Raw genomic sequence first — 144179 nt, 5'->3', positions numbered from 1 at the left:
TGTGCTATTCAGACTTGAAGACTATTGGCTGATTCTTCCCCACTACCTCCCCTGTCCCAGACAAACACAGATTACCCAGGACCCTCCTGGGCCTTTGCTCATGCCAGTTATTTTCCTTAATGCCCTTTCTCCTTTCTCTACCCTGAAAAGCTCTCCTCAGTCTTTAAGATCCAGCTCAAACATCACTGCTGTAGAGGTTTCTTTGCCTTCGGCTTCCTTGCACAGAATCCCTTGTCATTGCTTTCATATAGCGTTTTGACAGCATTGAAGACATAGCTGGCTTAAAGGCAACAGATTAAATGCATAAGTGGCTTACTGTGTTGATTAGATTAGGTGCTTTTTAAATATATGAATTCTTTCTTCTTCTACATCTTAACCTCAGTAACTAGCTCAATCCTTAGCACACAATAGTTAATCAAGTAGGTTTATTGAATGAATTAATTAATTAATGAAATCTCCCACCTCCAGTATATTTTCACTTTTCGTCAGCACAATCAAATAAAAGTTTGATTGTTTTGCTTTAAGTTATCTATTTACTAATTTCTAGCAATCTACTTATGCATGGGTAAATGCCACACTAGAGAGATGGTTCTGCTTTTCTTTTGGAATGCCAGTGGACTCAGCTACAGGAAAGGGGTGATGACCACCATTTATTTATTCATTGCTTATTATGTGTCAGGCCCTGTTCTAGGCTCAGGTGATTCAATGAAAAGAAACACAGACAATGCCCTTACTTTCCAAGATCTTTAATTCTATAAAGAAGAGACAGAAAATAATCAAGTAACCAGAAAAACAAGGTAATAGTGTCTAGCCATAAGGACAGAAAATAATCAAGAAACCAGGAAAACAAGGTAATGGTGTCTAGTGATAAGGACTAAAAGGACCATAAAATTGGGTGATATGGTATATTGTAACTAATTAGGGATGGGGGTTAGAATGGGTGGTTCCTCTCTGATGAGGTGAGATCTAAATGTTGAAAAGGAGCCAGTCATGTAAGATCTGGGAGTGGAGAGGACAGCCAGGGCAGTCTAAAGATGGGAACTGGGAAAAGAAAGGCAATAAGTGTGGTTGGCACATCATCTGTGAGGAAGACCGTATAGTGCCAGATACTTACTACCTGCTTTCCATATTTCTACCTTTACATCTAATCACATCCTTGGCAGAAGGCTGTCCACATTTTATAGAAGAGGAAACTGAGAGTCAGAGCAGTGAAATAACTTTCTCAAAGTCCCATATGTTGGAAATGGAAGGAACAATTATTCTAAAAAAATTGTGACTATCTCAAAAGTTCAGGATCAAAGTCAGGCTTAAGTAAAATGATTTTAGATATCATTGCATCATTACAGTCTTTTGATAAACTACAGTGTGAAAAGAAGCAAATACACTGAAATCCCTTAATATATTGCTGATATTAGAAGAGATGATATTGCCCACCTTCAAGGGTAAATGTACTTTTAACTTTAAGCTTTTCCTTGTTTGCAAGTTATATATTTCAAAAATAATTTTTATCCATTTAGAACTATGGTAGAAGCTATGTAACAACAAATTTCATTTTAATGGAATTCTAATAGGTCAAATTAAAATGCCAATTTGTATAAACACCAATAAAATGAAAACTCATGGTTTGATGAGAATATAGACTATTTGAAAGTTTTTTTCTACTGAAGTATAATTCACTTATTATATTGTTCAGATATATTACATAGTGATTCAATATTTTTATACATTACAAAATGATCACCCAAATCTGGTTACTATCTGTTACCATACAAAGTTATTACAATATTAGTGACTGTATTCTCTATGCTGTATATTACTTCCCCATGACATATCTTATAACTGAAAGTTTGTTCCTCTTAATCCCCTTCACCTATTTTGCCCATCCCCTCACCCTCTCTGTTCTGGCAACCACCAGTTTGTTCTCTGGGTATATGAGTCTGTTTCTGTTTTGTTATTTCTTCACTTGTTTTGTTTTTTGGATTCCACGTATAAGTGAAATCATACAGTATTTGTCTTTCTCTGACTTTGTTTAATATAATGTAATATCATCTAGGTCCATCAATGTTGCCACAAATGGCAAAATTTTATTCCTTTTTTTTTTTTTTTTTTGGCTGATCAATATTCCAGTGTGCAACTTCCCTGGAGGTCCAGTGGTTAAGACTCTGTGCTTCCACTCTAGGGGGCACAGGTTGGATCCTTGTTGGGGAACTAAGATTCCACATGCCGCGCGACACAACCAAAAAAATAATAATTCCTCTGTGTGTGTGTGTGTACTACATCTTCTGTCCATGAACATAGGTAAATAATGCTGCAATGAACATTGAGGTGGCATATATCTTTTTGAATCAGTGTTTTCTTTCTCTATGGATAAATACCCAGAAGTGGAATGCTGAATCGTACAGTAGTTCTATTTTTTATTTTGTGTGGAACCTCCATATGTACCATTTTCCATGGAAGCTACACCAATTTACATATCCACCAGCAGTGCACAGAGGTTCCCTTTTCTCCATATCCTCTTCAGCGCTTTTTGTTTTTGACTCTTTTGATGATAGCCATTCTGACACATAGGAGGTCATAACTTGTAGTGGTTCTGATTTGCATTTCCCTGATGATTAGCTATGTTGAGCATCTTGTCATGTGTCTGTGACCATCTGTACATCCTCAGTGGAAAACCTTCTATTCACGGGCCTCTGTACATTGTTTTTTTGGTCCCACAGCACTGGGATCTTAGTTCCCCGACCAGGGATTGAACCCACTCCGCCTGCATTGGAAGCACAGAGTCTTAACCACCGGACTGCCAGGGAAGCCCCTGTACATTTTTTAATTGAATTGGTTTCTTTCTTTCTTGTTCTTCTTCTTGTTCTTCCTCCTCCTCTTCTCCTTCTTCTTCCTCTTCTTCCTCTTCTCCTTCTCCTTCTTTGTCTTCTTCATTTTTTGTTACTGAGTATTATGAGTTTTCAAAATAAATTTTGGATATTAACCTCTTATTGTTTGCAAATATTATCTACCATTCAGTAGATGGCCTTTTGTTTTATTGATGGTTCCCTTTGTTATGCAAAGGCTTTTTAGTTTGATGTAGTCCCATTTGCTTATTTTTGCTTTTGTTTCCCTTGCCTGAGGAGACAGATCCAAAAAAATAATGCTACAACTAATGTCAGAGAGCTACTGCCTATGTTTTTTTCCTAGGAGTTTTACGATTTCAGGTCTTCCATTTAAGTGTTTAATCCATTTTGAGTTGATTTTTGTGTATGGTATAGAAAGTGGTCCAGTTTCATTCTTTTGCATATGGCTGTCCAGTTTTTCCAACACCATTTATTGAAGACACTGTGCTTTTAAAGTTTAAGGATAAAATAAGAGGCAATTCAGTGTTAAAACACAACATTTTTCTGTTAAGCCTTGTTTCCTATTGATATTAAAACATTCTACCAATTCTTCAGGGCTGACATAGCACATTAAACTAATAAGAAAATGCAACCATGAAACAATTGTGGGCACTTCAAAAAGAGCATTCAGTTTATAGTGAATACAATGAACAGATATACCTCTGTTCCGTTTTTAAAAATTAATCTATCAGTGGTCAGTGATCATGAAAAGGCTGATTAAAATGTTAAAATCCCATGTAACTTTATTCCCTTGGGCCAGAATAAACTTGAGGTGATATGGAAATTAATTATACTAACACTGGGAGATATTTCTTAAACCAAAGGTACCAACAGATTCAAAATTAGAGTAGTATCTAAATTAATGGATATAGAAAACGTGGCCAGCTGCCTTAAAGAATCAGGCTGCCAATTTCTAGAATATACACGAGCAAAAAGTTGACCTTCAAAGTCTTGTCTAAGAAACATGTCTCCTCTCAGCAGTAAGATTCAAGTTTTGAGAAACTGTCTTGGAGAGGAACTAGTATAGGAAAACTTTATCTATCTGGCAACTACCAGGGTGTCGTGACCATAAATCATAAAAAGGAAGTAAAAAGGATTTGGGCCAGTGTGTTCCTTAACCATCAGAGAAATTTACTAGTGTAAATTCCTGAGTCTTAGACACATGGCAGAATGGGCAAGGGCTGTTTGCTGAGATTTATTTTTCGCTCCAGGTATGCTTTTCCTGTCCCAGTGATCTCCTGGTAATAATAAATATCCTACTTTACATCCAAAAACCTCATTAGAAATAAGGACCATAGTTATCAATTTGATTTTAGGAGCAAGAGATTAGAAGTGATGTTTCCCTGACTTTATACAGTCTGCCTCACTTCAGAAGAGAGACAGAGCTTTGTCCATAAAGGTGTCTCCTTATAAACAAAGAAACAAACAATTTGTAAGGTTTTCTGTACATGCCTTGGAGATCTGTGTTTGATTAGGCTTCGGGAGGCTAAGGAGGAATATGACTCAATTAAGTTGAGATTTTGTTAAGGCACAGATGAAGGAGAACTGAGAGTTTTATTTTTAAACCACCCCCCTAGGGTCTTAATAAAATACGAAGTAGTCATTACTTAACGTACTCTTTGGTCCTTCCTAACAAAACTGGAAGAACTTTAAAGAGCATGTGATTTCCATTTTACCCCATGGGTCCATGTCTCTTGGTCAGTTTGGAAATCAAGCCTAAAACAACAACCAAAGAAACTTTAAATTTACATCCAGGTTAACAAACAGGTTTCATATTTCCTGCCAGATCTCATCAATTAGAGGTGGCTGCCTGGAATTCTGTGTTGAGCAGAATGGTAAAGTAGATTGACTCAGTGGGAAGGAAACCAGGATGGGTTATTTTTGTTTACCATGGACTCAGGGAGGAACTGTGACAGGGCCTATTCCATGTGTTCACTGACTCTGACGGAGATATTCAAAGAAGCAGTGAAGACAGATGATTGTTTCAGGGATCATGATGGAGGAAAAATAAAACTTCCATACCAAGAAGGGAGAAAACATAAAAAGTACATATGTGTATAGTGATTCCGGAGTAAAGTCATTTATTCATTCATTTAAAAAGTTTATCGCATGCTTATTTAATAATAATATTATAAAATATATTACATATAATATAAATATATTTTTATTTAAGATACTAATATATTAAATATATAAATGTAAAAATAATGTAAAGTATGCATTATATATGAATAATGAAACAATAAATATTTACTGAGTGTATTTTCCAGGTGCTAGAGATGTAATAGGAAACAAAACAAATTTCCAACTCTGCTATATTCCTTGTGAGGAAAAAACCAAACAAAAAAAAGCAGTTAAACAAATAAATACATGCCTGTGAGTTATAAAGGCTGAGAATAAAAATAAAGCAAAGAAAGGGAACAAAGATTATTGGGAGTGCTGTTTCATATGAAGTGGTTTGTGAAGGCTTATCTGAGAAGGCAGCCTTTTGGGTCCTGTGGAGGACCCAAAAGAAGTCAGGGGCAGAGCTGTGCAGATGTACAGGGAGGGCACTCCTCCTTCAGGGAGGAGCAAGTGCAAAGACCCTGATGCCAGGGTGTCCTTGCTGTTTGAGGAACAGCAAGGATTTCAGTGGGGCTGGAGTCGGGACCACTGAGAGTGGAGGGGATGAGGTGAGAACAGGGGCAGATGATGAGGGCCAAGCCTAGTCGGCCATGGTGAGAAAGTTGTCTCTTATTCGGAGTGAAACAAGTTACCAATAGAGAGTTCTGAGTGGAACAGTACCATGATTGACCTGGCTGTGTAGGGAAGGGAAGGGGAGAAAAATAGAAAAGAATAGACCACTTAGGAGGCTGCTACAATAATCCAGACAAAAATGATGGTAGCTTGAACCAGTTTAGTTGTGGCAAAGGTGAGGAGAAGTGATTATATCACGATATATATATATATATATATATATATATATATATATATATATATACACACACACATATTTCCATATCCATATAATATTTACATTTTTTTAATTTTATTCAATTTATTTCAACTGGAAAAATAAACTCAGCTTGCCCATTTCTCCTGCTCCCCACCCCCGCCTCTTGCAGCCACCAATCTGTTCTCTGTGTCTATGAGTTTGGGTTTATTTGTTTAGATTCCACATATAAGGGAGATTTTACGGTATCTGCCTTTCTCTGTCTTACTTATTTTATTTAGCATAGTGTCCTTGAGGTCCATCTATGTTGTCACAAATGGCAAGATTTCATTCCTTTTTAGGGCTGAATAATATTCCATTGTATATATGACTCCATTAAGTTGAGGTTTTGTTAAGGCACAGGTCAAGGAGACTGGGAATTCTTTACAACTTTTCTATTCATTCATCCATTGTTGAACACTTGGGTTGTCTCCATATCTAGGCTATTGTAAATATGCTACATGGAACGTGGTGATATATATATCTTTTTCAAATAGTTTTCGTTTGGAACCCTTATACTTTTTTCCACAGTGGTTGCACCAATTTACATTCCCACAATTTACATTCAAAAGGATGTATTTTGAAGGTAAAGGTGATGGAATTTGTTAATGGATTGGAAGTGAGATGTGAGAAAAAAATATCAAGAAAGACTCCAATATTTATGGCCTGAGCAGCTGGAGAAATAGATTTGTCATGTATTGAGATGGGGAAGATTGTGAAAGCAGCAGTTTTTCAGGAAAAATGTTTGGACATGTTAAATTCTTTCTAGCTTTTAAAATCAACTTCATTGTGGTATAATCCACAATAAAATGCACCAATTTAAAGTGTTCAGTTTGGGGCTTCCCTGGTGGCTCAGTGATTGAGAATCCGCCTGCCAATGCAAGGGACACAGATTGGAGCCCTGGTCTGGGAAGATCCCACATGCTGTGGAGCAACTGAGCCCGTGTGCCACAACTACTGAGCCTGTGCTCTAGAGCCCATGAGCCACAACTACTGAAGCCCGCGTGCCTAGAGCCCGTGCTCTGCAACAAGAGAAGCCACTGCAATGAGAAGCCCACACACTACAACGAAGAGTAGCCCCTGCTCGCCGCGACTAGAGAAAGCCCGCACATGGCAACGAAGACCTAATGCAGCCAAAAATACATAAATTAATTAATTTTAAAATAAATAAATAAAGGGTTCAGTTTGATGAGTTTGGGCAAATGTATACACTTGTATAACTACCATTGCAGTCAAGATATATAATGTTTTCTGTCACTTCCAGAACTCGTCCTAGTCCTTTCCCCAGCCACCATAGGCCCCAGGCAACCACTGATCTGCTTTCTATCCATATAGTTTAGATTTGTCTATTCTAGAGTTTCATATGCATGTGGTCATATAGTATATAATTTTTGGACTGACTCCTTTCAGTCCAGAGCAATATTTCTGTGATTTCATCCATGTTGTGTGTATCAGTAGTTCATTTCCTTTTATTGCTGGGTATTGTTTGCCTTTTTATTACTGAGTTATAAGAGTTCTTACTATATTCTGAATATTACTCCTTTGTCAGATACATGCATAGCAATATTTTCTCTAGTCTGTGGTTTGCTCTTTTTTTGAAGAACAGTGCACATTGATGAGCAGAACTTTTAATTTTGTTGAAGTCTGATTCATCAGATTTCTTCTGTGGTTTGTGTTTTTTAATGTCCAAAAAAATGCTTGCTTACTCCAAGGTTGCAAAACTTTCTTCTATGTTTTCTTCTAGAAGTTTTATAGCTTTAGCTTTCAAGTTAGTTTTTTTTTTTTTTTTCGGTACACAGGCCTCTCACTGTTGTGGCCTCTCCTGCTGCGGAGCACAGGCTCCGGATGCGCAGACTCATGGGCCCAGCTGCTCTGCAGCATGTGGGATCTTCCCGGGCCGGGGCACGAACCCATGTCCCCTGCATCGGCAGGTGGACTCTCAACCACTGCACCACCAGGGAAGCCCTCAAGTTAGTTTTTATATATGATGTACAGTTTATTTTTTTCAAATGGATATACAGTTTTTCTAGCACCATTTGTTGAAAATAATTTACTCTCCCCACTGAATTATGTGGGCACCTTTTTCAAAATTCAATTGACCATAAATGTGAGGGACTACTTTTGGATTCTCTATTCTGGTGAATTGATCTGATTATGTACTCTCATGGCTGTTTCACACTGTCTTGAGTATTAGTTGTTGTTTTTTTTTGCGGTACGCGAGCCTCTCACTGCTGTGGCCTCTCCCGTTGCGGAGCACAGGCTCCGGATGTGCAGACTCAGCGGCCATGGCTCAGCCACTCCATGGCATGTGGGATCCTCCCGGACCCGGGCACGAACCCGCGTCCCCTGTATCAGCAGGCGGACTCTCAACCACTGCGCAACCAGGGAAGCCCCTTGAGTATTAGTTTTATAGTAAGTTTTGCTTTGTCCTTCCAGGTAGTGGTAGTAGCTTATTGTTGTTACCAATATCTGGATTTTCTCATCAGCTCTTGGTTGGCTTCTCAGCTCTTCTAATTAGCTGTGTTACTAACAAATACATTAAATTCCCTTTGCTGTAAATACTTCAAGTGGTTTAGGTTTTCCAGGTTTAATTTGACTAATATAAATTCTCACAAAATTGGTGGGTAAGTCCTATAATTATCCCCACTTTACAGATGAGGAAATTGAGGCACAGAGAAGTTAACTATTTTGCCTATACTTAAAGAGCTAGTAAGTGGTGAAAGGCAAGTTTCAAAGCCAGGTAGTCCAGCTCCTGAGGTTGTGCCTTTAACACACTTCTCTGCTGCTGGCAGACATCATTATACAGATGATATTCAAACCTTGAAGCTGAGTGAATATATGCTGAATGGAAATAGGAAGAGATGAGGTCAGAGGACTGAGCCAGGAGAACTCCAATATTTAGAGCTCAGAAAGATGAGGAAGAACCAACAAAGGAGACTGAAAAGAAGTAATGCATGAGAGAGGAAAACCACAGAAAGGAGTGTCCTAGAAAGCAGGGGGAGAAAGTGTTTCAAGAAGGAAGGAGTGATCGACTACGTCAAATGCTGCTGGTAGATCAAATGAGGTGAGAATTGGGAAGTGCTCGTTGGATTTGGCAACATAGGTTGTTGATGATCTTGATAAGAACAGCTGTGGTGAAACTGTAGGGGAGAATTAGCCTGATTAGAGTGGGCTCAAGGGGAGATGGGAGAAGAGAAAATGGAGATGGTATACACAATTCTTTAGCTTCGTTAGTTTTGGGGGATATGGGTGGTAGCTTGGAGTGATAGTAGTAGGGGTAGATGAAGTCACGTTTGTACGATGATGTGGATGATCTAATGAAGAAGAAAATATCTGTGATGCAAAAGTGAGGAGAGAAAACTGCAGAACCCAAATCCTGGAGGGGGCAATTGAAGATGGGAGTTAGACCCAATGCCAAGAGGGAGAGTCAGCTGTAGGTAGGAGGAAAAATAACCCCTTTCTAGTAGCAGGAGAATAAAGCAGATGATGTGGGTACAAGGTGGTTTGACAGGTTTTGTGGTAGGAATGTGTGGAAGTGCTCTTCTGGGAGCTTGTATCTTTTCAGTGAAATAAGAAGTTGGACCATTAGCTGAGAATGAAGAGAGGCAAGAAAGTGACAGCAACTTAACAAAAATGGAAAAGGTATCAATTATGAGAGTGGGAATTAAATAGATCAGGGAAATATAGTAGAATTGCCAGGTGGTAGCACCAGGGACTTGCTTGAAGGTAATTATCAAACATTCAAACTGAGGTTCAGTCAGTTGATACTGAATAAGTAGCTCTCATTTTTTAAATGGCCACTTTCACTCCAGTAACAATGTTGGGAAAATTTAAAAAGCCAAATCTTTGAATTTTTAAAACCTGGCCAAAGGAATCTCCCTATAATTTTCCAATTAAATTATACTATTATATGAAGATAACTTCCTGATTTTGATCATTTTACTGTGGTTCTGTAAGAGAATTGCTTTTTTTAAGAAAATACACGATGATATTTGAGGGGAAAGTGACATTATCTCTGCAACTTACTCTTAAATGGTTCAGAAAAAGAATAATGGGTATGTAAATGGAATATTATTCAGCCATAAAAAGAAACGAAATTGAGTAGTGAGGTGGATGGACCTAGAGTCTGTCATGCAGAGTGAAGTAAGTCAGAAAGAGAAAAACAAATACCGTATGCTAACACACATATATGGACTCAAAAAAAAAAAAATGGTTCTGAAGAACCTAGGGGCAGGACAGGAATAAAGATGCAGACGTAGAGAATGGACTTGAGGACACAGGGAGGGGGAAGGTAAGCTGGGACGAAGTGAGAGAGGGGCATGTACATATATACACTACCAAATGTAAAATAGATAGCTAGTGGGAAGCAGCCACATAGCACAGGGAGATCAGCTCGGTGTTTTGTGACCACCTAGAGGGGTGGGATAGGGAGGGTGGGAGGGAGACGCAAGAGGGAGGGGATATGGGGATATATGTATACGTATAGCTGATTCACTTTGTTATACAGCAGCAACTAGCACAACAATGTAAAGCAATTATAGTCCAATAGAGATGTTAAAAAAAAGAATAATGTGTATATATAAATGTACATATACATATATACATGTATATATGTACATTATGTATATTATGGGTATATATATGTATGTGTGTATACAGAGAGACACTGACAGAAAGGCAGGGAGAGCAAGAGGGAGACAGAGAGAGAGAGAGAGCGTGAAAATAGAGCAAATGTAGCAAGTATTAATATTTGGCAGAATATGGATAAAAAGAATCCAGGATTTGTTTACACTATTCTTGCAACTTATCTGTAAGTTCAAAATTATGTCCAAAAAAAAAAAAAACCCACAAAAAGACTGGCTAAAGATTTTTAAGCCTATCTTTGAGATGAAACACATTTGAAAAATTACTAAAATCTGATTCTTCCTATAACCTTACAATGCCACGATTCAGAAATTTTAAGTAACTCTTCAGAAGTTATATTTGAGAAAAAAGTCAAGGCAGGATTGGTGCTAGTTTATTTTTAGTCTGTGTCTCAAAGCATTAGGAGTACTCTTCCATTGAGATATAAATGTCTATTATGAAGAAGGAACATGGTTATACTGCTTGTTGCATAGACCCTCTCTGTATTTGCATTTTCCCCAGGACTGTGCAGCATAACAAAGAACAACTTACTCAACACAAAATTCCAAGAACCATAGTTGATTCCTCTCACTCCGTCTGCACATCTAGTGCATCAGAATATGCTGTTGATTTGATCTCCCATATCCATCCTGAATTCCTCACCTCACTCCGTCTCTGTGATCTCTTTGATCATCATTCTAGTCCATGTCACCACCATCACTGCCCTGCAAACCTGTTTTCACTATTGCCTTCCCCTCCAATTCATTTTCTACATTCTAACCAAGGTCTGTTTAAAGTCAGTCATGTTCATGACTGTTAGGGAGTTTGGGATTGACATGTACACACTGCTATATTTTAAATGGATAACCAACAAGGACCTACTGTATAGCACAGGGAACTCTGCTCAATATTATGTAACAACGTAAATGGAAAAAGAATTTGAAAAAGAATAGATACATGTATATGTAAAGAAAAGGTTTTTAAATGATTAACTGATGAGGAGAAATATTTTAGTTTTGAAATCTATTTCTAAATTTTCAAAGAGCAAATTAAAAGAGGACTCCCTTCATCAACAACAGCAAAAAATAAAGTCAGTCGTGTTTAGATACGTAAAATATTCCAATGCATTTGGAGTTTTCTGGGCCCTGCATAGGCGTCCAAGCATCTCTCCTCTCCTCCCATCATTCCTCACACTCCAACCACACCAAATTTTCCATGACTCCTGGAACAAGTCACGTCTGTTCCCATATCCGCTGTCTTGGCTGGAATGCTCTTCTCTCTCACCTCGCACATCTCATCATTCATGCAGCAAAGATTGACGAAGCACTTGTCATGTGCCGGGCAGTGTTCTAGGATTTGAGGTTACAATAATGAGAGTGCAGACATGGCCTTTTCACAGGGCTTACGTTCTTGTCAGTGACATACTCAGGATGCTTAGAGCCTGAAGTTAACATAAATTTGACAGGCCCTCACTGAGAAAAAAAGAACCTACAAATTACGAGTACAAAATTAGGTACAAAAGTTAGCACTTATTTAGAATAACAGAAGAAATTTCAACCACTTTCTTGGCCTTGGAGATCAAGCCTTCCTGATACAGCTTGCCTTCCCCTCTTCACCCTGAACACTGCACAGCTTCCAGAAACTCCCAGCACTTATAGGGCCCCCAGGCAAGACAGGGACTCTGAAGTTTAAACTTCACTAGCTTCATGGGAAACTTGCCCCTAATTCTGTGAACAAGACAGATAATAAACAATTACACCAAAAATATTTTTAGGGAGTGATAAGTACTATAAAAAATATAAAAGTAGGCCATGTGACACAGAGTACCTGGGCAGACAGTATTAAATATATTGGAAGTGAAGATCTTAAACTTGATTCCAGAGTAAAGACCATACAAAAGCCACAAGCCTTTAAAGGTCACAAGTTCTTTGCTTTCTTAATTATTTCTATTGCAGCACATTTTTAAAAGGGATTTCATAGAAGGGTAGCAGAAGGCTGTGTTGCATTTATTATGATACAAAATCGTTTATATCTTTAAAAAATCTATACATTTAGTTTTCAGAGAAAGGAAGGATTTTGCCATAAGATAAAGCAAGCAAGATAGGCAACTGTCACTTTTATCTTTGAGATTGTGTTTCAGATCATCTTGCAGGGTATTAAAGGCATATTAACCTACCCAAAGCCCTTTTGGAAATTGTCTTCAAACTCCAGGGCTTCTATTTAAACAGAAGCGCACAGTGCAGTATCTATTAGAGAAATTAATGGAAAGAAGAAATTGTCTTCAATTTTAATAGAAGACAAAGAGCTAGAGATGCGGAAATAGGAAAAGAATATGAAAAACATTTAAATTCTCAAGTACCTCACTGTAAATGGTAAAGACCCAAAGCCTGTGTGTCAATTTAAGCTACTGAAGGGTACGGTCATTTAGAGTCAGAGAGAAATGGAGATTGTCAGCAGCACTGTACTGTCTCAATCTGGAAGAAGAAAGAGATGAAAACTCTACATGTTTCTAGACTTTCATTGAACCACTTCTTTTAATCTACTTGAAATTGGACTTTGTCATTTTACAAGAACACTACTTAGCCCTGCAAGATTATCTTAACAAAAGAGTATTTCAATTCAGGAGTTTAGAGAAATTAATCAAATGGAGTTGGCTGTCATAATGACCATTCTGGCTTTCATCTTCACTGAGATAAAGTTATACACTTATAAACAGTCAGGAATGAGAGTGCTCCCATCTCCTCTTTCAAATTCTCCTGTCAGAAAAGTTCAGAACAATTGATGCAAACTAGTTGCAGAGAATTTTTATAATGGAATTCCTTCTGTCAGCCAGCTTTTTTGTTTGCTTGTTTCTTTTGCAAAGGGTGGGAGTCTGGCTAATTACTTTTTATTTTAGGTGATATAGACTATGGTAATTTATTTTTTTTAAAGTCAGTAGACAGAAACATAAACAATGCAAAGTAAATCTCTCTTCCCATTTCATGCCCAATCTTTCTCCCCAAACGTAACTAATAAGAATAGTTTCTTATGGACCCTTCAGGGAATAGGGGAAAGATATACACACACACTTACACACACGTACGCACACACACACACACACAAAGGTATACACATGTTTAATGTTTTACACAAATTGCATTATACACCAAAGAGTGTTTGAATCTTTATATTGTTCAATTTGAATAACTGTTGCCAAATTACCTTTCAAAGAGATGGTATATTTTATTTTCCCACCAGAAATGTATGAATGTGTCTGTTTCTTCATACCCTCTCCAACATTGAATGTTAGCAAACTTAAAAAAATTTTTTAATCTAAAAGGTGAAAAAGATCATCATTTTTGCTTCTGCTAATTATGAATGAAAGTGAATATTTTTTCATGTTTTTTGGCCATTTATATTTCTCTTTCCATTAAGTACTTATCACCTTTGCATGTTTCTCTACTATATTTTGTTTTATGTGGCAATGTGTGTAAACCATTTGTAAGTTTAGAAAAATCACCATTTGTAAATAATATCTCTTACAAATACTTTTCCAAGATTTTAAAAGCACCTCCCATGGTGCTGATACCCAGTTGTTTCTTCCTCAGAGCTTTGGTATGAATACCCTCATTTTTCTAATTATGCATGAATTGGAAGAATTAAGTTCAGCTTTGGACAACCACAGGTAGATGACCTTGCCTATGTGCTCTCTCATATCATTTTGTTAGAAATTCACCATATAAGAAAATGGACAAAAAACTTCAATGAGTACCTCACAAAAGAGGAGATCCAGGGACTTTCCTGGTCATCAAATGGTTAAGACTCCGTGCTTCCACTGCAGGGGGCACGGGTTCAATCTCTGGTCAGGGAACTAAGATCCCACATGCTGTATGGCCAAAAAAAAAAAAAAATCCACACAGCCATCTCGGAAAATTGTTGGGTAGCACCTATCCACAGAATCTGACAATATGTATACTCACTGACCCAGAAATTCCACTTCTAGATATATACCCAACAGAAGTGTTTCACATGTTCACCAAAAGACATATAAAATGGGTTCATAGCATTTCTAAACTGGGAGCTACTCAAGAATGCTTCAACTATAAAATGTGATATGCTCATGCAATGGAATACTATACAGTAATAAGAATGAACAAACTAAAACTCCACACTATAATATGGATGAATCTCACAAAGATAATGTTGAGAAAAAAATAGAGAGAGAAATCTGTTATGGATTGAATGTGTTCATCCAGAATTCATATGTTGAAGCCCTAACCCCCATTATGACTGTATTTGGAGATAGGGCCTTTAGGAGATAATTAAGGTTAAATAAACTCAAAGAATGGGGCCACGATTAGATAGGATTAGTGTTCTTATAAGAAGAGACACTAGGGAGCTCACTTGCTTTCTCTCTCTGCCATGTGAGCGTGCAGCATGAAGAACTGTGAGAAATTAAATTTCTATTGTTTAAGCCACCCAGACTATGTGTTTTTTTTTGTTCTTTTCGTTTTTTAATGGCATCCCAAGCACACTAATACAGAATCTATTATAGTAATCCTCCATTTATGTAAGTTCAAACACAGGCAGAATTAAGCTATGGAATTAGAAGTTAAAATAATGGTCACTCTTGGGAGAAGTAGAAAATGACTAGAAGGGAGCCCAGGGAGATGTCTGAGGCACTAGCAATGTTCTGTTTCTTGATGTGATTGCATGGATGTCTTAACTTTGTGAAAATTCATTGAGACGTACACTTATGATTTATGCATTTTTCTAAATGTACATTATACCCAAAAAATTACAAAAATTGTCTTTTAAAAAATTTCAGTGCCTTAGTTCACTGCTCCTAGCCAGGACATAGTTTTCTGGGGGTCTTATTTATTTATTTATTTTACCTGGAGCTACTCTTAGGAAATAGCTCATTCCCCCCATTCAGCAAATTTAAATAGAGAATCCCAGATCTTCAACTCCCTCGCTGTCTTTCAACAGCTGTAATTCACAATTCCCTCCCATTCAGACATTCTTTTTTAACTACAAAACATTAGTTCACAGAAAAGAAAATTAATTGGATTTCACCTGTAGTTGTCCAAGTGCCTCTTCTCTCAGATGATTTTATCTTATTTTCTTTTCTGGCATCCTCTATATTAGATCCCTAAACAACTTTTAAAAGATGAATTAATTTAGGAATTATTATAATTTTTTAGACTTCTTACCTAGCCTGCCTCCCAGAGGGTGAGCCCTGATGGACTTGCCTACCTCACTGACAGAAAGTGGTTTGTATTTCATACTCTCAAAGGATTTGGTATGTTTTGCCCAAGCTGACATCTTCATTTCTCCATTCTTCTTCAAACTGTGGTGATTGTCTGTAGGAGGGGAGGGGAGGCATAAAGGGGTGGAGATCAGTGATCCTTTAGGATACAATTCATCTTCTTTCCCCCAGATACTTATGGTATGGATGGAGGATGCCTATCATATTCTGGTTCTCTTTCCCTGGCTTGGTTATATAGCTATTTGTTTAAATCCTGCTGCCATAATAAAATTTTCTTTCAGCCATGTCTGTAGTTTTCACTGTTTTAAACTTATTTTTAATTTTTAATAGTTTTTTTATTTTTGGACAAGGAAAGGTCTACAAATACAAATTTCTTCATTATCTTACCCCAGAAAGTCCAAGTCAAGTTTTCCTAACTACCAGTTAATTTACTTAGTTACCATATCTTCTAAGATGCATTAGTAGGTAGTTGATTTAAAAACAAAAAACTTGTATAAACCCCTATAAATGAGAACAATAATACATTTATGCTAAGTTAAAATTGTCAAAACTTTTAATAAAGACTCCTGATCATGATTGACCCAAAATGTTACATAGTAGAATTCTATCAGTTCAGACCCCAAGAAAGAGGAAGAACATCTCCTTCTCCTCAAAGGACATTTAACCACTGAATTATTTTTTTCTTGACGATGACAGTGTCTTATTTACTGTTCACTGTCCTACCCCCACTGCCAGCACCCTGGACAGTGTCCAGTTCTAAATAAATATTTGTGAGTGAATAAATAAACTAATGAATGGGAACGTAATCATAACCAATAAAATATAAATACAGCATGCTGAAACTAGAAAAATAGAAAGGAGAAACATCTCTTAGGCATTTCTTCACACTTTTTTTTTTTTTTTTTTTTTTTGGCGGTACGTGGGCCTCTCACTGCTGCGGTCTCTCCCGTTGCGGAGCACAGGCCCCGGACGCGCAGGCTCAGCGGCCATGGCTCACGGGCCCAGCCGCTCCACGGCGTGCAGGATCCTCCCGGACCGGGGCACGAACCCACGTCCCCTGCATCGGCAGGCGGACCCCTAACCACTGCACCACCAGGGAAGCCCTCTTCACACTTTTAAAGCACTTTGCCAGAATGGTACCAAAAATCAAACTAAACATTTCACTTAATAAGTTAGAAAATTGAAACCCAAGAATAGAAAATAATTTTAAAGGATAACACCAGGAATGAATGGAAAATAAACACATAAAGAATAAGTTGGTAAACAAAACCATAACCTGACTCTTTGAAAATGCCACAAAATGAACTATTGTTTAAACCTCAACAGGAAAAAGATTGAAAGGAAAACTCTATATTGATATATTTGAAACATCTCAATATTTTGTAAATAGTAAGTGTAATTTTCCAGTAAAACACCCATTTCCAAAATTACTCCAAAAAGGGGAAGAAAATATGAATTTGTCGAAGCACTACCCTCTCCAAAAGATACAGCTTCCAGATGATTTCATAACTGAGTTATTTCAAATCCTCAAGGAATAAATAATTCTTCTGCTTTCTAAGTGTTTCCAGATCTAGAAAAAGAAGGATCACTTCCAAGTATATTTTACGAGGTTAACATATTGATACCAAAACCTGGCTAGAGAATGATATTAAAATAGCTAATACTTAAAATGACCTTTTAGTATAACAAGCACTATTTAACTGTTCTAGGAAGATCAATCCATTTAATTCTCACAAAATGCTTATGAGATAGATGCATATTATCACCCTTTGCAAATAAGAAAACTTAGACATAGAGATGTTAAGTAACTTCTCTAAGATCTCACAATTAGTAAATGGTGGAACTGGCATTCAAGCTAGGTAACTTGGTTCTAGAAAACAAGCTATTAACCATTACACTTCCTGCCTTCCATAGAAAACAGAAACTACAGCCCTACCTCATTTATGAATGAAGATGCCACCATCTGAGATAAATTACTAGCAAGTTTAATTCAAAAGTATATTAAATGGTAAAAGAAGAAAACAAACATATATCATGACCAAAGTAGGATTTATATAAGAAAATCAAAGAAGATCAAGAGTATAAAAACAATTTATATAATTCTTAAATTCTAGGTAAATTAAAATTGTATGTAGTCATTCAATCAGATAAGAGAACAAAATAAATCATATATGAAAGAAGCAAAAATTATTTTTGTTCTTTCACACACATATATGAAAGAAGCGAAAATTATCATTATTAAAAGAAAATATAGGGAACACAAGAAAACAAAATGAAAAAACTGTTTAATAATATGAAAATTCAGTAAAGAGGTTGTTGAATAGATTTGACTGGGGGCAACTAGACCCAGAGTCTCAAAGCAGGAGTTGTTAATCAGTTGATCACTTTCTTGAATGATAAGGATAGGATAGAAGGTGGCCATAAATACAATACATGCCACCTAAAATTACTTTGGGCACTCAGTCAGAGGTTACTGACTTTAGGAATAGACCTTCATTCATACTTGCCCTTTGGGAAGCTGGGGCAAAAATAATGTTCTGAGAGATTGCAGCAAAAGTATGTAATTTTGTGTACGTAAAACAGCCTCTTTGATCTGCAAATGTCCCTTTGGGCTAGCTAAAAGCTGAAACCACGTTATAAAGATCCTTCTTTTTAGCTAGAAGCGTTCTTAATGTGTTAAGTGAAATGCCTATGGTCATGATGGTTTACTAAGGCATTTCTACAGTAGTGCAGGTAATTTAGAGCAAGTATGTTGGCCTCTTTGGTCTTCAGTTTGTTCATTTGTAAAATGAGAGGGGTTGAACAAGATAATCTAAGGTTTTTTCCAGCCCTAACATTCCATGATTCTAAAGCCCTCAGATCCTTCCCAGAGGGCAGGTACTGATGGCTGTAATGGAAGGAAAGTCCTGAGGTCCTGATGATATTAAGAGAGAACAAAACAAGGGTGGGATGGGGAGGGGACTTGATGCAAGGAGGGCTAAAGACAAATCCAAGTGTTTCAGAACTTTGTCTAAGGTATGCCTCATAAAAGGATAATTTTTTATGTAACATATAAAAAATTAGATGTGTCAGCCATACAAGTAAAAATTATCAAGCATTCTTAATTCAGCTTTGTTCTGAGATATGAAGTCATGGAGGTGACTCTATTAAATACTATAACAACCATTTATTTCTAAGATCCTGTTACTAATTTCTAGTGTGGGTTTTTTCCCCCACACCAAGCAATTCCCTGGCACCAGCTAGGTGTCTGTAAATTTAACTCAATTCTGACATTATGTACCTGGAGATAGCATCAGATTCCATAGTTAAGAGTTCAGTCCCACAAGACTGCCCTCCATTTTAGGTGCCAATAGCAAGTCCAAATTATTACCTGTGTTTCTAATGAACTGGCTATAAATCAGAGTTTCCCATGACCCCGCTCCTTGTGTTCAACTAATTTGCTACAGTGACTCACAGAACTCAGGAAACCAGTTTACTCACTAGATTACTAGTTTATTATAAAAGGATATAATTCAGGAAGAGCCAGCTGGGAGAGGTCCACAGGGCAAGGTATGAGGAAAGTATGAGGAGCTTCGATGCCTCCTCTGAGCACTACTCTCCCCAAATCTCCATGTGTTCACCAACCCAGAAGCTCTCCAAACCCTGTTGTTTGGGGGTTATATGGAGACCTCATCACCTAGGCATGATCAATGAAATCTTTGGCCATGGGTTATTAAACTCAGTCTCCAGCGTCACCCGCTTCCCCAGAGGTCAGGGGTGGAAGTGGGACTGAAAGTTCCAACTCCAGGGTTGGTTTCTCGGGCAACAAGCTCCATCCTTCGGTGACTAGGGCCTTTCCAAAAGTCACCTCATTAACAAAGACACCTTTATTATGCTCCTCACTTTGGAAATTCCGAGGGTTTTAGTAGTTCTGTGCCAGATAGAAACAAAGATCAAATACGTATTTCTTACTAAAAAACCAGAATATCACAACTACAAACTTGTATTTGTTACAGGTATATAGAAATGAAGTTGATTTTTTTTTTTTTTTTTTTTTTTTTTTTGCGGTATGCGGGCCTCTCACTGCCGTGGCCTCTCCCGTTGTGGAGCACAGGCTCCGGACGCGCAGGCTCAGCGGCCATGGCTCACGGGCCCAGCTGCTCCGCGGCATGTGGGATCTTCCCAGACCGGGGCACGAACCCACGTCCCCTGCATCGGCAGGCGGATTCCCAACCACTGCGCCACCAGGGAAGCCCGAAGTTGATTTTTTAATATTTACTTTTTATGTGTCTTATCCTTACTAAACACATTTATTAATTCTAACAATTTATCTGTAGGTTCTTTTAGATTTTCTAGGTACATATCATTACATTTGAGAATAACAACAGTTATATTCGTTGCTTTCTAAAACTTATAACATTTTTATTTCTTCATTCTGCCTTATTGCCCTAGTTAGGATTTTTTTGTTTCATGTTAAATTGAAATGGTGGTAGATGGCATCCTTGTCATATACTGTAATTCTTTCGTACAGTTAATTTTTATACAATTCGCATTTATTTAGATTTACCTATTTACCTTTGTCTTGCTCATCATTCCTTCCTGCCTTTCTGAGCTTTCACCTGCATACTTTTCCATACTTTAACATTTCTTTTGGTATGGATCTGTTGGTAACAAATTCCTGTCGTTTTTCTTCCTTTTTGAAGAACCTATTCTTTCAAAACTTTGAAGACTATCTTCCCATTGCCTTTGGGCTTCCATTCTTCATGCTGAAAATTTAGCTCTCAGCCTAACTGGTCAAGAGAGTTAGTCCCTAGTTACCTGTAAGAAGCAAGCATAAATCTTTGTGGAGAAAGGTAATATAGGCTTGGAATTATCTTCAACTTAGTTCCTTCTTTTTTAAAGTTTCCAGTTGTGTGTCAAAATGCTCATGCTTCTCTTTTATGTCTTGTATCATAATAAGCATAATTATTTTAAAATCTATTTCTGATAATTCCAGTATCTATTTCTTCTCGATCACTTCTATTAGAGGTCTATTGTTTTTGGAAAGTTTTGTTTCTGTTCCCTTTTTTGCTCGTGTGCTTGGTTATTTTTGATTGAGTGCTGAAAATTGTGTATAAAAAATTGTGAAATAATTCCAAGCATAGTATAATATTGTTTTTCTCCACAGAGGATTTAGATTTGCTTATTTACTGGTGAGGGAATAACAATCTTGGTTTACCTTAATCCAATTTAAGGGATAGATGTGTTTGACACTGGACTTCAGTTCCTGGAATAAAAACAGATTATTTTCGTACACCCTGATTCTTAACGTGTGGCCCTTTGGGTCTCAACCGAAAGCACAGAGACATTTACTATTTTGTTTGTTTTCTTTTGGCAGGTGCTAGCCTCAATTTTTTTCTGTCTAGCTGTACAAAACTTTTAAAAGTACTGCTCAATCTCAGGCTCTCAGACATCTCTTCAAGAATTGACATATGACCCTAGAGGAAAAGTGCTCCAAATTGAGGACTCACTTCCTAGGTTACCTTTTTCTCCTAGATCTTGACCCTGTGACTTTTCACTATCACTTTTCACTATCTTCCTTTGTTTTTCTGTTGTTCACAGTGGGAATTTTGTTCTGAATTATGCAGTCTGCTATTATTGATAAATTTATTGATAAATTTTTCTTAACCATAATATAGCTGGATAAAAGTTACTGACTGAGTGATCACAGAAATACCTTATACATTTTATATTAAAAGAGGTAAAAGGATTTTAAAATTATATTTCTAGTTCTCCAAAGTATAATTCAGATAGAAACATTTATTTTTCAGGCAGGAAAACATGACCCTGTGTTCATTATGCGATTGATTTTGTTATGCCAACTGATCTCAGCAAATTTTACACCATATCATCCTCTTACAAGGGATATAATAATTGTTGTCAGGCAAAGGCAACCATACTACAAAATAATATTTAACAGAAAGTTATTTAGAATCACATTGTATCATATGATGACCTTTCTGTCAGTGAGATATTTAGAATGTAGCAGTTAAATGTATAGCCTTTGGCAACAAAAACACCTGTGTTTGAGTTCTAGGCCTATCATTTGCTGGGGTAAATTAATTTCTCCAATCCTAATTTTCTTATTTGTAAAATGGGATTCATAATGCTATGTACCAAATCAGCAATATCTTGAGGTTAAAGAAACCACTATTTAGAAATGAATTATTTAGCATAATGCTTGGCATATGGTAAATATTTAATAAAGATATTTATTATTAGTCATTATGCTAGATCACAATTTTCCAACCTTGGCTCTATTGACATTTTGGGCTGGATAACTCTTTTTCTGTGCAGATATTCTATGTATAGTAAAATTTTCAGAGGTATCTTGACCTCTATTCACCAGATGCCAGCAATATCCCCTCAGTGGGACAACCAAAGATGTCTCCAGACATTGTCAAATGTTGCCTGGAAAACAAAAATTTCCTGTTTAAGAACCTCTGTGCTAGAAAATCATGTATATACAATTAGTCATCCTATTTAGGTGGGAAAAATGCTAAATTTGAAGTTAGAATATCTGAATTACTATCCTAGATTTTCCCATTATTAATCTATGAACTTCAGAAAATTCCTTAATTTCTCCCATCTGAGCTTCCCCACTGTTTCTATATACACACATATGCATATATATGTTCATATGTTATATAAATGTGTGCAAATATATGTAGCTATTTAATATACATGGCAGTTCTTTTTATCCTTAAAAGGATCATACATGAGCAAACTGTGAAAAATAGCTTTGTAAACTTCTCAATATTTCATTAGCTTGGTAAAGAAGAAAATAATAATTGCATACCTCTAGTTTTGAGACTTATAGAAACAGAAAACTGGGCATCACATGTCTTTTACAGTGAAGTAGAATCTTACTGAGAAGTTAGGTCAATTCAGTGGGTAGACAAAAATTAGGTAGAGCCAAAATTACCCTTGAAAACCTATTAGAAAGGTGCTAAATTGGAGACCTTTTAATGACCTCTTAGTAATTAAAATATATCCAACGTTTAGTTCATATTGGAATAGATATCTGTTTCTTTAATTGAGTACCAGATGAAGTGTTTGGAGGCACATTTTTTTTGGGGGGAGGCACATTTTTTTTTTAACTACTGTATTATGTTTAACAACTGTATTAACCCTCCAATTAGCAAAACACTCAATGATGGGAGGCATAAGCGACAGGCTAAAGAAAAGAAAAAAATCAGGCTAAAGTTTGTGTTTCATTTCTCTTGTTCATTCTGAGACAGATATACTCAATTGCATGGCATGATGAGGATCATCACACACTGGTTGTTTATTCATTATTCATTTAACCACACATATGTCGAATTTAAGTAACTCAGTTGTATTGATGGGACTCTGAATACTCTTCGATTCCTTTGCCTTTGAACATACTGTTACCTTTACCTGGAAGACTTTCTCCTCAATCTACTTAGTGAGCTTCTAGGTATCTGGATTCGTTTCCTAGGGCATCTTTAGCAAAGTACCACCACTGCCAGCTTAAAACAATCAGAAATTTATTGTCTCACAGCTCTGGAGGGCAGAAGTCCAAAAGCAAGGTGTAGGTAGGGCCAGGCTCCCTCTAAAACTTGTAAGGGAGAATTCACTCTTGCCTCTTCTAACTTGTGGTATTTGTTAGCAACCCTTGGCATTCCTTGGCTTGTAGATACACCACTCCATTCTCTTCCTTGATTTGTTGCATGGTTGCCTTCTCCCTGTGTGACTCTGCTCTGGGTCTCTTCTCTTTTTATAAGGATACCAGGCATATTAGATTAAGGCTCACTCTAATATGATCACATCTTAACTAATTATATCTGCAACGACCCTATTTCCAAATAAATCCGCATTCTGAGGTTTCAAGAAAGACATGAATTTGGGAGGAACACTATTAAACACAGTAAAGTAGTGTTCGGCAGTTTCCTCAAAGATAATCCCTGTGAATTCTTTTTTTTTTTTTTTTTTTTTTTTTTTGCGGTATGCGGGCCTCTCACTGTTGTGGCCTCTCCCATTGCGGAGCACAGGCTCCGGATGCGCAGGCTCAGCGGCCATGGCTCACGGGCCCAGCCGCTCTGCGGCATGTGGGATCTTCCCGGACCGGGGCACGAACCCGCATCCCCTGCATCGGCAGGCGGACTCTCAACCACTGCGCCACCAGGGAAGCCCTCTTTTTTGTTTTTTTAAATTGACGACTTTGGACCTTCTTTCATCAGCACACTCAGGTAGCTGTAGCAACTGTTTCTCATTATCACTCTCTCCCCTACCAGACTGAGACTCTTAAGGAGAGAGAACACATTCTGTTTATTTTTATATCTTAAGCACCTACTATATACACTAGCACATGTATGTCCTTGATAAATGTTTGTGAAATGAAATGAATGAATTACGCTTCACCTAGATCCTGAAGACCCTCCAGGTATAAAGACAGGTGGAACTGTTCTCCTTTAAATCTCAGCTAAGGTAAAGTAGAATGGAATATAGTAATACACAACTTTCAACAAAGTACAGGCTATAATTATCCTTAATTCTTTATAAAATCTATGTCAATAAAGTGAAATTTTGTCTCTTTATCTGTTACTACATAACAAAAAATAGCATAACAGAGTCTCACAAAATTTGAAGGGACATTGTCTAATTTAAAACATGAGCTATATGACATAAACAAAATCTACTTTGTAGAGCCCTGGGAGGTGCTTTAAATAGACAGGCAGTCATCGTCCAGAGCAGCCAAAGCTGAGGTAAAGTGAGGGCAGTGACTAATTAGAAGAAGCATTCCATACATAATAAGACACTGTGGTCATAAAAGAACAGTGTTTTCAAATTTGAACCAAACTGTACTGATATGGGCTGATGTTCCAAATTACTGTTGTTGCTGTATATGGAGCTGCTTTCACACAGGCAGCTTCGTACGTATGTATAGTGTCTTCCAGGATGAATAAAGAGGGATTGATTTTTTTTAAGCCATTTGGGAGCTTCTAGCTGGTTCACTTAACAGAATCAAGGACTGTTAGACCAGGAAAGTATGTTAGATATCATATAGTCCAACTTTCATTTTGTAGACGTGAAACTGAGGTTCACAGCTTAAATAAATATTCTGAGTTTCAAAAGTCAACTTTTAAAGACTATTTAAGATAGAAAATAAATATTTCCCAGTATTTATTTCTTAAAGAAGTATATAAAATTGTGACATAACCTCATTTATAAAATAATGTATATGAACATAGAAAAAGAGTGGAAGATGTATAGTAAAAGTATATACAAATACAGATGATTATTGTCTTCTTTACATTTTCTGATGTTTCCTATTTCCTATAAATAAATAACATGAGCTGCTGTGGTTGATCCCAAGGCTGGGCTCCCTAAAGTTGTTTGTTCATCTCTCCTTGCTCACCCATTGCCAATAGTGAAGGCACCTCCATGTAAAACTTAGTTTTCTGTGGAGCAGAGTTTTAAAGTAATTAGGATAAACATTAAAGCAGTTTTTCCCAAATTTCAGTCATTTGTATATCATGTTAGTGAGTTTGAAATATCTGAGTACCAGCTGAATATTACTTACCTTACTGAAAGTTTTTAAAAATTATTTTTGAACAGACACTTTAGCAACAAGATATAAGGATACCAAACAGGCACATGAGAAGTTATTCAAAGTCACTAGTCCTTAAAGAAATGTAAATTGAAACCACAATGAGACACACTACACACCTGTTCCAATGGCTAAAATTAAAAGATTGACCATACCAGTGCTGGCAAGGATGTGAACCAAACGGAACTCTCATACATTACTGGTGAGAATAAAGAAAGCTCAAACCACTTTGGAAAACAGTTTAGCAGTTTGTTAAAAAGTTAAGTATGACTATCATATCCAGCCATTGCACTCCTAGGTATTTATCCAAGAGAAATGAAAGCATATGTTCATATAAAGGCTTGTACATTAGTTTTCATAGCAGCTTTATTTGTGATAGCCTAAGTAGGAAACAACACAAATGCTAATGGATAAACAAACTGTGGTGTATCCATACAATGGAATACTACTCAACAATAAAAAGAATGAACTTTTCCTATTACATGGTTGAATATAAGAATAACTATATTAAGTGAAAAAGCCATACAAAAAGAGTATACTTTTATAAATCTAACTAATTACATATATATGTGTGTATATATATATGTAATGATTACATTTACATAAAATTCTAGAAAGTGAAAACTATCATATAGTGACAGAGAGCCAAAAATTGTTGCCTGACCATGAGAGAAAGTTAGGGGAGGGCAGGAGAGAAAGATTATCAAGGGGCAGGAGGATCTTTTGGAGAAGGATGGATAAATTTATTATCTTGATTGTGGTGATTCTTTCATGGGTATGTACATATGTCAAAACTTATCAAATTGTACACTTAAGTATGTGCAATGAATTATATGTCAATTAAACATTTATCACGGTGTTGAAGCCAAAATAATTCCCCCCAAAACTTGGATACTGTAAGCCTGTCTGATACAGTATCATTGGTGTTATTAATCAGCTACTTCTTTTGAAGTCTCTATACTTATAACCACCTTTTCCATTCCATTCTAGCTGGACTACCACTCACTTAACAGAACAAGTTTTACTAAATTTGGCTTAGCGTGAGTGACATTTGAGACCACAGAATTTTACAGCAGTAGGGAGTAATTGAAAGTTTTTGAACAGCTGAGGAGTGAAATAATCTGAGCTTCTGTTTAAAATAATCAACCAGGGAGTAAAGTGAACAATAAATTGGGATAAATAAAAGATGAAATTGTGCATTTGTAAGGATAATGATTAAAATGTTAGTATAATAATTCAGAAAAAAATAAGAGCATTCATGCTGGTTAATGTTGGCTTTGGGAATGGCACGTAGGGGAAGAATTCAAGAGATCCTGTGGAGATAAAAATGTTAGTACTTGGAAACTTCCTGTATGGGTAGTAATATAGAAGTCATTAAAGATCACTTGGATGTGTCAAGCCTAGATGAACTTGGACAATGTTGATTCTATAAAGTGTATGGGTTCACAAAAGCATGGGTATGTGAAGTGTCCTGCAGATGGAAGGATAGGTGCGTCTACCACTCAGGAAATACACTGGACAAACTGATGTAGACTTGGTAGTTGTCTGTCATGAGATCATAGCTGAGATAATGAGAATGGATAAAAATAATCAAGGAAGAAATGGTAGAGAGAGATTGGTTCAAGATGGTGGAGTAGAAGGACGTGCGCTCACTCCCACATGTGAGAACATTGGAATCACAGTTAACTGATGAACAATCATCAAAGGAAGACACTGGAACTACCAGAAAAGATACGCCACATCCAAAGACAAAGGAGAAGCCGCAATGAGATGGTACAAGGGGCGCAATCACAATAAAATCAAATCCTATAACCACTGGGTGGGTGACTCACAACTGGAGAACAATTATACCACAGAAGTGCACTAACTGGAGTGAAGGTTCTGAGCCCCACATCAGGCTTCCCAACATGGGGGTCCGGCAATGAGAGGAGGAATTCCCAGAGAATCAGACTTGGAAGCCTAGCAGGAATTGATTGCAGGACTTTGACAGGACTGGGGGAAACAGAGACTCCACTCTTGGAGGGCACACACAAAGTAGTATGAGCATCAGGACCCAGGGGGAAGGAGCAGTGACCCCAGGGGAGACTGAACCAGACCTACCTGCTAGTGTTGGAGGGTCTCCTGCAGAGATAGGGAATGGCTGTGGCTCACCACGGGGACAAGGACACTGGCAGCAGAAGTTCTGGGAAGAAGGTGGTGGGGTAGAAGGATGTGCGCTCACTCCCTCTTGCAAGAGCACTGGAATCACAACTTACTCTGAACAATCATCAATAGGAAGACACTGGAACTCACCAAAAAAGATACCCCACATCCAAAGACTAAGGAGAAGCCACAGTGAGATGGTAAGGGGGCGCAGTCACAATAAAATCAAGTCCCATAACTGCTGGGTGGGTGACTCACAAACTGGAGAACATTTATACCACAGAAGTCCACCCACTGGAGTGAAGGTTCTGAGCCCCACGTCAAGCTTCCCAACCTGGGGGTCTGGCAATGAGAGGAGGAGTTCCAGGAGAATCAGACTTTGAAGGCTAGCGGGATTTAATTGCAGGACTTCGACAGGACTGGGGGAAACAGAGACTCCACTCTTGGAGGGCACACACAAAGTAATGTGCGCATCAGGACCCAGGGGAAGGAGCAGTGACCCCAGGGGAGACTGAACCAGACATACCTGCTAGTGTTGGAGGGTCTCCTGCAGAGATAGGGAATGGCTGTGGCTCACCACGGGGACAAGGACACTGGCAGCAGAGGTTCTGGGAAGTACTCCTCAGCATGAGCCCTCCCAGAGTCTGCCATTAGCCCCACCAAAGAGCCCAGGTAGGCTCCAGTGTTGGGTCGCCTCAGGCCAAACAACCAACAGGGAGGGAACCCAGCCCCACGCATCAGCAGACAAGTGGATTAAAGTTTTACTCACCTCTGCCTGCCAGAGCAACACCCAGCTCTACCCACTGCCACTCCCTCCCATCAGGAAACTTGCACAAGCCTATTAGATAGCATCATCCATCAGAGGGCAGACAGCAGAAGCAAGAAGAACTACAATCCTGCATCCTATGGAACAAAAACCATATTCATAGAAAGATAGACAAGATGAAAAGGCAGAGGGCTATGTATCAGTTGAAGGAACAAGATAAAACCCTAGAAAAACAACTAAATGAAATGGAGATAGGCAACCTTCCAGAAAAAGAATTCAGAGTAATGATAGCGAAGATGATCCAGGACCTTGGAAAAAGAATGGAGGCAAAGATCGAGAAGATGCAAGAAATGTTTAACAAAGACCTAGAAGAATTAAAGAACAAACAAACAGAGATGAACGACACAATAACTGAAATGAAAGTTACACTAGAAGAAATCAATAGCAGAATAACTGAGGCAGAAGAATGGATAAGTGACCTGGAAGACAGAATGGTGGAATTCACTGCCATGGAACAGAATAAAGAAAAAAGAATGAAAATAAATGAAGACAGCCTAAGACCTCTGGGATAACATTAAAGGCAACAACATTCACATTATAGGGGTCCCAGAAGGAGAAGAGGGAGAGAAAAGACCCGAGAAAATACTTGAAGAGATTATAGTCAAAAACTTCCCTAACATGGGAAAGGAAATAGCCACCCAAGTCCATGAAGTGCAGAGAGTCCCAGGCAGGATAAACGCAAGGAGAAACATGCCGAGACACATAGTAATCAAACTGACAAAAATTAAAGACAAAGAAAAATTATTGAAAGCAACAAGGGAAAAAAAAAAACAAAACATACAAGGGAACTCCCATAAGGTTAACAGCAGATTTCTCAGTAGAAACTCTACAACCCAGAAGGGAGTGGCATGATATATTTAAAGTGATGAAAGGGAAGAACCTACAACTAAGATGACTCTACCCAGCAAGGATCTCATTCAGATTCGAAAGACAAATCAAAAGCTTTACAGAAAAGCAAAAGCTAAGAGAATTCAGCACCACAAAACCAGCTCTACAACAAATGCTAAAGGAACTTCTCTAAGTGGGAAACACAAGAGAAGAAAAGGACCTACAAAAACAAACCCATAACAATTAAGAAAATGTTAATAGGAACATACATATCAATAATTACCTTAAACGTGAATGGATTAAATGCTCCAACCAAAAGACACAGGCTTGCTGAATAGATACAAAAGCAAGATCCATATATATGCTTTCTACAAGAGACCCACTTCAGACCTAGGGACACATACAGACTGAAAGTGAGGGGATGGAAAAAGATATTCCATGCAAATGGAAATCAAAAGAAAGCTTTAGTAGCAATACTCACATCAGATAAAATAGAATTTAAAATAAGGAATATTACAAGAGACAAGGAAGGACACTGCATAATGATCAAGGTATCAATCCAAGAAGATGATATAACATTTATAAATATATATGCATGCAACATAGGAGCACCTCAATACATAAGACAACTGCTAATAGCTATAAAAGAGGAAATCGACAGTAACACAATAATAGTGGGGGACTATTATTATTAATAGTGGGGGACTTTAATAGCTCACTTAACACCAATGGACAGATCATCCAAACAGAAAATTAATAAGGAAACACTGCTTTAAATGACACAATAGACCAGATAGTTTTAATTGATATTTATAGGACATTCCATCCAAAAACAGCAGATTACACTTTATTCTCAAGTGTTCATGGAATATTCTCCAGGATAGATCACATCTTGGATCAAAACTCAAGCCTTGGTAAATTTAAGAAAATTGAATTCATATCAAGTATCTTTTCTGACCAAAACACTATGAGATTAGAAATCAGTTACAGGAAAAAAAATGTAAAAAACACAAACACATGGAGGCTAAACAATATGTTACTAGATAACCAAGAGATCACTGAAGAAATCAAAGAGGAAATCAAAAAATACCTAGAGACAAATGACAATGAAAACACGATGATCTTAGAACTGCTTTTGCTGCATCTATGGGATGCAGCAAAAGCAGTTGTAAGAGGGAAATTTATAGCAATACAAGCCTATCTCAAGAAACAAGAAAAATCTCAAGTAAACAATCTAACCTTACACCTAAAGGAACTAGAGAAAGAAGAACCAACAAAACCCAAAGATAGTAAAGGAAAGAAATCATAAAGATCAGAGCAGAAAAAAATGAAATAGAAACAAAGAAAACAATAGCAAAGATCAATAAACTAAAAGCTAGTTCTTTGAGAAGATAAACAAAATTGATAAACCATTAGCCAGACTCATCAGAAAAAGAGGGAGAGGACTCAAATCAGTAAAATTAGAAATAAAAATGGAGAAGTTACAACAGACACCACAGAAATACAAAGCATCATAAGAGACTACTAAAAGCAACTCTATGCCAATAATATAGACAACCTGGAAGAAATGGACAAATTCTTGGAAAGGTATAACATTCCAAGACTGAGTCAGGAAGAAATAGAAAATATAAACCAACCAATCACAAGTACTGAAATTGAAACTGTGATGAAAAATCTTACAACAAACAAAAGTCCAGGACCAGAAGGCTTCACAGGTCAATTCTATCAAACATTTAGAGAAGAGCTAACAGCCATCTTTCTCAAACTCTTCCAAAAAATTGCAGAGGAAGGAAAACTCCCAAACTCATTCTATGAGGCCAACATCACCCTGATACCAAAACCAAAGATACTAGAAGAAAAGAAAATTACAGACCAATATCACTGATGAATATAGATGCAAAAATCCTCAACAAAATACTAGCAAACAGAATCCAACAACACATTAAAAGGATCATACACCATGATAAAGTGGAATTTATCCCAGGGATGCAAGGATTCTTCAATATATGCAAATTAATCAATGTGATACACCATATTAACAAACTGAAGAATAAAAACCATGTGATCATCTCAATATATGCAGAAAAAAACCTATGACAAAATTCAACACCCATTTATGATAAAAACTCTCCAGAAAGTGGGCATAGAGGGAACCTACCTCAACATAATAAAGGCCATATATGACAAATCCACAGCAAACATCCTTCTCAATGGTGAAAAACCGAAAGCATTTCATCTAAGATCAGGAAGAAGGCAAGGATGTCCACTCTTGCTACTATCATTCAACATAGTTTTGGAAATCCCAGCCACGGCATTCAGAGAGGAAAAAGAAATAAAAGGAATACAGATTGGAAAAGAAGAAGTAAAACAGTCACTGTTTCCAGATGACATGCTACTACCCATAGAGAATCCTAAATATGCCACCAGAAAACTACTACAGGTAATCAATGAATCTGGTAAAGTTTCAGGATACAAAATTAATGCACAGAAATCTCTTGCATTTCTATACACTAATGATGAAAAATCTGAAAGAGAAATTAAGGAAACACTCCCATTTACCATTGCAACAAAAAGAATAAAATACCTAGGAATAAACCTACCTAGGGAGACAAAAGACCTATATGCAGAAAACTATAAGACACTGATGAAGGAAACTAAACGTGATACAAACAGATGGAGAGATATACCATGTTCTTGGATTGGAAGAATCAATATGTCAAAATGACTATACTACCCAAAGCAATCTACAAATTCAGTGCAGTCCCTATCAAATTGCCAATGGCATTTTTTAAAGAACTAGAACAAAAAAATCTTAAAGTTTGTATGGAGACACAAAAGACCCCGAATGGCCAAAGCAATGTTGAGAAAGAAAAACGGAGCTGGAGGAATGAGGCTCCCTGACTTCAGACGATAATACAAAGTTACAGTAATCAAGACAATATGATACTGGTACAAGAACAGAAATATAGATCAATGGAACAGGATAGAAAGCCCAGAGATAAAGCCACACACCTATGGTCAACTAATCCATGACAAAGGAAGCAAGGATATACACTGGAGAAAAGACAGTCTCTTCAATAAGTGGTGCTGGGAAAACTGGACAGCTACATGTAAAAGAATGAAATTAGAGCACTCCCTAACACCATACACAAAAATAAACTCAAAATGGATTAATGACCTAAATGTAAGATGGGACACCATAAAACTCTTAGAGGGAAACATAGGAAGAACACTCTTTGACATAAATCACAGCAAGATCTTTTTTGACCCACCTCCTAGAGTAATGGAAATAAAAACAAAAATAAACAAATGGGACCTAATGAAACAAAAGCTTTTGCACAGCAAAGGAAACTATAAACAAGATGAAAAGACAGCCCTCAGAATGGGAGAAAATATTTGCAAATGAATCAACAGACAAAGGATTAATCTCCAAAATATATAAACAGCTCATGCAGTTCAATATTTAAAAAACAAACAACCCAATCAGAAATGGGCAGAAGACCTAAATAGACATTTCTCCAAAGAAGACATACAGATGGCCAAGAAGTACATGAAAAGCTGCTCAACATCACTAATTATTAGAGAAATGCAAATCAAAACTAAAATGAGGTATCACCACCTCACACCAGTTAGAATGGGCATCATCAGAAAATCTACAAATAACAAATGCTGGAGAGGGTGTGGAGAAAAGGGAACCCTCTTGCACTGTTGGTGGGAATGTAAATTGATGCAGCCACTATGGAGAACAGTATGGAGGTTCCTTAAAAAAGTAAGAATAGAATTACCATATGACCCAGCAATCCCACCACTGGGCATATACCCAGAGAAAACCATAATTCATAAAGACATGCACCCGAATGTTCATTGCAGCATTATTCACAGTAGCCAGGTCATGGAAGCAACCTAAATGCCCATCGACAGATGAATGGATAAAGAAGATGTGGCACATATATACAATGGAATATTACTCAGCCATAAAAAGGAATGAAATTGGGTCATTTGTAGAGACATGGATGGACCTAGAGACTGTCATACAGAGTGAACTAAGTCAGAAAGAGAAAAACAAATATTGTATATTAACGCATATATATGGAATCTAGAAAAATGGTACAGATGAACCAGTTTACAAGGCAGAAATAGAGACACAGTTGTAGAGAACAGACGTATGGACACCAAGGGGAGAAAGTGGGGTTGGGGGGGTGGGGGGATGAATTGGGAGATTGGGATTGACATGTATACACTAATATGTATCAAATAGATAATTAATAACCTGCTGTATAAAAAAATAGATAAAATTCAACAAAACAAAAGAAAAAAATAAGAAAAAAGAAAAGAAATGGTAGAGAGATGAAAAGAGAAGAAAAGATGCTTAATTTACTGGACACAGAGAGGGAAAAGAGGACAGGGGAGGCTAGTGTAGGCACAATGATAGCATAGTGTTGCAGAAGCTGAGAACTGAAAGTTCAAGAAATATATGTGTTAAAGATTTCCGGACTAGAAATAATGGAGAAAATTAAAGCAGGTTTTCAGTAAGAAGGGTGAGAGTGGACAGCTCAGAGTTAAGAGAGGTTTGTCCAGGCCCGGGATAAGGTTGGAGGGAACGTGAGCATCCCTATAACAGAAGAGCACTAACCTGACACTTTTTTTGAGGCACTTTAGGAGAATATTAATCATTTCTTGCTAGAATGTGAAATGGTGCCCTAGCAATTTATTGAAGATATTGAAGGAGGAGAAAAATTGTACTTTATGGAGAAATCTTTTTTATTTTTATATTAACACCTACTTCAAAGAGTTACTGGAGAAATTAATCTGGCCCTGGATTCCTTAGCAGAAAGAAACTCACTAAGTTTCAAATGAGTAAAAAGCAGTACCATCAGCCTAATGGACTGGGAAGAGGCTCCATTACCTTCAGCTATTTTAATACCCAGATACTGGCTCAATTTAGCAAGAATGTGACTGAACTTATCCCTTATCTTGTGACGTCAGGCAATCCTAGCAAAAACACCTTACTGAGATCTGCCTTCCTACCCAGCTCCAGAAGCAGCCAGAAGTGGGCATAACCAGAGAGATCAGGAAGAGATTATTTTCTCTTGGGAATGTAACTGCCACCTCTACCCAAAGCCAACAGGTATCACAGGTGGACTAGGGGAACAGACAATAACTCTTCTATAAAAATACAATTTGTTTGATAGGACAGAAAACATGACAAACCACATTGTTTAATAGTTTTGAATCGTTCAAGTACATCAGTTTTGTCCTATTCAAATTTCTTTAATTTTCCTGGCCTAGTTTTGAAAGTTACAACATATTAATGTGTATTGAACAAACTATTGTGAAGTAGCATTCCCAAATCACCATACTTGAAAAGATTTTTTACTTTAAAAAGCATCTTGGGGCTTCCCTGGTGGCGCAGTGGTTGAGAGTCCGCCTGCCGATGCAGGGGACGCAGGTTCGTGACCCGATCCAGGAAGATCCCACATGCTGCGGAGTGGCTGGGCCCGTGAGCCGTGGCTGCTGAGCCTGCGCGTCCGGAGCCTGTGCTCCGAAACGGGAGAGGCCACGGCAGTGAGAGGCCCGCGTACCGCAAAAAAAAAAAAAAAAAAAAGCATCTTGCAGCACTGAGCTGTTAGTTTTACTTAGGAACTGGCATTCAAATATTTTAAGCATTCTTAAATAATACGTGCACTAAAAGCCACTACGTACATACATCTGCATGTACAGATCAGATTGAATTTTAACAAGTTTTCTTTACAGTTGAATTAAAGAATGTAGGTAAATGCAATAATCTGAGTCGGTAAGAATGTCTGGTGGAAAGGATAAAGCGATGGGGTTAAAATAAGCTTTATCTTTGCAAATGAATTGGTGTAGCATAAAGCAGAAAACATGAGTCTAAAATCAAGATATTTCTATTTCACTTGGCACTTTTCCTGGAAACATTAGGAATTCAGGAGAAGTTGGGAATCAATTATATTTAAAATATGAGTATATCAAGGTAAGATGCAAACTTCCCCCTTCACGGGTTGCTTAGAAGCCACATTTCTTTCCTTTATCTTACTTGTCCTAGTTTTGACTATTTGTAAACAGCCCTCTCCCCCCTCCGCAGTCAGAGTCAGAAAGTACCAGAGATTTAAATGTAAACTGTGCCAAGGCTAAACAGCTGTCCCCAATCTGGGTTCTTCCTGTGGCTGCTGCTGTGTAGTACTCAACTCCCTGCTCCTACCCCAAGTCAGGGCCACAGATGTCCACAGGAAATGCATCAGAGAGGTCTGACGGGAGTGAATCAGATGCATATGTTTCTTGGTATGTGGTGATAGGCATCCTCAAAGTGCCTGTCACAGGCAGTACTCCCTCCAGGCCAGAATTTGTGAATTTAGGTTCCAGGCTTGTGAATGCCAAGCATCCACACAAGTTTGCTGTAAAACCACCTCTCCTTCCCCTTTTCTGTACATGATCAGTTACGGAACTTTGGAGAGTTGCCGTGATGAAACGTGTAATCATTTGGGGATGTGGAGGGATGAGCACATCTTTGCAATTGAGCTTAGTCACGTCCTCATGTGAGGGGGGAGTGCAGGCTGTCCCCAGAAGGACTTTCCTGCCCCGTAATATCAGAGCACATGGAACAGTTTAGCCAGAGAATAGGCTCAATTCCACGTTTTAAAATGTAATTTTCATTCAGTTATAGTCAGTCAAAAAACTGCTTGATGGGTGAAGCTTGAAGTTACAATGTTTCTGAGCCTTATTTGTCCATCATCACAATTAAGTATTGCCTTTGGCACATAACAAATATTTAGATGTTTTGCCAGATTGTCAGAAACAACAAACATCCCATTGTTATGTTCTGTCATATGACAGAAATGCTACAATTTCAACAATTTGTTCAACATTCTATCTACAACTCACCACCACCAGCACCAAGTATTCCCTGTCTCAGTGAAGTGGTAGATCCAACTATTTGCCCCAAACTACAGGAGTCCTTCTAGATTCCTTCTTCTGTATCTTCAATATTAAAAAATCCTAAGGCCTATGGTTTCCACCTCAAAAATCTCTCCTTTGATTGCCTTTGATCATGTGTTTTTAAGACACCTCTCATAAGAATTACTGCGCTCGCTTTCTAACATCTCTCTGCCTTCATTTTTGCCTCCTCTGGCCATGCTTCTCATTACCATCAGTGCGGCATAGGTATTCTCATGTACAACTCCGACCTTATTGCTCCCTTGCACAAATTTTACCATGCTTTGTATTGCATACATCCAAATGTAAGCAATTTACAGAGCATACAAATTCCTTCATTATCTGGTTCCTACCTCTTCAGTCTTCTCTTGAGAAACTGCTCCCCCCTCTCCTCCCTCCCCATGCCTTTTATACTTCAGCAGTACCAAACTGCTCAAAGTCAGCAAAAGTTTGCAATGTACCTCATACAATATTCAAGACATAGAGAAGGTTCTCTATGTTCTCTCTGTCTTGAACGTTCTTATCCTCTCCTTTTTCTGCCAAATACCTCCAATCAAGTAAGAAATGTGTTAAGTGATGGAGTGTTCTAATGTACCCAATGGTAAAAAGTTGCCCTCTCACATATTTCAAATGAACTTTGTATATATTACTCAGTTATAAAAATAACCATGTTCTATTGTAAATGCTTGTTTGCATTTCTCTTACCCACTAAACTATGGCTTCCTTGATTACCTAATCATCTTATCTTTTGTTTTCTTTGTATCTACTCAGTCTTGCAAAGGATTTGCTTGCTTTTTCACTCAACATTATCTTTCTGAGTCATCCATATTGATTCGTTTAGCTGCAGTTGGTTATATGGCATTCTGGGTAGTATTCTAGTATTCCATTTTATGAATGTATTACAATATTTTATCCATTCTTCCATCAATGGACTTTTGTGTTCTTTCTAGTTTTTTTCTTATTATTATTATAGACAATGCTGCTATGAAGCCTTGCACACATCTCCAGATGCACATGTGCACAAGTATGTATTTGATTGTGAATCATGTACTTCTTCAATTTTTCTAGATAATGCAAGTATTTTCCAAAGCAATTTGCTAAAGTGTAGTTTTGTTTTTTTTCAAAACTATATTGTCCAGTCAAAATTTTATTGGCCAATGCCAGTTAAATGTTATGTTTGGGGTTATCTTTTCAATGGAAATCAGTAGAATCTCTGTCAGAAAAAGTTTATTTGCATTGTTTTAAAAACAATCGTTTCTATTGCTATCAGTTTCCTACAAATTACTAAATCTTTGAATACATTTACATTACTTTTGATTTCAGAGTTGTAAAATAGCATGGCCCATAGAGAGTCAACTGCTGTATAGACCAATAGAATCAGTTAATCCTGGAGGATCTGCTAGCCAGGGATCTGCAAACTATAGCTGGCTGGCCAAATCCAGTAGTAGCCTGCTTTTTAGGCCCAACATACTAAGATTTTTTTTTACATTTTTAAAGAGTTGTAAAAAAAAAAAAGCAACAAACATATGTGGACAAAGCCTAAAACAATAACTATGTGGCCCTTTACAGAGTAAGTTTTCCTACCTTTGTGCTAGCCAATTCCCCAAATTCCATTAAAAATAATCTCTTTTTTTTTGGTAATTTATTTATTTATTTATTTATCTCAGTTTCCCCATTTTTTTTTAATTTTATTTTTTTAACACACACACACTGTATTTTATTTTTACAAGAGATAAATCAGCTGACACCAAGCATTGTTAATGGATGACCACAACAAAAGCAACAATGATTGCAATTACCAAACACACTCATACTATGTCATAATATTGACATGCAGTCCAGTAATCCTCCACTGTAACAGCTCCTTTACTTTGCAGTGAAAATTGATTTGTATATTTTTTGCCTCTGAGTCCTTGTGGGATCTCTTTTGTCCTTTATAAGGACAATTTTTTTTCCTCCAGGCAGATTGTACAAATTAATATTCTTACCAGTGGTGTGTAAGAAGTCAGATGAGTAAAATTTGGTTTTATGTTGGAATTTTAATTGGCATTTGCCTATTAATTAGTGAGATTGTGTATCTTCTTATATGCTATGGTCATTTCTATTTAATATTAATTTTAATGCCTGATTATGTCTCTTATTCATTTGGGGTGATTATTTGGCCTCCATTTGCAGTTCTTTATATACTCTAATAATTTTCCACTTTTATGTGTTGGAGATATCTTTCCCTAGTGCATCGCTTGTCTTTGTATTTTCTTTGCAAAGTTCCTTTGGCAAGCAAATAGAATTTAATTTGTAATTAAACTTATCAGTCTCTTTATGTTTTGAACTTTTTGGGCTTTGAAATCACTCCATATCACAAGGTCATAAAGATATTCTCATATATATTTCTAACACTTTTAACACTTCAAAAAATTTTGCTTACCACATTTAAATTTCTAATTCATGTATAACTAAGTTTTTGTACTGTGTAGAAATGCAGTATTTTTCCAGCTGAGGTCTCATCACAATTTAAAGAATTTTAAATTCTTTCTCTATTTGTAATATCAACTCTGCATATATCAAGTTTTCTTAAATACTTGAGTCTACTTTTTCTATCCCTATTTTATTCCACTGATATATTTTCTTTGAACCAATAAACTACTGCTAATTAGTAAATTATTATTAAAATTACTTTGTAAGTCTTGTCATCTAGAAGGTCAAATCCTTTCTAGTGGTTCTTCTTTTTCAGGATTGTCTTGGCTATAATTTTCTCTTTGTTCTTTCGTGAACATTTTATAATCAGCTTATCATCTTTCAAAAAAATGTTTTGGGCATTTGATTGACATCTAATTTAATCTATAAATTAAGAATAACTGATATTTCTATGATATTGAATATTCAACTCTGAGTTCTTGATCTGTCCCTTAGTTTACCTGGTTTTCTTCAGTAACTTTCAGTGAAGATTTATAACTTGCATGTCTTTTATGAGATTTATTTCTAGGAAATATCTTTCTGTATCTATAATTATATTTATATCTATCTATCTATACAAATATATGTATTTGTTACTGTAGACAGGTCTTTTTAAGGTTACATTTTCTAAATTTTTATTTCTGTTGTAGAAAAATGCAATTAACTTTTTAATTCTGACCTTATATTCATTGATCATATTACTCTTTTACAAATACTAATTTTTTTATTGATTGCTTTCATTTTCCAGTATTGACGATCATACTATTTTCAAACAATGAAAGTTTTGCCATCATTTGCTTAGTTCTTTCCTTCTTTATTCTTTTCTCCTTCCTCCTGCCTTCCTTTCCCTGCCTCCTCTCTTTCTTTCTTTGATTACTTTCTAACTGTATCGTCTCAGTCCTCTAAATACTGTACTTAATGTTGAACCAAACTTGTCTTCCTAGTTTTTGGGTCATTCTTATACATTGCCTGCATTCAGTTTGCTATTATTTTGTTTTTGCTTTGAAACTCATGAGTGAGTCTGATCTTAATTTTCCCTTCAGATACTCTCCTGTTATTGGTGTCAAGGTTATATTAACCCATAAAATGAATTAGGAAGTATTCTTCAGGAAAGTTTGTATGAGAATGGAATTGTCCATTAATAAGGTAGAATTTGCCTAAAAAAAAAGTCTAGGCCTGTTTCTTTTTTCTTTCTTTATGGGAAGATTCTTAACTGTTAGTTAATTTTATTTAATGATTATAAGATTATTTAGGTTCTCTATTTCTTCTTGAAACAGTTTTTGTAATTTGTATTTTCCTACGCAACCGTTCATTTTATCCAATTTCTTAAATATATTGGATATAGCAGAATATAACATTTTCATTCTTTTTTAATTTCTGCTTTATTTTTTGTTTTTTTTTTTATTCATGCCATGTAATGTTCAATTACAACCTCCTGACTCATCCATCTTATTTAGCCTTGCCAGTTTTATTTGTCTTTTCATATTTGTCTTTTCAAAGATCCAACTTTGGATTTGTTGCTCTTCCCTATTATATATATTTCATGAATTTATTATTCTAAGGTAATTATTTATTTCCTTCCATTTTCTTGGGATTTATTCTGTTGTTCTTCTTCTAACTCCTTAAGTTGGATGCTCACCTCATGAACTTTCAGCTTTTTTCTTCTAAAATAAAAACTTTTAAGGCTGTAAATCTCCTTCTAGATAAGTCAATTGTTATTGATATGCAGTATTTTCATTGTCATCCAGTTATGTTTTTTAAACTTTCGCTATGATTTCATCTTTCATTCATGTGTTATTTATTTTAAAACACAGTTCAATTGTAAAATATAAAGATCTAATGGTATTTATCCAACGATTCAGGAAAGAGGCAGCATTCAACCTAGCAGGTAGATTGGAGCTCTGAAGAGCTATACAGGGCAAGAAATTTTATAGACATAAGGGAGCAGGAATATGGCAGTTGTACTAGGGGAAGAAAAGCAGATTAGATTAGATATTCCTTTGGAGGATGGTAGTGGTCCACCAGGCAGATTACCTAACTAGTGCGGATCAGGCAATCCTGATTGGCTAGTTTAAAATTCCATTTTTGGAGTAGCCAAACCTGTAATTAAGTTCAGTCTCACTTTGGTGTTGTGGGGCTTAACATAAGCTAAACTCCATTTGGGGCCTGTTATCTTGCCTTTAACATATTTAAAAGTGTCTGTGTGCATCATTTAACAATTTCTAAATGTACATGTGGTTTTGATTTAGCTTTCCTTAGTTGTGCTAAGTTCCAAGAATGTGTTATTTATAATGAAAAGTCTTTGAAATTCATTGGACCTTGTTTAATGGCTTGGTGTATAATCAATGTTTATAAATATTCACTGGATGCTTTAAAAACGTGTGTTCTCCAATTCTTGGGTAAAATATTCAATACATTTCCATTAGACAAGCTTTTAGTATTGTTATTCAGATCTTCTGTATCATTACTGATTTGTGCACATGCTTTATCAAATATTGTGAACAGTGTATTAAAATCACCCATTATCATGGGGAATTATCAGTTTCCTCTTGCAGTTCTTCTGTTATTTCTTATAGTACACAGTTCAACTTTATGCTATTGGATGTAACCAAGTTTAGAATTGTATCACCCTTCTGAACTGATTACTGTCTTTTTTGGTAAATTTTAAGTTTATTTTGTCTGATTACAATATAGCTACACTGGTACACCAACTCTCTTTTGGTTCAAATTTGTTTGACATATCTTTTTTCCATCATTTTGCTTCAACCATTCTATATTATTATGTTATAGGGGTGTCTCTTAAACAGAAGATAGCTGGATTTTGTTTATTTGTTGTATTACAATCTTTGTCCTCTAACTGGAGAATTGGATCCAATTATATTTATTGTGATTAATATATTTGGATTTATTTCTACCATCTTATTTCTAATATTTCATTTTTTCTCGTTCCTTATCTTCATTTAGATTGCTTTTTATTTAATTCTAGTTTTTTTCCTTATGCGAAATTTGACCTTATACACTCTATTCCTATTTTTTTGGTGGTTACACTAGTAATTTTTACATGTATAATTAATTTAATAAAGTCTAAAATTAATCAGTATCATTATCCTCCTTTGCAACAACATAAGTAAGCACTTTAGAGTGCTTTAACTTAATTAACACTTTCCCAAGTTACAGTCACCATTGTCCAGTATTTTAGTTGACCTTTTCTCCCCCATATATTTTTTTAGTCAATGTTTTCTTAGATTTACCTGTATTGTTACTGTTTGCTTACCATTCCTTTTTGCATATCAGATCTTCTATCTAGTATTATTTTGTTTCACAAATTCATTCTCAACAAGTTCCTTTAGTGAGAGACAGGTGGTGATAATTCTCTCAATTTTTGTTTGGCACAGTCTAGATGGGACCACTTTACTATAATTTTTAACTTGGGAATTTTCAGGTCGCAAAATTAATATAAATCTCAGCCCTACATCCATCTGAAGTCTGATCTGATCATGAATTTTCACCAGAAGCTTTTTGGTATAAATTTACCTGCCTGAAGTAGAGGCTAAAAAAGCAAATATATTTATGTTTGGGGACTGGGAAAGAGTGGAAATGGGATTTGAGTTTTTTCTTTTTTCTAGTTCACCTCTTCACTGCAGATGTTTCTTTTCAGTAGTCTCTGCTTTATGTAGGAATCTCTGACCTGATTTTCACCTTGTTCTGCACTAGGTTTTGTAAGAAGTCACAAGCTGTGTTAAAATTGAAGCTCTAGGTCACCTAGGTTTGACAGGGCCTCCTGAGATAGGTAAATGTCCCTAGGGCAGCACCATCTTCATCAGTCAAATACCCTTCTGGATTCCTAGCTCTCCATTTTTTGGCTTCTCATGTTTTCCTTCCCTTTCTTGCTGGCTCAATGGTGCATTTAAAGGGGCTTTAAAAAATACTTTATCAAGCATTTGTAAGTGTTGCATACAAGTACAGCTTTTAAGGATCTATTCTGCATCTTTCTAGAACCAATGCATTCCACTCTTAATAACTTATGCATGGCAGCCAGGAGGACTACTGTTGTTACCAAAAGGGGGACCCCTTCCAGGGCCCGAGAGTGGGCTCTTGTCTAATACTTGGAAATGAATTGTCTGAGGAGAAATACGTGCTGACAAAGCAAAAGACTTTATTGGGAAAGGGCACCCAGGTGGAGAGTAGCAGGGTAAGGGAACCCAGGAGAACTGCTCTGCCACGTGGCTTGCAGTCTCACGTTTTATGGTAACGGGGTTACTTTCCGGGTTGTCTCTGGCCAATCATCTTCTCCGTGCCCATATTTAGCCTGATTCAAGGCCCTCCCTGACAGTGCGCAAGAATTTCTCAGACAGGATGGTTTCCAGGACAAGGATTTCTGGGAGGTTGGTGGGACATATTATGGGCTGACATCTCCTCCCTCCTTTTGGCCTCTCCCGAATTCTCCAAGTTAGTTTTCAGCGGCAGCACTATGTTCCTTATCGTGACCTCCTGTTGTAAAACAACTTACGCAAGTGGTTATTACCATGACTGGCCAAGGCGGGCAGTTTCAGTCAGCAGTTCCCTAACATTTTCTCCTCCATCCCTGTAACTCATCAAACTGCATGCCTTTGGACAACCTCCGCAAACCTCAGTTTTCTGAGTTTCCTTATCTGGTGCCTCCTTATTAGATCCGTTAAAAGAGAAATTTTTTCAGTTTACATAACCTCCTTCAGGGAAGAGATTTAGCATTTTTGATAAAACCCTTAAATTTCTGGGGACCTTTAATAAAATTAAGACTTCTTGTAGGAAACACACACTTGCTAACAGGTGAAAGTCTCAGTCTAAAAATAACTTTACACTTTGATTTTCGTTAGCTGTATACTCTATCCCCATTCTTTTCCCCTATGAAATACCCTTATCAAGAGTGAATCTTTGAATTGGATTCCTGCAGGGCTTTTTTTTTAATTTTACAATAAGATAGACCTAAATATATGATATATGATCATAACTGAATAGTCTGAAAAGTTTTTATTAGCTAATCTTTAATTTATAAGAAAATTTAAATGAATTTGTTTTCATCTTTCAGCTCTAAGTTTAGAGGCACTATAAACAAATCAGACTATCTTAGTTTCTACTGGAAATAAGATATTCCTGAACTGCAAAGATAAATATTACCTTCCAAAGGAACTTTTTCTGTTTTAAAATTTTGTGCAAATTTGAAAACAGAACCTAGCTTGAAAAGTTTAAACGGAAATGTTAAGACCAAGCCTATAAGTTTTACTTGCATTTCCTGTTGATACGCAAATTTGGTAATTATTCTGGCCAAGGCATTCCCCCTCTACCACAAACTTTCATCATTATGTTAATCAGAAGAAATGTATTAAATTTTTAATGAACATGGCTCCTTATGAAGAAACTAAGGACTGGCTACATGAAAAAAAGAAAAGACTTTTCTAGCTCATTTTAATTTATTGTTAATTATGTAAGTTTGAAATAACATTTTGGTGATTTAGCTGAAAAGTAATAAAATAAGTACTGGAGTGTTAGAAAAGCTAGATTTCTCACAGACTGAATTTGAGTAAATCACCTTTCTATGCTTCAATATTTTCTATAAAGTGAGGATAACAGTAACTCAGCATTTGAGTCAAAATGAACTGGATTCAAATTCCTGGCAGTTTTAACTTAGAAGAGCTCCTTATGCTTCTTTGTGGGGTAGTTACATCCATACTGTAAGGATTAAGTAGTGTCTGCACCATGCACCAAGAAAGAGTAAAGAATAAAGATATGAGGAGAGTACTTTTGCTGCCGGTGAATTTAAGGTTCTTTCCTCCTCGCGAAAGAATTCAGAGACAAAGTGATAGGTAAAAAGTGGATTTATTTAGAGACACCACAGACAGAACGTGGGCCATCTCAGAAGGCGAGAAGCCTTGGGGGAAACACACTCCACAGACAGAGTGTGGGCCATCTAGGAAGGCAAGAAGCAAGAGGCCTTGAAATATGGGGTGGTTAGTTTTTAATGGGCTGGATAATTTCATAGGCTAATGAGAGGATTATTCCAACTATTTTGGGGAAGGGGCGGGGATTTCCAGGAATTGGGCTATGGTTGACCTCAAAACTGTCATGGCACTGGTGGGTGTGTCATTTAGCTTATGCTAATGTATTACAATGAACATATGATGAGGCTCAAGGTCTACTGAAAGTCAAATCTTCTGCCATCTTGGATCCAGTTGGTTCTCACTAGTTGTCATGTACTGTGGCTATGTCATTCTTTTAAAGGTTGTGCCCTGCCCCCTTCCCTCCTGTTTCATTTTTGATTTTGCTATATTAATCTAATTATTTAATGATTGTTTTAACTTTTTCTTAATGTCTCTCCACTGTATTCCCTTTACCCTTTCATTAGCAAGTACCACTTTTTCTCCTTGCTTTTCAACTTTCTCTACTATGACACTTTCTCTATTATGACACTGACAAATGCAAAATTTGTCAGTGCAAAGGGACATCTCTCAAGCACTGCATCATTTTGATGTTAAAAATAGCAACTGCATGTTCAGGAAAACCCACCTGTATTTCCCTATTAATTCCCCAGGGTGTGTGTGTGTGTGTGTGTGTGTGTGTGTGTGTGTGTGTGTGTGTTTGCAAGTATATAAGGAAAAGGGGATCAATGTTAAAGCTACTTATATACTTGGCATTGATTCATTGAACCAAAAATCATGGAAGCAAAAAAAGAAAAAATTAGAAGAGCTTTAGTTCTTCTGAGTTTATAGCTGCTAAAAACAGCTTTTATAAAGGAATCGCCTTTATGCAAAAAGTATTTTCTTGTTTTTTACGCCCTTGAAATGGAATCACATATCATACATGAAAATGGTGTGCTGCTTGACTGCATTAAAATGACAGGGGTCCAGCAGACACATTATAGCTAAATTTTAGTAGGTAGAGCAGACACACTTGAGCTTATTTTTCTCTGACTTTCTCACTCCCCATTCCAGCCCCTCGGGTACGCACGTTACACGAGTCCCTAGAGTCAGAAGATGGGAGTGGAGAGTTTCAGTACAGAATGTAGCTCTGGACATCACCAAGAAAAAGGAAGGGAAGAAAGAGAAGAGAGTGTAAGCAAAGGGAGGGGGAAATGGAAAGGAAGGAGAGAAGGAAAAAAGGAGGGAGGGAGCGCAAGAAAAGAATGAAAGAAAAAAAACAGAAAGCAAGGAGAGAAAAAAAATAAAGAAAATCTGAGAAAGGAAGAAGCTTCGCTGAAGGGAGGAAAAGGAGCGAGGAAGAGGAGAAGGAAGAGTGTGAGAAATGTTTTTGTCTCAGGTCCATTAGAGAGAGAAATAGAACCCTTATCAGCACTACAGAATCTCGAAGAGGCAGTGTATTTTCTTGAAAGCCCCGAAGCTAAGCAATTCCAAGAATGTTTGGCAAAGCCCTTTGGGGAAGGGTGAGGTGGGGGGGGGGGACGGGCGTGGGGGTGGGGGCTTTCTCACACCCCCACCCCCGGCCCCCTCACAGGATGTGACAGGATTTGGGAGACCTAGAGGAAACCTTCAGGTCACCCAGGGAACTGCTCCTCTCGCTGGTCCTGCAGTGGCGAGGCGGGGTGGGGGTGGGGGGGTGAAAGCGCCGAGACGCGCGGGGCGCGGAGATGTGCAAGTGGCGAAGCTGGACCCAGCGCAGGCGGGAGAAGCCGCCCGACTCCCGGCGCGGGATCTGCTGAGAGACCACGGTGAGTCTCTCCGGGTGCGGGTCCGAGGGATGTCCGGGTTCCCCGTCGCCCCCGGGCCCGGGCCGAGGCGGGCCCGGAACCTCCCTGGAGTCCGGCCTGGGCTCGGCGCCGCCGCCCGCCGCCAGGAGCCCGCGCTGCTCGGGACGCGCCTGGGCGGACGCACCGACCGACCAGCGCTCTGCGGCGCTCCCCGCCGCCCGCAGACCCAGTGCGCTCATTGGTCGGGATGTGTCTGCTCAGCAGCCTCCAACTTCTCCCGAATCCCATGGGTGAGTCCCGAGAAAGCGAGCTGGCACCTGGGAGCTGAGGGGAGATGGGTCCAAAGGGCGCGAGATTTCCCTCGGGGGCGGTGGGAGCCGTTGGGACGGGAGCCGGAGGGGAGCGGCGGCCGCGCGGAGCGGCTGCCTGCAAGGCGCACGGAGCGGGGTCCGTGGCTCAGGTCCGGCGAGATCAGAGCGCCCGGGACCCCGCGGCCGTGGGCGAGGGAGGCGTGCCCTGGGAAGAAGCTGCAACTGAGACTTGAAGAGTGAGGGACTGGGGTTAGAGGGGGTGACCTGGACGAGGGTTCTGCAAGTGATGTCAGGTCGACTCTTCAGGTTCATTTCCATAGCTTCCTGCAGCCTCTGCCTGGGAGAGTTACGTCCGGTTACTGAGATCAGCGCTACGAAATTGCAGGCTGGCTGATTTGGGGGCTGGGAATTTGCCATTCCGCTGTAAAGACACTGTTTGTTTTTGTTTTTTGTTTGTTTTTTAAAGTAAGGTTTGTTTTCATTTTGGTTTCTGTCAGATTTTCTTCTCATTTGTAACTCACTTGCCTATTTTTACTTTCCCTACCCTGAAGATCTTTTCATTATCCTGCTTCTTCATCTTGCTTTAAACCTTAGTTTCCTCTTACATAATTTATGCTGATAGAGTGCTTAAATCTCGAGGGTTGGTTGGTGGGAGTGGTGGTGGGAGTTCTTTTGCAGATGAAAGTTTCCTTAATCTGTCTTAACCTATTTGTATTATTTGAACAAAAGAGAACCTATTTGTATTATTTGACCAAAGAGTAATTGCAACTGAAGTGTTCTCTTTATTTATTTATTTTCCAATAAATTTATTTATTTTTGTCTGAGTTGGGTCTTCTTTGCTGCGCGCAGGCTTTCTCCTGTTGTGGAGCACAGGCTCGCGGGCTCAGTAGTTGTGGCTTGCGGGCTCTAGAGCGCAGGCTCAGCAGTTGTACAGGACTGGCTTAGTTGCTTCGCGGCATGTGGAATCTTCCCAGACCAGGGCTTGAAACCCTGTCCCCTGCATTGGCAGGTGGATTTTTAACCACTGCACCACCAGGGAAGTCCCAAATTGTTCTCTTTAGCCTCTTGGTCAAGTTTACTCCTCCTCCATATACGATGCAAATGGTAATTTTATTAAACTGAAAAGAAGTACCTCGATTTGCAGTGTCAGCATTTGGAAGCTACTAGTCTGCACACCGGCTATGAAGGCATCTAGCTGGCATTATTGCTGGGTTCCAGCACTTAAAAAAAAACTGTGCGACAGTTTCTTGGACTCCATGCTGTGTCTTTTGTTGTATAGCAACACTGCACCTGAGAGTAATATGTTTGGAGCTTTGCGTTCAGAACTCCGTATATCAGATCCAGGAAACACCTACAAGTTTCCCTTGTCCGGGGAAACAAGGAGGTGATTCCTCTACCATATGTGCCTCCTCAAATCTGCAGCTATCGTCTAAATATGGAACCTGTTTCTCTCTGTATTTTTTGAATTGAAGTACAGTTGATTTACAATATTGTGTTAGTTTAAGGTGTATAGCATACTGATTCAGTATTTTTGTAGATTATACTCCATTATAGGTGGAACCTGTTTCTCTTGCTTCCTGTGCCTCAGTTTCCATAATACAAACTGTAATTGCATAGTGTAACCTCAGAGACTTGCAGAAATGTTAATGTACTAATGTGTTGTGAAGATGAACATTGCTTTGGTTTATACTTTTCAACAAACCAGTTATCCTCTGGGTTCTTTGATTTGATGATGTGGTAAAGTAATGTGTACACTCAACTGGTATAAAAATTGCTGCTGTATATTGCTTTGAAACTCAGTTTCTATTTAGGCAAAATAATCTTTTATTCTTTTGGAGATGTTGTCAAGCTGAAGTTTGCAGTATTCTTGTTAGGGTAGATGTCCTAATCCTCTATCCTCTCTTGCGAAAGTGTCTACTTTTTGGCTTGAACTTTCCAACATATCTCCAATTGAGGTGGAATACTTTAAGGATGTAGGTATGTTTGGGGATATCCTGCTTTATATGGGACTACAAGTATCGACTTTATAATTTTTGTATTCTTTTGTATAATTGCCTCCTTTTCCCCCTCTCTAAAATGTGGTTGGGTGTGGTTGCATTGGACATCCAGGTATCTGAGGGATGGTGATATGTTTTTTCCTGAAGTTCAAGATTCTGACCCCTATTTTCTTAAAAGAAAATAGTGAATCAATTGGAATTACTGGAAATGAATGACAAAGTTAATTAGGAGGTTAAACTTGCCTCATTTCTGCTTTGGTCAGTGCTGTTGAAAAGTGCTTCTTAGGAGCAAAAGACTGAAAATTTGCAGGACGTTTATAGGAGGGGCAGATGGAGAGTTTGCAAGTGATTCAAAGATGATATTATTTTGATTCAGGTATAAGGACTAAACAGCTTCAGTCACTGCCTTCATTTCCCCCTGTAACAATTTCTGCTAAGGTGCGGAACCATTAAGAGCCCAGCTGCCTCAGTACCCCAGTCTCAAGGGTAAGAAGTAGACGCCAGGGAAAAGTAACCCAGAAGGGAGAAAGACATACCTGCCTACTAGTTTTCCTGCATGGTGAAAACCTGGTGGCGCAAATGAACAGCTTCAATTTAACCCATGGCTGCCCTGGTTCCTGGCCCTAGATTTTACTAGAGAAACGAATTGTTTTTTCTAAGAAAGAACTAAAAAGAGAAGTGGGTCATATTATAATATATCAGGAGAACGTTTCTCTAGATTGTTTTCTGAAATATTATCAGAGCAGGGGGAGAAATACTCAGGAAATGGAAATACTCAAGCAAATGTGATTAATATTCAGATGCTCTTGAAGTCAGTCTTGAATTCATCTGGGAGAAGCGGGAAAATTATTGTTTATTGTTTACCTCTCTGTATGGTGTCCAAGCGTTAAGTGTGTTTCCATCTTTTCTTTCCCCACCCACCTCCCCTATTAAAAATCCAAGGGCTACTATCAATGCAATTCCATATCATAACCGAGGAAAGAGGCTGTGAGACTAAGCCAACATGAGTCATATAACCATTAAGATATTTTAACATTCAGGTACACTACATTCCACTTTTATTGAGCAGACATGGTTTTCATGGTCTAATAAAATATTTTTATTTGATAGTCTGTCCTTGGTTATAGCCTCATGTAATCCCAGGGACAGCATGCTTAAGACTTTGTATCCAGAACTTTAAAGTCCAATTGTGACTCACTTATTAATAACTCACTGGGGAAATTAAATTCCTAGTTATCTGCTGATAACTGATGGCCTGATCACCCAGGCCATACTTCAAACGTAGAATCCATTTCTACTTTATCCTGTGCCTCAGTTTCCACAAAACACACTCTCAGAAAATTATGTGTATTCAACAAAGATTTCTAACTATGAGAGCATCTCTGAGCAGTCACTTCATCTAGGAACTACATTATATGCTTAATTTGCATCAGGCTATACACAGCTAATCTGTTAGTTTACAATGCTCTTTTCTACAGTCAGGCAGAAAAATTGAACTTGTGTGTTCTAAGCTTTGGTGAATAGCTGATAAAGAGTCACTAGGCCTCTAAAATAAATATAATGAAATCTAATATTTAGGCTAATATTCCCTTAATTTTACCCCCTAGACTTCTGCAATAAGGTTTAAAGTAGCTATCATTGTATGATGATGCAATTTTCTTTCAAAATGTGTTCTTTGTAATTGTATTCTTTGAAATGTGTTCATTGTAAATGTGTTCTTACTTGTGCAGCTTTGGGCAAGTTACCTGGCTTTTCTGTGCCCCACTATCCTAAGGTATAGAACTGGAATATTCAAATCCGCCTTACAAAGATTCAGTGAATTAGTACATGCAAAGCACCAAGAACTGTGAGTGGCACATGGGAAGTACTCAATAAATATCAGCTATAATTAGCAGAAGTATTAATATTATTAATTTAAAAACAAGTTAAGTATCTTAATTGTTATCCTGACCTGCAAGGTTGAATTTTTTTAATCATATTTTCTTCTTCTTCAGTTGCACAAAGAAACAGTACTTACGGTTAGTATCTTTCATCCCAGATTGTAAACCATGACTTTTGGTCCAGTGAGTGACCATTTTCAAAATGTTGTCTAAACAGTTAATAGATACCCATATTAGCAGTTGTTGTAATTTTGAACTGTAAAATTAAAGATGTTTTTAAGATGAAAAAAAAATACTACAAGTGTTTGTTCCTTTTTGTTTTTATCTGTATTCATATTTAAAATTATTGCTTAGTCAAAACCTCGAAGTATTAGTCATTGATTTCTAAGCTTAGAAAGGAAGCCAGTGGAGCAAGCTATAAAATTCACCTTTGATGTTGTACAAAGTTCAGAAGGGTGAGTTTAAAACTTTCCTTAATGATGGTACAGAAGTTATTTGCTTATGAACTGCTGAAGGAATCGTCCGTGAGTATTTAACTGAGTCTCCTTGTCTGATTTTGCTTGGATCTTCAGTGATATGTCAAAAAAATCCAAAAGACTGTGACCAGGATCTGTCTAACTTATGTGACTATAGACTCTTTGCTTTCAGAATCAAAATTTTGACTTTCAGCAAAAAACTTTTATTTCTAATTTAAAATGAGTTAAGCTTTTACTTTATTCAGCCACATTAAGCATTTAGAAAATTGTATATAGATCTCTTCTTTTTATCTATTGATTAATTTATTATGATTAGTTTGAAAAAAACTTTTTAATGTGGTTTTTTTTTTTTTTCAGACTTTAGGTAATGGGCAGATCAGAAAGTCAGATGGATATAACTGATATCAGCACTCCAAAGCCAAAGAAGAAACAGCGATGGACCCCACTGGAGATCAGTCTCTCCGTCCTTGTCCTGCTGCTTGCCGTCATTGCAGTGACAATGATAGCTCTCTATGCAACCTATGATGGTGAGTTACTCACACACCTGTGCCTACAAACATGCAGAAGACAGTGAAACCTTCATCTTAGGTTTTTCCCATCTATTAAACAATGTGTTAAGGAAAGAGACACTTAAAGATGGTGATATAAAGATTCATTTATAAAATGTAACATCAGTATGCCAAAACACCTAACTTTGACTAAAGTACAATGTCTTTTATGCTTGAGGTAAGTTATTAATTGCCAAGTATGTTTCGTGCACTCGTATGTATTTTAATGAAGATTCTAATGTATAATTTTACTTGATGAAAGTATTCACAATTTTATAGCCAACTTCAATTAGTCAACTTTTGTTGTGTCATTGAAATTCGAAACGGCTTTACAAGAATTTAAGAGGTCTAATTTGAGCCTTAGAAGTTTTTCACAATAAGGATTAGAAAAGGTTGGTTCATTAATGGAAAAAAAATGATTACCAGACTAAAACAACTGATGTTTCAACTTAATAGACCTAGGGCTTAGTGGTCAGGGATGATATAAGAAATACATTTTTTTCCTTCATTTAAAAAATTTTAAATTTAGGATTTGCTTATTTTATTCCTCTATATTTTCTTCTAACTACTGTCAATGATATATAATAATGGGCAGGTAACTGCCCATTATTATAGTATTATATATAATACTTATATATATATATAAATACTTATAAATACTTATTATACTTATACTTATACTTATTATATATATATAAAACCTAAGTATTATATATAATACTTAGGTTTTAGTTCTTGCTTTAAGGAATTGATTATTTAATTGGCCGTTTATAAAAACAAAAGGTAGGGAGAAAGAATATGTGTATTGCAAATATTTATGCATATATCCTCCTTTTTCTAGATGGTATTTGCAAGTCATCAGACTGCATAAAATCAGGTAAGAAGATAGTTTTTAAATTTAATAGTTTTACAATTGATGTATAACATTTAAAAATCAAATGCTAATAGATCTCTATATTTGCTTTGTGTATATTTTTATTTGTTATAGGTCATTAATTAATAGTCAAAGAACATCAAAATATACTTAAGTAATAGATTTGTTAATTTATTCATTCCAGAAAAGAATTCACTCTTTTCTTTTCAACCCCAGAGTATATGGTAGGGTAGAGATGGAGAACTATATCTGTAGCTTTATGGAGCTTGCCATGTAATTGGAGAAAAAAAATCAGCACTTGAAATGGCACGCATCATATCATTAAGTGCTAAATTTCTCAATGCAGATCATTAGAGGGGTAAGAATGAAAAAGGGAGTGACATATAGTTCCGTAAAGCAAGGTGGAAAAGTTAGATTTGGGAGGGGTCTTGAAGCAGGGCTAGGATTTGGAAGTGGAGGTACAGAAGAGGGAATTCCAAACTAGAAGAAAGAACAGGAATAAATCGTGTAGAGAAGCAGTGAAAATGTAGGCATGATAGATAGGGACATGTTATGAAGAGTTTGAAAATTCATATTTAGCCTTGATTTTGTAGTAAAAGAAAAGGATATTTTCCTGAACAGATCGCTCGTTAAGGCAAAAGTTGGAAGATGATTCTGAGAATGCTAGGCTGGGTGGATTGAGTGAAAAGCTAGGGAGGGAGGGCAGGTAGGGGCTGCTTCTGTAATCCAGGTGTGAGCTTAGGAGGGCTGCTTGCACTGGGATGAAAGAGCTCTGAGACAATGTGAGGAACAATTGGATGGCTTAATAACACTGACTTGCTAAATGAAGGATATGAATACTTTGAAAATGACACCAACTTTGAAACCTCAAGGGACTCAGGAGACCGTGGCAGCTCATACTGAAATAGCAAAGTTACGAGGTAAGTTTGTTTTAGGGAGGTTGTGATTAATGTGGATTTAGACCTATTGCGTCTAAGTCAGGGGTAACATCCAAGTGGTGATAGACAGCAAGAAAGTAGAGACCAAGTGAATTTAGGATCTGTCAGCCAAGGGGTAATAGCTGAAGCCTTGGGAATATTTGAGTTCCTAAAAGTAGAAGAAGTGTAAGAGCTGAACTTAAGAGGACATCAAGAATTAGAGTAGAAGGAAAAGAAAAGTCAGAGAAGGGAACAGAGAAGTGTATGGAGCTATAGAAGTCACATCAATTAGAATGTGGTGAAAAAAAGAACATTTTGACAAGGAGAAGAAAGGTGGTAGCTGGCATAGCACCTTGGATATGAACACAGTGTTTATGCCCTTTGACAAGAGATTCTAAACTTCCTTTCTGATGTCTACATTTCTTCCAAGAAATAATCTGTCCCAAATGATTTTTAACCATTTTCTGTTGGATTATCTTATCTGGGTTTTTGTTATTCACTGACCTTTGCAAAATAGTAATGGGAAAATATTGTGGGATTCTAGGTTATAGTCTAATGTCCTTAGTATGTATGTGCTCTTTGTTTTTCTGTATTGCTTTTTGCCTTTTTTCCCCCCGCACTGCATCTCAAGTACACTGACCACATGTACACTCTGGGACATGATGTGGGTAGCTTGAGGGAGACCTGATTGGGATACTAGCCATTTGCTCCTCAGTGTAATAACATGCACTTTCCCATCCAAGGGCCTTCCCAGAAACAAAAGAGGTTTCTTTATTCCTCAGGGAAATGGCTGCACAGGTGCCTTGGCTGGGAGATGTCCAGGGTCTCTGTGCTAGAGTTGGTATGTGCCCAAGTTGTCAAAGATACCATTTGCTTCTCCCTAAATCCTATCTCTCCTTTCTCTCTACCAGCTGCCCTATTATATGCTCATGCTATTCTGTTTTGAGTAACTCCCACTTATGTGTTGCCCTCTAATTATCTCTAAGTGTCTCAGTCCTCAGTATACTTGATGCATCTATTAAGTCTCTTAATCTGTAGCTTCTCTCAGATTTTTCTCCCTCTCACTCTTTTTTCTTGGATTTTATTTTTGAAGAAACTAGATCCTTTGACTAGGTAGGCATATCTTTGTAAAATCCTACAGGTGATTGTACCCCAGAGATCTGAGCAGGTTCCTTTAGTGGTACCCACCTAAGGAGCAATATGACATTTGGAATCTGGAATCTTACATGTGACTTAATGTTTAGAGGTATGGCTTTGGCTTTTTTTTATACTGGTTGGCAAGGCTTAACTCATTAAAATGTATTTAAACTGTATCCTTTAATTGTAGTTTAGAAATCATACCAAATGTAAAAAGCACCTCACAGAACTATACCTTGGCAGAGAAATGTATACAATAGAAGTAGTTCAGTGGTAAACAAGGTTGCTGAATAGCTGTGTGTTTTTCTTCATTCTGCTCTTTTGGTTCACAAGCTGCTAGAATACTTTCATATTCATAGTTACTCTTCCTCCCTGGGGGGAAAATGATGAAACTCACTCTTATGGATAAAGTTTTTACGCCCTACACACACACACACACACACACACACACACAGAGAGAGAGAGAGAGAGAGAGAGTGAGTCCTCTACTGGTTAGAAAATATTTTCTGCCACAGAAAACATAACTATTGCTTTTAGAAGTTGCTTCAGATTAAGAAAACTCTAGGGGAAATCTTGGACAGAAAAAAAAGGGAGAGAGTGAAAGAGTGGAGTGGATGGAAAGAAAAGAAAGAATAAAAGATGTTGAAAAAAATATAAAGTCTCCTACCAGCAATTCTATAGATTCATTTAAAAGATTGGGAGAATTCAAACCTGAGCACAGAAATTGTTGAGAATTGGAAAAGTTAGGTATTGATACCCAAGGCGCTTATTTCAAGTGAAAGTTGGTTTTAGCTGAAATCTTTCTCCTCATGGAAGGGAAAGCCATGGCAAGTGCACTTCTCTCTTTGATCCTTTGAAGTCAAGGGATGGAGGTCAAGCCACACCAAGGCAAAAATAAAATACTGCAGAAAGCTTTGGATCATCTTGAAATTTGTTTGCTGTTGGGTCCTTTAAATCTGAGCCTCTATAAATTTAAATATTTGTAATATACATAAAATGCTGTTTACAAGGCGTACTTTAAATTAACTTGCCTGTATAAGAAATGCATCCCTCTGAAAGATTACACCAGACCTAAAATGAAACAAACACTTCTTAACAAATTACAAGTTAAGACAGTGTTCAAAACCCTACTATTAAAGTATGAGTAATACTATTCATCTCTTATTTACTATATAAGATTGTTAAAAACATGGAATTATAGAGCTTGGATGTGATTTCTCAAACGTCTCTGTGTAAATCTAAATCCTGAAACTGGCTTCCATTGCATTGCAACCTTACTAAGATTTCAAGGAATCATATACTTTAAATCAGGATTTCTCAGCTTCATCACTGTTAACATTTTGGGCTGGATAATTCTTTGTTATGGGGAAGGGGGCTGTTCTGTGCATGGTAGGGTGTTTTACAGCACCCTTGGCCTCTACCCACTAGGTGACTATCAGCACCTTCTCCCATCTGTGATAACCAAAAAGTATCTCCAGACATTGCCACATGTCTCCTTGGGGCAGCAGTATCATCTCCACTTGGGTACCACTGGCTTAAATAATCTCAAGAGATCATCTAATGCTTTTCCCTTTGTGGTAGACAGAATAATGCCTCCCTAAAGATGTCCACTTCCTATCCCTGGATCTTATGAATATGTTACCTTATAAGGCCAAAGGTACTTTGCAAAGGTGATTATTAAGTTAAGGATATTGGGGAAATTATCCTGAATTATCGGGATGGTCTTATGTGATCACAAGGTTCTTATAAGGGGAAGGGAACAGGAGGGTCAGAATCAGAGAGAAAAATGTAACAACAGAAGCAGAGGAAGCCAAGTTTGGAGTAATATAGCCATGAGCCAGGGAATGTGTGCAGTCTCTAGAAGCTGGAAAGGGAAAGGGATGGTTCTTCCCTAGAGCATCCAGAAGGAATGCAGCCCTGTTGACCCCTAGAGCCATAAGATAATAAATTTGTGTTGTTCTAAGTCACTGCATTTGTGGCAATGTGTTGTAGCAGCAGTAAGGAACTAATAATACACCCTTCCATAGTTCTTTTATTTGGGGGCTGTCTTTGAAGAGTTAAAACACACACACAGTGTTTCTTGCTAAACTAGTGTTTTATTACTAAATTGAGGTATGTCATATAATAAAGTAAAAATAGAAGATAAAATAGAATAATAATAGCTAACACTTACTGAATGTTTATGTGTCTGACACTATTGTAAGCAGTTTACATTTGATCCTCATAATGACCTTGTGAGGTAGGTACCATTATACATTCCTTTTACAGATGAACAAACTTGAGCTAGGATTGCACTCCAGGCAGCCTGACTCCAGAACCTGTATTCATGACCACTTTTCCCTGTTGCCTCAAAGGAGACCAGGAGTCTATCAAACTTTTAATACTCTATGCCTGTACGTACAGTATTTGAGAGCAGATTGCCTCCGCTCATGCTAGAACTTGGAACTAAAGGACATAAGATGACTCTCAGAGAGTTGAAATAATTAAATACAGACTAAGAAGGAGGAGAATGAATATTTCTTTGACCAAGAAACAAGCTACTTTACTGAGAACAGAGGATCAGCTTCATCAGTGATGAAGTGATTTTAGTACATCAAACACAACATGGAATTAAGGGGTTTAAAGAAGCAAACATTAGCAGTGTAGTCCTAAACTCTCCAGGGGATAGAGAAACCAAGTTAAGATACACGAGCCATACAGTTCTCAAGAGAGAGTAAGACCATCTGTACAGTTGTGCAGGTTGTACACTGCACTATTGTGGCAGCCCTGAGGGACAGGTTTGTGGAGCATCAGGACCTGGATGAAACCCCTCATAACTATCCATTTCCTTTAATTCTTTACTCATCAAGCAAACTTCGGATGAGTATTTAAATATTAATACAGGGAAAGGAGGCATTCTGTTCACTTGAAAGATATGTTAAGCTTGGTGAGATTATGTATTCATATTCTGATTTATAATCACTTTTGTGTGGCTTGAGCTGTAACCCTTGAAGTAAATGAACCTTCCAAATATCTGAACATTTCTTCAAGGACCAGATCCTGGTAGTGCCCTGAGTGAAGTATCTTGTTACCAGCTGGCCTTTTCATGGCAGCAACAAGGAATCTCTGCATTGCTGTGGGCCATGGTCCCTCCTTTCTTGCCTGTTAACACCCCAGAAGCCTCCACGAAGAAAAATGACACAACTAGATGAGTACAGGAAAGACCGCAGACAGACTCTTGAGGGCTGCTAGGCATGTAACAGCCTTTCAGAGTGGGAGATGAGGCTATTTCATTATGTAATTCAGCTTTAAAAAATCCTTCAGGCAATAACGCAGCCGGCATCCTAGTGGAAAGGCTGCTGAAGCACACCTTTGTTAATTTAAATGTGGCATGTGGCAATTTGCTTTGGGCGGCTTCCCTGACACCATTCTCCTGACAATTGTGTAGCAATACTTGCTTCAAAAATTCTCCAGTCAAAATTAGCATCTGTCAGTCACATCCTTTCCAAGAAAGGGAGTCAGTGATGTGATAAATACACACATATGTAACTTTTTTTTTTTTTTTAACCTTCTGGGTAGATTTTAAGCAGTAGTGCACCATCTTTTTTTAGTGCAAGGTCAAGGTATTGAAAACATAGATAAGTTGGACTAAGTGGTTAAAAGGAAAGAAAATTAGCAATGCCTGATAAGCTTATTTGGAATCTTAAGGTTTATTTTACAACTGCGAACATTACCTGTGAGTAAAGGAGTGGATATAAACGCTAGCTTGCAGGGGCTGGGATGAGGACCCCAGTTTTATGTTCAACATTGTGGAATGAGAAATATGGGAGGGCCCCTCTGCAGTTGAAGGGTCTTGCTTTGTCCTGCTTACCAAAATCCATGGTGTAGCAAGGTGCTTCCCAATAAGCCTTTGATATAATATGAAGCTCCAGTTAATAATATTGATAGATTTTTAAAGGGAAATTGAAAAATAAAGAGTTAAAAAGACTGTAAGGGGAAAGTTACACAAGCCCTTGAATCTTGAAAAATTTTGTTCTCTGAGATCATTCAGAAAAGGAAATTCTGGGGTGGGGGGTGGTTGTTTTGAGCCGATTTCTGACTGATTGAAAACTGGAATAAATTCTCTTTGTTCAAAACACCCTCACCCCATACCCACTAGAAGGGGTATAATAAAAAAGATAGACAATACCACGTGTTGGTGAGGATGTAGAGATTAGAACTATCATACATAGCTGGTGGGAATGTAAAATATTTCAGTCCATCCCAGTGCGATATATAAAAACCATTTTGGAAAACATTTGGCAGTTTATGTGGAAAATTAAACATACACTTTCCATAAACCCAACAATTTCACTCCTAGGTATTTACCTAAGAAAAATGAAAATACATGTCCTCAAAAGGATTTCATGTGATTTTTAAATTACAGCATTATTCATAGTAGCCAAAACATGGAAACAACCCAAATACCCCTCAACAGGTGAATAAACAAAATATGGTATGGGTATAAACGGGAGTACTACACAACAGCAAAAAGGAACAAACTGTGATACATGCAACAATAAGGAACCTCAAGAATGTTATACCAAGTAAAATAAGTCAGACAATAATAAAACCTGCATATTATATAATTTCATTTATATGAATTTACAGAAAAGGCAAAACTGTAGAGGCAGAAAGTAGAAGAGCTATTGCCTAGGGCCTGGGAGTGGAGCAGGGATTCCTGCAAATGGGCAAAAGGAAACCTTTTGGGGTGATGGAATTTTTCTAAATTGGATTGTGGTGATCACTGCACAGCTGTATAAATGTATTACAAGTCATTGGGTGAATCTTATGGTATGCGGATAAAAAGCAACAAAATCACCCTTATCCCTTTTTTCCCATCTCTCCAGTGTCCATTTGTAAGTAATTATCTTCTGTTTTGATCTTATGCTTGTTATTGTAATTAAATATTGAGTCCGTTGATTCCTATTTCCACAATTCAAAGTGATTATATGTAGTTTTCAGTGCCTACCAAATCACTAAATAACTTAAGCTTCTCAGTTTGAGTGAGTACCTATTATTTCATCATATTAGTGTTATATTGATGAAAAGTCTGTAGAAATTGTAAAGCAACTAGGAAGTTGAAGTTATTTCGGAATCAGACATTGGAAGCATTGTTTCCATGTGCTGGAGTTTCACTTTCAGAGCAAGTGAGAGATATATGTGGTATGGTAGGGCCAGGTGGACCTGTCATCTGTCAGTCAAAGGCGGAATACTGGGTCTACCACAAAGTGGATGCTGGTGACAATCATACTTCTGGGAAAATGTGTTGGTTTTTCATAAGGGTTCTATGAACTGTTTCCCTTTTCACCTTGACTACTAGTGTGTCAAGAGATCTGTTTTTAACCTATAATTATAATCTTTGTATACATTTGATTCATTAGCATTATTCATGCCCTCCTCCTTCTTTCTCAGCTAATGTATTTGATTTTATTTCCTGTATCCCTGTAAGGCCACTTTGAATTCTTTTATGAACAATGTAGGTTAATAATTAGATGACTAGAATATAGATAAATTCCAACAATAGATATGTGCAGGAGCAAGGCTGTTAAATAGTAAACTTTATTTCAAAGAGATGCAAGTGTTATGAGTAATTAAGGCACAATCTTTTGAAAGATTACAGCTTCTTTTTCCACTAAGCCAACAACATGGTAGAACTAAGATGTAAGTTCAGGCCACATCCTGTGTTGTTAGTATGCGATCTTAATTAAGTCAGTTTAGCCCTCCGCGTTTCATTTTCCTTACCTACAAAATTGAAATTAAAAGTGTCTTATTTTACAGAGAAACAGCAAAGATTAATGACAGCCTATTTCATGTTATGCATCCTTCAAGGAGATGCACCACAGGTATAATGCACAGATATATCCCATTTAATGTGTTCTTTAATGAAAGTAACAGATGCGCTACCTAAAGCTATTTATTGAGGAAAAAAAAAGCTATTTAGTGAGAATCAAAAGAAAGCAGTCAATATATTTTTTAAGTGGAAGGTGTAGCCAAAAATAGAGAGAGGGTAGGGGGTGGAGGGAGGGAGAGAGAGAGAGAGAGAGAGAGAGAGAGAGAAAGTACATTTTAGATAGTCTCGGGTAAAAATGTCATCTCTTATTAACATTTTCCTTGACTACTGTGCTCTATGTTAGCACAGGGAGTGACAGTTCAGCCTGTGAATGAACTGTGAAATGAACACAATCAGAAATGGGCACTTGGATCCATGTTTCCTGTAAAGCAAAACGCTTTTTTTTGTTTGTTTTCTGTAAAGCCAGTCAAGCACAACTTGATTTGAACACGTAGCTATTCTGTGCTCACCCTTGCAGACATTCACTGTTAGCCCTTCCCTCCCCAGTGATTAACCCCTCAAAGTAAATAAGCCAGAGGGCTGTGGTAAGAGGAGAATAACTAGATTCTTGTTATTCAAAGCGTGGTCCACTGTACCATCAGCATCAGCTGGGAACTTGCAAAAATGCAAATTCTCAGGCCCCACCTCAGACCTATTGAATCTGCAGCTGCATTTTTAGTAAAGTCCCCAGGAGAGGAGAGTGCACAGTAAAGTTTGAAAAGCGCTGAAGACTAGTGATTCTCAACTGTGGCTGCTTATTAGGATAATTGGGGAAACTTTTAAAATATACCCATGCCAGACCTCCCTCCTCTCTGACACACAGAGTTCCAATTCCTTCAGCGGAGTGGTCTCTGATAAGTGTTGGGGGAAAGGAATTTAAGTAAATAAATTGACATTAAGATATGTAGGAATTCCCTGGACATTTGCATTTTTAAAAGAAGGTATATGTTAACCAACTGGTTGCTTTAACGGGTGCGATTTCAGACTGTGCCGCTCAGTAAAAACTAAGTCAGAGCAGAGGGTCACTAGGCCTGTTTTTCTACTAATAATGGAGAAGCTGAACCTGGACTGTCCCCCTGAATTTCCCCAGTAGAATGCGGGCACAGATGTTTTCATAGAGACTTCAGAACAATGTCTTTCCTCATCCATTCATCTATTCATTCAGTCATTTTTTTATATTTCTCAAAATCATTAATTGTGCACCTTCTAAATGTTGAGCACTTTTCTAGACACTGGGAGTATGAACTAAGATAAACCCTGTCGTCAGGAAAGTGACAGTCTGGTCAGCATGACAGACCAATAAACAAAATTACCATACGGTTTGGGTAAGTGCTAAGGCAGAGAGAAGCAGTGCTACAGTCATTCTGAGAACAGGGCGCCTAAACCACATCAGTCATTATAGACTGGCAGCTAGAGTGATTGTAACTAACAGGGCCAGGAAAGCATTCGCAAGAGGAAATGTCATCTGCTAGTTCAGAAGGCCACTCAGAGGTTGCCAGGCCAGTGGAGCAGAGGGCAGCATGTGCACAGGCTGGATGCAAGATGCATGCAAAGGCTGGGTGAGTGTAGGATCTGCAAGTGGTTCATGATGGCTGGCGTGTAATGTGAAATGCACTGGGTTATAATTCCTCTTCAAGTCTATAGAAAATGAATAAATATGTTATGGGGAGCATCTAAAGGATTTTAAGCAGAGTGGAACATATTCAAGCTTGCCTGCTGGCTAGCACAGACTTGGTGAAGCGGAGACAAAGATTTACCCACACAAGGGAATACTATTTCCAGGTCCCGGGTATGAGGGAGAGCTTAGCAAGGATAAAGAACTGGAAGAATGGCTATAGGGCTGAGTCACAGTGGGCATGAATGTGGATGTGAGAGTGGGGGTGAGAAGGGTGTTTGAGTGCTGGCACAAGAGATAGGCAGAAACTGAATCTTGTAGTCTGTGGTAAAGTGTTTGAGCCTTCCTAATAGCAATGGGAAGTTACAGAAGGAAGGGTTTTCAGTGAAACATGACTTGATCCGAATTGTTGAGAAGGGTCACTGAGTGTACCTAAAGAATGACTCTGGACAAGGAATTGGGCTACTGCGCACTTAATCTGGATGAGAGCTAAGGGTTGCCTGGATTTGATGGTAACAGGGTGGAGAGAATAGATGGATTTGAGAAATATTTAGGAGGTGGAATTTATAAGGCATAGTGTTTATGTAAATATGTGAGGTTGTGAAAAAGGAGTGAAATGTAACTCAAGTTTCTGGCGTGAGAAACTAGGTCGTAAGTGTTGCCAGTCACTGAGCCAGGGAACACAGAGGAAGAGCTGGTTGGATAATAGGCTGGGGCCCATGCAGCTAAAAGTTCCCTTTGAGACAGTGTAGATTTGGGATACTGGTGAGTCTTCTGTGTGGCGAAGTTCAGGGAAGTCTAGGTTGGAGATGAGGATTCAGGAGTCATCAGCATAGGGGAGAAGTGGTTGAGATTTCCCAGGAAGGAATGGAGATTTTTTCAAAGAAACTGAAGAGGAAGAGCCAGGGAGGTACAAGGAAAATCAGTAAAGTGTAAAATCACTGAAGCAAAAGTTAGAGAGTATGTTCAAAATCAGAGTCTGATCACTGGAGTTAAATGCAGCTGAGAGGTTGAGTAGGACAAGAAATGAAGGCAGAAAGGAAGAGGTTGAAGATTCCATTGAAGATGGGAAAGTTGATGGATCTTGTTCCTGGGGATGTAAGAGAGGATATATCCAGAGAAAAGATGGCAGGACCCCTCTTAAACAGAGGAGGACCCCCTCTTCCTCTCTTACCAGGGGGAAAGCAGCGATGATAGTGTGCATGCAAGTACGGTTAGAGGCTGAGAAGGATGGGAAGCCATGTGGCTCATCCAGTTACTTCAGTTTTCTCTGTGTAAGAGGAAATAAGGGTATTGAAGGCTGGAAAGGGCCAGTGTATGGAGTGGAAGGGAAGGCTAAGCAGGACCACGTAGAAAGGCTGTGCACAGAATTGATGGCCCTGTTGAAGCTGAAGGCCATAATTTGAAATGGCATTAAACCAGGAAGTTATGGGGTTTTCCCAGCATCACAGGTAATATCTTCCACAGATATTTATGGAGTACTGTTCTAGTTGCTGCAGATGCAGAAGTGAACAACACAAAGTCCCTGCTCATAAGGAGCTTGCCATAAAGAAGTCAATCAATAAATCTGTAAAAAACATTCTTAAATATCTTAGCCTAGAGTTGGAAGGGAAAAGGTAGGCAGCTGGGAAGATTCAGGGTAGGCTCATGTGCAGGGGCGAGGGAATGAAATACTTTGCTGAGTTGATGGTTTAAATGATGACACCACAGGATGTAGGCTGGATAGAAGGTGAAAGAAAGGCAAAGGAAGAACAGAGTGAGCATGAAGTGAGAATTCTCAGGAAAGTAGAAGAGCAGGTGCAGAGGGAATAAAGAAATGAAAAAACTTCTAAGGATGGGAAGGCCAAAGTGTAGGTTACTCAAGTTGAAGATTTCAAAGGTAGAACTATTCTTGGTGTTAACAACATTAGGACCATGAAAATGCAGGTACAGATGTGGAATGGAGGCGAAGGTCATGAGAGTTTCTAAGGTTAAGAAATTCTTAAGCCAGAGAGTAGCAGAGATTGTCCACATAGTCCCTGATGTTACTTGGGAAGATGGTAGAACATTTGTGGAAGGGAAGACTGAGCGAGGTGTTGAGTCTTCAATAAACAAAGATGAATGTCTAGGAAGTTGGTGGATGACAGAGATAAAGTAGATGAGGTGGGTGGGGATGGTCAGCTGGCAGAATCCTAAATAAACAGTGGAGAGGAATGATTTGGAGGCTGCATAGAGTGATAGAAGAAGACTGGTTTTGTTTTTCAGTGTGCAGAGTGCTGAGGGAGAGAGAGCTTCAGGCGAGAGGGTTTCCCTTAAATCAGAGAGCTGAAGGGAGTATCCATGAGTAGGCTCAGGGCTTAATAAATCATGCCTTCTTGCCCAAGATGACTCTAGAAATGCACTTCTAATCCTGTTTCCTCATACAACCCAAAGCCCTTTCTTTCATTCTCTAGAGGTAGGATTGTAGGAGATACCCTTCTGAATGGAGGGAAGTGTTTGCTGACAAGAGTCAGATTCTAGAATCATAGGATGTGCCACCCGATCTAGAAATTAGTCCATACGGGGTAGGGTTTTCGACTTCTTTGTTGTCATGTGTGATAATGTCACTCCAGTGGATCAACAGCAGCCGGTAAAAGGAGACACTGGAGGGCTGCCTGTCTGGCATGTTGTGCGGGAACTCCGTTTGATGGAATTCGAATTACTCATGAATTCATTTTTATTTGTTTTTTCACCAGCTTAGATAAAAACTCAAAGTGAATCAGTGAGTTCTTATCTCAAAACAAAATGTTTGTTTAAACATTTTTCAGAGGCACCATCTCCCTTCAAAATTAAAAGAAACAAAAAAGTCCAAACAGAACTATCACATTTCAGATACTTTTCAATCCAGAGAAGTCTGACAGTAGGTACCTTAGCTTGAAACTAATAAAGAGAGGTTTGGTCCACAGCATAGACTAAAGGATTAGGAAGTCAAACTGAAATCAATTAGCAGGTAACCAGTAGCCAGCAGTGCATCTGTTCCTTTGTGCTTGATGCTTAAAGCAAAAACAAGCAAGCCAACTGTAAAATGGTGAAGATGGCTTAGGCCGTATCTTTTAAGTAGTTCTCTTTGTTAATCAAGGCTTTCTTGAACTTCAAAGAAATTCTTATTGAAAGAACTCCCAAATCATTAAAGACTTATAATAAGATGTGCTTGAGGATCTAGTAGTTATTTAAAAATACTTCCAGAAAAGAAAGTTTTTGTAAAATCTAGGGGCTTAATTTTCTGGTATAATGAAATTAATTGAGTGAAATTAGGATGTTTCTGATACCTCTGCCAGTCTGAAGCCAAAATGAATTCATTATCCCTGAACACATGTATATAGCAATCAATGATTTCACTAACTTAGAAGCCAAGAAACAAAGTATTAACAATTGTATTTGTTCAGAGAAATAATTTAATTATATTTAAGTGAATCAAATAAAAAAGCAATATATGAGAAGTCATTAACTGAACAGAATATTTCTCAAAGCCCTGTGTATATAATATTCTGTAGCAAGGAAATGACAATGTGTTGAGAAGAAATGGCACGAGTGAAACCTTGAAAGTCCCCTTAAACTCGTATCCATGCAAATATGAATCTTTAAAAGAGAATATAAGTTAGCAGCTATAGATACTATGAAACTTTACATGATGTATTTCAACAACTATGTAATAAAATTAAAACAAAGAAAAGAAGTGGGAGGATTTGCAAAGCTGACAAACTGGTTGAGTTCCATGAAGGCCCTTGTTGCAGGATCAGCCCCTTTGCAGGCCCAGGCCCTTACTAAGAACAAGGTCAGCGACTCTGGTTCCATCTCCAGTCAGTCTCACGTCTGGTGAGCTGCCTCTGACCCCAGCTGTAGTGAGTGGGTTCCTACCTTGTCCCCTGGGACCTCACTTCTGGCTCATTCCCTAGCTATGGAAATTGAGTTTCTGCTTTTTCTTCCCCGTCTTCTGGGACTGAAACCCAGCTTAGTTCTTAACCTCATTGCCTTTTGCCTGAAGAACTTTCTTGGATCACCACACTGTCTGCTGGGTACAGCCCCCTCATCACAGCTGCCTGCAGTTCCTTGTCCCTGTGTAGCTTCTCTCCATTGCTCTTAGCCAGGAACTTCCTCTGTTGCTGATTCCTTGTCGTCTATCTAAAATAGGATTCAGTCTCACTGGATTGGCTCAGACTGCTTCTACCTGAGCCCAGTTTATGTACATGACACACATTTTATATGGAAGAAAAATGTTTCTTCATTTGCTGAGGAAGAAACAGCTCACTAATGTTATATGCCAACACAGAAAGCCAAGGATCCGGCTTTTCCCTCAACCATCAGCCAACCACACCTATTAATTTTAAAAACTTAAGGAGGGAGGAATCAGTTCTTTGTCTTGTTTTATTTAAATATAAGAAAATCTAATTGGGTGTTGAAAGTTCAAAATTTTTCAGATACTGCCTATCCGACTTTAAATGAACAATAAAAGCCATTTTTATTCGAGTGTAGTAACAGGCATAAGAAACCAGTATCAAAATATTTTAAGATCTGATAAAGTAAAAGTATGGCTTTTAAATAACAGGTGGTGATAATTTCCTAACAGAAGACTTAACTGAGAATGAAGGATTCTTTTGGAGTGTCTGTTATGAACTAGTCATTGTGCAAGGTGTTGGAATTAGAATCGTTGCTGTGGGTAGAGGGTGTACCTATAATTATCATTGTTTTTATATTCTGCGGATTACCTGGTAATATACTTTGAGTTTTTTCTTAGAAACTGCACATCTCATACTGATAACTTATTTCATGGTTGATGGTCTAAGGCTCCATCCCTCACCTAGCCATACAGTCATACGAATGATGCCATGATGTATGAACCTTACAGAAGAGGTCGTCCGGCAGCTTAACATCTGCAATCCACGAGAACTCTGTCTAGATTCATGGGGACACCTTGTCCAAACTAGGGCTCCTGAAAGCCTAAGTTGACTTGGCAAGGGCATGTGTTGAAGAGATGATTTGGAACTTTTTGACCAGCCATACAGATAGATTGAGGATGAAAGGACCCGCTTCTATTAGATGCCCAAGATAAGGACTTCTAGGACAAGGCTGGCTGTTTCCTGCAAGCTCAGCAAGAGTAAATCTTTCTTCCCATGATCAGATCTCTTTCCTAAACTGGACAGGGTGACAAAGGCCAAGCCCCTGACTATTAGTTCCCACAGGTGTCTTTCCACCAATCAAAGACAGGTAGGGTTCCTCCTGGGATTCTGAGGCCCTGGGGATCTAGCTCTTCATTCTTTATCTAGCCTGTATCCTTCCTTCTGAGAATGGCCTATCTTTCCACACTCACAGAGAGCCGCTCTACACTCCAGTCCTCTTTCGGTTGCCTCTTTTATCAAGGCTGTCACTCACCTTCTCTGCCTGGACCACAACTCTGTTCCTGACTCACATATCTGTTGAATGAATGAAGGAATGAAGTGGCTTCCCTCTTCCATCTTTGCCTGGCTAACTCTTTCGCTCCCAGCACATCCTATATGCTTACCCATGACTCACGTCTTACTTGTAGTTAGTTGTGCAATGTCTAGTTTTGCCCCCTGTAATAACTATTTTTATCTTACTTATCAGTCTGTTTCCAGCAGCTAGCAAGGTGCATGGCACATAGTAAGTTGTCAATAAATATTGGTTGCATAAATGAATATTTAATTTATTTTTTATATTTATTCTGTCAGGTTCCTTATCTTGGTCACAAAACCAATGTTGTCTAGGCAAGGTGTTTGTTAGGGCACCTGATACACAAATATAGCAGCAAAGAAGTGGTCTCATTCGGGCTTTGTCTCACATACGTAAATTAGATTTCTCAGTTCTGTATTTCCCTCTCAAACTCTTTTCTGTCTGAACTATCTCCTTTGCTAGCAGTAAAGTCAATTACTCTCTTCCTTGGTTGTTTAATTTACCTAGTTAATTCTACCCTCCTAAGCTAGATCTGGGTCAACAAGGAAACAGTTTCTGTATGCATTTCTCTTTCCCACTATTTTCCTGTTTCAAGGAGATTTTTCAACTAATCTCCCACTCAGGTAAGCATTTCCAGCTCCTTGCGACCAAAATCTCCATTAGTCTGGGCTTTCTTTTCCAATTCCAGTTCTCTCAGAGCTTCTTCCTTCTCAGTAACTCATCTCTGCTCTCCTTTAATGAGGCCCTGTGCTCGCCTTCCCTTGAGCGTCTCTGTTTGGCTAAGTGCTGCTGGTTTTTGACCATTGTCCTCGAAGGTTCCTCTATCCCAGGTTGCTTCACTCATAGTACGCTCATTCAGACTCCTGGTCAGCTCACACATACACGCATAATAAGCTTATTTATAGATGCACACTGCAAGTGACTCCTTACCTCTAAGTTACATAAAATAGGAGCTTTACTTGTCAACTGAATACTACATAAGTTCAGGAATTGGAAATGAGAACAGAGCATAACAACCCTTCGTTTCTAGATATAGTTACACTATAGGAGTTCATATGCATCATAAAAGAAACAGTCTTGTGTCAGAGGAAGACCTGCAAATTCTGTGAGGGCAGGGATTATATCTGTTTATTCGCCATGACATATATTCAGATCCCAATAGTGTCAGACATGTAGGGGTACTCAAAAATAGTTGTTGAAATGAAATGAAAAGTTTCAGAGTCTTTTCATGGTCCACAGGGAAAAAAATCTTTTTGGAGAAGACAAATGATTTAGCATAACCCTCTGGGTCTTCTATAATAGAACAGAGATACATATTCATTAAAAAAATATAAACATGTGGAGCCTAATACCACCTTGTGTCAACTAAATGCCTAGTTTGTTAATACATACTAAATTTCATAGTGCCCACTGGAGAAGAGTTTTTTTTTGTTTTTACAATTTTGACTTCGTTTGAGGTAGCATTCTACAGCACCAGTGACCCAGCTAATCCTTTTGCTATGATCTTTTTGTACCACGCCCTAACCAAAATTGATGCAAAGGCAGAATGTTTTGAGTTACTCTCAGTAATTACATATTACTGAAGTTGGACTGATCATTTCTGTTCAACAGCGTGATCCAAAATTGCAAAATGTTTAAATGGGAGAAACATGGGTATGTAATTTCATTGCTTCCTCTTCAGAAACATCCACCAGTGTCCAGGAAGCTTGGGATCTAACTGATGAGAGTTACTTAGGGAACAGTGTAGCCTTTTCATAACCTTCTATATCTTTCCTTAAAAAAGGAACATTATTATTCATTAACATTATAATCAACACACAGCCTTGATAACTTATTTTAAGTGATATATTGTATTTAAATTGCAGTATAATCTCTAATAGCTTTTTGCCAGCAAAGACTCTTTTTGGATTTAAAATGCAAATAGGACTTGAAAAAGAAAATTTATTTTTAGACTTACGACACTTTAACTTAACTGTAACACAGTTTCAGGGCTTCCATTTGTTCACAGAATGTTTTTGGTTGTCAATTTTGGAGGAATCCCTACTGGAAAATTATTGAATGTCCTCTCTTGGCTGTGAGCCATTCATTTAAATGGGCTATGAGATAAAGCTGAAGAATTTCACTAATTTGGGGAGAGCCAACTAAAGATGATTACTGTAGGTCCATTAGACTTGAGATTTCTGTAATTATCTCAACAAGTTCTAAAAATCTAGGGTCAGATGAGGTGAAAAAGTTTATGTAGCTATGCTCATGTTATGGAGCAATAAAATCTTAATTGGGCATCAGAAAGACAGTGATTGCTACATAATTTAATTTGGATTCTCTCTCTGTGGAGCTTCCAAAATTTTTTTAATGCTATTTGGAGTTACAGAAGGATGATACTGTAGAAAAACATCAGTTTAAAATTAGACCTAGGCTCTATCTAAAGTCATATTGGTGGCTTTGGGCATGTAACCACTCTATGCCTAGGTTTCCTTAAAACAGAGGTAACATGTCCTATTTATAGAGCAATGGGAAGATATCATAAGGAAGAAATATAATCAAAACCAGAGAAGCAGTTTAACATCATAGTTAAGAGCCTAGGCTTTGGCCACCAGACTGCTTGAGGATAAACTTCAGTTTTGCTACTTACCAACTGTGTGACTTTGGATACAGATTCCTTACCATCAATTTCTATAGCTAGAAAGTGGGGACAAAAATATTGTTACCATATACAGTTTAAATGATAAACAAAGTCAAGGAATTTAGAAAATTGACTCGCGTGAAGTAAGCACTTGGCGCCTGACACAGGTCAAACATTGACTTATTATTATTATTACATAAGCATCTTTGGCTGAACCCTAATGAAAATCCTATAGTTTACATTTTGCCTATAAATCTGACAGTGAGTTTATCTGTAAATCTGATAGCAACTGGATTCCAGGTTAACTATGTATAGCTTGTGCCTGTGTGTATGTGGGTGTGAGTGTGCGTTTGTGCCTATGCGTTCAAGGTAAATTGGTCACATGTGTACATGAAATACAATTATAAACTACTCCTCAAGCTAAAACACAAAAAATAGGTCTCCTTTCCTGAGAATTGCAGCTCTACAGAAAAAATTCACTATCTTGGAACTTCTCTCAAATCTACCTGTGTAAATACACAGATAATTTCTGCACAGTTATATAGAGATAACTTTTCTTGGTGCTGACCAATTGGGCTAGTGCAAGACTTGACCTTGGCTTAGCTGGAACTTACCCAGTGGCTGACAGGGAGTGTTTGACTAAATGATTAACTAGCAGTCCTGATTACATCCAGCATCAGGTGTTCCCTCCCATTCTTCCCCCCAACCTTTCTTCAACCAAGATATCACAAAAGCAATTTGAAACAGGATTTCGTTTAAAAGGGAGGATTGGATTTTGCAAGAATCCAGAATGTTTGTAATGAAAACTGTTTGGTTTTATTAGTATTAGTTGGTATGCTTGCTAATATTCAGTCATTTTCTCTTTAGGAATGGCCCCCCAGATTCTAGTTTCCACATTGTTGCCTTCTGAATGGAGTCCTTTGTGACCCATTGTGATTACATTGCATTTTCCTTGTGTTCTTTCAAAACGTTCTGACTCTGCCTTAATTTTGGTCAGGGGATGGTGGGAGGAGGGTGGCAGCAGGGGAATGAGGTCAGCAATACTTTCAGAATGTTTTCAAAGGAGATTTTTAAATTGTCAAAAATTGCCTAGTAAGTAATATCAAGCTTGGTATCTATTAATAAAGCAAACCTTTAGGATAGGAGTTTGGGTCAGAAATGAATGTCCTAAGGCCTTCACAGGAGCATTTGCTCCTGGGTGCCCCAGCATTTCTCTGACCTCTTCTGGACACTTCCATAGCAGTCATAAGCCAGGCTGATGATTACAGTGATTTTTAAGATACCAAAATGAAAATGTTGTGTGAAAATGTTTTGGGAGCAAAAAACCAAGGGCGTAGGCCGATTGGGAGAGAACAGAGCTGAAAACAGTTTTGCTCCTAAAGGCTTCCTTAAACCTTACTTATGCAGGGCAAGAACCATCAGTGAAGGAATTTTGCCACCAAGCCAGATATGTGGCATATATGTTATAAATAGATGCCTGGCCTATTTAAAATGTTCAACACCAAAATATATAGTGGCCAGGACTTTTTGAAAAATACAGTAGTAATTGAGAAAGAAGTGATTTGAAACCATTCCCACTTAATATTGTTGCTTCTTGTGCACATTTTCCTGGATATTTTTTAAAAGCCTCAAAGAAAAAATGGACAAAAGTGTAATCAATCCTAATCATTTACAGATTTCCTATTTGCTAATTCGCCTACTGGCTAAAATTTGTTTGTTACCCCCAAATCAATACTCACGGTGCTTTCGAGGTCATTTACAGACATACACAGATTGATGAAAGATTTCCATCACTCTGCACACATGTACCCAGCTGAGGTCCAACAAGGAGATTGTAAACAAGGGTCCTTCTCTCAGTCTATTTAGTGCCACGTTTTTCACATATTCTGTGCTTTTTGTTAGTGATTTAACTGTTTAAAATGGCCCCCAAGCCTAGAGCTGAAGTGCTGTCTAGTGTTCCTAAGTGCAAGAAGGCTGTGATGTGCCTTACAGAGAAAAGACATGTGTTGAATAAGCTTCATTCAGGTATGAGTTGTAGTGCTATTGGCTGTGACTTCAATGTTAATGAATCAATGATATATATTAAATCCGAAATTAAACAGAAACAGACATAAAACAAGATTATGTATTGATCAGTTGATGAAAATACTGTGTGATCAGAGGCTCATAGGAACCTAACACTATTTTCCAAAGGTCAATGATTCAGTATTTGTTAATGCAATGTTAGTGTTGACTTTAGAACAAAACCCATCAAATAACGAGAATCAGCCCTATTCATAATTCCTGTTAATCCATTCGCATGGGAAAGCATCAGTGATCTACTAAGTAGGGATCCACGTTAAATAAACTTAAACCCACAATTAAGTGCCAGCAGAGAGATTCATGCTATGCAGTTTATTCATTTGCTGCTCGTGGCAATCATATTTATTTGAGATTTTCATTATTTTACTGAGAGTTTCCCCAGGATTACTTGACACATGCAGAAATCTCTTTAAAACACACATGAACATTCACACACACAGCACCAGAAAAGTAGCCTCTGTGGAATGTACATGTATCAACAAAGAAATATTTCTTGTGTATAGTGCCTAAAATTCTATTTTCAGTTAGCAAGCTATTGATGCTGTTGGAAAGCATGGCATATAGATAAGAAAGGGGGATCATGTGACATTGGAAGCCATTGGCATTCAAAGACAGACCAAGGATTGCCCCTTCTTGAGGTAGACATGTAGCAGGTTTCCAGTGTATCTGGAATTCTGCCATGTCTAATTATGTCTGGCAATGAGTAGAGTGGTTGTGTCTCTGGTCTGTTGCCTGAGAGGGCCAGGAGCCTCCTAAGATAGAGAGAGCTCATCTCAGAGGAATAAAAAGTCAAGCTCAACAAAAATGTCCCTTGAATAAAGCCTTTCCCATCAGAGAAGTGATTCTGAATATAGTTCAGCTTTTGCTGTTGCAGTCTTCCCCCAAACCAGGCCCATTGGTCCTTGTGGTTCTTGGGAGAGGGAGGTATGGAGATAAAATCTAAGAGAGCTCTTCACCTGGAGGCACCATGAGCCCTCCTGGGAACTCCTCTAGGACAATGATGATGGAAGAGAGGCATTCTCCCTGTATCACAGGGCTCCAACCCCAGAGGTTATGGATGGGGTCTGGGGCAGGAGGTCGTAGAGGTAAAGCCAGTATAGAGAGTGGAGACCTGAGGAGAGTGGACTTGTACAGGAGACACACGTGTGGCTCCCTGCCATCCTGTGCCAGGGACTCAGAAGGGACAATTGTACTTAGAAATATGGGTTGTCATGACATGGGCCCATTTGTACTTACAGACTGGAAGGGCAAGAAGAAATAGGCCTGATTCATCTAAGTATGGGACCGTCTTTACTTCCTGATATTAGATTCCCCTGTTTTCATTTTCCGTGTTTCTCTATTGTCTAATCTGATAGTTCTCCCCTGGATGGACATTAGAATCACTGAGGAAGCCTTAAAAAATGCCTGGACCACCTCAAAGATTCTGATTTAATTGATCAGGGATCTATCCTTGGCATCTGTATGTTTAAAGGCTTCTAAGGTGATTCACATGGTTAGCCAGGGTTGAAAAATACTGCTGTACAACATATCACTGAGAATTTTCACCCTCCATCATCCACCCTGTTCTATCCAGAGGAAGGTTAGGCAAGAACCCTGCTACGTGTCCACCTCAAGAAGATGCACTTCGGGGTGTGCCTTTGAGTACGAAAGGCCTCCATGCCACTTTCCTGTCTGTTTGCCCCACTGTGAAGAATTCATCTGATTTTTACCCTTTCTTCCCGGCCACTACAGACTCCAAATTCTGATGCTTTCTTCTTCCGTGGACTCAGCACTAGTTGCTGGTGATAAGGCTGACACTGAGGAGGGAGGGACGCTGTGGCGACAGAAAGGCAGGGAGCAGACAAAGTAAAGAAGGGGGCATGGCAAGGGGAGAATAAAGGCTAATTGGGAAAGAGTGGAGGAGGAGAAAGCAATGGAGCATGCTCACTGCTTCTCACACACTCCCACCTAATGTAGCCAAAGTGTGGAGGGGAGAGGGTGAGCTTGGAGCCACGCACACCTAAGTGCAAGTCCTGGGTTTCCATCATTTACTAGCTGCTTGATCTTGGGGAAACTACTTATTCTTGTACAACAAAGAAGTGGGGAAGCTCAGGGATTCAAAACAAGTCTGCCTGATTTAAGCACTCCAAACATTTTCTCAGCTTATACAGCATGTCCTAATCCATACCTTCACAATAGACCCTGGTAAGGAATACAGTAATTAATAACATCCCAGATGGTAGTTGAGCTTGTTTTTAAATTCCTATGATCAAATAAGTTGGGGAAATGTTACAAGAAGATTAGTTGGGAAAAAAATGGAGTGCCACTTATTATCAGCGTAGAACATTCAGAATTGTCATTCATAAGAAGTAAGCTCATTACTAATAGATTACTTTTCTTGTCTTTATGTGACTATTTTCTTGAATTAAAAATAAACTTTTTTCTTACTGCAAAAGCAACACATGTTCACCTAATACAAATTGGAAAATAATGATAAGCAAATAAAACAAAATTAAACACACTCATAATCCCTCCACCCAGATATAACTGCTGTAAAGGCCTTTTAGACTTCCTTTGTTTTTATACAGATTTTCAAAAATCGTAATATACACTTTCTTTCACTTTATAAACATCTGGTCAACAGCATTCCACGCCAATACATTGGCCTTTACTACATCATTTTTTATGTCTGCTTACTAAGGTGAAATAATTTTATTTGTTTTTAAACCACATTTGTTTACTCAGATGTCAGAAACCCACAGATAAGGAAACATCTGAAGAGCCCAGGTGTGTCTATGTGGAGAGGTTGAGTACTTCAACGTGCAAAATATAAAAACAATTTTAACCAGTTTGACAGTGGTGCGTCTGTTTCCTATGGCCCTTCTACCCATGAGTCTACCACCGACTTCAAAGAAAAGTCAGCACAGACGGGGTCCAGAGGATAAGGTGCAAAACGAGAATCAAACCCATGATAAGAGATTAAAGGAAGGTTGATCAAGGCCCCAGCATAAAAGTGCTAGCCCATGACTTGCCTTGGCCCATGGCCCCAAAATATTCATCAGAGCAGAGCTCTCTTTGAAGTGATTGGAAGCGCCTGTGCTCAGATGAGCTCTCTGGTCAAAGGGCAGTTTTAAAAGTGGCATCGAAGGGGTTGGCAGAGTTGCCTCTCCCTCTCTTGTCTTCACATCCCTCACAAATTGCTTGAATGCTGCTTCTTGGTTTGTTGTCCAGATGTAAGTAGTGTAGCTGGGTATCAAGTGAGCAATTCAACCTAAGAGGGAAAGGATCAACTTTTTCCATTATGGGAGATGTGGGAAGTAGGGCTGCAAGAACGTGGCAGTGGATTTGCGCTCATGAGCATGGAACTGCAGCCACTGCTCGTCCTTTTCAGGCAAGGCAGGTGGTACTTCCAGAGAGGCAGTGAGACTTGTTCATTCCTCTCCCTGTTCGTTCTACTTGCTCGTTACTTGTTTGCTGCTCTCCCAAATAGGAGTTTTTGGCTCTTTGTGGTGTTAGGACATAAACCATCCATTTCCTCAGAGAAGAGAGGAAAATAGAAGTGCTCCCAAAATGGCAGTTGCCTTTACAACATTCAGCTTACATTTTTAAAAGTATGTTAAAAGACAAGAGTTATATAAAATTGCTAAAAATGTGTGCTTAGAATGTCTTTAGGTAGCAGTTCTTTCAGGCTCCAATTTTCTGGTTTTTCACTCTACACGATAATCTTCTGTTGTTTAGGGTCTTTATTTTTACTTCCCCTGTCATCTAATCTTCATTTCCTTCAAAGTGCAAGGGATTTGCATTTTCTCTCTACCTTTTTAAGGTCAATTTCTTAATCTTTACTTGAGGTTTCAAGTTAGAAATTTTACTGACAAGTCTTTACTGAGCACAACGTTAGGCCCTGAGAGAAAACTGGAAAATGTATCTCCTCCTTTACTGGAACCACAGTCCCGGTGAAGAGACAATGGATTTTCCAACAAAAAAATGAATGTGATGTCAGCCGATATGGGCTTTGTAAGGACGATCCTTCATGAAGAAGGAGAATTTGAACTGGGCCTTGAATATACCTGAATTATGGTCAAAGTTACAGAAGCAGAGAACTGTGAGGTGTTTCATAGCAGAAAATGAATACATTCATTAAATTGGGGCAGATGGCTCATGTTAGAAAGTAGTGAAAGAAGCTTCACTAGGTATAGTGAAGTAGAATAGTTCAGAACTATAGTTCATAGTTAGAATGTGCTGTGACTCTGGATTTTATTATGAATGCAAGAGGATTATACTGAAAACTTGGAAGTGGAAAATGGCGTACTGAAATGACAGGACAATGTGGATCTGACTGACACACAGGATGAATGGGGTGGGGAGAGACCTGGGGCCATAGTTTGGTTGAAAGGGCATGAATAGAGCCTGAGAGAGGAGGGCCCAAGAAAGAATAGAAACTGGGACCTGGAAGGATGGATGGACTCTGGCGGCTGTGAAATGAGAGCTGGTCTGACCTGCAGGAGCTGGGGAGGGGGGCGTGTAGGAGGAGGGAAGAAGGGGGCTCACTGATGATTCAGTAATGTCATCACACATAAACTTAACTGCATGACTTTTACTGAAGTGCTAGGTGATGGGATTACAAAGAGGTTAAGTTCATCAACAGAATGGTTAGGAAGACACAGTAGGTATTCACCTGAGAAATTCAAAGTAGCCGCATCTAAAGCCTCTTTAAGACTGAGTGAGGCAGTGAGCTCTCAGGAGTTCAGAGAAAGAAATTTTCCCTAAAGTTTGGAGTCATGGGAGCTTCAGGAAGAGATGGGACATAAGATGAACCTTGAATAGTGGGTAGAATTTGGAAAGAATGGGAGGAGGAGTTAAAAAGGTGGGGTGAGGGGGAGAGAAACAAAGGCATGAGGTAGAGAAGCACAGGAGTGTTTGTGGCACGTGGAGTTAGCCCATCTGGCTGGAGCAGAGTTTGTATGAAAACTCAGAGAGGAAAAAAAAAGAGAAGGTAGAGACTTTTGATTAGCCAAGTTAAAGAGTTTGTAATTTAACCTGGGCAACGTCAAGCCACTGACATTTTTGAGCAAGGGAGTGGCCAGAGCAAAAGGGTATTTGGTGAAGTTTAATCTGTGAACGATGCTCGACATATGTATAAAAGTGGGGAGATAATACTAGCAAGAGGAGTAGTTAGATGAGTTCTGGTCAAAAGGGATGAAGATGTAAAACTGATCATCTAAAGAGTATAGAAAAGAGGCAAAAGAGTTACTGATAAGCCCAAGGGAGAGCAAGAAATACAGAATTTTACTCGAGATTTCAAACACCGAAGGCTGTGATAACGATTGTGCTGTAGACCAAAGTATAAACGTCCAGAGAGGACTGGTTTGGAGGCAGCCCAGAGAGTTTAGTCTTAAAGAGATGGAACCTGAGATGACAGCCAGGCAAACGTGTCCAGAAGCGGTTAGAAGCGGGGGCTTGAGGCTTAGCTGAAAGACAGATTTACCATTCCAAGTTGGAAAATTCCACAGAGCTCAGCAATCCTTAAAAGTGTTTAATTAACTTATTTATTCAGAAAGTGAAGTATTTTCAGAAGCTCACTTGAGAATTTATACTCTCTTGATGCAGATGAATTCTCAATTGCTCTTTTGTTTTCCTTGCGAAACAGTTCCACTTGTATGAGAAAGAACGAGGGGAGGGCAGTGGAAGGGTTTCCTCACTATTCCAGGTGTAGAAGTTGTGGGCATTGAGCCTCCTGTACGTAATATTCTTCTCTTCAGTGGTAATACTTTATGAAGATTTTATACATCTTTCTGTAATTGCCACACCCACCACAGTCAGTGTTTTGCACACTGTAAATACTCAGTGTTGGTTGATTTGCACTTTTGTCATAAATCTCAAAGATAAAATGGTGGACATAAGAAAAACTAACAAGCTTACAACTAATCTGATAATGACAGACTCTACATAGACAAATGCAGAGCGGATATCAAATTTGAATTGCAAAAATTTTGTAAGCGAAGTACAAGAAGCAATCACTGTAGCTTCAGATCTTTACTAAAACGATAAAATCCATTAACAATCCCACATGCCTTGGAGCCAGCCTCCTAGACATTCAAAGGTCACAGCACCTTGAAGAGCGGAGTCAACAGCCCAAGTTATCAGAGTGAAGAGTGACTCCAGGCCCAGGACGGCTAAGGCAGACCTTCATTCATTTTTTTTGTGTGTGGTACGCGGGCCTCTCACTGTTGTGGCCTCTCCCGTTGCGGAGCACAGGCTCCGGACACGCAGGCTCAGCGGCCATGGCTCACGGGCCCAGCCGCTCCGCGGCATGTGGGATCTTCCCGGACCGGGGCACGAACCCGTGTGCCCTGCATCGGCAGGCGGACTCTCAACCACTGCGCCACCGGGGAAGCCCTGCATTCATTTTTTCATCTGACATAGGAACTAGAAAGAACCTCAGTTATTTAAAGGAGGGGGTGAGATATAGGATAGGAGGACCCAGACCTCTCAAGAATAAAACCAACCAACTGCAGTAAAGGAAGGAGGACTATACACAGATAATATTCGTCATTCTACCTGAATCCACAGTTACACAAGTAAAAAGAGGAGCATCAGTCTGGTTGACTAAATCATAAAGAAGCAATGTATCTCCTTTTTCCCCTTCCAAACTTACAAAAATACACCCTTCATTTTATCTTATCCTTTCTCTGGTCTCTCAGCCGCTCGACTGATCCAGAACATGGATGCCACTGCTGAGCCTTGTACAGACTTTTTCAAATACGCCTGCGGAGGCTGGTTGAAACGCAACGTCATTCCTGAGACCAGCTCCCGTTACAGTAACTTTGACATTCTAAGGGATGAATTAGAAGTCATTTTGAAAGGTTAGTGGAGTTTGTGTCTATGCATCAAAGATTTCTCTCTTAATATATCCATTTCTTAAGATACAGCTCTTAGCGATTACAGGGAGTATCGCAAAAGACTAAAGTCGATAATCCCTCCAAGTTTTGTGGACCACCGCTGAGTCACTCTGAGGGTGGTAGACGCTGAAATGGATCTGTTGGCATCTCTTAGCATTCCTGCTTTCATTTGTAGGTACACACGATAAAGCTCTATTATCCCTGGAGATGGGATCTTTATGCCATTTTACAGAAGAAATTAAATTATTGCCAGTAAACACCACCTGCATGTTCTTTCTACCCTGGCCCTGTGTTGAGGTCACTGTGAGATGTTACTGAGATTTGCCTTCCCAGAGTAGGTATATCTGTTCTAACCCAGTTAAGACACTCTCCCTGGGAAGTTGAGAAAGCAGTGTCTAGTCCTTTGCTATCCTCCATTCTCTGTTCTCCTCTTTTAGAAGTTACTTTGTAAAAAAAAAAAAAAAAAAAAAAAAAAAAAATTCGCTATTTTCTAATATCCAAACAAGAAGAACAGTACATTCGTTTCATCTGGAGCATGGACAGTACTATCACACAAAGATAGTTATTTTCAAACCATCAAGAAGACTATCACATTAAATTCCAAATTCCTCTGTAGTATTTGTTTTCTTTTTAATGTCAATTTCAAAAAAGTAACTTCTCTGTGGTAGAGCAGTACACATCACTGTTCACACACACACACACACACACACAAAGCTAAGCTGGGTGATGAAACTCTCAGTTCTGCACCAGGAATAATGATCTGGTGTAAGGGGTTTGGTTTTTCCTATAGGGTTTTGGAATGGGAGATATGTGAACATATGTACCAAAGTTTTTTTTACCAAACCTGCATTGAAAATGTTAATTGCAGCTGCAAATAAGCAATTATACTGATGTGTTTTATCAATACCCTATTTCAGATGTCCTTCAGGAACCCAAAACTGAAGACATAGTAGCAGTGCAGAAAGCAAAAACATTGTATAGATCTTGTATAAATGAATGTAAGTGCTCTGTATTTTATTTTATTAGGAGTGTGCCAGAATATGTATAGTCTTCATAATATATTTATATTCATTATTTTCAAAAGCTGCTATTGATAGCAGAGGCGGAGTTCCTCTACTCAGACTGTTACCAGATATATATGATTGGCCAGTGGTGACAGAAAACTGGAACCAAACATATGGTAAGGCAATTTTCCTTCTTTTAAAAAAAAATTATTTCCATATAAAATCTGTTATTATTACAGTATCATATTAATGCACTAAAGCATCTAATGATATACTTCATCTTTCATTGCTTTAGGTTCTTCTTGGACAGCTGAGAAATCTATTGCACAGCTGAATTCTAAATATGGGAAAAAAGTCATTATTAATTTTTTTGTTGGCACTGATGATAAAAACTCTATGAACCATGTAATTCATGTAAGTTTGTGTGGCCAACAGCCAAAGTTACTTTAAATTGCAGTAAAACTTCCACACACATTGTTGTTATTGATATTTAGAAATAATGCATATTCTCATTTGAATTGCATGAGCAAGGTGGTAATAAGTTCAAGGACAGATGCCTGGATTCCCAATTTTGAAAGTGTTTTCTTGATGCTGTGGTTTAGACATTCAACTCTCCTTCCTGCTACCTTTGTTTTAGATACCTCTCCCTTTATAAAAACAAATGATAAGAAAGGAAAGACTTCAGGTCTCTCCTGTTTAGAAGAAGCACCTGATTTCTCTGTATGTTCATGAAAGGAGCATGGTCTGGTTTACATAAGTAATACAGATCAGAAATTAGAAATTCCTAATTGATTCCAAAAAGATCATAGAAATGGGATTTTTAACACAATTTTGGTTCTTGCTAAAGAATGTCTGTACTTTTTTCTCAATTAAGGTAAACAGAATCCCATTCTTTTTAAGTAGCTTTATTTGATTTTTTTAAAGTGTAAGCCACTCATTTAGGTTTACCTAGGACAAGATTTACTTAACTGAGTATGTTCGGAATAGAGTGAAACATCTAGGGACTTTTGTTTAGTCTCCTGTAAAAGAAACTAACCAAAAGTTGCAGGTCACAGAAGCATAATTATGTCACTGTTGCATAAGTCTTTATAGTCATTTTTATTAAAATCATGAAAGAGACTGAACCCAACTCTTGCCTACAGTGGACCCCTTTCTCTCTTCCTACGTTCTCTCCTTTGGCTCTCAAGTGCCAGTATCCTGCATGATCGCCATGAGGGGGTTTCCTAAGGAGGGTCAGGAGGTTGAAGAAGGGGCAGGGCTCTTCCCGTGGGGATGCCTTTTGGCTCTTTCCTTACCAGTCCTCTGGGTTCTGTTTCTTTTGTATTGGCCTGGCCCTTTACAGCTGCTAGGATTCTCACTCTCACCCATAAATGCTCTAGTTTACCTCATCCATCTTACCGTGCGGCGCGTCAGAGGGACTCTCACAAAGCCGCGAGTATGTCCACAAGTTTTTGCTAGGTATCCAAGGTGTCCAGAAGTTTCTGCTAGGTATCCAAGGTGGACTGGACACACTAGAACCGAGATGAGTTACCTCTTTCACACACTCAGCTGGCAGCTGGGTCTGCTGGCGTCCTGAGCAGGACAGCTTTGGAGAGAACTGAGGAGGAATCTCCTCTATCCCCTTAGGGTAGAGGATCTCAAAATAATCAAGATTTCTGCTAGCTTAGAATTTCTTGACTTACCATAGAGGTTTTCCACCTTTTTTTTTTTTTTTCTGTCCCACTTAAGGGTGGGGGTAGAAGAGAATGTCCCTCAGGGAGCATATTAGAATCTCAGGAAGCCAAAATGTCCTTTAAAAGTATAATGCTCCCTAGTCCTAGATTCTAACATGTATTTGTTCACCTCCCTCTTTGTTATGCATTAAAAATCCTTCCCCGTGGTTTTTTTTTTTTTTTTGGTTCAAGATTTCTTTGGTTTTTCTCAAATATCTGCAGCACAGGCTTCCAGATTATCTAGCTACCCATCAGTTTAACACTTGGAAGCAGTAGCGTGGAAACCATTTCCTATGTATTCACTCAGTGTCTGCTTGTTACCCTTATAAAGAACAAGAACACTAGGATCTTTTTTGTTTTTTTAACATCTTTATTGGAGTATAATTGCTTTACAGTGATGTGTTAGTTTCTGCTTTATAACAAAGTGAATCAGCTATACATATACAAATATCCCCATATCCCCTGCCTTTTGCGTCTCCCTCCCTCCTACCCTCCCTATCCCACCCCTCCAGGCGGTCATAAAGCACCGAGCTGATCTCCCTGTGCTATGCGGCTGCTTCCCACTAGCTATCTATTCTACATTTGCTAGAACACTAGGATCTTGCTCATACATAGATAGGCGTGCTTGTAATTTGTCCAGCTGTTCTATATCAACTGAATATTTTCTTCTTCGCATATTTTTGTATAGATTGACCAGCCTCGACTTGGCCTGCCTTCCAGAGACTACTATGAATGCACTGGAATATATAAAGAGGTAAAAACAAAAACAGAAATCCAACAAAATAAAATGAAACTACAGAATTTAAACTTAACGCTCTATGTCCTTCACTCAGGCAGATACTGAAAATCACACATACTAGTGAGCTTCCTTTGACTGAATGAATATTCTAAACTAAGAAACAAAGAAACTTGAAATTCCTTGTTCGTGTCTTGACCTTAGTACTTAAGTCACGTGACCCATTTTGAAAGGTCAATTTTAAATGTTTTATTTTCTCTATAAATTTGATCATTTAAAAAAATGAACAGGTTAATCATGGTCTAGGTCAGTGCCAGTGAGGACCAGGGAATGGTCCAGTATCAGACACATCATACTCTGCAGCACTCTTCTAGAGCCTTCTGATTTGACTTTCAGAGGACTACCCAGATAGGGGCACTGGGTTCAGACAAACCTTTGCAGTCACCTTCTGATTCTAACATTCATCATACCCCACAGAACTGCTTCGCTTTGCCTCACAGCCTTGCCTCCCTCAAGCTGGTGTTGATGTGCTTTTGCTTCTTGATATAAAGGAACCATAGATGATCAACTTAGCAGTGTAATATATTATTAGGTATTTGGGGAAGGTGTTGGTTCCATAAATGTTTTCCTCATTATTTTGTAGCTCAGAAGTAAGTTAAGTTTACCTTTGATTATTCTGATGGGTCACAATGGTGGTGTGGCTGAAATTACTTCTTAATTAAAATTATTAGCTTTATATGTTTATACTGAGTGTGCATTTTGCCTCATTATTAAATTCAAAATAGCATGGAATAAATTCATTGTAAAGTATCTTTTTGAGTGGCTACACAGCATTGAAATGAAGAAAAAGATATATTGTAAAAGTCCACAGTTAATGACACAGACAGTCAAATGGGTATGGGACATTTGAGTTCATTACAGGTATTGTGTGGGTTGCAGCTATTGGCTTTATGAGCTGTCTAGCTGCTTCCTATTGCAGAGTTGAGGGTGATTGAAGAATTTTGACTCATTATACTACATTTTCATTGTCATCAACTAGGATGTTTTTCAAATTTAGGATTTTGTCCTAAAAACATAGCAAATTTGTCCAATCCTAAAAAGGTGTATTTTTTTTTTGTATTTTAACATTCCTGATATCAAAGTATACCCGCCAGTTAGTGTATACATTTAATGTGGTAAAGTTTCTTTTTTGTTTTTTTTCTTTTGGAAAGGATCCTGTTGTTAAGATGATGGTTTATTTGTGCATTTTGTATTCAACGCTATCTCATAATCGAGAAAAGGTCATAATCTAGAGCTGTCTTTCATAGGCTTGGGTCATATGGAAGCATTTTGTTTAACCTGTGGCTGTTTTTTTTTTTTAAATTTTAGATTAGATTATATTTTGAGAAATGCATATTGTATTCCTCTGGTTATTTTAAACTTAAATACCTCAGTTCCTTTTTGTTTTCTGTACTTTCCTTCCTAAAGAGAGAACAGGCCTTAAGGCAATAGAAACTCAAAGGTATTTATTCTTGTAGTTTTTACATGCAGAATGGTATGTTTTCTTACTAATTAAGGTTACTCATGCACAGACTTTAAGAGCTAAATGGGACATTAGAGAATTTAGTTCAACCCCTCATTTTACAAATGAGAAAGCAGAGACCCAAATAAGTAAAATGATTTGCTTAAGTCATGGATTAGAAGATCTGTGTGTCAGGAACATTAATTGTAAGCAATGGAAACCTACTCTAACTTAAATTCTGTAAAAAAAAAAAAATGTTTTCTGTTTGTCACACCTAAATGTAAAGTTCTAGGGATGAATCAGGCATGGTTGGTTCCAGGGGTTCAACTGAACCATCTTATCTCTTTTCCTGTTCTCAAGGTGCTACTTTCTTCTGTGTTGGAGTCCTTCTCTAGCAGGCTTTCTCCATTGTAGCATCAGAGATGATCCCTGGCAGCCTTACAATCCAGAGAAAAGAAATTCTCTCTCTCTTATTCCTATCAGTTTCTGAGGAAAGGGCTCTGATTGTTCCTGCTTGAGCCACCTGCCCTTCTCTTGACCAATCACTGTGTCCAGGGAACTGGGCTCTCTGATTGGGTAGTTGGTACTGCCAACCCATCTCTACAGCTCAGGAAGGGAGACCCCTTGATCGATAGTTCCACCAAGAGGAAAGAGAATAGAGGGTTCTGTTATGAGCAGATGAGGAGAAATATCTACTATAGCCCTCCTCATCATGATCCTGTCTCCTGGTTCCCAATCTATTTTTCCTTCTAGATGGTGCTATTTCTACAGAAAAACCTGGAGAGCAAATCTCATTTAAAATTATGAATTAAGCCGGCTCATGTGGATGACACAAGGTGCCAAACAAGACTACATAAACACTTTTTCCAGGAGTTTATAATGTAAATTTAATAACACAGTGTTCCTACCAAATGTAAAATAGATAGCTAGTGGGAAGAGCTGCATAGCACAGGGAGATCAGCTCGGTGCTGTGTGACCACCTAGGGGGGTGGGATAGGGATGGTGGGAGGGAGACGCAAGAGGGAGGAGATATGGGGATATATGTATATGCATAGCTGATTCACTTTGTTATATAGCAGAAACTAACACACCATTGTAAAGCAATTATACTCCAATAAAGACGTTACAATAAAAAATAACACAGTGTTCTATAGGCCAAATATTAGGCAGAAGGCCACATAGCCATCTATATAAATACTGAACAAATCCATACATTTATTTTAAAAATTGGGATTTATCTGCGTGGCACCTTGTTGTATAAAGTGTCCTTTCCCAGGAAATAAATAGAACTTCCTAAATGTCGTGGCAGACGAAACTGTTCTCAAAAATGGGTTCATCAAGGAGCCACTCATGCTGGATGTCTCTTGTTAAAGAGATAGAACCTTATTTCTGAGGTATTCTGATTATCTGAAGAGATCACTTAATGACACATTGCTACCTCAAAGGACAGAAGTAGTGAGATTTGAAACAATCCTATCCCATACAAGAGTATACATTTCCATGCTAGGAAAACAATATGAAAGATACATATTGCCCATAAAAAATAATCATCCCATTCATGGAATTTTAAACTAGAACCAACCAATTACTTCATGTGAGAAAGCTCTTGCTTATTGATTCACTGAAGGAATGACAACCTTAATTTTCTTGAAAAATCACCACCTCCCGAAGAGTCTCTGAACTCTATGGGGATGAATTGGAATTGGTCTCAAAGTTTCCCTTTCTCTGCCTCTTTAGCTTTTCAAGGCTGATTGCTGCCTTGTCCTCCTTCATAAGGAATCTGCAGGTTAGGTACCCAAAATATTTGAGCATAATTGGATCACAGATATGTTTATGTTCTGTGTCTGTCTGAAAAGGTAGAATTAGCCAGGGTAGTGGTTTCTGAACCTAAGGACCACTTTGTGTGTGCCAATGACAGTGCTCTGTGTAGCCACACCTTCATGTTTACGTTCTTCAAGATTCATTTTACTTATTTATACATTAACAAAACATTATTTGAACAGAGCATCTCAGGGCTAAAAGAAAAGTGAGAAAACCACTGATCTAGCAAGTGAGAGCCCTAGGAGGTAACAAAGGAGTTGGAGATTAGAAGCTATATAGTATAATGCTATGGGGCCTGGCAGGGGTGGAGGAGGCCAGAGTCATGAAGAAATTTAGAGCGCTTAGAAAATTTGATGTTCGTTAAAAAAAAAAAAAAAAAAAAAAAGGGAAACATTTCAGGGATGAAGATAGAGGACTTGGAATATGGCCATAATGGTTAGAAGCCAAAAAAGAGGTGATCTGGGGCCTCTTTTAAACATAGTCCAGGGAAATTCTCTAAGCTGTACCTGCTCTGGAAAGAGCACAAGCTGAGTTTTGCAGTCCTTTAGATGAGCAGGTATTGGAACTGAGGGTAAACCTAGAGAGGATTTTGTTTGCCCACTTACCCAAAATACAAGCTCAGAGAAACTGCTCCAGACTTGGACTGCGATTAGAAATCTGATGACATAGGAGGTGAGGGAAACTTACTCAATATACTTACAATTTAACTTTATTTTTATTGAGCTTCTACTATGTGACAGATGCTTTTCTAGGCAGTAAGGATACCAAGGAAAGAAGGCAGAAATGGTCCTTATTCACATGGAACTCATGTTCTAATCGGAGGAGATAGATGATAAAGAAACAAGTAAATAAATTAAAGAAACAAGATAAATGGAGATAGTGTTATAAAAGAAATAAAACTGGATGATACAATACAAGATGAATGACTGGGGGTAGGGGTCGGTGGATAATTTAGATGTGATTTGATTTGGTTTTTAAAAAGATTGCTGTGACTGCTGCTTGGTTGACTTGGTAAAACGGATCCTGCAAAGGAAGCGGCTGACCTCATTTTGTACTTTCTGGGCACCAGGTGACTAATAGTCAGGAGGTTTCACCCAGTCCACAAAACCTAAAGGAGCTTTTGAACTTGAGACTTCCTGGATATGACAAAAGAAATTTTTTAGATCAACTGAACTCAGTTTGTACAAAGAACTACATGCACCAAACCTTAGAAGTTACACAATAAGTTCTCTCATATGAATCTGCAGGCTCTCTCATTAATAACTTGATGAAAGCCCCCACCAGTCCCCATGCTGGTCCGTAGTGGATCCTCTTGTAACCTGTGTTTCTCCTACTCCAGAGCCCTGCTAGGATTGGGGGCTGTTTCTCACTTCCTGTCCCCAGGAATGGCTGCGGGATTCTCTGTGTCTGTGCCCTTCTTTGGGGAGTAAGCCTCTGTGTTCTGGCAGCTGCACGATCCTTGACATGCTGCTTCAAGTGGGAAAAAATCCCAAGCCTTCTGAGAGGAAATATCTCTCTCCTGCTGGGGGCCCCTGTGTGTTCCCTCAGGAAACTTTTCTGTGTAACACTATTAAATAACACCACCGGCATCAGTGGCTAGGAATAAGACAGTTCTGTGACTTTTCGGTCACTTCATGCTCCACATTATGTCTTGGAAAGGGAAGGGCAGAAAATTGGTAAGAGCTAGGTGTCCCGGAACAGAAACTTTCAAAGTGAAACCCCTGGTCCATAGTTGTTGGCACACCAAGGTACACAAATATTGGCCAACCTGTCCAGAGAGCTCTCTGTTCCTCCCTGGCACTTGCTGTTACTTATTAACAAAGATACCAAGTATGAAGGACAATAGTGGAATGGCATCACTCTCTTGCTCTTTGGCAACTCTAACAAATATCAGCTTTCTTCTGAGCAGGAGAAGTCCAACTTCTGAACAGAGCCAATATATAAATATTATTGCCTGGTCCTGCAATATGAAGATAGTCCTAATTAGAGTAACAGTTCATGGTGTTGGGTACCGGTAAATATCATCTCACCAATAGTGTGTAATTTAAAAGTTCACAAAACTGCAATTAGGGATTTTACCCAACGATTTAAAACCAATTAGCATCTTTGAACCTGCTATTATAAGCATTAGGATTTGCAGTGTTTTATTTTTAAAAGAAGGACTACATAGACATTTAGGTTTTGGGGGTTTTTTCGTTTGTTTTTGTTTTTGTTTTGTCACATAAAGATTCACTGTATCAAAGCTTCAACTAGGCTACCTTACGACTGTCGAAAAAGGTAGCTGCCTCTGACCCTTATCGTAATAACTAGTTGCTCTCTTAGTGACAGAAAAGAAAAATTGACATCTGATTTAAAAAATATCCTGGCCAATGTACTTTTTAAATGTTAAAATATGTGTTGATTACTTTTTCACCAAATTATGACAATTGCTATTATTTGGCATTTTAAAAATCTAGAAGTATCTCAAGGAAGAAAATCAATACCTTAAGGTAGAATCATATCTTGTAGAAAGGGTTTAACAGCAGCAGTAAGCCTGGGTTCTGACAGCTACTAGATAAATTTGGAAGCCAGGAAAGATAATCAAGATACTAAGACATGTTTTAATCAGTCACATTGTAATAGGTTGCCAGGTAGTGGAGCTCATTAAAGGAAGTAGTGTATTCCATGTAAGTGTATTAAATATTCAAGCATCTCAGAAGTTCATGGTATAATATGCTTCCAGTTTTCTGGGAAACTTTACCAGCTCAGAAGACTAGAAGCATTTTCCAAAGTTCTTCTGCTTGCCAAATTCTATAGTCTTTAAATAGATCTGTAAGGATAAAGATACTGGAGTTAAAACCAGTTTGCAGAGTCAACGAAACGGAGGAGAACACTCTTATTATTGTTTTCTCACCTCATTAATGAAAAAGCATCCCATAGAGTAAAAAAAAAAACTCAGTAGATTGATACTGGAAAATTTTAATTACCATTTCCTTCATAGTCAGTAGTAATTCCCTGCTGAATGCAGATGAATTTATATGATTTGAAATGCAGTTAATTCAAAGCACTGCATGCTTGTACTTTGGAATAGTTGGTCCCATGAGGTATGAACTCAGACATATTTGTTTTCTTCAAAGTGAAACAAGAATTCTGATTACTTTTTAATAGGAAAAGAATGGAGTTGGCAAGAATATACATAAAAACATCCTTTTATCCCTGTTACCTTAGTGATTTGGTTTTTAATACAGACACATGGCTGAAAATTAGTTTGTTCTATTGAGTAGCAGATCCATGGATAGAGATGCCAGCGAGACAGGCTCACAATCGCTGGGTATCCTTGAAAGAGAGAGCCCTCTCCCTGGGAAATTGTTTACTTAGCATTTAGTAAAGGTCATGGGATGCCAGTATCTAAAGGTGTCCTCTTGAATTTCAAATTAATAATGACTTTGTACATTTTACTTAGGTTCTTGCTTGATAAAATACTTTCATTTTCCCTATAAGTTTTATGTTTGATTCTCTTAATGAGTCACTGTGAATTTAGATGTGCCTTTGCACTCACAGTGACTAGAAGGGTACCCCTTTCACTGATAATCAGTTAGTAGGGTTGTAAAAGCCCCTTGAAAGTGTGGAATTGTTAAGCACTCTACAGCTTTCCTTCATATTTACCCTGTGTGGACAAGTCTTTGAAACATGGGACTACCCATCGATCCCAAACTTGTGTGGTATGGCTTTCCTAATTCTGTCATCTGCGTGTCACCAAACTGGTGCTGGGACTTGAATGTGGTGGGATCATAATTTATTTTAACTGCTCATAGAAAATAATAGCTAAATAGCAATGTTATGAAAGTGGTATTAAATCTCCTGGGTTCAGTGCCACTCTGAACTTGAATAAGGTATTTATATATTCTATAAAAGGTCAATAATAAAACTAGTTTATAGCTTATCTTCATAAAGTTAAAATGTGTGTGAAGATAAAATGGAAAGAATTTGAGTTCTCAGAAGAAAGCTGATATTCAAATCTATGGTATCTTAGAAATTTCACAGTAATGACAGCCAGCTTTGGAATTAACTAAAACCCACAGATTTGTGTTGGAGGAGCTCATGAGAATGCATTCTCATTAAAAAAAAAAAAAAAAATACTGCTTGGCCAGAGAAGACAAATAAAAGATGTCCTGATAATGTAATATGTTTGTGGCCATCTCTTCATGGATAGTTGAAAAATATATATATATGTGTGTGTGCAGAGAAAACCTGTTAAAAGGAAATTTGGCAAAAGAATTTATTATTTAAGAAAAAAATACTAGGTTATTGCTTACCAAATGTTTTACATCTGCATTCTTATTAAAGCAATTTGTTTGATTAAAAGTTGAAAGTTATAAAATCTCCATAACCAAATGGTTATAAGTTACTTAATACTTTCAGAGTGATCCTTTATTGTTCTGCTATAATTCAAAGACACATTGACTTTCTGAGAATCTGTACAGGTCATTTCTTTTAGGATTCAGGAATGGATTTCTATTTTGTTGTGCTTTATCTGTCACCAAAAATTAATACTGAATGGAAAATAAGTTTTAAGTTAAAGCACCATGATGAATATTTAGAAGGTTCTTCAGCAATGTACTGTCATTTATTTCTTGCAGGCTTGTACAGCATATGTGGATTTTATGATTTCTGTGGCCAAATTGATTCGTCAGGAAAGGGGACTGCCTGTCGATGAAAAAGAGATTTCTTTGGAAATGAATAAAGTTATGGAATTGGAAAAAGAAATTGCCAATGTAAAACACATTTTCTCTGATACACTGAACAATGTCAACCACTTTTTATTTCTTTCTCTTCTCTATCGTATTTTAAGGGTAAAATGTACATCTCCTTAACCAAGTGATAAAAATGCATAGCTCGGGAATGGATCATTGACTTCAAGAGGACCTTTAAAACTGGAATTTTACAGTAAACCAGGTTCCAGACATCCAGGAGACATACTTAATTTGACAAATATTAAACTAGATCTACTTAATGACCTATTATAAGTGGATTACATCAATATCCTAACTATTTACAGTCAAACTGTTGTTGAGATGCCCTTGAGATTCAGGACACACTTGATTGCTAGCTATTCAGCAAAGCTGTTTTAGTTTTGATATGTACAATTTTACTTTATTTTATTTTAAAGTTTAAGGTGACCACAGAAATTGTCTCTATCCCTTTGCTAAGAAGTATTAGCCTCTGAACGTGGCCACACTACAGTACGATATCACTGAGTTCAAACTGTCAGGCTGCTTATTAGCTCAGGGGAGATCCAAGAGGAGGAGTTTATCAGCAAAGCCCAAGGGATGTGTTCCTGAGTTTCCTCTAGTTCCAGGTCAATCCTTAGAGTCTGAGTTGGCACATTCTTGTCTGAAGTTCCTCTGACGGGGTCTGCAGTCTCAAGCGAGTGAGCTCTGTAAACAGCATCCGGGTTATTGATTGAACTCACGGTCAGTTTCAGTCTAGGATCCACAGACCTCTCTGACATTGCAAACAGCACCCTGCACCCCTAAATCCCCGTCCCTTCCAAGACCGTGTTCTCCTTTGATCAGCCTCAGCTTCTGTAGTAGTTGTATCTTACCTCAGAATTCTTTGTGTCTACATTTTCTCTCCCCTCTGACACTCTGAGATTGTAGTGGGGTCTCAGTCCTTCCTGAATCACCTATGTGTCTCTAACAGTGTCCAGCACGTTATTGCGTGCAGATGTTACAAACATAATTTTTAAATGAATAAATAAGTGACCTAAAGGGGAAATTGGAGCCGTTGTCACTTGAGAAATAATTCCCATTTTTACATTTTGTTTCTTTTCGCTTAAAATTGCTTTTACTCCTTTCAACCACTAGTTGGGCAGTTGTTATTGAAATTTTCTTTTTTGATTCAATGAAAAAAATAATACTGGATGCTGTTGATAACGCTGAACTCGTTAGGCCAGATGAGCGGACAGTCACAAAAGTAGATGCTAGAACTCTCCAGATAATTTGCCACCTACCTGTGTTATGTACTAGGAATTTTCTCAGTCTTACTTGCTTTAAATTCTTGTAGAAATCATTGTGCTTTTTTCTACTCTTTTTCCCGTCTGAATTTTAACTGGGACACTGAATGGTGGTAGGTGAGAGAAAGAGTATTTGAGAGAGAAACTGGAAATGACTATATTCAAGAAAGTCATTATCATATGAAATAGCCACAGACACAACTGAGCTGCCCATTTGGCCATAGAAGGAAAGAGGCCTGTAAATATTGCTGATGTGATTTGGCAGTTATGAAAATACAAAAAGATTTTTGAAAAATTTTATACTTGACACTGCAGCCAAATCTTGATAATTGTTACTGAATATACTTAAAATCTCTTATATTTCTCTCTTCTTCTTGATAAGACAAAATAAATTATAACACAAATACAGAATAGAACTTAAATATAATTATGTTGTACCTATGCCATATTTCTTTTTCCCTTGTATATAGTTATATTTTTCTAAAGAGTTCTTGACCTAAAATAATGATAAGAAATTAAATCCATAGGCTACAACTAAATCTGAAGATCGAAATGATCCAATGCTTCTTTATAACAAAATGACATTAGCCCAGATCCAAAATAACTTTTCACTAGAGATCAGTGGGAAGGTAAGTAGCAGTTTTATGTACTCTCTTATTGTGCCATTTTCTAAAATTATAATATTAAAATGCAGTTTGTTAAAATTTAATGATTTTTTAATTTATTGAAATAAATTGAACATCAAAATGAATTTAGACGACATCAACCATTTGACTTCATGAAAAGACTTGAAAAAAAACTATTTGACATAATTATATTTAATTAGTTTGAAGTTCAAAGGTAAAAGTCCTTTCAAGGCAGCTATGTAATAATATTAGAAATTATCATAGAAAAGGGTTTGGGAACATTAAAAGCAAAAATCCTTCTGAAGGACCATTATATAGCCATTGGACTTGGACAGTCAAATAATATAAGTACCAGATTTCTTTTTAACTCTGAAAAAGGATAATTTATTCATAGAACTTGCCATGTTCTCATCAAGGCCATCGATGGAGGTGTTCAGAGCAATAATGGAGAAATAGAACATAAGAAACAGAAAAATCTATAGGCTCCATTTATAAACATCAATTGACATCTTTTTGCTTAGTTGTAATTCCTTAGCTAGTATTTAATAATCTCTTTTAAGGCTATGAATGTATTCTATGTATTAGTTGATGCACACAATCAGGTAATGAAGCAACATTCATGGAAAAATCTACAAACCACCACATTCAGTGATGGAATTCTCTTTGTCACTAATTGCTGAAAACAAGGACTTTTTAAAGGCATAACCTACTGAGTTAGGAATTTCTTACATAGAGCTTTTTAATATAATAAGTGTTTAATGAATATGTTTTGAAATAATGGGCCAAACTGCCAAAGGAAATCAAGAAAAGTACATAGCATCTCACACTTAGTAAGTGATCAGTGTATTTATATACTTCTAGGCATATATATATAAAATTACAGAGCATAAGATATTGGTAATCTTAAACATTCTCAAACATTGAAATGTGGCATTTCAGCAAGATCTGCATAATCTCCACTTCTGCTGTTTTTTCTTATATCCATTGGTGGTTGGATAACCACAATTCCCATTTAAAGAATAATAGATAAGACTCCATCTTCTGGCAACTCCAAATCCAGCTTCTGACATGTGAGAACTGCATGCCTGTAGACCTGATATTGATAGCTTAAAGTACATTTTGTTCATCTTCATCGGACCATCTGTGTTGTATATATACATTTACTATACCTCTGCTAGGACAAGAGTGTGCTTTCATTTACAACACCAGCTCCACTGAGATGTATTACTGTGTTTAAATTGATTGTTTATTAATATCCACCTTTAAGAGAGAAACATTTTATACCCATTTAAATTTTTGCATAAACCTAGGAAACTTTATGTTTCCTGTAGAAACATAAAGTAGACCTAATAGTGATAGCTTAAAGTACATTTTGTTCATCTTCATTGGACCATCTGTGTTGTATCTATACATTTACTATACCTCTGCTAGGACAAGAGTGTGCTTTCATTTTACAACACCAGCTCCACTGAGATGTATTACTGTGTTTAAATTGATTGTTTATTAATATCCACCTTTAAGAGAGAAACATTTTATACCCATTTAAATTTTTGCATAAACCTAGGAAACTTTATGTTTACAGCTAAATTTCTTTTTCTTTTTCTTTCATATTGGTTAGACCAAGAATTTGACACTGAGCCTAATTTCTAGCATATGTTCACTACACTTAGAAGGTTTGCTTTTGCTCTTAAATGGTTGGTTTAATTCTTTTATTTAAATAATTATGCTACAGAACTAATTTTTATTCAAAAATTGATTGAAGCAATTAGAGAAAAATCCCAAACAGATATCAAACTGACTATTGTGATAATTATATAGTGATGCAACTGACACTGTAACCATGTCTGACCCTGTAACCATAATTGGACCCAAGAAGAGAAATCCATAATTACTCAATGTCTTGTGCCTGCTTTTTTCCAGCCATTCAGCTGGTCAAATTTCACAAATGAAATCATGTCAACTGTGAATATTAATATTCCAAATGAGGAAGATGTGGTTGTTTATGCTCCAGAATATTTAACCAAACTTAAGCTCATTCTTACCAAATATTCTGCCAGGTAGGTATGTCAGAGTGCCCATGTTCCCAAAGTTTACATTTAATATCACGCTTTAGAAGCTTTGCAGCCTCATCTTTTCTGTTGCTGGGTGGTGGGTTTTTTTATGCAGAGATCTTCAAAATTTAATGTCCTGGCGGTTCATAATGGATCTTGTAAGCAGCCTCAGCCGAACCTACAAGGAGTCCAGAAATGCTTTCCGCAAGGTGAAGAAAAAATCTCTCTTTTCTTAAGACTTAAAGCATAAAGCGATCCATGGTTATGAAGGCTTGCCATGTACATTACTAGAAGTGGTAAACTTTGCCAAGAGACAAAATGCCAAATGCTGGGTACGTTGCCTCTATTTAAGCCATGTTGCCTAGGAAAGCCAGTTTTCAGGTGCTCTGTGGTCCTATGATTGTCTTCTCTGGCACCGTGATTGAATTGCCCGGGAAGGGCATGTATTGGTTATTTGAGCAGTTCATGGAAGAATACTAGCTTGGTTTTTTGTTGTGTTCAAAGTAATTTCAGGGGTATCTATCTCAATTAATTTGATTTTTCTGGTGCTTATAACATACTAGACATTCAGACAGTTGGACTACGTTGATGTGGACAATCCCCTGAGAATATACCTACCTGGAGATAGCCTTAAGACCTTTTATTAGACTGTACCTGCATTATTTAAAGAATCATCATTTTCGTCCTATTGTGAGGGGAGAGGGCAGGAGGGATTGAGGAAGGAGAAATTCGCACAAATGTATTGGTTGGTGTCACGGAAAGGCAATAACTCCCTGATTGATTGAAATTTTTAGTTTTTACCCTTTAAAAGAAAACGTAGACATATTTTTTAAATTAGAGAATGTAAAAATGGTGTTTTGCTAAATTTCCCTTCCGTAAGTTAATCCCTTTATTGGTTCTTAAATTTGTACACATGCAGTTCTTCTAAGTACTGGAACTTCAGCAAAAACTTTAGAAAACAGGAATGTGTTTTCTTGTATACCAGATCTCTCCCCTGTTACATTTATTGAATATTACTTCACATTTATGTTTATACAGTGGCAACAGTGTTATTTTGTTTGTTTGGTGGAGAGGGTTGTTGTTTCTAACCCTGTCTAGAAAGATATTAACTTGCAATAGCCAACAGTTTTTCTAGGACGTGCTACTGAAAATATACCTTATTTCCAGATCATAGTAAGTAATAATTCAATTGGATTACATTTTATCCTATGCAAGGACATCCTGACATGTGAGGAGAAGCAATGAATATTGCAAGAATTTAGGAGACATAAAGAACAGAGTCCTGTGAAATTTGTGCTCTTACCACGCTTCGGCCATGTACTCCTGGTCAAATGCCATTTCCTTTTTCTCTCCCATAGGCTCTTTATGGCACAACATCAGAAACAGCGACTTGGAGACGTTGTGCAAACTATGTCAATGGGAATATGGAAAATGCTGTGGGAAGGCTCTATGTGGAAGCGGCATTTCCTGGAGAGAGTAAACATGTGGTAATGTTTTCTGCACAATACTCTATCAGCGTGTGTTTGCAATGATGGGCAATTACAATAGTCCATCATTTGGTTAAAATTTTATTAATTGGCAGAGAACTTCTGAATCACAATTTGCCATTATTTCCCAATAAATCTTATTCTCCCTCCCCCATGGGTCTGGTTATGTTTCTGATCCTAATATTGTTTAACCCAAAACCAATTGTCTGTTTTCCAGAAGCAATGTATTCACAATACCCAGTCACGTGTTCTAATGATATAGTCATTTGTAATCTCTTCTGTTATCAAAATTGACTAAGAATTAGTATTTTCTTAAAAACCAGAAAGTAAACCAGGGTTTATTTGAAGTGTAAGACATGTGCTTTATTTTTTATTGTTACTGAAATGAAGACAAGGGAACTTAAAGACATGGTGAAAGAATCTATTGAAATGCTACCTCATGCTTAACTAAACTACTAATAGTAATGACAGTGTTTTATGTTAGTTCGTCTTTCGTGATAATGGAAACCATACATTCTGAAGATGATTTTTATTAATGTATGCATTAAGACCTATTTAATCATTAGTGTTGATAGTAGCAGTGTTGCTTTAAAAATATAATTACCCACATATATCCATTTGTTTAGATCACCAGTTTGTTTATAAGTTTACATTTATTAACATATCATTGAATCATATAAAGACAGCTTATAGCTCTATTTTTTTTAAAATTTGTGTTAGAAAAAATTAATTCATGGCCTAAATTTGCCTTCTGTTCTTTTGGTTTAAGGTTGAGGATTTAATTGCACAGATCCGGGAAGTTTTTATTCAGACTTTAGATGACCTTACTTGGATGGATGCTGAAACGAAAAAGAGAGCTGAAGAAAAGGTAAAGAGCAAAAGGCAGGGCGAATTATCAAAGAAAAATCTATAAGAAAAGATTAACTTTTAAGAAATTTGGGGAAAACATAGTATTCAAAGATTGCGTAAAATAAAAGCAAGCTCCTTCAAGCTGCAGTGTGTCCAGGAACACTTTTCAGGGATGAAGAATTTTTTTTCTATGACTTTCATCTTTTATTATCTCTTTGTAACTAGCTCCTACTTTCCATGTTTGGCTCAAAACTTTGAAAGATCTCCAATTTTCCTCTTTTTTTTTTTTTAAAGGAAGTCTTCACAAAACAAGAGGAAAATCTTGTGTGAACAAGAAAGCATTAGAAGATATTATCAGTGGTTCATGTTTTTCCTCCTTTTATGAAAAATATTTAAAAGACCTCACCAATATCTAAAAATATCCCCTAATCTTTAATGTAAATTTCTAGCTAAATTTTTTTTAAGCATGCACTATTTAGTTTTTTTTTAAATGACCTAGGGAGAAAAATACTAAATTTCTATTCAAGCAAATGTAAGGTAGTGCATTGAGTACTATAAGGTGACCTACAGTTAGAGGGATGTTGAAGGAGCTTTTTATAACTATTCTTATTTACCCCCATTGTGCACCTTTTATTTGGACTCTTCGTATCTTGCATTAGAATAAAAGTGAGATGTCTAAGGAAATCTCAGGTTTAAATTTACTATGCCATTGTGTTGATAACTATATAAACCTAAAAGGAACATGTCCAGTGAAAACTGTATGTGTTTATGAGCAGTATTCACATGCAGCCTGATTATTCCTCTGTAGTTAGGGTAACAGGAAGAACAGACCGTTCTTTGAACTAACACAGAAAGAGTCCATAAATCTATTATAATAAGAGAATCAAGCTGTAGTCTAGTTCTCTTTCAGGATTAGATCACATGAAAGGATTATCTTTTTTCAGCTATCACAGAGCCCTGAGTGGGTCAGGTCTAGAATTTGGCACCCCAGTATAGCTATCTTTCCATAATTCTGTAGGTCCTCAGAAGTTCAGGCTGGATTTGCTCCTTTCATGTTCTAGCTATCACAACATGGTACTATTTGATGGTAGCCAATCAAATTGTTCTAGGTAATCATTTCCCAAGGTGGTGTCATGAAACTCTGGACCTGCCAAGGAGCTCTGTGAAAGATTCCCATGGTCAAAAAGAGTTTAGGAAACATTTCCTGCAGGAAGGCTTCCCTGATCCCACCCTCGACTAGGTTCTATACCTGTAGGGTGTGATCTTATGGCACCATACATCACACTTGAGAGTTAAGATTCATTTTATTGCCTACCATTGACCTTTATAGTAAACTCTCCAGGGGTAGAAATTTTTGCCTAGCATTGTATCCTCAGCCTCTTACAAAGTACCTGGCTTGTTGTATACCCTTGAAGACAAATTGAATGAATATATAGACAAATTAATTCATCCCATTGGGCACTTACAATTACTTAATTTTAAACTCTAAGTAGTCTTTCAATGAAGAAGCCTGCTTAACGTTTTTGTCACAGTATCTACCCCAAATATTTGACAATATATCCTTTTCATGTAGTACCTCTTATTTCTGTAGATTTTGTATCCCTTAGAACACCTTTTGGGGAAATACCTTCTAGCAAATAAAGTGCCATTGAGAGGGAGATGATTCGTTATGGGCTGATGGTATGGAAAGGAAATGGGCTTGGCCAAACTGCTTTAGTGACACATCTGTCTGATCACTGGGGAACTCCTAGGCTTATGAAACAGATTTGTAACAAAACCACATCCATTTGATGGTAAAACAAATAATTCAGAGATGCAAGCTTAATATCCCATGAAAATATTAAATTAGTTAAATTATTTAAGAGCAATGTGCTATGATAAAATCAAAAGTCAACTATCTTTGAGAAAAATGAGAGAAATAAAAAATAGGGATAGCAAATAGTAAACAAGTGGTACTGACGAAATACTTACAATAAGCAAGCAATTTTAAACTAACAAAAATAGAAATAGTAGTAAGGTAGTGGTAAACATGAGATGGTATAACAAGGAAAACGCTGTTTTCTACTTGTTTAACTAATGTCATTCATTTAACTGCGGGAAGTTAGGTACACTAGCTCTGGAGACCAAAGGAGAACATAAAAACTCCAGGAACCAATATTTAGGAAGAATATTAGCATTAAACCTGTAAGCCCACATCTGTTTTCTCAGCCAAATCAGTGAAGTGGAAAGGTAATTATAAGCTGCTAGAATGGAAGTTCTAAATATTACCCCTCCTGTAAAATTGAAGAAAAAAGCCTTTCAGAGAAAAAGTTCATAAAAGTACAATACATGTGGAACAGTGACTTGTCAGTTTTCATTTTGGTTTTCTTGGGAAAGCTGTAGCCTATGAGAATAGGGTATTAGAAGCTAAATTTCAGAACTATTTTTTGTTTATTTTGAACTCCAGGAAAAAGCCAATGCAAAGATCTCTGTTTAAACGTTGTCAGATAGTCGTCTTGTAAACAGTATGGCTCAGGTCATTCAACTGCTGTCAAGGGCAAATTATAATGTTTGCATTCGGAAGTTCATAATCATGCTCACATTCAATATTCTAATTTTCATAGGCCTTAGCAATTAAAGAAAGGATCGGCTATCCTGATGAGATTATTTCAAATGACAACAAACTGAATAATGAATACCTTGAGGTAAGTCTTTATAAAGACTGCACTGATGATGCCTGGGGCTGGTGGCAATGTCATTTCTAGCTATGAGGGGGGCCAGAAATTATGTGAAATAGCCTACACCCAGAGGTCTTATTATATTGATATTAAGCCTTTAACACTGAAGCCAGAACTATGTTTGTTTTAGTTTTAACCTATTGTTTCATGGGCTGGTCTGTATTTGGTTTTGTTATTTTGCTTTCCATATATTCCATTTTAAGAGTAGTGATAAAAATCTGGTGTTTTTTAAAGAGCATTAAGACATAGACATTTAAATGATGAACAGGCAGTACTCAGGCTTCTTATCTCATTTTATACACGCCTGAAAGTCAAATCTTCAGCTTTCCTTCCACTTTCTAATTATTCCTCCACTGGGTAAACCAGGTCATGCCTTCTCTATTTGAAAAAAAATCTACTATTTGAGAATGGGGAACTATTTTATTCTCCTTTGGTAATGTAACAATGAAAAGAAAACAGAGTTGATTGAAGTCACTACAGTATTGATTTCAGACTCAGCTAAAGGTCCTGTCATTAACCTTGCAGTCACCACAACTACTTGAAACCCTGGTGACAAGGTGACCCTTGCCTAGATCTGGGGAGGACAGCGATTCCTAATCTGTTGATTACTAGCATAACACGGGAGTTTGCAAGGCATAGTGTCCTCTTTTCTTTTTCCATTTGCAGAAAAGCTTGACTTTTTATAAAATGAGCTGGCTGTAGCATGTGAGTCCCCGGGGCCCTTGTGGCAGGAGTCTAATGGCTGAGCACATAGCCTCACCGCTGAATTGCTTGGGTTCAAATCTCAGCTACACCTCTCACTAGCTGGCTAAGAGCATAAGCTCAAAGTCAGACTCCTAGGGTTCAGATCTCAGCTCCATCACTCATTGACTTGGGCAAGTGACTTAATTGCGCTTCAGTCTCCACAGCTTTAAATTGGTGGTAACAGCCCATCTTCATAAGATTATTATGGGGATTCAAAAATGTGATATATGAAGTTCTTATAACATAGTAGGTACTAAATATGAATGCTTTTATCTTGTCTGTCCTGTAAGGATTAATATCAATATAGAAAATCTTGTTTGACATTTAGTTTCGTTTAATTACAAAAGAATAGACTGAAGTAGTGATTCAGCCAGCGCAGCAGTGATCTGTAATATAGAACTAAGCTAGTCGGAACTTAACTTGTCTTTGGCAAGTTTTGGTGTTCTCTGTTAACTTTATTAAGTGATAGAATGTAAGAAAATATCTCTTAATGTTATTTAGCAAAAACTTTGAAGATACCGGTTTTAATATTTTTCCCCAAATCTTTTAAATCACTATAGTTGAGATACAGGGAAGACGAATACTTTGAGAACATAATCCAAAACTTGAAGTTCAGCCAAAATAAACAGCTAAAGAAGCTTCGAGAAAAGGTGGACAAGGATGAGTATGTATATTCCAGTTTTTTCTAAAAATATGTTCATTCAGAAGAGGGACCTTGTTGGATTAAAAGAACCTGGTTTAGAATAATGTTACAAGTTGTCATGTTCTCTTTCTATCGAGTACTTCTAAGAGCATCTAAGACTATACCAAAGATGAGTCAGGGATTTAATCAAAATTTAAACTTTTTTCATTAAGGTGTCCTTAGATTACCTTCGGTTTCTCCTCATATGATTGTCTGTCCCCTCTACTTTGTTTGTGGACAGGGCTCTCAAGAACACCTTAGCCTAAGTAATCCATAGCTCCTGCAAGCCTTCTCTGAGGCTGTATTACTGTACACGGCATTATCATCTGCCCTCAGCCCCACCTGTTTTCTATCGGTCCATCATCCTGCAGCTCCATGCCCTTCCTAGATTGCTCCAGGTAACACTTCTGTCAACCTTGTGGTAGCCAAATATGAGATATCAGGACTCACTCTCATTTGTAGTTTTCAAATGCTCTTAACCTCTGCTTACTAGTGGCATTAGTACATTGTAGTAACTATTAGTTTAATGTTCATTTTTCAGTTAAATGGATGTGTCTAACATATTTATCAACATAAGTGTTTATGCACTTAAATCCCTAGAACTGCTTGTGCTTTTAGCTCCTAGAGAGCAAGGGACCATTCAGCACAGTGCTGAACACATAGGAGGTTTTCAGTTAAAACTAAATTAATGAATGAGTGAGCAAGTGAAAAGTAAATATACTAGTTTGATTTTTGTGGTAACTGACACAATGCCATACCAAGTCCAGGTGTCATTGGGAACTGGGAGAATCAAAGGTGAACTTTGATTGTATTACATTACATTACAGCAGCAGAGGGTATGAAAGACGTGTTATAATAAACTGTATCACCAGGAGGAAAATGTGCCAAGAAAGGTACAAAGTGCAGAAGGACTATTTGATAACAGGACTCTTCTATTAGTAAACCAAGTCCAGGTTGGACAAAATTCCTAATATGGAAATGCCAGTTTATTTCAATCCCTGTACGACATTTTGAGCCCTTAAGGTACACTGAAAAAGAGATTGAATTCTTTTGCCGACCTCTATGTTCACTGGAGCAAATGTTATATTGTCTGGTGCTAAAAATGAGACAGCAAATGTCACAAAATGTTTAGTGTCCCAGGTGGGAAAGAAAGACGGAGAATGGGCACATATGTTTTGTGTTATAATCGGTTGTCAGTCCTATCTCTAGAAACAAACAAAAAGTCATCAAAAATAATATCCTGTGGGAAAATTTATAATTTGAGAATCCTTATAAGTCTGAATATTTTTATTTCTTTAAAACTACATATAGTTACACTTAATGGTTGTTAGCACTGAGTAAAATATCTACATACAAATATCATCGAATATTCTTTCTGAAAATAGCTAATATAACCTGCACCCACCTGACACCAGAAGATTTCTTCATAATTTAAAAAATAGTTGTTGAATTATTGCTTGATGTTTTCTTTAGAAGTTAATATAGTCCCAGCTCCATAGTCATTTCGTAAAATGGTGTGCAGTTTTCATTCCTTTTTATCGTATGTGTTGACTTTCTCTGAGTCTTTTTCTCTTTACTGTAGATAATCGAAAGTGACAATTGTATATAATATTTAAATGAATATTTGCTCAGTAGCATGCATAGCTCAGTAGTACTTTTTGGATCCTTTCTGTGAGCTTCTGACTGTTAATCACAAATCAATATGATGTATAAGGTCTTCTCTGCCATACCAGGCTAGTTTTTCTTCCTTCCCTATCTTCTACCTGTATGCTGAGTACAAGGGTTCAAAACTCAGGCTGCACTTTAGAGTCACCTGGGGCAGAAACAGAGACACAGATGTAGAGAACAAACGTATGGACAGCAAGGGGGGAAAGTGGCTGGGTGGGGGTGTGGTGAGATGAATTGGGAGATTAGGATTGACATGTATACACTAATATGTATAAAATAGATAACTAATAAGAAACTGCTGTATAAAAAATAAACAAAATAAAGTTAAAAAAAAAAGAAATAGTACTGATTCCCCAACTCTACACCACCCTAGATTGTGATGTACATACCTGTAGGCGGGGACCCAGGTATTGGTATTCTTTTTAAGTCCCACGCCCCCTTCTCAAGTCAGAACCCCTGCGTTAGTGTTTGTTCCTTTTTGTGTTGACTCATATTTGCTCATATTCAATTTTGTGAAATTTTTTTACAAGGTGATATCTTTAATTTGGCAATTTAGCTTTAAAATTTAGTGTTTGTCTTCCAAAATATTGGAAGTACTTTTGACAGTGATTGCATTAAATCATTAGGACTGTACCCTGTAGATTACAGCATAATAAAAGTTCTTCCTATTTTACTGAGTTTTCTTATAGTGAAAGTTTTTGACTTAATTTGTACCTGCTTAATAGCAATAAAGTCACTATGTTTTCTTTCCTTTTTTATATAGCATCAAGTTCAAGTCCTCACTGTGTATGTTCAGGCAGATAACATCTATTGCTTCTACTTTATTCATGTAACCTGCAGTTAACTCAGAGAATTACATTTTCAGATGCTCAAGTCCTCACTCCTAGGGTCTTGCAGGACAAACAGGTGTCCATATCCACAGTAGAGGAGACAGAGATGAGAAAAGCTATTGATTATAGTAGGGTTATATTGTAGGGTATTATAGAGAAATGATGATGCATTAAATTTTCAAGGCAGCAATTAATTTAAATAAATTCAGTCAGTTAACCAAATAGTAAGCTTCAGGACTTTTTCTTTTCTCACTCCACATGCTCTCACTGGGCAAACTTGTATACTTATTTGCATCTTCTACTATCGTTATGACCCCTGAATACATGTATCTGGCCCAGGTCTGTTTGCTGCGCTCCAGATCCAAATGTCTAGCTGTCAATGAAACATCTCCATGCAGGTGTTCCATTGACCCTACAAACACAGCATTTGCCTTTCTGAGAAAAAACTTATCATCTTTCTCCCTTGATCCCCCTAGTTTCCAACTTCTATCTTATTGCTACCAAGACAGAAACCAGGGGTTCATCATCCTAGACCAATCCCTTTCTGTCATCTCTGATATCTACAGTGATACCTACTTCAAATCCCATTCAAAAAAAAAAAAAAAGTTTACATCCACCAGCTGCTAATTAAATATTTTATAGGCATGAGGGGGTGTGGATCTCCATCTTAACCATCTCCATTGTCATGCCCTAATTCAGACATTTCTCATTGTTCACCAGAGTGATGATAATATTTTCCTAATCTTATCATCAATCATCTCACAGTCCTTCAGCTAACTCACCATGCTATTGCCTTAGAGAGCTTTTAAAGACACAAATTGAGTCATGTCATTTTCTGATGAAAACCTTTCCATACGTTTGTTTTGCCCGTCTCATGAAACGTGTACAGAGCTCAGCGTACCTCCCTGTAACAGCACTCCAGAATTCCTTTAGAGTCACCCTACCCCACAGCATTGCCCCAAATCTCCACCCGTAGGAATTACTGTAAAGTCATCGCTGCATCTCTTCCTCCTCCTTATCCCTTACCAGGGCCACCCTTTCTGCCCTGTTCATTTAACAGAAACCAACACATGGTGTGATTCAACTTGAGCGTTATCTCCTTACTCATAGCACCCCCTTACATGATCCTCTTCATCTTGTCCCTGTGCTATCCCTTACACACATTTTAGTCACAGCACCAGTACATCTGATTACATTTAGCTGGACTAGGCCTTGTTGAAAGCAGAAACAGTGTATTTGTGTCACCAGAGATTGAACATTGATGAGCAGAACGTCGACCTTTCCTCAATGATGATGGAGTGAATGATTGATAAAATTGCCAGTTTGTAATAATGCTTACAAAGTGAACTCAGCCACTAAAGTAAATATTGACACATCCAAGCATCTCACCGTCATTGTTGGTGAAGATGTCCAACATGATCTCTGCTGTTCTCTCTGCTTAAAAATTCAAAACATTAAGGAGGTCCGGAAGTCTGCATGTGATATGCCTGAGTTAATCATCTGGCTAAAAGGACTTCTGCCCATTTGAGCCCCTGGCAACTGCAAAGGACAAAGGTTTAAATTTAAAAGGCTCTTGGCTCATGTGGTTTCTGAGTGCCTAGCTTGTGTTTCCAAAATTATCTCAAACATCATGTTCTCTGGGGACTTAATGGCAGTTTGTAAAGAGTTTCAAACACATCATGTTATCAAATAGTAATAATGTTAAATTGAGACTGTAATATCCATTGGCAAAATTACTTAGTGATATATCTAAAATGATTTACTGCCAGTAACATGATTATTCACTTAGACTCCATGGAACAAACGTAAACCTCTGAAAAGAAACAATGTACAGGAACAAAATAAAATGAATTCCTTTTCTTATTTTTAGACTTGATATTATCTTGTTAGTTTCTCAGGACAGAATTTTCTGTAATATAATTGGGACAGATAGTGCCAGTGTTTGTAAATTATGACCACTGAGCATGTGGAGTTGCATTTTGTAAACTATGAGGACTTATTCCATTGCTGCTTCTTTCCTGCTGTTGTACATCAAAATAAAAACAAGCTGACATTAACAGCAGCCAGCTCAATAAACATTTTATCCAGCAGCTACAGTGTGCAAAGCACTGTGCTAAGGATATAGCACAGTAAAGTAATGAGTAAGGATAAAGAGGATAAAGTAATGAGTAAGACTCATAGCCTGTAATCTAGTAGAAGAGGCAGGTGAGCAGCAATGAAAGCTGATAGAAAGCAGAGTTGGTTGGTGCTATTACAAGACAACAAAGTGCTAAGATAGCACTTTTTTAAGCCACAATTAAACCTTTACTTATTAGTAAAACAACTAATTGTTGTTTTACTAATTGTTGTTTCTCTGGAAACAGCATGTCAGCATTTAAATTAATATTGAGGTGAACAGAGAATTCACTTAAAACAAAACCAGACAAAATGGTTGGTTCATTTCTGTCTTCTTCATTGCTTCAAGTCTGCTGTCTTTTCTAATCTGGGCCAATTGAATGTTTGCAAGCCCCTGAAATGAGTGTTGGTACTGAGGTTGGCAGCCCAACAGCTGTGGCTTTATGTGGTTCTTCCTGAAAGGCCAACACCACCAAAAATAGCAGGGTGGCTGGTACCAGCATAGTTTTGCCACTGCCGTGAGTTACTATCACTTTTTCATGTCTCCGTTCTGCCAGTTACTATCTATGGCCTTTTAAAAGCCATGAAGTTTCCTTATTTATAACATGAGCAGGTCGATTTAGACTTCGTAACATCTCTAAGGTTCTTTCCAGCACTAAAATTTTATGGCCCTTACTGTGAAGTTTTGACAAGAGCCAGGATGTTTTACTCCCTGGCTTCTCCACATCAAGTGACCCAAGAGGAAAAGAACATATTCTTGGGAGTTAGGGAAGTACCTCACTTCTTTCTAAAATATCTCTTCTGATATTTACCCTTCACTAATGTTTCTAGACTCAATCTTGTAACTAACTCTGTATCATTGAACTTAAGGAAGAATAGTTATAGAGGACTTATGTGGGTAAATGAGAGGGCACACAGGTGGAGAGTTGATAGGACCTGTCCAGGGTGGGCACGCAGACTGCTGGAGACTTGGGACACAAGTGACTCTCCATGATGTAGATGTATGGGGAAGATACACAAAACAGATTATTCGGCTCATCAAGTACTACTCAGCCAGAAGGACAGAATAACAGATAAACTAAACTTGGACAAGTCACTCTAATTCCCTATGGCAGTATCTGCCCTGGTGTGCCCATGTTCTACACATATTATAATAGATTAAAATGTTAGAGTTCCATCTTTTAGATTCCCATTAGGCCAACAGACTATGCAATTTTTCAACATGTTTTTGGGTTATAAGCAAAATGCATTTTACCACTAAAAACATTTCTGCATTTTAATTAGCACCCAAGCAGGGTTTTGTTTTCAGAGGGGGAAGAAGAGGTAGGGAGGGAAGATAAAAGTTAAAAGGTTTAAACAGGGAGAACTTTGCAAAAGAAGTCTAGAACTTTATACCAGTGAACCCTCTTGAGAGGGCAATGTCCAGATAGTACATGACTTCCAGTTTCCATGGCTCTCTACAGCCTGCATAACACCTAGGCTTAGTGCCCTCCACCCTCCCAGGGTCCCAAGGATGAGAAGGGTCAGTACTCTTGGGGCTTGGAAGGACCCACTGATATGCCAAGACCCAAATATGTGTTGAGTGCCTATCATGTTCCCAGCACTGTGCTAAGCCCTAGAGATACTATTAAGAACAAACCATGAAATACACAGTTGGGACTACATTGAGATTAAAAGCTTCTGCATAGCAGAAGAAATGAAAAGGCAACCTAAGGAATGGTAGAAAATATTTGCAAATCACATATCTGGTAAGGGGTCAATCTCCAAAATATATGTCACTCCTACAATTCAATAGCAAAAAAACTAATAACCCAATTAAAAAATGAGCTAAGAATTTGAATAGACGTTTCTCCAAAAAAGACATACAAATGGCCACCAGGTATATGAAAAGATGTTCAACATCACTAATCATCAAGAAAATGCAAATCAAAACCCCAGTGAGTTATCACATCACTACCATTAGGATTGCATATTGTTTTTTTTTAAAAAAAAAGACAAAAAGTGTTGATGATGATATGGAGAAATTTGAACCCTTGCACAAATGGTTAGAATACAAAAGGGTGCAGTAGCTATGGAGAACAATATGGAGGTTCTTCCAAAAATTAGATATAGAACCACATGACCCAGTAATCCCACTTCTGGGCATATAGCCAAAAGAATTGAAATCAGGATCTCAGAGAGATATTAGCACTGCCATGTTCATTGCAGCACCATTCATGTTAGCTAGGATGTGGCAACAACTTGTTTCCATCGACAGATGAAAGGTGAAAGAAAATGTGGTCTGTATATGAAATGGAATACTACTCAGCCTTTAAGAAGGAGATTCTGCAGTATGCAACAACATGGATGAACTTAAGAACATTATGCTAAGTGAAATAAGCCAGACACAGAAAAATAAATACTGCACGATTCCACTTATATGAGGTATCTAAAATAGCCAAATTCATAAAATCAAAGGAGAGAATCATGATTACCGGGAGCTGAGGGGAGAAGGAAATGAGGAGTTGTTCATCAAAAGGCATAAACATTCAGTTAAGCAAGATTAATAAGGTATAGCATCGTACCTAAAGTCAACAATAATGTACACTTAAAACGTGTCAAGAGGATAGACCTCATGGTGAGTGTTCTTACCAAAATTTTAAAAAAGAACAAAACATGGAACACCCCTGCCTTCATGGAGTCACTGTCTAATGAGTTAGACAACAATGGACTTATAACATCACGTTATATCATTGCTAAGAGTTATACAGGATGTAAGAGCTTTCAATTCTTTCCTGAAAGATCGCAAGGTTTTTCTTAACCAGGAGAACAAGTACCAAAAGAAAATTCTGACAGAAAAAAATCCACCCGCCCGTATATGTTCCGAATTGGGCATTTCTCTGAATTTGGCCCGTGACCCACATGAGGGCACACGTGCGTGCATGTACACACATACAGAGTTATTGAAGACTAAAAAGATGGAGTCTTGCTGCCAAACTTAGAACCACACACAACCAACTGATGACTTCTAGGAAGAAAATTAGAGTAGTGATTTGTGTTGCTTTCTGTTAAAAGAGAGGTGGATTCTCCCAATGTCATGTCAGCATAGGAGTCCTGGCTCTCACCTCTCAGAGGATCAGGTGAGTCACTCAGAGTACTTCAGTCATGTAAACAACTCTTATGCAACAACAATGAACAGTGGAATAGGCTCTTTGGTCCTACTGTGCTTTTGCCTTTGGGTAAAATATTGTACCTTAGGCAGCAGTGGAAAGAGCTTGTGCTCTGGAGTCGGGGCAGTGATGGGAGGTGGGGGCTAGAGGGAGTGCACAGTCCTGAGATAAGATTCTTCCTCTGCCACTTATTTGCTGTGTGAACTTAGACAACCTACATAATACCTCTGAGCCTCAATGATTCCTTTATAAACTGAGGATAATAGCATTTATTTTTGCCTTGTGGGTCATTGTGTTGTGTAATGTGCTTGCCACGTAACTTAGGTGTTCATTAAACAGTAGCTATTGTTGTTAAGATCTGGTCATGATGAGACTTCAGGGTGGCATAGAGGCCAGCATCCTAAAGCTTCTTAGGGAAAGGGGCAGCCCTAAATGTGAAGCAGTCTAAAAATGAGCACTTTCATTTTAGAAGAGGATGGCAAGGAAATGGCATTCATTTTTGTGATGAAATTTTATGTGTGATGCAGATCAACATGTTAGAAGTAGGGGATTTGATTGGAAGATGAGAGTGTCCTCTTTCTCCCTAGTTTATATATCCTTTTCCCTGTTGTATTGCTAAATCTGTAAGTAGGAAAAAGAGTTCGAGCTATGATGTGCCTTAGTTTCTACACCTGAAAATTGGAGGTGTCATCTATCTTATTCGTATGGTTTGAAAGGTGAATGAAAATATATAGAAAAGCTTTAAGTTTTGATGAGGGAATATTAATAAATGTAAAGCATTACAGTGGCAACTGCAATTACAAAATGAGAATTCTCCTTTCCAGAAGTACTTGAGGAAGACAGAGAAAACCAATGTATTGTACTGCTGATGTCAAAGGAGTTGCTTCAAGGCCACAAGATGCTAAGAAATTGAATGCTTTCAGGGAAAGGGGCATTAATGATTTTGTTGCTTAAATTTTTTAAGTTGCACATGAGTGAGCAAAGGAAGTTTTATTCCAGGTGCCTTTGCAATCCAGTGGGTTTATTATATCCATAAGGCTATAGGATCAGTCTGTAGACTTCTGCTTTTCTTCCCTGCAGTAAAAATGATGTCTCTGTTCTTTCATGTCATCACCACTTAGGTTCTTCAGGGTAATAAGAGATAGAAGAGAAACACACCTGGTCCCCCTCTCAAGGGTATATCATTCATATTTCCCAGCTACATTGTTAGTTCAGCTTCGAGGGCAATGCTGCTTATAGTGGCCCTTTGTCCTACTGTAAATGCCCCAAAAGAAGAATAAGATTACCTGACAAAATTATGTCTCAGAAATTTAAAATAAACTTTGCTTACTTCTTGCTTCCCCACCCTTCACTTTATACCACACACACCCATCCATACTCCTACACACATACTGGAGGCAGGAAGAGAATTCAAAGAACAGGGTGATATCTACTCCATCTCTCAGGTTCAATACCTGCTCTAGGAGATGCTCGTGTCTGGCCTCCATACTTTAAAGGTATCTTCAGATAACCTGCACTATCCATTATGTTAGTGGATACTTGGTTTTCTCTTTAGTTGTGCAATTTCTCTTTCCTATGCTGCTATTCACGGTCAGATTTGTCTGTTTTCCATAAATGAAAGCTTCTCCTGAAACTTGGAGGCTGCATCCAAATCAGAAGAACTTACATATTTTGTTACATCACCATTTACTTTGAAAAATACTTTTTGTCCTATTAATTTAGCTTTTATAGTAACATAGTGAAATATTTCATGATTGACCACAAATATTAGACATTGAGTCTGTAGCTGTTATCATCACACTAAGATGTAATGATCCAGTCACAGTACCTCAAGTTCTGATCATTCCCAGGGACAAAGTGCCCTGTACTTTTGAATCTGGGTAATTACCCAGGGGTAGTCTGAGGACGCACTGTGAATGATCTCAAGGAAGAAAAGGCAAACACTGCACACTAGTGCTCTGTGAACCTAACCACCATAATTCTAATTTTATTTGAGTGTCCTGTGGTCATAAATAGCTACGTATTTTCGTGAAGGTGTAATTCACAGTGGACATTTTAATATGTAAAACCCTCCTTGCTGGAAAGTTACAAACATTAATCAAAGTGCAATCTTAACCCCCCTCAAAGTAATGTAACAGAAGAGCAGAAAAATCACTAAAACAAAAGGTGTGACATTTATTTTTACAAAAGCAATAAACATGAGATGGGTAATATAAACTTCATTCATCTGTGTCCTACTTCTGAGATCTGTTGCTATCTGAAACATTAGTTTCCTGTATCTAGTTCCTTCCCTCTGTAATATAATAATTTAAAAAAAAACAAAAACGTTTTGAATTGGGACCTTTTGTATTTCATTATTAGCATTGTGCCTGAGTCCAGAACCAGCAATTTGCATATTATTTGTTATTACCCATTAAAGTCCATGCAGAGTATACCATCACTAAATCAGAAGTTCATAATTGAACAAATGAGACCTGAAAATATGTTAAATTCATTTTTATAACAATTGAAATTTAATAATTTTAATAATTATAAGCTGTTTATGCATAAAATCTACTGCCATATTTGCTATTACCAGGGAGGAAGAAATTTTCCTCTACCCTTCCAGGATCTTCTGGCTGGTCTAAGAATTAAATTGACATGAGACAGATTAACAGGAGAAAAGTCAAACAAAGTTTAATAACATGTATATATGGGAGAGACCCAGGAAAACTGAGTAACTTGCCAGGATGGCTGAATCCCTCACCTTAGGTACCATCTTCAGCTAGATACAAAAGGAGATTGGGGTAGTGGCTGGAGACTTCAAAGGGGAGGAGGGCAATTCACATGGAGATGGAAAAGCAAGTGTTTGGTAAACACTTGTTCTCTGGGTCATGCTGAGACAATGGAATACAGAGTGGACTCTGACCTCTGGGCTCTGTCAAGTTTCTCCCACCACACCTGGCCCATATTCTTTCAACTTACCTCTGGTGATGGCTCTATTCCAGGAACAGGACCTCTATCTAAAAATTTTTTAGGCAGTTAGGAGGCAGGTCAAAGTCTCTTCCTGAGTCTTTTGGGCCTTGATTTGTTTTCAAGACAAAATAATCCTCATACCAAATAGACATTTGGGGGTGGCAAGTTTTGCTCTCCTACGCTATCAGAATGTTGAGGACACATCAGAAATACCTTTCTAAAGTCACTGCAAGGAACAGCGTTTCTCCTCAGGAGTAGTATGAGCACATTTCCTATTTTTCCCCTCCTGCCAGACAACCTTGAACCATACTTGAGTCATAATAACTGTGTGAATATATATAAACATAGTCCTAATACATCATTTTCCCTGATCCTGAGTTTTATTTATACAAATGTTTTGTTTCATAATCTTTTGGGTTACACAAACAAAATCTACCTGTCCTATGTAGTTTCTGATCTCTAGATTTTAGTCTAACACCCCTGGGATTACAAGTATATGTTTTTGTTGTGAGTCACCACAAAGCATGTGGGAAAAGGTGGAGTTTAATTAAAATAAATAAAATTATATGCTTATAATCAACAACCTGCAAGAAATTAAAATATTGATGACTCAGCTGTGATGAAATTAGGGAGGACTAAGCTATCTGTCACACCATCCTGTCTGAAAATGTTTTCTGTTTACAACAACAATATCAAACCAAAGAAGAAACACATTGATCAACTATTCCCCCACCCACACCCTCCATCTTTAAAGTTATTTTCTTCCTAAAGAAAAATTCACAGAGATTCTATCTGGATTTTCTTTTCAAGTCCCAAATCCTTTATATGAATGTCTTAGTCATGTTATTGGAGACAGAATTCATGCTTAATTAGAATTTATCAGATAGTTGTTATATGTCGCCCTCCCTGAGTTATTTTTAAGAGATCAAAATAGGACTCACATATGAAATCTGACAGTAGTTATTGAAATTGTAGCTAAAATGCTGATTTAGGGGTGCTGACCTTGTATCGCTTATCTTGCAAAGCAGGGTCTGGAAACAGTTCTGATTTAACCTCATTGCACTAATTACTATAAACTCCTTCCATGAGTAGGATAATAATTGCCATTCTAATTGTTGCCCTAAAAGTGCAATAACTACAATGCAGCCATTAGATAATAATATATGATTGTCTTAAGTGTATGCATGTGTGCTGACATTTAAGAAGGTATCTGAAGTCAAGCAGTACCCATTTTTCAATGAGTATATGAGGATATGTGTAATAGTCTATTAAGATGGTAATATTACTCCTGTTGCACAAAAGTGTTTAACAGTGATTATTGATGTGCGGCCTTCGTAACATCTGAGCAGAAAGACATTGGAACACTGGCACCATCCTTTAGCTTAACGCTGGCTGGGTTGTTGTTTTTTTTCTCATTCTGTCTTGTATTATAGTTATTTATGCCTCTTTATCATCTCCTCAACTAGAGTTTTCAAAGGCAGGAATTGTATTTTATAAAATCTTTAGATTCAATATAGAGCCTAATTCATGGCATACACGGGCAAATCTACTTAAGAACCACCTGAATTTCATTTTACAGTCATTATACAAAAATATCCCTTTGCTCGCATAGCTGGTATGCCATATTTTAAAGAAATAATTTTAAATGGCAATAATCAGAGGAGGCACATTACCCAAAACTAAATACCTGCCAAAGGGATCTCTTAGTCCCCAAAAAGGCTCCTCGTAAACTATGAATTTAAAAAAATTTAATTCATAGTTTACAAAGAGTCTGCAATTTTAGCAACCTGCATTTCGATATTCTGTCAACTGCTCCAGAATTGTTGGCATAGTTTACCTAGTATCAGGAACACGGAGCTAAACACATTTCAATATAATTTTAATCCATTGCAGTTTCCAAAGAGATACATTAGAATGGGTTTTGTACTGTCAATTGCCTCCATTAAAAATTTATGCAAATTAAAAAACAGATTGCAGACCTGGATATATTCCTATATTTCAAGAAGTGGAAATACTTTCAATGAACTCTCTCACCTAGTGAGCTAATTTTAATTTGTTGATCATATTTCAAACAGAAAGTTAAGATTCATCTAGGAACAGTGATAATGCTTTTATTGTGGTGAGCAGATTAAATCAGATAATGCAGTATCGTTTGTAACAAGTTCTTATGTTTTCTATAGGTGGATAAGCGGAGCAGCTGTAGTCAATGCATTTTATTCTTCAGGCAGAAACCAGATAGGTAAGGTCTACTCCTAAATAATTATTTAATATTTCTCTGTTGTTCCCAAGCGGTAGTGCTTTGCGTGACCAATTTACTATACTCCCCATAAAAGCACAGCGAGGCTGAGTTACGGATTTATTGAATATCCTCCTTGAAAGTAAATGCATCCATGTACCTCTTTTCACTATAATAGCAAAATTTAAATCAGTGTAAATCACACTAAGTAGTTTTGTTTCTTTTACAATATTCTCATTTATAGTTGAATGGTTTGTCTTATTTCTAACTACTTTTATTTTATTTTTAAATACTTTTTTAAAGTCCCTTATATCGCCATAAAGTTATATTAACTTTAGGACTTTCTAAGTGTCAGCATCTTAGGTGGTTTAAAATTCCAAGAACCAAATTTTCAGAAATCCAATTTTTTGGTCGATTTTGTACACTGGCACTGGCAGAGATGGTCCTGTTCTTTATCATCTTTTTTTCTAGAAGATTCCAAGAGGCTCAGAAAGTTGAAAAGTCAATTATGCTAGGTTGAACCATATGAAATTTTATTTATTAACCACTTCTGATCAAAAAAATTTTATATGTTCCCTAGTAGTAGTGTCACAGAAATATGCATAGAAATTAATACATGAGTGAATAATATAATGAATAATGAAATAGCTTAATATAACAAAGATATATTTTTTTTCTCTTCCTGGGAATACTGCGACATCTTGAAACTCTCTCTTAAGTATCTCACAGATACTTAAGTATCTTAAGTATCTCACAGGCCCATTTTTTCCCAAGGGTTTTTGGTATGTAGAAAGGCAACCAACTGATTCAGTACTTCAGTGGGAGTATTCTAAACAAACAGTACAGCCAGCTTCTCCAGGTGTACTCAGTCCAGCCCTTCATTTCTCAGTGTAGTCAAGAATCAAGAGGGAAGATAAAATTTGATGACACTTTCCCCCGTTGCTTTTATTTTATTTTTATTTTATTTATTTATTTTTTTGGCCACGCCACGCAGCTTGTGGAATCTAAGTTCCCCGACAAGGGATTGAATCCAGGCCCTTGGCAGTGAAAGTTGTTGAGTCCTGACCACTGGACCACCAGGGAATTCCCCCCCACCCTCATTGCTTTTAAACCTACGAAGTGTTAAATTAAGAAATCATCCACATTTTCTTCTAGTATTTTTATAGATTTTTATTTTTGGAGCAAATCTTTAGTCTATCTGGAGCTTATTTTGGTACATGAGATAAAAATGAATTATGATCAGAAAAGTTTGTCTTTATATAACAAATAGGTAATAATTAAGGCATGTGTACTGGGTTAAAGTCAGTTAGTTCGAAGTCTAGGGTAATATATCTCCCAGCTAGTGAAATGATTACCTAAACCTAGATCAGAGCCTGTTTAATGATCAACTCAGAACCCATGCAGTCTATCTTTGTTATGTATTCCTAGACACCATTCAGACCTTTTCTTAGAAGCTCCATTATCTTGGGAGAGTCTTCACTTTGAAGACCTCTTGAGGTCTGTCAGTGTAAGATCTAGTTCATTGTAGACTTGGACAGAACGGGATAATTGACTTTTAATGGAATCCCAGGGCAAATTGAGGTGGCCTTGACTTGAATTCTGCATTAGGGCAGACTAAGGGATATTGCTTTATTTTAATCCAGCTCAGGATCCTATCAGACCTGACACTGATTCATCCCCATAAGAAGAGCCATACAGACCTGTGGGACCATTCTGGCATGTTCATCCTTTCATTTCTTCTCTAGAGCAGGTCCACCCAGTTTAGGTCAAGATGGGCCTAGTTTGGCTTTGAATTACCCCATAGCCCTGAGGCTGGCTCAAAATTGGTCTGCCTCAGAGATTCCCTGATCTGAGAAGACCTGAGAATGTTCTCATTTTGAATTTAATACATTCAAACCAAACAAGCGTACAGCAAAAGGAAAAAGAAGGTAAAAGTGTGCTAGCATTTCACAAAGTAGACAAATATCCTCTGAATAGTCAAGAAATGGCTGTGATAAACATTCTTAATATATAAGAAAGACCTTTTAAAGATACTCAAGATAAATTCATATGATGGAAATAAGAAATCTGAAAAATTGCTAACGTCTTTTCATATGCTTTTCATATGCTTATCTGCTAATAAAAGCAGTTCAGAGAAAGGGAAAGTGTCATGCAAGAGGAGAAATATTTGACATGTGTACGTTTTCTCCTTAACAATTCATTTAAATCTCCAGAGTGGGGATTGTCTTAACTCAAAACAATTGAAGATCCAGATCTGTATCTTTCTTCTTGATAAAAGTGTATTTGTGTGTCTATCTATACCTAGAGATATAACTTTTGCAGCACTGTCTTAATGAACTTGATATGATGTGCATTACAGAATTAGAATTGGTATAGAATAACATGTCTCATAAATGATCCTCCCACCTTCACACAAATACCCTAAGCTAGATCACATACAGTTTCTAATGGGATTGGTCTTTTTGTGTTATGGTGAAAAATAACTTGTTTTATTATTGTATAGGGAGTTATTCATATTAGTAATTTCTACTGTTTAATTCAATTCCCACCACTTTTGTCATAACTCATAGTTACTCCATGGAGCTTTAGGAATCTTTCATGCCGTTAGGAAAGCTGTGCTTGAAAGTTTTGTCAAATGTTTCTCTGTAAGTTTCAGACACCACTCAATCATCCTATTAAACTTTCAAGTCGTTTCCAAGGGAATGATCAAGTCATTTGGGAAGTCTTACTACTGCTGCATTCTCCTTTTTCATTAACAAGAATTTTTTTTTAAATTTTAGGAAATTTATGGATTATTTAGTGTACTCAGTCTGGGTGATCTATGACTACCTTGACATAATTAAATTTTCTAAACTTGTCTTAGTCATTCTTAGGAGTCTTATTTTCAGACTTGAGAATTAAGAGTAAATGTTTCTGAACATATTGCTGTTTCATTTAATATAAAAAACAATGTTTAATTTTTTCCACCAAAATTGAGTTTATCTGAATGCACTCTTGAGCTTTATATCAAAGATTCTAAAGTCGAATTGCTTGTAGCCTTAAAAAAATAAGCCAGGGCAGTGAGGGGCTAGGGGTGGGTAGAAACAGCCTTTTGTTTCATGGACCAATGACTTATTTAATTAACTAACTTGTTGACAATCATGAACATAAAAAATGCACAACTAAGCAGTTGGTTATTATCAAGAGTTGTGATGCCTACTAGTAACAGTGATAAGGCTAATGGGGAAAATCCTCATCATAGACATTTAGCTGACAGAGTAAAAGGAGAAATCATAGTTTGCAAAGTTGAACCTGAAGACTAGTATTTAATATGAGCCATAAAAATCTTATCACTTGCCTGAAGAATGGCATATCAGGGTATAATTAAAGCAGCAGGATCTTTACAGTTAATATTTAGTCTTGATAGCACATTTCATAAGAGCATTTTATATAATGGATGGATTTTAATCAAAGTACATAGTGTGGGAGATAGTGTTCACTTTAAGTTAATAAAGTACTGCACATAATTTTTATACTTCAAGCTAAAAATAATTTCTTGACACTGTTGATAGCTCAGGCAGCTACACGTGAGGTATAACGTTCATCAAAATTCTCCAAGGACAAAAGTATTTTTTTTTTGTAATTTTGAATGTTATGGCAACTTTCAAGATTTTTTTTAAAGATCTGGAGAGCACTTAAATTGCCCAGTGTATTTTAAAGTCTCCTCTGTAAATATCTAATATTTATCCCTGAAACCTTGCAAGGTTATGTCATACTCACTCCACCTGAATGACAAAGAAACAACATTTGCTACTCTGTATTAACTAGGTCTTAAATTTCTTAAGGTCAGGGCCTTTCTCCTGTATTCTTGATATCCCATGTAGCAATGGCCCGGGGCTTTGCATGCATAGTAGGTGTTGAAACTAATGATTTTTTTTTCGATTACAGAACATAATGCTTCAGTGGATACTAGAATTGTAGAACATGAAAGATACAATTACAAAACCATGGATGTTATGAGGGAAGGGGAGAGTATGGGGGAGGCAGAGAAATAGAAGACCATAGAGACAAAGGCCAGTAAGAAGAGGCTGTATCTAGTTAGATTATCTAGATTATCTATCATGGCAATGATAAGCCATCAAAGGTGTTCTAGCAGAGGAGAAATAATGACTACAGTGGCACTTTTATTGGCAGACAAGATAGGTTGGATTTAGGATAGATTGTAGTAGGGTGAGACTGGAAGTTAGAAGACCGATTATGAAATTAAGTTCTTGAGGCAAGGAATGAGAGTGTGAACTAGGAAGGTGGCAGTAGGACTGATAGGAGGAGATAAACAGAAGAGATGCTACTGGAAAGAAGGTACATGACCTGATCTTTTCCTAAATAGATCATATGAGACTTCGTAAAAGAAAGGAGACATCGAAGATAGACAGCAAAATGTTCAGTTTGGGTGACTGAGACCCTTCACATGCTATTAGCAGAAATAATAAAGTCAGAGTGATGGCTTCGAAGGGAAAATGATGAGTTTGATGTCTGACACATGAAATTTAAATAGTGTGAGACACCTAAGTGTAGAAAGTTAGCAAGGTAAGACAGATGTCAGAGTAGACATAAAAATTACAGTTTATTTATTTGCAAAGTCTTTAGGACACCGTAGGAAATTCATTCATTCATTCATCATCATTGATTATTCATTTATTCAACACATTTCCTGAGCACCTGTTATGTTCCAGGCACCATCCAGTTTTAGGTGCTGGAGATAATGAACTGAGAATTCAAATGGACTCAAAAACAAACAAACACATGTATGTACAAACAAATCTGTGCTCTCAATGAGCTAATATTTGAGGTGCCATGGGGACAGACAAGAAAAAGAAGGACCAAACAACCATAAATAGTCATACATGCCTTGATGAAAATAAATAAGGGTGGTGTAATTGGGGGATACTTTCGTTTGAGTGGCTCTGTTTATTTACTAAGCTATTGTAGATGCATAAAATGTTAGACACGTTAAAAGTAATACTTTCATTATTAAGTAACTATTTCTCCCAAATATTTGCAGTTGGGGAAAAGACCTTCTGCATGAAGATGATAATTTTCCTTCGCTCTAAACTCCTTACAGTGGGGAAACAATCTTAATAGATGTTACAAAGTCAATTATGATTATAAATCACAGATGTGGTGCCACTCTGGGATGAACTCTTTACTGTCATCAACAATAAAAGACCTGCATTTGTTTCTATCACAGAAGATTTTTGTACACAATTAAGTGAAACTGACATACTGGAAAACAGCTTAGCAGGCAAGAAGCCAACCCCAGGCCTGTCATCACAGAATAAAACCACAAGTAGTCTTAACTGTCTTCTTTCTTCATAGTCTTCCCAGCTGGCATTCTGCAGCCCCCGTTCTTCAGTGCCCAGCAGTCTAACTCATTGAACTATGGGGGCATCGGCATGGTCATAGGACACGAAATCACACATGGCTTCGATGACAATGGTAAAGTGCAACTAATGCTTTTCTTTGGCTGAGATATACCCTAGTAAACCTCATTAAGAGTTATTATAATTTATCAATACAAAAACACATTTATTCATCAGCATATCATTGGTCTAATAATCACCACACTTTTAGTGTTCCTTTTAAATTGTTGCTTAAGAAGATCAGAATTTTCTAATAGTGAGGTTAGCAATGTGTGCTTTTTACTCTGACAGAATAAAACAAATATTCACATTGAGAAAACATTGTGATATTTGTCAACACCAATGATAATGTTTGGTCTTATTTCATGATTGTTTATGTCTTATCTCTCTAGACTTTTAGAGGGCAGAGTCCACGTCTTAAAAATCAGATGTAAACTCAGAAAGTAAGGTGCCCACAGGATTAACTGCTTGTGGTCAGAGACATATTTTTTGCTGCATCTTGCACCTACTACCTAGTTCAGGGCCTTGAAAACAGTAGGCAATTAAATGTTTACATGCTGCCCAAAATGCAAAATAGTTTTCGAAATGAAATTTGAGAGGAATAGAAGTAAGGATGTAAAATATGTAAAGAGGTAATAGTTGAAGTTATAACAAAGATCGATTCACAAGTGGAAAGAAAATAACAAGATAACAGTAGAGGGAAAATAATGAAGCCTTAATCCAACTTTAGAGAGACAGAGGAAGAAAAGGAGACAGGAAGGACTTAACTAAGCTTCTGTTAACTCAAACTATACAACAAACTTCACAGGTAGGTATTAATACTCTTTCCATTTTTCAAACAGAAAAATATAGATGCACATAAGACTTGCTCAAAATTACAAAACTGGAAATTGGTGGAACCAGGATGTGGGTTCAGGTAGCTTGTCTTTATATCCCTTTTCTTATTCACTACATCATAGATAACTGTTTAAAAGATAATAAAATCAAGTATCAAACATATGACGTATATAAATGCTGCTAAAGCTCAAAAGGGGAAAGATCAATGTAGTTAAGATTAGCAAAGGGGAAGGGTTGGGCGGAAGGGATAGTTAGGGAGTTTGGGATTGACATGTACACACTGCTATATTAAAATGGGTAACCAACAAGGACCTACTGTATAGCACAGGGAATTCTGCTCAATATCATGTAACAACCTAAATAGGAAACGAATTTGAAAAAGAATAGATACATGTATAACTGGATCACTTTGCTGTACATCTGAAACTATCACAACATTGTTAATCAACTATACTCCAATATAAAATGAAAAGTAAAAAAAAAAAAAAATTAGCAAAAAAGCTCCAGGAGAAAAGGTGACTTTTTCTTTGTACTTGAAGTATAGCAAAACTATGAGTCTGCAATGTCTAATGAAGGGTTTGAGATATGAAATGAACGCCAGAGTGAAATATTGACATCTTTACAATCTCAAAACATCAAATCAAACAGACCATCCAACAGAAGCAAGTCATGATTTCAGGAGTGTTTGTCTGATGGCCTGGGCTGAGACATCAACAGCCAAGTGGGTGACATACCTGGATTAATACTAAGGCATATCAGCAAAGAGAGTCCCAGCAGCCGGGGTTTCATCAATTCTGGTTGAGAAAGCTGAACAGTTTATCTCATCATCTGTCCAGTTTAATGTTCTCTCACATACTGGTATTTCAGTCCTTGCACTTTGAATTAAAGATATCTTATTGCAATTGTAATAAGTTCCCATTTTAGTTAAATAAATATATATTCCAGGCAGAAACTTTAACAAGGATGGAGACCTCGTTGACTGGTGGACTCAACAGTCTGCAAATAATTTTAAAGACCAATCCCAATGCATGGTGTACCAGTATGGAAACTTCTCCTGGGACCTAGCAGGTGGACAGCATGTATGTCATCAGCATTCTCTTGAAAAGTTATATTCAATCTTAAGTGAATTATTGATGCTTTCTTTTTTTTTTTTGCGATACGCGGGCCTCTCAGTGTTGCGGCCTCTCCCGTTGCGGAGCACAAGCTCTGGACGCGCAGGCCCAGCGGCCATGGCTCACGGGCTTAGTTGCTCCGCGGCATGTGGGATCTTCCCGGACCGGGGCACGAACCCGCGTCCCCTGCATTGGCAGGCAGACTCTCAACCACTGCGCCACCAGGGAAGCCCTATTGATGCTTTCTTAACAATCCAAACATAGTTAAGGGTCTTTAAGTGTCTTTTTTTTTTAACAGCTCAATGGAATTAACACACTAGGAGAAAACATTGCTGATAATGGTGGTATTGGCCAAGCATACAGAGTGAGTAATATTTTCTTCCCCTTTTAGTGATTGGAGTGTATATTGATCATATTTAATCACTCATTTAAAGCCTTTTGCAAAAGACATATAATGTAAGCAATAAATGGATGACAAGAAAATGGAAAATTCACAAGGAGAAAGGGGATTGTAAATATGCTAACCAGAAGGGGCAATACAGTTGATATGATTGAGCTGAATACCAGTCTCTAAGCTTTGAAGAAGCCAAGGAGAAAAGGAAACACAGAATATTTTAATGATAGAATTGAGATAAGCAAGTTCCACAGAGGAGGCGATATTTTTCTAAGAAATAGCCTCTGAAATAGTTATTTTAGAAAAGATAGTATATAGAAAGGTTTATTTCAGAGTCATTGATTGATGTACTGAGCATGACCCTCAGTTTCATGGCAGATGAAGCAGTATTTGGGAACAATAATCAACATAAACCACAGGTATAATATTAAACTACAGTCCATTACAATGACAGTGAGGGACTGAAGTGATATGGTCCCAGCATGGGGCCTTGTAATGGTGTAAACCATTAGACTCAGAGGACTGTATTGTTGGAGCATCCCTTAGAATCTCATTTGGACTTCCCTTCATTCTTAACATTCGACGATACTTTCTGAGGGCTTTACTATGTGTTTGGCCCTTGGTACTGGAGATCCAGCTTCGCACCCTCTATAAAATATGCCATTATTTGATGATTTGAACAAGGATTAAACATGGTCTAGTGGATACTATGTGCACAAGAAAAAGTAGGGGTTTTCACAAAACAGTGGAGGAATAATGGTCTTGGAAGCAGCAAGGAGTGAGCATGATTTTGAGTTGTTTTCCCAGTGCTGAGGTAGCCCACATGTGGGAGAAAAAAGAGTCCACTTGAGAGGATACAGGGGACAAGGTGTCCAGAGGATAGAATCAGGCTACTGACATAAAGATGGATGGAATATTCATTGGAGTGGGGGAGGATATAGGGTTATTTGTTCTCCATCGAGATGTTTGGGTTGGAGGGACGGAGGGAATTATCAGAGTAATGCAGGAGAGTTGACTGGTGGGGCCTGTGACTTGGCAGTGACCCTGGATGATCAAAGTGTGAGGCTTGGGAAATTAATCTGGCTGCAAAGTTTCCAAAAGAATGAGTTCCAGCCAAGTCCTGGGAGATGGTAGATTACTGCTTCTTTGAATACTTGGAAATTTTTTTACTGGATGCCAGACGTTGTGCATTTTACCTTTTTGGGTGGTGGATATTTTTGTTTTCCTCTAAATATTCTTGAGCTTTATTCTAGGATGCCATTAAATTCCTCAGAAATGGCTTGGTCCTTTCAGATCTTGCTTTTACAATTTGTTAGGCATGTCTGGGCTAGTGCTCAGTCTAGGGATAATTATTCTTCACTGCTGAGGCAAGGACCTACAGTGTGACTCTTTCGTTCTTGTCTTGTGTGATACCAGACGTTTTTATCTCTAATCCTTTTCTGTAGTTTCTTCCCTAGCCTTGGGTAGTTTGCTCACATGCATACTCAGGTACTCAGCTGAATACCTGAGGGGCCATTGATCTCTGAGAGTCTGTTTCTCTGCAGCTTTCTCCTCTTCATTACCCTTTCCTTGGTGTCCCTGAATTCTCAGCACCTTTTCCTCACCCTCTCAAGGAGTCTGCCAGGCTCCCACTGGGCTTTCCTGCTCTATTCTGTGGCCTGGAAATGCTCAAGTCAAAAAGCTGGGGCAATCGTAAGGCTCCTCCATTTGTTTACCATCTCCCAGAGATGACTTTCCTTTTTGCCTGATGTCTAGTGTCATGCAAACCATTGTTTAATATATTTTGTCTATCATTTTGTCATTTCAGTGGGAGGGTAAATTCAGTCCCTGTCACTCCATCTTGCCTGGAAGTGGAAGGCATTGGGCTTCCTCCATGGTGATTCTAATACGCAACCAGATTGAGAATCACTGCTGTAAAACTTCAGCCTAAGTCTGGGTTAAGGGTACTTGCGTGGAGATCCTCATGTAGAACAAGTACAGATTTATAATAATGAAGCAAATTACAATTGTACAAATATGTTATTATACATGAAATCTTGACTTGTAATGCTCCCTGCTAGATTATGAGCTCCCTAAGAGGAGTAGGCTCAAGTCTTTCCCGTATCCCCAGCATCTTTGCACATTACAGACTCAATAAATCTATGTTGATGGCAAGTAAGAAGAAAAGAAATATATCTTCTGTGTATCTAATATCACCTTTCTTTGTATTAAACTGAAACTAACACATCTCAGAAAGTTTGTTGTCAATCCTTTTCTTAAGTGTATTTAGTAGAGGAAAGCTACATTTTTCAAGTGTCTATAGATCCTTAAGAATTAAGAAAATTTCCTGATGTTCAAGTAATCTAAATTCCTGTTTCTTAATGTGACTGAGGTTCAATCTATTTTGCCCTGTCTTCAGGGGGCCGTAATAATTGCACATCCTTATTCTTAGAATCATAGGGTGCTAGGCCTCTAAGGGCTGTTAAGAGACTCCCTTGACTTTTGTCAGGAATCACTCATATGAAGTCTGGTGTGAGTCTCTTTTGCTGAGAGTAGTACCCAGGCCAAGTACAGCAATTACAGACTCCATTGGCAATCTTTTCTTCCAACTGGCTAGACTCACCCATCTATATAACAACATTTAGATAAGTTTTTCATCACTATTTAAGTCATCCATTCATTCAGCTAACATTTGCTGATCATCTGACATATGCTAGGCTTTTATCATCTGTTAGTCATTAATCTTGTTCTTTTCAGAGCATTTGTAAGTAAATACTAGTTTTCTTTCTAATCCATTAAATACTTGTAGGTTGCCATAACTAAATATATTATTATGGTGATTCTGATATAAAAGTTTAATTACTTGGTTACATGATCTTTGCATAGATTTATATATAAATTTGGAAATTATAAACATCATGTTTCTCTTTCATTAACTGCCTAGGCCTATCAAAATTATGTTAAAAAGCATGGTGAAGAAAAATTACTTCCTGGACTTGACCTAAATCACAAACAACTGTTCTTCTTGAATTTTGCCCAGGTATTGTATCTTTCTTGATTGATAGATATGAAAATCATCTTGAGTTATAATTTCATAGTACATTAGATATTGCATACTGAGTTTTCTCGTTTTAATCCATTGTGGCAGAGCATTTGATTGACTAACTTTCATTGTGTGTAACAGACCGTCAGACCGTATTAATGATAATTATGTTCCTGGCTGCCTATTATTGAACATTATTTGAAGAGTAATTGGTTGAGGAATGCAGACTTCCAATTTAACTTTTGCGATAGGAAGTTTGCTTTTCCTCCAGATTGCCCAAACAAATAATCCTTGATGGAACCTAAGTATGCTGCTTTCTTTTTTCTATTTCTGTCCCTAGGTGTGGTGTGGGACCTATAGGCCAGAGTATGCAGTCAACTCCATTAAAACAGATGTGCACAGTCCAGGCAATTTTAGGTGCGTGGTTATGAATATCTGTTGAGGTGCTCCAATACTGGCTCCATTATTTCAAATTTGGAGGGTTTTTTCTAACTCGATGATTCTGTAAAATTTGGAAATCCAGTACTTTTCTTTTTCCTTCTTTTTTTTTTTTCTTTTTTCTTTTTGAGGGTCTCAGAAAGGAGTAACAGAACACTTCAAGATAAATGTCATGTTTACACAAGCATAGCCGTGACTGCTGTTATCCTCAGAATATATGTGACCTAGGTCCAGTGCTTGATGAATTCCAACAAAGATGTCACCTCAGAAGAGTGGCTCTATTTAAAGCTAGAGAGACATTTCTAAGAGGTTGCAAAAGGCTTAGGCCTAGAACCAATGAGTAGCTGTTCCAAAGAAAGATTTCCATTCAACACAGAGAGAAACTTTCCAGTAATTAGAGGTCCCAACCTCTAATAACTTTGGAGCAAAGTTATCCCCAAAGCTCCAGGAGAGAGTACCATGAAGGAGAGGTCAGAGAACAATCTGCTAGGGATGCTGGAGAAAAATTCTGTGCAGAGTGGAAAGTTGAGTTATAAGATATCTAAAATCCATCCCAAATCAGAAAACGTAAGAGAATACTGGATTGAAAGAGAATCAAGCAACCAGCATTTGAATGTCAAATTCTAGACCCCCATGTATCTATTTTAGGACTGAATTCCTAATTCCTACCTCTTCCGCAGGCACTAAAATCTTCATCACTGATTCATTGATCAACAGCAGCACCTCTCAGGCATGAGTGTGTGAAAAACCAGTTAAAAATTTTGTAGGTTTGTTGGAAAACAGAGTTTGAGAACAAAAGAAAACTAATAGGCCAATTTTAAAAGATCTTCCTAAAATAGATATGAACATACTGCCCAGATTATTCACTCCTGGGGAAAAAAACTCATGCAATTGTGAAACAATAAAATAGCACATTTAAAATTAAAGAATTTTCTCAGCTTGTTCTAGTATCATCATCATCATCATTTGGTGTTTGCCTTAGCAGTTTTTTCAAAATTCATTCACTCAACAATTGATTATTGTACGCCTATTATATGTATAGTGCAAGCTAAATTTAGTCTTGCTAGGATATACAAATTAGCTTCTTTTTCGGTAATGAGCAACGAAAGTCCCTGGATCGATTGTCATTATGGTTTTGTAACTTTTAGTTTTAATTTTTCTTTTCTTTTCTTTTTAAAATTTTTCTTCCAGTTTTATTGAGATAATTAACATACAGCACTGTATAAGTTTAAGAGGTACAGCATAAGGGTTTGACTTGCATACATCATGAAGTGATTACCATAATAACTTTATTGAACATCCATCATCTCATATAGATACAAAATTAGACGAAAAAACATTTTTTCTTTGTAATGAGCACTCATAGGTTTTACTCTCTTAACTGTCATATATAACATACAGCAGTGTTAATTATATGTATCATGTATATTACATCCCTGGTACTTATTTATCTTATAACTGGAAGTTTGTACCTTAAGTTTGTACCTTTTGACTACCTTTATCCAATTCCCCTCCTCCCCACCTCCCACCTCTGGTAACCACAAATCTGATAGCGTTTTCTCTGAGTGTATTTGTTTGTTTTTGAGTATAATTGACTTACAACACCATGTTAATTCCTGGTGTACAACAATGATTCAATAGCTTTAATTTTTTAAAGTTGTCTTTTTCCTTTCTAAAGTTTCAGAGGTTAAGATCTAACAATCTGAGGATAACAGAGTATTTATAAGCTCACACAAATGACCATAACAATCTAATTTGTCAAAGCTCTGCACTACATATCCCCATGAACCAAAACATATATCCATAAAAAGCCTAGGTGAATTTAAATAATATTAATATAGTACCTTCTACATCTGGCATCCTCAGAGAACAAGAGGTGGCACATTAATTTTTGACAGCTAACATTTGTCTCTTGAGTATTAACATTTTTATCTTAACCCGTGGATTAAAATTTCTCTGTTTAAAATAACTTTTCTAACTTCCTGCCTTATTAACACAGTATCCTGAAGAAAACCTAAGTTTTCTTTTTTTGATGACACAGACTTCTGTTATGACTATTACTTATAGTTTCACTGTTTATTAGGTTAGTGAAAGCCTCAGAAGCTATAACATGTGGAGTTATTTATTCCTACCCTACAGAGCCATTAATGGTGATTTTCTTGACTTTTCAGTTTATTTTTTTATTAGAGTTTTTCTATTTGTTTGTCTCTTCCCTAGTTCTCTTTCTTGTTAAGGTATTGCCTGCATTCAACTGTGCCATTCCTCCATTCCAATTAGCTCAGAAAACATATCATTATACTTTATGGTAAAAAAGGAATGCAAGCTTTGAAGTAAGAAACCCTTGAGTTCCATCAATGGCTCTGCCGTTTATGAGCTATTCCTTAACCTCTGGGTCTCAATTTCTTGATATATAAAGTGAGGATTAAATTATCATGAGAGCTGCTAGGAGGATTAATGTTAATATATATGAAGTGCCTATTACATATATGTGTTTGAAAATTAGTACTTGAATTACTTTTACATGAGAGAGATACGAACAGGATAAGAGTTCCTGTGAATAAAGTATATGGATTTTGCAACATTCCATGTTAGCTGACAGTTAAGGGCTTATTTTTTTTCCCCCTCATTTCTTATGTCTGCATAGCTCAAAATGTCAGTAACTGATCACTGGTTAAGTGATCATGTAGGTAAATATGTAATTGTTTTATACCCCCAATTTTAAATTGAAAAAAGGATTTTATTAGAAACATGTAGAATTATTTGTAACTTTTATTTTCTTTGTTCTGGTCCAAAAGATGCCTCTTTGACCATTTTTCATTCATAATAAGAGAAGTATGTGTTGATTTTTTAAAAGGGTAAATGGAATGCCAACCTTTTGTCAAGGAAATTATTATTTTTTCTGGATGTAAAGGGATTTCCTTGGCAAAAGGTTGAGGTCACACTTAGTTTTGGAAACAGGCTGCTTCCTGGCTGTACAAAGTAATTTTTTTAAAGAACCTTAAAAACTAATAGACATTGAGTTGCTATTGAAAAATTGTGCATGGTGGTTTCTGTAGAAACATTTCTGAAACAAAGGGCGATTTTGTAACCTTATGCTTAAATAACCACAGTATCAAAAGCAAAAGGCAAAGTATAACTGTAAAGAATCTATAAAACCATATAAAGCTGAATCTATAAAACCATGTTAGGTCTAAGCTATAATTATTTTATTCTTCCTAACTAAAGTTTTTTGTACTTTAAAATAAACTTCTAAAACTTTAGTATTTAAAGCAAAGCCGTTTCCTTATGATATTCTAGAAATTTAAATGACTTCATTTTGGAAATCCAGCTTCTGTTAGCTGTCTACAGTCACTTCAGGGAACGGTTGTTATGATAATATTTACTATATGATCTATAAATGTGTTTCTAAAGTTATTCAGATACAATATTTCTTTTTTTTAACATCTTTATTGGAGTATAATTGCTTTACAATGGTGTGTTAGTTTCTGCTTTATAACAAGTGAATCAGCTGTACATATACATATATCCCCATATCTCCTCCCTCTTGCGTCTCCCTCCCTATCCCACCCCTCTAGGTGGTCACAAAGCACCGAACTGATCTCCCTGTGCTATGCGGCTGCTTCCCACTAGCTAGCTATTTTACATTTGGTAGTGTATATATGTCCATGCCACTCTCTCACTTCATCCCAGCTTACCCTTTGCCTTTCCCCATCCCCACGTCCTCAAGTCCATTCTCTACATCTGCGTCTTTATTCCTTTACGGCCCCAGGTTCCTCATAACCATTTTTTTTTATTCCATATATATGTGTTAGCATACAGTATTTGTTTTCCTCTTTCTGACTTACTTCACTCTGTAGGACAGACTCTATGTCCATCCACCTCACTACAAATAACTCAATTTCATTTCTTTTTATGGCTGAGTAATATTCCATTGTATATATGTGCCACATCTTCTTTATCCATTCATCTGTCGATGGACACTTAGGTTGCTTCCATGTCCTGGCTATTGTAAATAGAGCTGCAATGAACACTGTGGTACATGACACTTCTTTTTTTTTAATAATGATAAGTAAAATTTATTGAAAACTTAGCATGTACAAAACACTATGCTTTTCACACATTGTGTCTCTGTGCCTGCATAGTAGTATTTTTTTTTTTTACATCTTTATTGGAGTATAATTGCTTTTCAATGGTGTGTTAGTTTCTGCTTTATAACAAAGTGGATCAGTTATACATATACATATGTTCCCATATCTCTTCCCTCTTGCGTCTCCCTCCCTCCCACCCTCCGTATCCCACCCCTCTAGGTGGTCACAAAGCACGGAGCTGATCTCCCTGTGCTATGCGGCTGCTTCCCACTAGCTAGCTATTTTACATTTGGTAGTGTATATATGTCCATGCCACTCTCTCGCTTTGTCACAGCTTACCTTTCCCCATCCCCATGTCCTCAAGTCCATTCTCTACATCTGCGTCGTTATTCCTTTACGGCCCCAGGTTCCTCATAACCATATTTTTTAATTCCATATATATGTGTTAGCATACAGTATTTGTTTTTCTCTTTCTGACTTACTTCACTCTGTAGGACAGACTCTAGGTCCATCCACCTCACTACAAATAACTCAATTTCATTTCTTTTTATGGCTGAGTAATATTCCATTGTATATATGTGCCACATCTTCTTTATCCATTCATCTGTTGATGGACACTTAGGTTGCTTCCATGTCCTGGTTATTGTAAATAGAGCTGCAATGAACATTGTGGCACATGACTCTTTTTTTTTTTTTAATATGTGGTCTTAATTAATTAATTAATTAATTATTTTTGGCTGTGTTGGGTCTTCGTTTCTGTGCGAGGGCTTTCTCTAGTTGCGGCAAGTGGGGGCCACTCTTCATCGCAGTGTGCGGGCCTCTCACTATCGCGGCCTATCTTGTTGTGGAGCACAGGCTCCAGAGGCACAGGCTCAGTAGTTGTGGCTCATGGGCCTAGTTGCTCCGCGGCATGTGGGATCTTCCCAGACCAGGGCTCGAACCCGTGTCCCCTGCATTGGCAGGCAGATTCTCAACCACTGCGTCACCAGGGCAGCCCACGTGACTCTTTTTGAATTATGGTTTTCTCAGGGCATATGACCAGTAGTGGGATTGCTGGGTGGTATGGTAGTTCTATTTGTAGTTTACTAAGGAACCTCCATACTGTTCTCCATAGTGGCTGTATCAATGTACATTCCCACCAACAGTGCAAGAGGGTTCCCTTTTCTCCACACCCTCTCTAGCATTTACTGTTTCTAGATTTTTTGATGATGGCCATTCTGACTGGTGTGAGGTGATACCTCATTGTAGTTCTGATTTGCATTTCTCTAATGATTAGTGATGTTGAGCATTCTTTCATGGGTTTGTTGGCGATCTGTATATCTTCTTTGGAGAAATGTCTGTTTAGGTCTTCTACCCATTTTTGGATTGGGTTGTTTGTTTTTTTGATATTGAGCTGCATGAGCTGCTTGTAAATTTTGGAGATTAGTTCTCTGTCAGTTGCTTCATTTGCAGATATTTTCTCCCATTCTGTAGGTTGTCTTTTCATTTTGTTTATGGTTTCCTTTGCTGTGCAAAAGCTTTTAAGTTCCATTAGGTCCCATTTGTTTATTTTTGTTTTTATTTCTGTTTCTCTAGGAGGTGGGTCAAAAATGATCTTGCTGTGATTTATGTCATAGAGTGTTCTGCCTATGTTTTCCTCTAGGAGTTTGATAGTGTCTGGCCTTACATTTAGGTCTTTAATCCATTTTGAGTTTATTTTTGTGTATGGTGTTAGGGAGTGTTCTAATTTCATTCTTTTACATGTAGCTGTCCAGTTTTCCCAGCACCACTTATTGAAGAGACTGTCTTTTCTCCATTGTATAGTCTTGCCTCCTTTATCAAGAATAAGGTGACCATAGGTGCGTGGGTTTATCTCTGGGCTTTCTATCCTGTTTCCTTCATCTGTCTTTCTGTTTTTGTGCCAGTACCATACTGTCTTGAGTACTGTAGCTTTGTAGTATAGTCTGAAGTCCAGGATCCTGATTCCTCCAGCTCCGTTTTTCTTTCTCAAGATTGCTTTGGCTATCTGGGGTCCTTTGTGTTTCCATACAAGTTGTGAAATTTTTTGTTCTAGTTCTGTGAAAAATGCCATTGGTAGTTTGATAGGGATTGCATTGAATCTGTAGATTGCTTTGGATTGTATAGTCATTTTCACAATGTTGATTCTTCCAATCCAAGAACATGGCACATCTCTCCATCTGTTTGTATCATCTTTAGTTTCCTTCATCAGGGTCTTATAGTTTTCTGCATACAGGTCTTTTGTCTCCTTAGGTAGGCTTATTCCTAGGTATTTTATTCTTTTTGTTGCAGTGGTAAGTGGGAGTGTTTCCTTAATTTCTCTTTCAGATTTTTCATCATTAGTGTATAGGAATGCCAGAGATTTCTGTCCATTAATTTTGTATCCTGCTACTTTACCAAATTCATTGATTAGTTCTAGGAGTTTTCTGGTAGCATCTTTAGGATTCTCTATGTATAGTATCATGTCATCTGCAAGCAGTGACAGCTTAACTTCTTCTTTACCAATTTGTATTGCTTTTATTTCTTTTTCTTCTCTGATTGCTGTGGCTAAAACTTCCAAAAGTATGTTGAATAATAGTGGTGAGAGTGGACAGCCTTGTCTTATTCCTGATCTTAGAGGAAATGGTTTCAGCTTTTCACCATTGAGAATGATGTTGGCTGTGGGTTTGTCATATACGGCCTTTATTATGTTGAGGTAATTTCCCTCTATGCCTACTTTCTGGAGGGTTCTTATCATAAATGGGTGTTGAATTTTGTCGAAAGATTTTTCTGCATCTATTGAGATGATCATATGGTTTTTCTCCGTCAGTTTGTTAATATGGTGTATCCCTGACTGATTTGCATATATTGAAGAATCCTTGCATTCCTGGGATAAACCCCACTTGATCATGGTGTATAGATATAATATTTCTGTATAAGATATAAGGGTCTGATCATTTTTTTAAATAAATAAATTTATTTATTTATTTTTATTTTTGGCTGCGTTGGGTCTTTGTTGCTATGTGCAGGCTTTCTCTAGTTGTGGCGAGTGGGGGCTGCTCTTCGTTGCAGTACGCGGGCTGTTCTTCGTTGTGGTGTGCAGGCTTCTCATCATGCTGGCTTCTCTTGTTGCGGAGCACGAGCTGTACACAACACAGTCTTCCATAGCTGTGTCATGAGGGCTCAGTAGCTGTGGCTCATGGGCTCTAGAGTGTAGGCTCAGTAGTTGTGGCGCACAGGCTTAGTTGCTCTGCCGCATGTGGGATCTTCCCGGACTAGGGTTCGAACCCATGTCTTCTGCCTTGGCAGGCAGATTCTTATCCACTGCACCACCAGGGAAGTCACTGATAATTTTTTAAAGTAAGTCCAAATAGACAAAGTGATATCAATGTCTGCTACCTAAATAGTATGGTGCTAATTTAGATACCTATATTGCTTGAGATCATCTTCCAGTCAGAATAAAGGACACTTTATAGAACCTACGCCACTAATAATGCTAGAAATGTTTTCCACGGCTTAATATCTAATACTGTTAAAAAAATATTCTTTCTAGTGTTTTATTTAGACATTTTAAAGTAATATGGCTATTTTGTTCCTTATTATTCTATGATTTAGTATGCCTAAGCTAAACCCTCTTTGAAATACTGATGTTTCCTCCTTTTACCTTAAATATTAGCATTGGTTTCTGACATTTTATAAATGGTGTGGATTTTGGTGGGCCTTGAAGAATTTCTATTAGCACTTATTAATCTTTAGCCCATACCTGGGAATCTATTCAGGCATTTATTTCTTCATGAATTTATAGAGGAACATGTGTAGACCAATGTGACCTTACTTTAAAAGAATCCTGAACATCAGTTAATGATAAAAATTGGACAGTTTACTCATGAATGAAGCTGGTTAACCTTGTAGCCTAGTTGTTTATTTAAGAGACGTAGCAAAAGATTGTCAGAGAACTCATTAATTGTAAAATGCTCATTCAGTAATGAAAAAGAAAAAAAACAGTTAAATTCAAGCAGGAGTAGTCAGATATAAAGTTCATTGTTGGTTACATGATGTTCAGCTCCACATATCTTAGGTATTTTCAATACAAGTGATTATTTGCCATGGGAATAAATAGCAGTAGTATGATAAAACAGCAGCAGTATATATTTTATATATTAAAGTAAAAATTTCAAGTAACTTACTCTAGGAAATAATCAATAAAAACTTTTATTATATTCTGTTATTATAAACACAACACAAAAACTACATAGTTTTCATATAGCATGAAATTCATTTAAAAATGAATTATGATCCCACTCTTAGTGAAGGGATTCACTTTAATAATGTATCCACATTTTGAAATAGATTATGTCATCCATCCAAAGATTTGATGTTATAAACAACCAAACACTAATTAGAGTCCTAGGAAAATAAGTGAAGCCTTGGTACATTGTTGACCTAATTATTCAGAATCATATTATCTAAATGGAAGTTTTTGGATGGAAAGAGAGGAGCTGGAATGGAGACAGAGGGCTGAGTGTGCATCAGTTTGGGTGTTGCTGCATGGCCAAATCCCAATGGTGTCTTGTGAAGACTTTCTTGTTTTAAGGTTTGTGTTTTTTTTTTAATTTCTTTAATATTTTTAAGAGAAATGTAGAATTAAGTCTTGGGTTTGGACATTTTTACTGAAGTACTTATCTCCATACGGTGATATCTAAGACAACAATCCCTTTAAAAAATGTTAATAAAGTAAAAAACAAAAGAAAAAGCAGCTCTTTCAGCCAACGACCCTCAAATGCTTACCCTGTCCATCAGGGAGCTTGCTCCCCAGCTAGAGGAACAGTGAGACCGCCAGAATACTGTCCCTCAGCCAGTGTATAGGGCTTCCTAATGTAGGAAGAGGATCAGATTAAATGAATCAAAGCACCTCTGTAACTCAGAGTCTGTGAGCCTAGAACCTTAAAGGTACTAATATAAATCCCCGATGTCTAAAATCTTTATATTCTTACATATATGATCACTTTGACCATGTATCAAGTGAACTTGTTCGAACTTTCAGGTGTAAGAAATGACATATTATTATTATTATTAATCAAATTAATTCAAACTCTAGGCTCCCACCCGAAGCCAAGAGGTGAGAAATTTAATTTCAGTCATTTTCAGCGTACTCCTTTCTAGGGTTATACTGGAATCCAAAGGCATCTCATGAGCCTAGAAATTAGGGAATAACTTCCTTTCCCAGCCTGCGATGGGTGCTGACATCCTTGCAGTCTGATCGCCCTATCTGAAGTCGGGTGGCTCCATTTCCTTCCATTGGTCACGGTCAAGGGAGGCAAGAACTGCCCCTCTGGACGTTCAGCCTCCTCGACAGCCACGTACCATCCTATCAGAAGTCCTCTCGGGGCCCTGCTCACAGTGACAGGCACATCCTTGTCATTCATATAACCTGCCTTTACTGGGCCCCTCTTCAGTCTTGGGGAGGCCAGTCTTCTCCCTCTCCAGCCAGTGGACGAATAGATGTAAATTCTTCTGCTCTACCCTCCCCAACTTCAACCCCCAGCCCTTCATACCAGAGAGATTCCTTTCCATCTTTAAGACTCCTCTAGGAGTCCTCAAAAACATACAACCAAAAAAGTTTTCCTCCCTGAAGGATAGTGGGGTTTGAGAAATAGCTGATGTGGTGATGGGTGACACAGTAGGAAGGAGAACTTTTAGAAATTCGACGTGGAATGGAGATAGGGAAAGGAAATGCTTTCTTCCTCTCTCTGGTTGGTCCACAGTAGCAAATAAACCAAAAACACTGAGCAGTATTTTTCTCCATAATGCCCTGTTACTCTCTGCATATAATCACCATGGCCAGGTGACGGGCTCATTCATTATTTCCGGAGTCCTGCAATAAGCAAAGCACTGTGCTGGTCTTTGGTGGTGCAGCCGGGAACAAGGTATACACAGTATTTTGTCCTTATAGAGATTATAGTGTAGAGAGTATGTCGGGAAGTAAAGAAGGAGAGAAAAATCATTGCACATCGTGCTAAGTGCTGTGACAGGCTAGCACAGGTAGGAGAGACTCACGTGGACTCTATTCCAAGAAGACCTCTGAGGAGGTGTGTTGAAGCAACGGCATGAAGGCTGAGAAGGAGTTAGCCGTGTAGGCACTAGGGAATAACTTTGCAGGCAGTGTGGTTGGCAGGAACAGCAGGTCCAGAAGAGGGCAAGAGCTTGGCAAGTTTGCATAATGGAAAGTGAATCTGTGTAGTTTGAGTTTCATGAGGAACCGGAGGAGAGACAGACCATGAGGAGGCCTGGAAGGTAGGCTGGAGCCATAAGGACGCTGGAGACGTGGAGAGGAGTTTGAATATCCTTCAAGCCCCTGGAGGGTTTTAAGTAAGAGAATGACTGAACTTGATTCAAATTTTAAAGCTCACTCTGACTGCTGTGTGGAGAAGGGGTCAAAGGGGAGAGAAACACTAGGATGTATACATGTCCACACATCTACCATGTAGGGAGATCTCAGTAAGCCCAAGGTGGCTGAGATGGGATGGTCCCAGTGGGAAGAGAAGGGAAGGAGCTGGTTCAGGGTTGATGGGAAAACATCACCTCTGCATCACTGTACTGACCTGTCTGCCCCTCAAATGCTGCTTGGTGCCAGTAATGGGCTGGACAGTGTTGTTTTTGCCTATTGGGGTTAGAGTTAAGAGGAAATTGACATGTTGCCAGCCCTTTCAGGCTGAATCCAGTTTCTGATATCTATGGGGTTCTTTTGGAAAAAAAGAAAATAATTGTTATCTTCCCTATTAAATCAAATATCTATTTAAAGTCTATTATATTGAAAGTTATTGTGTGAGGCCTTTCAAGATACAGTAAGAAATCATAATTTTATTCTTTAACCAAATTCTTCGTAAAATAACTGCAATTCCAAATATGAATTATTCACTTTTCTTACAAACACATATAGAGTGTTTATAAATTGACTCCCCATACCAAGCTTAAGATGTAGGTAATATTATTATATGCATTTTACTGAAAAGGAAACTGAGGCACAGAGAAGCTAAATAAATACGACTCATAACCAGGATTCAAACCATGCCATCTGTCTTCAAAATCTGCTTTTAACTCCTGTAGTTTGCTACCTCTCCATTTAAACATTCTGTTAATGAAAAGGAAAGGGCTCATTCTACCAGTTGTTTTTTTGTTTGTTTTCTTTTTAAATTTCCTTTTAAACTGAAAGTTCCAAACCTACACAGCTGGCCTACATAAAAAAAATTCTGTAGAGCTCCTGCATGGTATGGACATGAGTATCAAATGCTGATGGTGACTTTTGTTTGTTTCACAGGATTATTGGGACTTTGCAGAACTCTCCTGAGTTTTCAGAAGCCTTTCATTGCCACAAGAACTCGTACATGAATCCAGAAAAGAAATGCAGGGTTTGGTAATCTTCAGAAGAAGCGGTGTAGTCCTTGGCTAGACTTGCCCACATCACAGAAATGGGGAACTCTATCTGAGAGAAAAAGGACCAGAGAGGTCACTGATTACGTGGAGGTAGTTCACGGGGATGAGAGCAATAAAAATGAAGCTAGGTTACTCTGGAAAAATGTGGAGGGAGGAGAGGTCTAATGTCTATCAAATCAGTCACTTCTCACTGTATAAATAATGCTTAATCTCTAAAGAGAATATTGCCATTCATTGCTGTTTCTCATATGATCTGCCAGTTTGATGTTTTCTCTTGATGTAGACCGGCATTTCTAATCAAAGGGAGAAAGAAGAGGTGGAAGAATTCCGTTGGCACCAAAAGCACAGCAGTGACATGAGAGTTAAAAACATGTTGCCAATGTACTTATTTTTACTTTTATTTGCAAAATTTATGCTCCTTCAAAACTCTCCCAAAGAATTCTTATACATATTGGGGCCTTGGACCTTAAAGTAGTTTTAATCTAATTTTGCCAATCATCAGTTACTCATTCTGAGAGCATTGTATTTTAAGCACTCTTAGGGCAAAAATGAGTGTCTAAAACTGTTTTTTGTTGTACCTGCTTTGACTGATAATGAGATTCTTGAGGCTCCCTGCAATTTTCTAAGCAATTTCTTGTTCTCTCTCTCTCAAAACTTGGTCTTTTTAAGAGATTTGTAGTAATGTGTAAATAATAATTTTTATATTTAATTATTAACTACACTTATGACTAAGGAATTGTTATTATAGGTAATCATTGAATATTGAAGCTTCAGACCAAGATAAATAGTTATGAACCAAGATCTGTAAAGTGATGTACAGATGAAGATTTGAGACTTTTTAAACTTATAAATCATATTGATGAAAAGCTTTAAGCACAAACTTTGGGTTAAAAATTGCCATTGGACAGTGGTCTAAAGATACATAAGAGTTGTGGTTTACAAGCAGGATTTTCAAAATTAAATCTGTCCCTGAAGGTGGCCATGATAAAAGGGCAAAACTGCATCTATGTAGCTCTGCATCTCCTTATCTTTTCAGGTTTGTCATCTGATGGAAATATTTTGATAATAAATTGAAATTGTGAACCCATTACTCACTAAGCTTATTGTGCCAGCCATCTAGCTTTGGAAAGCGCATTTCTGGATAGAAATGAGAGGCTTCTACACATCCAATGGACTTGCTTCTAAAATTCTAACTCACCTAGAGTTCTGGGAGGGGGAGGTCTAGTCCCTGATAGCAACTCAGCTCTCAAGGCTTTTATGTTCTGTTTTCCTGTCGTGTTTGCAAGTTTAGTTCATTTCATTACTTGATTAATATTTTACAAAAGGAGTCCAAAATCCTTATTTTTCCTAACAAAGCATGAAAATGAAGGAACATCCAAAATATGAGTGTTGGTTTTCCTGCCTCTTGAAAAATGTCCATTTACAGGTTTTTTTAAAATGGTATTAAAATATAACATATATACCAAAATTTAAAAACATAAGTGTACAGCTCAATGAACTTTCTCCCACTGAACATGTCCCTGTAACCAGGAGTTCTGAGAAACAGAACATTACTAGCGCCATAGAAGCCCCTTCTCCCAACTATCACTTCACTCTTCCAAGGACAACTACTGTCCTGACTTCTAATATCATCCATTAGTTTTGCCTGTTTTTGTCTTTTATGTAAAGAGAATCGTTCAGCATGTATTCTTTTGCGTCTGGCTTCTTTCACTCAGCTTTCCGTTTGTGAGATTCATCTGTATTGTTGCATGTGATTGTGGATTCTTTGTGCTCATTGCTGAACACTATTCTGTTGTGTGTGACTGTACTACAATTCATCCCTTCCATTGTTGATCCACTTGAGGAGTTTCCAGTTTGGGGCTGTTACAAGTAGTGCAATTATGAACATCCTTGTGTATTATCATCTTTATGTACTTGAGATTTTAATGGACTAATTTCCACAAATCCTTCCTAAAATTATTATAAATATGGAAAATACAGTTTCAAGCTATTCATGGATAAAACTTTGTCTTTTTCTCCTTTATCACTACCACCTTTATTGTGGATAATTCAAAGTATACTTATGTGTATATTTCCTTAAAGTAAACTTAAGACATTCCTAAGTAGTATTAATAGTTGGAGCATCCAGTGCTGAAGAGAAAAGCTATCTCTGAATTATTTAATTTCCATCCTGTCAGAGCAGCTGAAGAACCAGAACTGAAGAGTGACTAGTACAGATTATAAAAAGGCACTAGACTCCCCACTGCCAGCTCTATAAAACATCCGGCTCCCATCCTTATGAAATAATTTGAGTGAAGTTTTCTGGAAAAAAAAGTTTCTCCAGTGCCTGGATCTTTTATCTCTAGAAATATAAGACTTTCTGAGACCAAGGGCTAGACCAAAGTCAGAATACCAATACCTCCCCTGCCCTCACACGTGCAGCCATCACTAAGTATACGTGGCACAGTTGTTGAGTTGTATGGGACGTTATGGTCTCTCATAAACACTCCCAATCACTTGGTGTTATCCCATCAGTTAAAACCTATCTGTAATGATCTCGCACGTTAAGTCTAACCATGCCCGACTCCGGGTCAAGAAAAGAGTTAATAAGCTGAGACACCAAGGGTTGGGAGCTGATGTCACTCAGGGATGAAGATAGAAATGTTCTTGGCAACATCATTGGTAAGGTGTCTGCTCCATGCTGCACTGTCTAATTTACTTAGAATGTAAATTCTAAGAGCAAGGTGGAAAGGACACTATCCTGGGAGAAGGGTCTTTTCTTATTCTAATCTGATTCTGCCACTAATGACAAAGTGACCTTGGGCATTTGATATCTTCTCTTGGGCCTCTGCTTTCCCCACCTGAAATAAAGAGAATTAGGTTTTGTTAGTAGTTCTTAGTATGAGAGGGAGAATACATCCAGTGCTGTCTTAATCTATTCCCCAGTTAAGACCCATTGGATAAAATAATCTCAAAACTCCCATGTAAATGTCTGAGTCCAATTAAACCACATTATAATCCAAAGAACAAAGACCAAAGTTTCATTGAGATTGCGTCTGTGCTGTTGTTAGTTTCCTCAAAAGCCTTTATCATTCCTATTGTCCCAGATGTAGTTCTCCAAGTAGACGATAACTTAGTTTGGAAATAAGACTCCACCCTGCCAAAGATGGAAAATCAGGAAGTTTTATCAGGTTCCAGTCTTAAAAATAAAAACAAATATTTTTCATACTATTGCTTTTATTCCTAGTCGGCTCTGTTCCAGCCTCCCCACCACCATCCCTCCCACCCCACCACCCCCCATGTAAATCCTCACAGCATTTATGTCTTGAAAAATGTTAAGGCCAAATGGAGCTTTTATCTCTGTAACCTTACACTTCCTGCTAGCTTCAAATTGAATCTTTTAAAACTGAATGATAGGGCTTCCCTGGTGGTGCAGCAGTTAAGAATCCTCCTGCCAATGCAGGGGACACAGGTTCGAGCCCTGGTCTGGGAAGATCCCACATGCCACGGAGCAACTAAGCCCGTGCGCCACAACTACTGAAGCCTGTATGCCTAGAGCCCATGCTCTGCAACAAGAGAAGCCACCGCAGTGAGAAGCCCGTGCACCGCAACAGAGAATAGCCCACGCTCGCTGCAACTGGAGAAAGCCCGTGCACAGCAACAAAGACCCAATGCAGCCAAAAATAAAATAAATAAATTTATTTTAAAAAAAAGAATGATAGAAACTATTTGACCAATATTTTCTTGTTTTCACCACCCCATTCTTGCAAAGATACCACAGTTTTCTGATCCGATTTGTTTTCAAAAGTTAAGAAAAAAAGGTGGCCAAGTGCTATAGGGAATTACAGGCATAATCAGGTGACTTAGACGGGAGCCAAAACTGTTTTTGTGCTGTGCCTGGACTGAGGGACTTGACTTTTGGTTGATCAGGTGAAGAGAGGCGCCACATGTGACTGGTGTCCAAGTGGCACATGTTTATTGCATTCTGATCTCTTCTTTAACAGTGTTGTCTTAATTTCAACTTTTTTTTTTTTTTTTTTTTTGCATTTCCTCTAAAAGAGTGAGAAACTCCGCTAGCGTTTTCATCCTTATAGCCAAACTTGCTTCTGTTTTATTTGACCAAGCAGATGCTCTAGGTTGTGCAAGTCAAGTCTGGCAGAAGAATGAGCATTGGCTCTTGCTGGAAACAAGGTTGAGCTCTCATCCTAGGCAGTGAAGAAAGACGAAGTTCAGCCATTGTGACTAATTTTTATACTTCTGGATTTCCTTTCTAGCCAAAACTAACCATTTTTTCAGGTCTATCAGGCATATTAACATCTGATTCCACTTCTGTAAGTACACTTGCTGTCATTTCTGACTTGATCATCTCAAATTATAATGCATCCTGAAAGTTTACTCTACATCCAGAAGGCAAAAATGGGGTCAAGTACCTGGATTATCGATTACCTTGGTGTTAATCCTTCAACACACATGCTATCCAAGCTCTTATGTTCCCTACAGTATGTCGTCAAAGATGTAATGGCAAGATGGTCACAGCAGCTTTATCCATGATATCAAAGAAAAAAACTAAACAGCAGAAAATGTTTAGATTTGTTCAAAGAAAATATGAAAAGGACATAGTGCTGAGTATGCATAATGATTTCAATCATGTTAAAATACTGTTGCATAGGAAAAGAGTTGGAAGAATATATGCGAAAAATTAATAGGGAATATCTCTGGTGATGTTACAGGTGATTCTTATTTCCCTTTTTTCCTGAATTTTAAATATTTCTATAATGTGAAAACAGTACATTTTAAGAACCATTTTTAAAATGTCATTTGGAAGAAAAGAGGAAGTATGGGAGAAAAGATGAAAGGGAGGGAATGATGGAAAAGTTGACCAAAAAGAGAAATAGAGGGGCTTCCCTGGTGGCGCAGTGGTTGAGAGTCCGCCTGCCAATGTAGGGGACACAGGTTCGTGTCCTGGTCCGGGAAGATCCCACATGCCGCGGAGCGGCTGGGCCCGTGAGCCATGGCCGCTGAGCCTGTGCATCCGGAGCCTGTGCTCCGCAACGGGAGAGGCCACAACAGTGAGAGGCCCACATACCGAAAAAAAAAAAAAAAAAAAGAGAGAGAGAAATAGAACTCCCCTGGGTTTAAGCTGTGTTGATTTATTTTAGAAGCTATTCACTTTGGTATCTCAGTCTACTTAGATTCAAGGAATTCAGGGCAGAGAATTTGGGTCAGAAGCTTCCCCCACCCCACGACAGACCAGATCTCAGATTTATGGGGTGGCTTTTATACACACAGCTTAACGTAGGGCAAAGGGATTTGGCGGACTTCCCACTGACTACTCGAAGTGGTTCTGTGAGAACAGAGCATGTACTCTAGAGGGGTCTGTTTGGGTTCTCTTACCCCTGAAAATGCTAAAGGGATGAACTGATCCAGCCACACTCTTCCATTGGTCTCCCTCCATACAAAACCCTAGCATTTGCCAAACACTGACAAAATTAAGGATACAGTCTATGACTGTGAAACAGAAACCAGTAAATTATACAGTGATCAGACCTAAATGCTCCACCTGGTAGGCACCATGATTTACCTGGGGGACAGATGCTAATGTTTAGAGGTGGATCAGGGAGGAGGGAGCAGGATACAGCTAATTCTAGGCAATTCACTGCTTATATTTGACTTTGGTTACAATCAAACTCATACTAGTTTAGCCAAAACTGGAGATTGTGTTGATCCCCATAACTGAATTTGGGGCAAGTAAGAGTAACTGGGCCTTCTTTCCATGTGGTCTACTTTATGATTGCCAGTCGACTTTCTCCAAAAGGAAGCCATGCTGGTCAAACATGATAGGGTCAAAGATTCTCTGCTTCCTTCCCAGGGGAAGCACAGCTTCTAACTGCAGTACCTTTGACAAATCCTGGAGAAAAACCAATTAGCCCATTTTGGAAACATGCCTACCCATGTGAATAGGCCATGGGGAAGTGAGAAAGTTGTAGAAATTATGATCATTGATCCCCTACAGAGTAGGAGAAGGGCAGTTTCCCCAAAGAAGAAAAGCACCATTCCTAGAAGAGATAGGAAAAGACACAGATGTCCAAAACACCAAATTATACTAGATATTTCTTAAAAGCTTTGTAAAACATCTCAGTTTGGATTACGTTGTGCATATTAAATTTCAAATGTTTTAATTTTGTTTGACCAAAATGAAGATATCATGCATTTTACTTAGATTTAATTTTTAAGAAAAAAGTTTTTAATAAAAAAGGGTGGGAAGGAAGGAAATAATACATTTTACTTATTGTGAGTAAGGCCCGTGATTTAGGTTGTTTGTATAAAGTTTCCATTTAATGTAACTTTCCTGTGAGTTAATGTTAGTACTCCTATTTTACAGATGGTGAATTTGAGTTTCAGAGAGGTTAACTGATTTGCCCAGATTCACAAAGATAGTAAATGACAAGGGACCAAATCAAGGTATGTTGAAGTCCAAAATCTATATAAATTTACTATCAGAGTTTTCTGTGTCACTAAAAAATGCATTTTAGCCTATCAGAATCAACTCATTTGTAGCTAATAATTCCCAAAACATATCTTTTATAAGAAACAATATATTTTCTAATTTATTACTTTACATAAGCCTTTGTTATTTTTAAAAGGATGTTTAGTGTTTTAAACAATTATAGCAGTGAACACATTGAGCATCTGCTATGTTCAAGGTACTATATTAGAAAGAAAAATAAAAATAGCTAGAAAAGAAAAACAAGATAAACTGATATTTTTGGTTGGCACTACAGTTGTCCACTATACCCATTCACTTACTCATTGACCAAATGTTCGGCACCTTTTATGTGTGATGCACTATACACATATAAAAGAGTCCTTAGAAGATTATCTTCTACTGGGGTCATTAGAAGATAAAAATAAATGAAAACAGCTGGACTTTTAATTTAGTAGAGACATTAAAATGTACACAAACACATTATGCAGCTGAATGTGTGATGTGTCAAGAGATACAGAGAAAACACAATTTGAGAATTCAGGAGAATTTCCTAGTATGGCAAAGACATCCAATGGAAGTAACACGTTGCATTTGACAGTATGGATGGTGTTTTGAAAATTGAAGAAGGAGATAAGGAAATATTGCTGTGTCCGCCTCATATACAAAATTAGGCAACTAAAGAGCAAGGACCAAATTAGTCTAGGTAGAAATGCTAATTCTGGAAGGAGACAGCCAAGGGGAGTATGCACTCTGAGATTGACACAATTGTTCATTATTCACAGTTGGCTCTTGACATGTCTTATACCAAGAAAAGCTTTTTAAATTTTTTCAGGTATCTTATGCTGTTCTCAAAGTTTATGCATTATCATTTTACTTTGAAAGAAGTTCTGTGCATTTCTTGCATTTGCTAGAAGTTGGGTGATAGGATGACATTTGTTTCTATTCTTGGGAAGTTAGAATACTACTCTTATTCCAGTCCTGTTGCTAAGTCACTGCATTGAGCAAATAACTAATTTCTCTGCATTTTCATTGTCTCAGAATTAAAATCAGAGTAAAGATCAAGCCCTTTTCCAAACCAGAAGGCAGGCAGGTGAAATGTTTTGCAAATCAAACCTTTTGGAGATGGCTAAAGATATCAGAGTGCAGAACTAGGGCACAGTGTCATGGAAAAACTTGAATCCAGAGTGATCCATACAGACCCAGGGACACGCAGGGTCAAAGCAAAGACCAGCCAAATGGCTACATGGCAAGCATTTGATTCCTGTAAGCTTCAATTTCCTCCTCTTCAGAACGGTCATAATCACTGTACCGTTCTGGAAAG

General features: G+C 37.7%; 1 protein-coding gene across 6 annotated transcripts; it reads left to right on the top strand.

Annotated features, from left to right (window-relative positions):
* Positions 1–46115: 46115 nt before the first annotated feature.
* MME (membrane metalloendopeptidase) lies at positions 46116–137926 on the top strand. Of its 6 annotated transcripts, none has more exons than XR_014326242.1 (23): positions 46116–46219; positions 51220–51389; positions 52252–52287; positions 78617–78778; positions 79732–79812; positions 79899–79994; positions 80114–80232; positions 82219–82284; positions 90208–90342; positions 92111–92212; positions 94130–94266; positions 94376–94469; positions 95619–95747; positions 96517–96615; positions 99200–99280; positions 100618–100721; positions 113637–113695; positions 119048–119167; positions 120874–121007; positions 121339–121404; positions 124358–124453; positions 124797–125234; positions 125346–125430. XR_014326242.1 is itself a non-coding variant. In XM_082840170.1 (23 exons), the coding sequence occupies exons 2-23, from the start codon at positions 51230–51232 to the stop codon at positions 136374–136376; spliced, it is 2253 nt and encodes a 750-aa protein (XP_082696296.1). In that variant the 5' UTR covers positions 46116–46219; positions 51220–51229; the 3' UTR covers positions 136377–137926. The 6 variants fall into 6 exon arrangements, 5 of the variants coding, with proteins under 5 accessions (XP_082696296.1, XP_082696299.1, XP_082696300.1 ...); XM_082840170.1 differs by lacking the exon at positions 125346–125430 and adding an exon at positions 136277–137926 and having other exon boundaries at positions 124797–124873; XM_082840171.1 differs by lacking the exons at positions 46116–46219; positions 125346–125430 and adding exons at positions 46431–46488; positions 136277–137926 and having other exon boundaries at positions 124797–124873.
* Positions 137927–144179: the final 6253 nt, after the last annotated feature.

This window comes from Leucopleurus acutus (assembly GCF_964270905.1).
Source record: "Leucopleurus acutus genome assembly, chromosome: 5".
Classification (NCBI taxonomy): domain Eukaryota; kingdom Metazoa; phylum Chordata; class Mammalia; order Artiodactyla; family Delphinidae; genus Leucopleurus; species Leucopleurus acutus.
This window is presented reverse-complemented; position numbering and strand designations above follow the sequence as displayed.

Bases quoted from the DNA above. Each gene is read 5' to 3' on its own strand.
- MME (XM_082840170.1), top strand. From the start codon at position 51,230: ATGGGCAGATCAGAAAGTCAGATGGATATAACTGATATCAGCACTCCA. The intron at 78,779-79,731 runs GTTAGTGGAGTT...ACCCTATTTCAG, and splicing joins ATTAGAAGTCATTTTGAAAG to ATGTCCTTCAGGAACCCAAA. The intron at 121,008-121,338 runs GTATGTCATCAG...TTTTTTTAACAG, and splicing joins ACCTAGCAGGTGGACAGCAT to CTCAATGGAATTAACACACT.